The 128,601-nt window shown below is 37.4% G+C and overlaps 5 protein-coding genes across 9 annotated transcripts in view; 2 read left to right on the top strand and 3 right to left on the bottom strand.

The window, feature by feature from the left end:
* acsbg2 (acyl-CoA synthetase bubblegum family member 2) overlaps nt 1-5,363 on the bottom strand; it is a 23,594-nt gene extending 18,231 nt beyond the window's left edge. Inside the window, exon 1 of the mRNA XM_067394689.1 lies at nt 5,208-5,363. The gene's annotated coding sequence lies outside the window, so the exon portion shown is untranslated. The remainder of the gene's footprint in view (nt 1-5,207) is intronic.
* A 2,064-nt stretch (nt 5,364-7,427) lies between these two features.
* rfx2 (regulatory factor X, 2 (influences HLA class II expression)) lies at nt 7,428-52,252 on the top strand. Of its 3 annotated transcripts, XM_067394690.1 has the most exons (18): nt 7,428-7,594; nt 28,671-28,783; nt 30,555-30,644; nt 31,084-31,163; nt 33,429-33,693; nt 36,397-36,471; nt 37,641-37,822; nt 38,105-38,224; nt 38,850-38,971; nt 40,185-40,303; nt 45,607-45,719; nt 46,672-46,829; nt 46,945-47,042; nt 47,617-47,766; nt 47,898-48,106; nt 48,356-48,509; nt 50,144-50,186; nt 50,281-52,252. In XM_067394690.1, the coding sequence occupies exons 2-18, from the start codon at nt 28,679-28,681 to the stop codon at nt 50,403-50,405; spliced, it is 2,208 nt and encodes a 735-aa protein (XP_067250791.1). In that variant the 5' UTR covers nt 7,428-7,594; nt 28,671-28,678; the 3' UTR covers nt 50,406-52,252. The 3 variants fall into 3 exon arrangements, with proteins under 3 accessions (XP_067250791.1, XP_067250793.1, XP_067250792.1); XM_067394692.1 differs by lacking the exon at nt 30,555-30,644; XM_067394691.1 differs by lacking the exon at nt 36,397-36,471.
* A 314-nt stretch (nt 52,253-52,566) lies between these two features.
* On the bottom strand, nt 52,567-101,779 carry fcho1 (FCH and mu domain containing endocytic adaptor 1). Of its 2 annotated transcripts, none has more exons than XM_067394686.1 (27): nt 101,705-101,779; nt 87,256-87,313; nt 77,134-77,225; nt 74,601-74,675; nt 73,242-73,383; nt 72,930-73,082; nt 71,325-71,429; nt 70,139-70,237; nt 69,889-69,985; nt 69,410-69,527; nt 69,208-69,232; nt 67,782-67,842; nt 66,725-66,909; nt 65,644-65,668; nt 65,495-65,551; nt 64,594-64,645; nt 64,135-64,253; nt 62,841-63,803; nt 61,129-61,235; nt 59,703-59,817; nt 59,247-59,358; nt 58,981-59,136; nt 58,761-58,893; nt 56,526-56,722; nt 56,360-56,424; nt 54,178-54,345; nt 52,567-53,353 (listed from the first exon to the last, which is right to left on the bottom strand). In XM_067394686.1, exons 2-27 carry the CDS (start codon nt 87,286-87,288, stop codon nt 53,325-53,327), a joined length of 3,483 nt encoding a protein of 1,160 aa, XP_067250787.1. In that variant the 5' UTR covers nt 87,289-87,313; nt 101,705-101,779; the 3' UTR covers nt 52,567-53,324. The 2 variants fall into 2 exon arrangements, with proteins under 2 accessions (XP_067250787.1, XP_067250788.1); XM_067394687.1 differs by lacking the exon at nt 101,705-101,779 and adding an exon at nt 87,932-88,106.
* A 552-nt stretch (nt 101,780-102,331) lies between these two features.
* On the bottom strand, nt 102,332-109,685 carry znf692 (zinc finger protein 692). 2 transcript variants are annotated; one of them, XM_067393636.1, is made up of 12 exons: nt 109,422-109,685; nt 108,966-109,160; nt 108,585-108,616; nt 106,040-106,543; nt 105,895-105,961; nt 105,740-105,814; nt 105,557-105,667; nt 105,434-105,484; nt 105,131-105,209; nt 104,798-104,912; nt 103,070-103,169; nt 102,332-102,900 (listed from the first exon to the last, which is right to left on the bottom strand). In XM_067393636.1, the coding sequence occupies exons 2-12, from the start codon at nt 109,130-109,132 to the stop codon at nt 102,618-102,620; spliced, it is 1,584 nt and encodes a 527-aa protein (XP_067249737.1). In that variant the 5' UTR covers nt 109,133-109,160; nt 109,422-109,685; the 3' UTR covers nt 102,332-102,617. The 2 variants fall into 2 exon arrangements, with proteins under 2 accessions (XP_067249737.1, XP_067249738.1); XM_067393637.1 differs by having other exon boundaries at nt 105,895-105,952.
* A 556-nt stretch (nt 109,686-110,241) lies between these two features.
* Nucleotides 110,242-116,328, top strand: lpxn (leupaxin). The gene is made up of 9 exons (XM_067393635.1): nt 110,242-110,351; nt 111,641-111,765; nt 112,297-112,352; nt 112,484-112,583; nt 112,778-113,047; nt 113,160-113,333; nt 114,723-114,804; nt 114,935-115,083; nt 115,273-116,328. Exons 1-9 carry the CDS (start codon nt 110,339-110,341, stop codon nt 115,537-115,539), a joined length of 1,236 nt encoding a protein of 411 aa, XP_067249736.1. The 5' UTR covers nt 110,242-110,338; the 3' UTR covers nt 115,540-116,328.
* Nucleotides 116,329-128,601: the final 12,273 nt, after the last annotated feature.

The following is a 128,601-nucleotide window of genomic DNA, read 5'->3' as shown; positions in this document are numbered from 1 at the left end:
ATAATAGGAAGCAGTTATTTTACATTGTAAAAATATTTAAAGATTAGCTCATTTTCAAATGAAAATTACCCTAAGCCATCCTAGGTGTTTATGTCTTTCTTCTTTCTGATTAACATAATCCGAGATATTTTAATAAATATCCTGATGCATCCGAGTTTTATAATGATAGCAAGATCAATGAGTATGAGCTGAAGAAAGTGTTTCCATCCACATCCATCCATCATAAACATACTCCACACAGCTCCTGGGGGTTAATAAAGGCCTTCTTAAGCAAAGCAAAGCGTTTGTGTAAAAAAAATATCCATATTTAAGTTATGAAGTAAAATATGTAGCTTCTGCCAGACCGCCTTCTGTATTCAAGTTACGAAGAAAGTAAACATCAGCGTCGCGTCAGTTACCCTTTTTCCGAAAGTTGAATAGGGAAGGCGTAGGATGTAGCGTAAGCTTTTTGAACTGTGAGAGGTTTACACTTTCTTCGTACATTGAATACAGAAGGCGGTAAGTAGTGAGGGTGAGGTAGTACGGAAGGGTGAGTAAAGCTTGGGCTAATTTTCATTTGAAAGTGAACTAATCCTTTAACAATATTACTCTTTTACTGCATTTTTGATCAAATACATGCACATTTGGTGAGCATAAGAGATTTCTTTCAAACACTTTTGAACTGTAGAGTACCTCACTGTGAAAAGATAATAAATATATGTGAAGAGCAGCCTTCTGACCCCAAAGGTTAGTGTAAGTTTAGCGCATACATGTCGAAACTACACGTATATCACCAGTTCAGAACTACTGACTGGGGAAGCATCATTTTTCTTTAGAAAATGTCTCAGATTTATGGTCATGAATGTAATTTGTCAGTAAAAGAAAATGACAGAACGTTATGCACAAAACTAGGCATGCTTGTTTTGTCCTTCCGAAAAAAGTAATCGTTTGATAATGTCAAGGATAGTAGGGTCCTTTTAACACAGTGACTGCTACAGCTTTGGTAAACCAGACCCCAGTTCAGGACACAGTTCACTAATATAGATGAGTCCTGGACACTGTTAAAAGCAGATCTAAACAATCTCGAAGTGTTTCAAATGCTGCATTTAGAGCAAATACTAGGTGCCTCTCTATGGGACCAGCTTTGAAATGACACCATTAGACCAAAGTGCAATAAATAAATAAATAAAGAAAGAAAAATCAACCAACAGTCTAAGCAGTAATCCAAAAGTGCAGGCTACAGTGGTTCGGCCACATATGCCAAATTAACGAACAGCCAAGTACTCTGGCAGCAGTGGCCTGTGAAATGGAAAGTCCAATAATGGCACCCCAAGAAAACCAGGGCAAAACAGATCGAAGCTGCACTCTAAAAAATGCTGGGTTAAAAACAACCCAACTTGGGTTGAAAATGGACAAACCCAGCAATTGGGTTGTTTTAACCCAGCGGTTGGGTTAAATGTTTGCCCAACCTGCTGGGTAGTTTTATTTAACTCAACTATTGTTTAAATATTACTGTATTGCTTAATTAAAATTAACCCAAAGTATGTTGGAAATTAACATTTATTAATGTTCAATGAATAATTATTAAACAATAAACATTTATTAAATTGCTTATTAATACATTTATATTAATAAACTATTAAACTATTAAATTTATATTAATAAAATATTAAAGCTTATTAATAAACATTCACCTTTTGTCTATTATTGTTGCCTCTAATTGCATCTGGTTTTTAATTTCCCAACTATTTTGGGTTTATTTTAAGCTAGCCATATAGGAATTTTTAAACAATAGTTGTTTTAAATAAAACTACCCAGCAGGTTGGGCAAACATTTAACCCAATCGCTGGATTTGTCCATTTTCAACCCAACGTGGGTTGTTTTTAACCCAGCATTTTTTAGAGTGTAACCTTCCTGGTTCCTCACATGCAACGTGAAAACATCTGACTAGAAACTCTTAAACTTGTGTATAACAATTAAAGGGATAGTTAACACACAAAAAAAGAAAATTCAGTCATCATTTACTCATCCTCAAGTTGTTCCAAACCTGTATGAATTTCTTTGTTCTGCTGAACACAAAAGAAGATATTTTGATTTCACAACAGTTTTTTCTCCCCAATGGAGTCAGTGGGCCACATCAACTGTTTGGTTACCAACATTCTTCATCCTCACAATATCTTTCTTTGTGTTCAGCATACAGGTTTGGAACAAATTGAGGGTGAGTCAATGATGACAGAATTTACATTTTTGGGTTAACTATCCCTTTTATTACACATTTAATGTGAAGTCATGTGACATATTGGTTGATGTAATACAACGGTTTCTTTAAGCCTGAATTTTGTGTCCATATTCCATGACACACTTCCAGGTTCACTAAGAGGAACAGGAAATTTCTCCATTAGCACACACAGGAAAAGCGCAGTTTCCTATGAAACAGGAAAGCACACATTGACATCAATGTCCCTCCATGCAAATCCAGGCACAAGACATTGTCAAATATATTATAATGGATATTTCTTTCACCAAGATTACCAAGCAATCCGTTTAATAAAGATTATTTACAATTCGTCATTAAATCTGAACCAGCTGTCACTGTTTGAATGTGTTATTTACACATTAACCAAAGGAGTGCTTTCAGACGCTGATAACACTACAGACCATATGGTTTATTATCCAGTGTTTACCAATTTAGAACACATGACAATATTTCTGTTGACTCAGTACCAACCTCAATGTCTGAAAATATGAATCATATATAATATTTGGGCATTAGTAGTGTTGTTTGTTAACAAAAAAAGTGTTTTTTTATTTACCAAATCTTTTAAATGAATAAATCATTCTACTTAACTTCCATGAACCTATATTTTTCAGCTGTAAAAGTCAAGAACATACTATTGGTTGAATCTATTAAACAATAACACCAGAATGAGGTGCTTTAAACCTGAACAAGACATCTTGTTCATAAAGGATCTTCTGACTGACTTTGGACCTGTCCCAATACCCACATTCTTGGTCTTTGCACTTAAACACTTGTCCACTTACATAATGTATTTTCTGTATTTGGCCAAAGTGTTCAAATTCCTGTGAATACTGCAAGCATGTGTAGAACTTAAACCTGATGGGACTTTTTACAGAGCTTTAAAATAAACTTATAAATGTTGGTTTAGTACTCCCTACATAACAGAATTCATGGTTGTGATGCATCAAATTAAGTGATAAAAAATAGTTGCAAATGTCTTACAAAATACATTCTCATCCCTGCAGCAATAATAGGTTTTCTGCAGGTTTTACTAAGGTAATTTTAAGACTTTTTAAAGAATCTTTAAGGAATAAATTGAAGGGAACATGTCTAAAAATGTCTAGGGATAAACACAATGAGTTGTATTAGTAACACTTCAGAATTTGAAAATACTTTCAACAGATATCCATAACTTTTGAATTCATTTTACAAAGAAGTAGCTTGAATCGCTCTGCGAATATGGAAATAACATTTACTGTACCTTTTGATCACACTGCAAAAATTTGATGTTCTTCCTCAGTGTTTTTGTCTTCCAGTGCAAATGTGTAATTGATTCTTAAATCAAGGTATATTTACTTGAGATGCAAAATGACAAAATGTGAAATTGATCAAAATGAAGGGAATTTATTAAAACAAGAACAAATATCTGCTAATGGGCTCAGAAAAAAAGAAAAAAAAAAAAAAAAAAAAACTTCCCTATGAATTAGGTAAAGTTTTCATAGCTCATCATTTTTAGATATTTGTTCTTGTTCAATTTTTCAAGACTTAATTTTACATTTGCATCTTAAGAAAATGTATCTTGATTTAAAGATGTTTAGATATTTATGTTGGAAAACAGGACAAAAATTCTGAGGAAGATAATTAGTTTGCAATGCATGCAACATTTAATGCCTTGAATTTATGAATTTAAGATGTTCTCCTCTGATTTAAGACCTTTTTAAGGCCTTATTTTGTATAAGTGCAAATTAAATTAGTTTTGGAAGCCATTTTTAAGACCTACATAAAATGTACAACAGTTTACATTAATAGTAAATTATATGTAATATCTAATTTAACTTGCACTGCTGGAAAATATTCCTTGAAATCTTGCAAATTCGGGGTATGTGAGTTGCTGAACATGATGAATTATGGGATATGCTTGGCCTCAAATGTGGTATTAGAGATAGTTTGGATTTAATGTGCATTAAAGCTTTTGCCATTTTTTCGACCTGGGACAGTCTTGCACACTTACTACCCTTCACATGCACATGCTCTCAAGTGTGGGTATTGGGACAGGCCCTTTGTCAGTGAGAACAACCAAAATCCCCAAAACTACCTTGCATTGAACGAATGAATCAAACTTTCAAATGTCAAGGAAACTACCTGAAGTTCAATTGGTGAGCTCATGTGGCCTGTCACTCTGAATGCAGTGGTCCTTTCAATCATAACAACCACATACTAATTCACGATATTATTATTTGACTTAAAACCTTGTTAAGTGAGAATGAACATGTCAACATTTCTCAAGAAGCTTTTCTTACTACGCAAACATGTCCACCGAGTGTAAATAATTGATGATGATGATGATGATGTTGCTCCTCTCCACCATAGCCAGACCATCGACCAGCCAATGACGGCGTGGCTCTGGAATACCATGCGATCACGTGACCGCTGACCAAATATACGATCCTCTTCGCTGCTTCCGTGGCAGAGAAGCATCTGGCGTGAGGGAAGGTTACTTGCGGCCATTGACATTACTCATCAGTGCAGAGTGTGCGCGCACTACAGTGAACAAGTCTCTCGGGGATGCTGCTTTTAGGGTTACCAGGCAAAAGCTGCACTTGTGACTCAGTCACCTTGTCGTGTTTTTAAAAAGGCGCCATGAGCTGCATGGCAAAAAAAATATTTTTTTTCTGTTTCATATCTTTATGGTGCAGAAGCTTGCCACGAAACAAACTCAATAAAGTGGAAATTATTTTATCTGTATTTTAAAATATTTTAAAGATTTAATTTTGACTTTAAATTAAATGGCATGCATACGGCAGACAAGCACACGTTCGCACGTTTTTTTTTTTTTTTTCAAGTTACCTGAGCAACCGGAATGTCTTGTTTAGCTAATTAGGCTAATGTAAACACAGGTAACTTGTGGATAGATCTCACAGATTTAATTTCATCACTCAAATAACATTCACAGATATATTCTTATAGAGATGTGTAATGTTGTACTCACCGTTTGTTTATTATATCAGTACGCCCAAGTGTTGAAGTTGTCTCTGCAAGTTTTATACAAATTTCAGATTGAAAGACAGATTTCAGTTGTAAATAATGAGGAAGATAATACACGATGGTGTGTCTATTTCTGTGTGTGAGAGACTGTCACAGAAACTCACGCCTGTTCATAAACTCAAGTGGAGAGCGCCAATAATCAGACTCGCGCGCACGCCCCCGTCACTTCCCTCGAAGCTCCACCTGGCGTTCACTTGTGCTGCACGACACTGAACCTCCTTATGATTCAAGCATGCTCTTCTCTGACATCGCTGTCTCCTTGGTAACCAGGTACACTAACTAAAACGACTTTACAAGCGTCAGTTTGTGGTGGAAATGACGGCAAATCTATGAAATACATTTAATAACATACACCTTAAAACATTTAATTTCACAAACATTTCATTTCCTAAACAAAAGAAATGAAATGAAACATTTAATTTCTTTGTTTAGGTCATGTAAACATTTATAATTTAACTTTTCCAGCTTAAGAGTCTGAATAAGGCATCTGAATAGCTCCAAAAATAAATGTCATTGTGCAGCGTTTCATTTTAATGTGGCTTTTATATGACAAAACAGTTGTAATCGTTAAGTAAAAAATGCAACAAAGTTGACTATATTTGGAACATAATACTACTTTTATAATATCTGCCAAAAATGTGCAGTAGTTTTGTTTACTTCTAAGATGATAACACCATTTACTAAATTAAACGTAGTCAACTCATCTCTTTCTTGAGCACTTAACCTCATCTTAAAAAACCCTATCCTTTCATTACCTATCCTTTCACTTCCTTTAATCCCTCTCTATTGTAGCTCATGATACTCTGAGCACTGAGCACTCTGAAACTTGTATTGTGAGCACTTCTTGTGTCTATTTGCCTCTTCATGATGACTCGCTTGTTGTATTCCTCACTTGTAAGTCGCTTTGAATAAAAGTGTCTGCCAAATGAATAAATGTAAATGTGAAATGTAGTCAGATGATATGACAACAATGCAGCATAATACTGTTTATAATTATTAAAAACTACTTCATGTACAGTACCTGTTAAAAGTTTGGAAACATTACAATTTTTAAGTGTTTTTAAAATAAGTCTTATGCTCACCATGGCAGCATTTATTTACTCAAAAATACAGTAAAAACAGTAATATTGTAAAATATTATTACAAATTAAAAGAACTGTTTTCTATTTAAAGGCATTTTAAAATGTTATTTATTCCTGTGATGGAAAAGCTGAATTTTCAGCGTCTTCGGTGTCACACGATCCTTCAGAAATCATTTTAATATGCTGATTTGGTGCACAAGAAACATTTCTTTTTATTATTATCAATGTGGAAAACAGACATGCAGCTTTACATTTTTGTGAAAATGGTGATACTTTTTTTTTTTTAAGATTCTTTGATGAATAGAGAGTTCAGTAAACATAATTTATTTGCATTTATTAAAGCATTAATTAAATAGAAATCTTTTATAAATGTCTTCACTGTCACTTTTGATCAATTGATGCATCCTTGATGAATAAAGGTATTTCTCTTTCTCTTTAAATCTTACCACGGATGTTTGAATGGTAATAAATGCAGCCTTGGTGAGTATGAGACGTCGTTCAAAAACATTAAAAATTGTAATGTTTTCAAACTTTACAGGTATATAAAATATAATCCAGTTGGCTTGTATTCCACATCTCTCGATGAGGCTGAGTGTTTGTTTCACGGTGATATACTGCCACTCAGCGGTGATTTTGGGGAACTACGCTTGAAATTGATTCCTGACATCATGGACAGTTCTAATGAAATAACGTAGAATAACATTTAAAATGTATAGATTGTACTACAGTTTATAGAGCTGCGTTGTTTAGATATTACATTGTACATGTATTACGTGTATTAGAATAGGTTATGTACAGACTAGCCAAGCCTTGAATTTTGTTTTTTTTTACAGCTGTAAATTGGCAACTCATGCGGAAAGACATGTAACCAAAGAACCTGGCCATATGATCACCTTTATCTGGCAGTTAGCGCGGTAAAATGACACATTTGGCGGAGAAAAGCAGAGCTGAGGCGCGTTTGTGCGCCGCTCGCCGCGGGAATCAAACATTAACCGCTCGTGCCCGAAGCAAAATGCGTTAGGAGGGGCTCGAGTTTGGCCCCTCCCCCTTTCGCTTTTTAGCCCTTGACGTATGAAGAGGACGGTAGCAACAGTTGCCTCGAGACCCCCGCTCGCCATAGTGACTGTAGTCGTGGAGACAGTTACTTACCAACGGGAGCAACACTCAGCAACAGCAGCAGCAGCAGCAACTGGAGGAGAGAGAGGGAAAAGAACTGTAAAGCCAGGGCAGATCTAAGCAAAAGTCTGAGGTGAATATCTTTTTACTGCTTAGAGAGATCAAAATGAATTGAATGTAAATTTAACGGACCATGGAGGTTGAGTAATGTACATCTTGACGTGTTTTCACGCCCTGATCTCCTTCGCTGTCTATTAGAGTCACATTAGCACGCTAGTTGGTTAGCTCATCTGGTTTACCAACTTCGGTCAGTTTGTTTGGAGATCGGTTAAACTAATAAGCGGAGAAATCCAAGTGATCTGTTTATACGCTGAATGCCATACATGTTGGTTATTACGTTTGTAAGATTAATCTGTTTTATAGATGGGTTAATTCACGAGCTAACCGGCTAACCAGTTACCTAACTAGGTAAACTTTATTTAAAAGCTGGAACTGCTTTAATAACAGCTAGATTTGTCACAGGAGCAACTTAACTGCTTTGTTTCGCCGTTACCTTTCTTCGTGAATCGCTTAAATTCTCGTGGAAGTGTGCGAGTTGATTCGAAGACACTGATGTGGACTTGTCTGTTTCTGTATGAATAACGAGCCCAGGTTAAATGTGTGGAGTTTGAACAGAAACATCGCCTATTTGATAAATGTCGTTTTTAGTCCTGTCATGTTTGGATGCATCAACAGGTTGCTCAAGTCAGAATAGCGGTGCCCGATAAAAGTGATGCATTTCTGATTATACGAGCGTCATCGGCAATACTGACTTCACAAAGTATTCATATGTTATGTTTATTTAGGTGTTTAGTTGTAGGTTATTAGATGCAAATATATTTCCGTAGTTTTGAAGGGAATTGAATTTTCCTTCTTGCCATCCGGTTCAAATCGTATTCTGTTATCTGGACTAATGTTGTTAAAGGGTCAACGACGTAAATCTCGTGTTTTTTGTTCTAATCTTTGATTAAGTTAAGTTATTCAAAAGCACAATAAAATGCGATTTATACAAAATTGACTTATATACATATTCGACGGCGAACAAGGCTTTTTAGTTTCTTTTGTAAAACTTATAGTAAAATATGTTTAGTAGGTGGTGTAACTGTTAATTTTTTTTTGTTAAAATCTCCTTTTTTGATTTTGCATTAGTTGTGTCAGTGATTTGAAATGCCATACAGTAGTAATTGTGAACAGTCATTTGGTTTAAGTCATTTGTCATGATAATTGATTGCTTTTTAATTAAAAAAGTAGTTTAGTAGTTTTATTTGAAAACTTTTGTCCACTAAATCAACCATTTTTTGACCACAAAGTTAGTGTGGTTAAGGAAGTCAATGTGCAGGAAGTCATTTCAATGTATTGTCATGTGACAAGAAAACCATAAATCAGAGAGGACCCCTTTAGACCCTAATGACTTTGTGTAAAGGTCATTACATATTTAAAAAAAAAAAAAAAAAAAAGGAAAAAAAGATAATTTTGTCCAAGCAAAAACATGGGTTCAGTCAAATACAGTAACACTCTGAAAACCTCTTGATGGTCATGACTATTCGTGATATTTGTAAAGATTATGATATATATGAAAATATGAATCAAGTTTACAATTATTCAAGTTGCAAAAAAGTGTTTTTTATTGCGTTTACTTCATGGTTAAAAAATGTCTATCAACCAAAACTTTTGTGAAAAAAAAAATAAATAAATAAATGCTATCAATTTATTTATTTAAATCTATGAAACTAACATGAATACAAAATTGTATTTAGCAAATGTTTTCCAACATTTCCTTGTAAAAGATTATTTCTTTTTATAATGTTGGACAGTCTTATTTGTCACTAACCCAAAAACCAATCTGCAGATCATATTTAAAATGGCATAAATAAAGGATAATTTCATATAAATAATAATATTAACTAATAGTAATGAAAGAGTTTATATTGCTTTATTCCCCATGTTTTATACTCCCACATTATTTAAAAAAAAAACTACACTGTTTTAAATGGCATTTGCAAAAATATTCCAAATTTGACGGAAACCTCAAATTATTATTTTAGGAATAATATCTAAACAATTTTTTTTTTTCAATTATGAATAATAGATAATAGATGTGCATATTTTCCCCACCTTTTTAAACTTTATTGGAATTAGTCGTGTCAGTGATTTGAAATGCCATACTGTAGTAATTGTGAGCAAATGAGATATGTATTTGCATTATCATCATAATGAGATCAGGGGTGCCTGACGCTAACTGTTTGACAACAGCTTGACTGTACTCATCCAAAGCTGCTGTAATTTTTCTGGAGTTGCATCGTGTCGTCGTGGTGATGTTACACCTGCTCAGCAGAGAGCCTGGTAATGAGCCCTCTTCATGACAATAGCATGTGGTCCAGGTGTCGCCCCTTATTGGGCTGTGCTTCTCTATTGATCTCTCTTTAGCTGAGAGTGTCCGTGCCACAGAAAGCGCAGCTGATAATGAGGGTAATTGGCATAGAGAGAGAGAGAGAGAGAGAGAGAGGGGCAGATCCTGATTCGACACACAAACCATGTTGGCTGGCCGGTTCTTCACTACCTATAGTGAATCATGCTTGGATAGTTTTGATTATTTCACCCTTTCTGCAGCACCCGTTCGAGGATGTTTGAGACGAGGCGTTCTTGCCTGTCAGAGTGGGAGTGTGTTTGTCGCTGTGTGTGATGGGTCCCTCCTGAGCTCAGCTGAAGGGGGTGAGCAGCAGAGCTCACATCAGTTGCCGACGTGTCTGTCAGGTGCTTCACTGAGCTCTGAAATCCTTCCCAAACGCATCTTCACGACGCTACATCTCCAAAGCCCTAAGATCCGGTTTCTGTAATGAAATATGTTGTTACAGGTGCATGTCCAGGCTGGAGGAGAAATGAATGATTCATGTAATTGAAGTTAATTATTGATGGGGCCAGTCACAGTTTTCTAGGCTGTGTGATGTCCAGTTAGCTAGTTTTTGTGAGGTTTGGTTTGCACACTAAGCTCCTATAGCTGTCTGAGTCTGAGAGGGTAGACTATACTTTGTTCTCGACATGACTGACTCCACCTATTATAATCAAAGAATTTAATTTAAATTATTTTAATTTAGTAATTTAATCCAGTGGTCAAATTTGGATTCAACCAAGGGCCCAGAGCACTAGGGGGCCCCAGTAACAGGAGATGTGTAATTCCTGTGCCTCCAACTGGAATTTTCCAAGAAATTATGATTTCCATACAGGTTTCTCAAACACTCCTTTTGCCGCCCACCTGTTATTGTTCAGGTAAACGAGTTGTCCCGTCCCAAAATAAGTCATTGGTTCAGCCATATACTACCATTCAAAGTTTAGGGTCAGCTAGATTAAAAAAGAAAAAAAAGGGATAGTTCATCCAAAAAGGAAAATTCTGTCATTGTTTGCTCACCCTCGTTTCATGCCACATCAGTAAGACCTTCGTTCATCTTTGGAACACAGATTAAGATCTTTTTCATGAAGTCTGAGAGGTTTCTGTTCCTCCATAGAGATCCAACGCAACTACTTCTCCAAGGTCCAGAAAGGTAGGAATGACATCATTACAGTACACCATGTGACTCCAGTGGCTTAACCTCAATTTTATGAAGCGACGTGAGTGCTTCGTTCGTGCAAAAAAACAAAACAAAACATAATTTACTACTTTATTTACAAAATAATACTATCCAAGGCGTTCACGCAACAATGCCAGCTCTTGCGTGCGTCGTGATGCTCTCGTGAACACTCGCGCATGTGCTTTGTTGATGCATGAGTCTGAATTTAACACGCGTCGTGATGCTCTTGTGAATCCTCGGACTTGTGTGTTGTGTTGACGCTTTAGTCTGAATGCAACACACATGTGTTGTGATGCTCTCGTGAACACTTGCGCATGTGTGTTGTTGACACGAGAGTCTGAACACAACACACATTGTGATGCTCTCGTGAAAGCTCACGCATGTGCGTTGTTGACATGAGAGTCTGAACACAACACTCGTCGTGATGCTCTCGTGAACACTCGCGCATGTGCTTTGATGCGTGAGTCTGAACAACACGTGTCGTGATGCTCTCGTGAACATTCATGCATGTACATTGTGTTGATGCGTGAGTCTGAACGCAACACGTATGCGTTGTGATGCTCTCGTGAACACTTGTGCATGTGCGTTGTATTGACGCGTGAGTCTGAATGCAGCACGCGTCGTGATGCTCTTGTGAATACTCGGACTTATGTGTTGTGTTGACGCTTTAGTCTGAATGCAACACACATGTGTTGTGATGCTCTCGTGAACACTTGCGCATGTGTGTTGTTGAGACGAGAGTCTGAACACAACACGCATTGTGATGCTCTCGTGAACACTCGCGCATGTGTGTTGTTGACGCTTTAGTCTGAACACAACACGCATTGTGATGCTCTCGTGAACACTCGCGCATGTGTGTTGTTGACACGAGAGTCTGAACACAACACGCGTTGTGATGCTCTCGTGAACACTCACGCATGTGTGTTGTTGACACGAGAGTCTGAACACAACACGCATTGTGATGCTCTCGTGAACACTCACGCATGTGTGTTGTTGACACGAGAGTCTGAACACAACACGCATTGTGATGCTCTCGTGAACACTCGCGCATGTGTGTTGTTGCGCAAGTCTGAACACAACACGCGTCGTGATGCTCTCGTGAATACTCGGGCTTGTGTGTTGTGTTGACGCTTTAGTCTGAACACAACACGCATTGTGATGCTTTCGTGAACACTCACGCATGTGCGTTGTTGACATGAGAGTCTGAACACAACACGCGTTGTGATGCTCTCGTGAACATTCATGCATGTACATTGTGTTGATGCGTGAGTCTGAACACAACAATCGCCGTGATGCTCTCATGAACACTCGCGCATGTGCTTTGTTGACACGAGAGTCTGAACACAACACGCATTGTGATGTTCTCGTGAACACTCACGCATGTGTGTTGTTGACACGAGTCTGAACACAACACGCATTGTGATGTTCTCGTGAACACTCACGCATGTGTGTTGTTGACACGAGTCTGAACACAACACGCATTGCGATGCTCTCGTGAACACTCACGCATGTGCGTTGTTGATGCGTGAGTCTGAACAACACGTGTCGTGATGCTCTCGTGAACATTCATGCATGTGCATTGTGTTGATGCGTGAGTCTGAACGCAACACGTATGCGTCGTGAACACTCGCGCATGTGCGTGTTTCTGACCACAACACACATGCGTCACGATGCTCTCATGAACACTCAAGCATGTGCGTTGTGTCGGTTCGTCAGTCTGAACACAACGCACATGCGTCATGATGCTCTCGTGAATACTCGGGCTTGTGTGTTGTGTTGACGCTTTAGTCTGAACACAACACGCATTGTGATGCTCTCGTGAACACTCACGCATGTGCGTTGTTGACATGAGAGTCTGAACACAACACGCGTTGTGATGCTCTCGTGAACATTCATGCATGTACATTGTGTTGATGCGTGAGTCTGAACACAACAATCGTCGTGATGCTCTCATGAACACTCGCGCATGTGCTTTGTTGACACGAGAGTCTGAACACAACACGCATTGTGATGTTCTCGTGAACACTCACGCATGTGTGTTGTTGACACGAGTCTGAACACAACACGCATTGTGATGTTCTCGTGAACACTCACGCATGTGTGTTGTTGACACGAGTCTGAACACAACACGCATTGTGATGTTCTCGTGAACACTCACGCATGTGTGTTGTTGACACGAGTCTGAACACAACACGCATTGCGATGCTCTCGTGAACACTCACGCATGTGCGTTGTTGACACGAGTCTGAACACAACACGCATTGTGATGTTCTCGTGAACACTCACGCATGTGCGTTGTTGACACGAGTCTGAACACAACACGCATTGCGATGCTCTCGTGAACACTCACGCATGTGCGTTGTTGACACGAGTCTGAACACAACACGCATTGTGATGTTCTCGTGAACACTCACGCATGTGTGTTGTTGACACGAGTCTGAACACAACACGCATTGCGATGCTCTCGTGAACACTCACGCATGTGCGTTGTTGATGCGTGAGTCTGAACAACACGTGTCGTGATGCTCTCGTGAACATTCATGCATGTGCATTGTGTTGATGCGTGAGTCTGAACGCAACACGTATGCGTCGTGAACACTCGCGCATGTGCGTGTTTCTGACCACAACACACATGCGTCACGATGCTCTCATGAACACTCAAGCATGTGCGTTGTGTCGGTTCGTCAGTCTGAACACAACGCACATGCGTCATGATGCTCTCGTGAACACTCACGCATGTGCGTTGTGTTGACATGTGATAATGAACACGCATGCGTCACGATGCTGTCATGAACGTGCATTGCAGATCAATATTTTTAAAAGTAAAGTGGTAAATTATGTTTTTTTCGTAAACAAAGCACTCGCGTTGCTTCATAAAATTGAGGTTAAACCACTGGAGTCACATGATATGACTGTAATGATGTCATTCCTACCTTTCTGGACCTTGAAAGTGATAGTTGTGTTGGATCTCTATAGAGGGACAGAACGCTCTAAGCCTTCATTAAAAAGATCTTATTTTTTGTTCCGAAGATGAACGAAGGTCTTACGGATGTGGAATGACATGAGGGTGAGTGATAAATGACAGAAGTTTCATTTTTGGGTGAACTAACCCTTTAATACTTTTATTCGACAACAGCGCATTCAATTGATCAAAAGTGACAGACAATGTTATTAAATATTTCTGTCAAATAAATGTTCTTTTGAAATGTCTCATCATCAAAGTATCCTGGGGGAAAAAAATATCAGTTTCCACAATTTAAGCAGCAAAACTATTTTAAACATTGGTAGTAATAGTAAGAAATTCTTATTGAGCAGCAAATCAGCATATTAGAATTATTTCTGAAGGATCATGTGACACTGAATACTGGAGTAATGATGCTGAAAATTCATCTTTGCCATCACAGGATTATAAAAAAATATTACAATCGAAAACACCAAACCCCAAACTTTTGAATTCTTTGCAAGTTGACATTAATAAAGCTTCAGTTAATACAAACCGACTGTTTAATGGCTTCATTACACACATTATTTGAGATCTGTGCTTTCTAGAAGAACAGGAAGAGGGCATTTTGATAGTGTGTGACTGACATTTCATTTATTTTAGATCATTGCTTAACTGTTTCTATGGTAGTAATGTGAAAGCATGATAAATTTAACCTAACTAAACTGGGCTATTTTTGTATGCAATCTTGCTTTGTGTAGCCTATGTTATGTGCTTTCAAGGCCTCACATATTGATTACTGTATGTAATAGGAAAAACTGGCATTTTTGTCATTTGTGAGTGCTGTGCCTGTTGCCAGCTCTTTCATCACAGCTAGTGTGGTTTACCTGCTGAAAAAGACAGGTAGGTGAATTTAAGAAGATTAGCTCATGAATATTAAGTAGTTCGTGTTGATGCCGCTTAATCTTCATCATGCTCTTCTTCATTTGATCTAATTAATATTAAGTCAAACATAAACTCTAGGTGCCAAGGCAGCTTAACTGTACAGAATCTAAATCTTATCATGCTGAAATCAATATTTGGCAAAGTTTCACCTCAAAACAGTTTTTCAAAACTCCACAGATGTGTAGACACTTTATTTATTGCTAGATTTGTAGTGCACATGTGAGGAACAGATTAGCTGTAAACCTGTGGGCAAATTCAAAACCATTTGTTCACTTGTTTTGACAAAGCCCCATAATGCAGTGTAGTCCAAATCAAGCTTTTAATTTGGTTACACACCCACCACAAAGAAAAATAAAGGAATGGGAATGGAATTCCGTGCAACCCAGATCCAAGCAGCTGTTATGTTTACATGGCAACTTGATACACAAATACAGCCTGGGTTATGGAAAGAGAGGGGCTGGGCTGGGGGTGCTGTGTTATTCTTTCAAAAGTCAGTGGTTTTTAATCAGCTCTCTTCAATCTCTGTTTGTGGTGATAGACGTGCACAGTCTGGGTTTGCAAAGCAGGTTAAGGGTGAAAGGAGAACAGAGAGGAAATGCTGGTGACTCCCATAAATGCCATGATTTTACACTTCCACTTCCTCCTGAAGTGTCAGTACTACCAGATGTTGCTGAACTGTAGTAGACGATCTCTAAGAAATAACCTGTACGACTGACCTTTTTCTGTGAATCACAAAAAAAGATATTTTGAAAAATGTCTCAATATTTCATTGTATGGGCAAAAGTGGTTGAAACATTCTTCAGAATATCTTCTTTTATGCTTCAAAGAAGAAAGAAAATGAGGACGAGTAAATAATGACAGTATTTCCATTTTTGGGTGAACTATCCCTTTAAATCATTCAATGAAAGCAGGATCACAGTGTCTACATTTACATAACGGGAAGTGATAAGTGTGATATTATATACTTAAATCTGTATATGCATGTGCAGTGAATCACCTCGTTAGATCATCTATCAGTGCCCGTGTATGCGTCCTGTTCCCAGGTCAGAGTTCAGCTCCAGTCATCTGCTATCATGGAGACTTTATGATTGTCGTAGCAGCGTCTACTGTAACCCTAAACCACACTGAGCTTTTAATGGACTATAGTAGAGCACAGCTCTCAAGCAGACAGCTGCAGTGGTCCCCTTTGAAAGGTATTTGTATGTGTACACCAATGCACCATGGGGGGAGAAGGGTGTCGGAGGGGGTGGCAGATGACCCGTGTGTGTATGTGTGCATAATTGAGCCCGTGCTGTATTTAGCCCATGTGGATGAAGCCCGGCCCGGAGCAGATCGCTGCTGTACCCACCCGACAGCTACCCTTGTGCTGCAAGGGGTCATAATACTTGGACCACAAGCATTAATAATTACACAAAACAAACTGAATTAGCTAATCTGAGTTGAAATGCGCTTAAACTGTTTTGGCACTGAGATTTAGGCCATCCTGGCAGCGTGAGCAGCACTGCTGATGATTGAACTTTCTCACATCTCCATAGATATAATTATCATGTTTTGTTGTTGTGTTTATGGCTCTAATTATCTCTTTATCTTATCTCTCACTCTTAACATAGCTGAAATAGCTTCCTCCTGTAACTTTATACAGAATTGACAGGTTGAGATGCAGCCAAGAAGATTCAGCCTGATAATTGCATACAAATAGTTATTTTAGCACTTTTGTTATTGCTCATACTTGGGGATTTGAACAAGTCCTAACCATTAGTATTAAACTTTGATGTAGTTCACATCACCCAATATCATTTGTGCTACAAACATGAATGGAGACTCAAATTATGTGGCTTGTTGAGATGTATACTGCTGTTTTTATAAGGAATCAGCCTTTTTAAATTTTGCCTGGTGGACCAACCCAATCTCACGGCAATTTGTACGTATTTTACAAGGTGGCTAATTCGTACGAATTTGTACAACCTCACTTATACGACCTCGCTTGTGCCTATTAGTATGTTTTTTTTTTTTACTAAATCGTACATATTTTACAAGTTGCCAGATTCGTTTGAATTCGTACGAGTGAGGTCGTACGAATTAGCCACCTCGTAAAATATGTACGAATTGGTTGTGAGATAGCGTTGGGTGGACCATAAAAAAAGGAAACGAGCATTAAAGGAGGGACACAAGCCGTTTTTATCTATTCTAGCCTGTCCTATTGTTCCCATTGTCCCATTGTTTTAGTATGTAGTCTTCGTATCATAGCACTTTTCATCCCAAGGAGGCAGTAACATGAATCGCTTTGTTGTATTATCATTTGCACTAGACATTCTACTAACTATATGTAACTTTGCAACTACATGACTACTAATACTCTAATGAGTGTTAGTTGACATTTTTACTACTGACTGTAAGTAACTTTTCAACTAGGCCTACATGTCAACTCATTCTACTAACCTGAACCCAAACACTTAACCTATCATTCTACTACAGTCTACTAGTACTCTAATGAGAGATGACATGTTGTTGCAAAGTTACTTGTAGTTAGGAGTCTAAATTGGACCATCAAAATAAAGTGTAAACAAAGGCTCTGTTAAATGAATAAATAGTGCTTTAAAAGTAGTATAGTGTTTACCTTTCTAATATTAGACAAAACTGTTAAACAAAGATGTAAACTAAGTAAGATGGAGAACCTGTTGGTTCGCTCTGTCCGTTTTCTCAGTGCTGTCAAAATAAACGTCCCGTTTATGACAGTTATCAGTTTAAAAATCAGTTGTTTTTTAAATGCAGTTTGAGGACGCTTGGTGGTGACGACGTTGATCCGCGACTATGGTGTGCTGTAGTCCATTTATACCTTTTTATATCTGACGACTTTATTTAGGCTTCAAAATGTATAAATGTTGTCAACTTGTAAAGATTATCTTGATAGGCAAAATGTGTAAGTGTCATAACCCTTTGTTAAACACAGAGCTTATTTTCTGCAATTTTTTTTCCAAAAGTCTATGGGAAAAATGAATAGGCTTTCGTTCGAGGGAACCCTTGCGCCGCTGACTTCCGGGTTGGCCTACAAAAACACGTCATCCCTGAGGTACTCTATTATTGGGAAATAGGAGGGTCTGTGGCTCTAACATTGGAGAAAGTGTAACCGCTAACTTGGATCACATGTGCCCTGATAACCAATCACATTACAGCCTTGATGTCATGGAATTTCATTGAGAGTTGTGCAACAGTCAGTCACTGTTTGTGGATTCTATAGAAATGAATAAGAAATGCAGTAAACTGAATCATACCGGTCACGCAATTGTCTGTGACTTCTCTTAAAAACAGCTTTTTTCCAGTGTAAACTCTAAAAATAGATCAATATTAATGTTAAAGAGGAAACATGTTGAAGATTAGCCAATGGGCTGTTGATTCATTCAGCATAGTAAAGTCTCTCCTCCATTGACATCCATTTAAAAAAAATGGCCCCTGGTCTCCTTGCCTGCATACCACAGCTTTAGCAGGTGTTGCTTTTTTTTTTTTTTTTTTGCTAACCTTGCAGGCTTGCCTTCAAGTGGCTTTAGGACAGGAGCTCCCATTCTCCGTCTTCATTAGTTATGTTTAACAGTTCTGTCTAATTATAAATTAATTATAAAGGCAAACACTATAATACTTTAATTTACTGTCTATTTTAAGTCTTTGAATATCTAGCCTATTAAACAATAAATTCCATGAAACATCGCAAACTTGTGTAATTTACTATCTTTAAATTAAACAATGTGATGTGATATATCGGTCATCGATATCGCTAACTATATGTTCAGCGCTCCATGATGAAATAATGAATAAAGGCAATCAATGTGCTCTGATCCTTGTTTTCTTTGAGGGGAAAAAAAGGAAACGGGTGACTTGGCTGAGATGTGTGAGCTGCAGGCTGAGACTTGTCTGAGACTGAAATGTGTTGCTCACAAGAACCTCTCCCTTAGCGTTCAAACAGCCCCCCCCCCCCCACCCCCCGAATTCGTCTCCTCGTTGGAACGTTCTTTACATTCCACCTGCTTTGTATCGTAGCTCCACAACTGCTAATTAAATTTCCTGCCGCAAACAGCACACTGGGCTGTGACATTTGCATCACAATGGCCTCCTCTCTCGCGCCTTAGTCTGGATACACGGACAGTCCCTCTAATGTCCCCTCTTTTTACTGTTTCTTATTATAAAAATAGTGTTTTCCTGTCCATTTTCCAGTTTTCTTATTGTTAATCTCAAGTCCTTGGTGTTATTTTTACAGTGTCCGTCATGTAGGAAAACATCTTAAAACTAAATATTTACTTGGTTTAAGTCGAAAAAGTCCAGGTTTAGAATGTACTCAATTTCTGTCTTCTATTTAGTTTAATATCCATCACTATGAGGTTTAGCACACTCTATAGTGTCATACTCCATCCATCCTCTCATTCATCCTGGTGAAGTTCACTCCGGTACACTCAGACCCTCAGAAAAAGAGCGTTTATTCAGGACTTTTCTTCCGTCAAGGCTGACGTCTCTGTAGTTATCATGCATTGCTCAAGCCATGCCTATGTGCAGATGTGCAGTTCAACTACCCATTCATACCTCTCTATGTACCTGAATAGACACTGGGGAAGAGCTTGTTGATTCTGTGGGGGCTGAACCCTGTGTGACTCCTGCGTTACCCACTGTGCTATCAGTCTATTGTATGCAGAACTTGTCAAACAGTCGTTCTGCTCACTTTCCCCCCCAGAAGCCCAGTCAGGTCTCTTGTGGAGGACTGAATCAACTCCCAACAGTTCCAGGTTGTTCCTTTTTTGTTTATTAAAAAAAATATGCAGCTTCCAACCAGTCAAAAGTTCTCATAAATTACAAATCAGGGCAGCGATCGTTTAAAAAGAACTACAATAAACATAGTTTTCCACACAGCAGAATTTATTCTATTCTCCTAATATTTATTATAACCGGCATTTCACCAGTAATGACAGGACTGAATCATTCAGATGACTCAGCCATGTGATATCTTGACTTGAAATAACACTATTTCTATATCACTATATCACTTTTACCCATAATGCCCATAAACAGAACACACCTATCATTGTTTGGTAACCCAGTGTGAATCAGATAGATGCTTGTAAACACTTAGATATCAATCTTGAAACTGGGTGTATGGAAATGTGGATAAGCAGCAATAGGACAATACATATCAGAGATTGACTTGTATTGTTTTTCATGACCGAAACCTATACTTGATTAACATATATGTTGTTGGTGTTGGTGTTGTTGTTGTTGTTGTTGTTGTTGTTTTTGGCACAATGCTAACTAAATTATTAGACTACAACAATAAACATTATGCATACTTAATATTTTTATTAATAGCAATTATTGTTAATGTGAGAATTAATTGAAAAAGTGTAATGTTTCTAAATATTTGAAATTTTGTGAGCCATTTAAAGGTGCCCTCGAATGAAAAATTGAATTTATCTTGGCATAGTCAAATAACAAGAGTTCAGTACATGGAAATTACATACAGTGAGTCTCAAACTCTATTGTTTCCTCCTTCTTATATAAATCTCATTTGTTTAAAAGACCTCCTGAAGAACAGGTGAATCTCAACATAACACTGACTGTTACGTAACAGTCGGGGTGTACGCCCCAATATTTGCATATGCCAGCCCATGTTCCCAACATTATGAAAGGCATTAGACAAGGGCAGCCAGTAACGTCTGGAGCAGCACAGCCGAATCATCAGACTAGGTAAGCAAGCAAGGACAATAGTGAAAAATGGCAGATGGAGCAATAATAACTGACATGATCCATGATATCATGATATTTTGAGTGATATTTGTAAATTGTCTTTCTAAATGTTTCATTAGCATGTTGCATGAGGCACGGCCTCGTGGCTAATTCAGAATCAATTTAAACAATATAACAGTATACAATACTCACATAATCCGGCGCATGCATGCCGCATGCATGGTGAACACTTTGTAAAGATCCATTTGAGGGTTATATTAGCTGTGTAAACTTTGTTTATGCACTAAGGCAAGCGCGAGCTCCATGGGTGGGGAGCATCAGCATTTAAAGGGGCCGCGCAGCATAAATCGGCTCATATTTAATGATGCCCCAAAATAGGCAGTTAAAAAAATGAATTAAAAAAAATCTATGGGCTTATATTACATCTTGTAAAAAAATGTTCGATGGCACCTTTAAATAATAATCTGCGCAATCGTGAGTTTTACATGCTAGCTGCATCCTTTCACCTGTGTTTAAGTTGGTATTGTGAATTTGCCACACTGACAAACAGAAAGCTGCTTGGTTTGAAAGTGACTGCTCTGCGAGTGGTGCTTTATGCATCACTACACTATTGACAGTAGATAATGGACCTTTTATGCCTGCAAAATTACATTAAATTGACATTAATGTGACTGCACCTCAAGTAGAAAATCTGAATATCTGTAAAACATATTGGTCAAACTGATTATCAGTCTATTTTTATTATATAATATCCTTATCCTGGAAGATTTGGCACACACAATCCAGAGAAACATCCATTAGATTAACCATAGTCATGCCATTGACATGACTGGATTGGATTACATAATGTGATACTTGGGCAAGATCCTTGATGAGCTGGACTCCTTCAGAATTTGGCTTGTGTTGAAACGTGTTGACAGATCCAAAAAGGCAAATTTTATTAAGTCTCATGTGTCTATAGACAGTATGTCCCTATTTGGTGGTAATGGGTGACTATTAGTCAGCAAGTTTAAATACCAATGGCACATGCTTTTTACATACAGTGGTAGAGATCGCCACACTGTGTCATTATAAGAACATCTTAAAGGGCGTGTGATAATCCAGTTGTTGTTGAGATCAGCCATAGAAGGTATGGAGTAAAGGCCATGTTGTTCTTGTGGATTAGCAAAAGAATGATTACTCAGCCTGCGTGACTCTGAAATCGGAGTGTTGAGGTGTAGACGTAATATGGAGACAATGTGGCATGACAGAATCACTTTAGGAAGCTTCTGTCTGTCTTCCTTCTTAACTGTATTGGCTACCGTTGACCTGATGCCATTTGGCATTTAGCATTGGTAGTCTGTTAATCTTCTGCTCACTGTCTTCAGAAGAGATTTTTTTTAAAGAGAAACGGCACTGTTATTTTATTACACACAAAAAAATATAAATGCATATTGTGCATGTAATAGTGCTTTTATTTTAATCTAGCTTCTTATTTTGCCAGCCAGAACTTGTTGCACTGTTGCAATATAAAGCCCGCAGCAGTAACTTGGCTGACTGGAATCCATCACGTTTTTGAAAAACTCATCCCTTAACAGATTTCCTGCATGTGTCACTTGCTGTAGTTACCAGGACGTATATTTTTGCACCCCAAACAGACACCTGCTCCTAGAGACTCCTTTTCGCAGCTCAGTCCTCTGTTTTTGTATCACTATGGGCAACAAGGTGGTGTGACAACAAAAACTGGAGTTCCACCAGTTTGTCATCACCATTAAAATAAAAACTGAAAGAAAGGGCAATTATCTCTATGGAACCAGACACATTTAACAGTCTTCTCCTTCACCTTCTCATAGCCTTGCAAATGTTGCAAAGGTAAGCTTTTTCTTTTACAAAACACTTTTTTTTTTTTTTCCCCTTTCGGAATCATCCTCAGCTCAGGGTTGGGGGTGGTGCGGAAATCTGGAAAGGGTTACCGGGGGAGGAGGAGGAGGAGGAGGAGGAGGAGGAGGAGGAGGAGGAGGAGGAGGAGGAGGAGGAGGAGGAGGAGGGGGGTTGTGGAGTTGTAAGTGTGAACAAACGGTCTCCATGGCAACGCTCGACCGATTCTCCCTGGCTGCAGAGCCCTTTGCTTTTGGTGTGCTGGCGACGGATGGGCTAGGGTTGTGACAGCAATTGAAGATTGAGGGTTTGGAGATGTGCCTATTTTAGGGGATTTGTTTTGAGGGGCTTACATGAGGACCCAGCTGACCACTTAAACTGTCCACTTCCTCAGCCCGACCTTGCCATCTGCAAGCCTTAATTTCAGTGGATCAGTCATTAGATATTGAAATAAATCTGAAGAACTGCTTGCCTCTCTTGGAGAAATCTCTTATCTTGCCTCAGATCTTTAATTTTGTGCATGCAAATACAGTATATAAAAGTTATAAATCACACACATACCACCCTTACTTAATAACATACAGGTTCAGGCTTCATATTTGCAGTTAGTTTGTATGGATGGTCTAGATCATAAGTGGTAGGAGCATTTTGTGTCTTTTGAAAGCCGCGTATCTGCAGAACATCAGCCCAACTTGTTGGACACAGATGTCCAGTATAGACGGCCCTTTAATGGCAACAAGTGTCTCTGCTTTATTGCACGGCTGTTCGAAGCTTCCGGCGTGTCGTAAAAGCAATCAGAGTGTATTTCCAAGCTGCAAATCTGTCAGGAACGTCTGGATTATTTAGTTGGAAAAGTAATTTGAGGCTTCGTTTACAAAGTGATTGTTGTATTTGGAGTGTTGTGGTGCAAGCATGACTTGTGGCGGCTTTTCTTCTCTTCTCTTTACTTTACTTTTTTTTTTTTTGTCTTTCTGATGGCTTTAACAGTCTGTGTCAGCGTTCCCATACCAGAAAAAGTTGTTGTAAGTCCTGAAGTATGGCTTTCTGTAGATTTTTCTCTATAACTGCACGTTTTTTTCCCTCTACCGAGTCCCTTCCTCCGCTCCAGAGGGTCAGAGTAATAGCTTATGTATTTATTGTTCTAAGTTTCTGGTTAATGTGAGATAGAAGGATCACTTGGGGGATGGCATTGTTTGGTTTGGGAAGTATTCTGTTGGTTGCATAGCAACAGGCTCCTGGAAACGGGAGTGGACGGTGTTGCCACTAGCAACCGTTGTTGCTCTGCAAACAATGTGGGCCAGTGCAAACAAGAGCCAAGACTGTGGGCTCCTGTTTTTAATTGAACATCTGCATGTGCTTTGCCCTGATCGAGCGTTGTTTAAGTTCAATCTGTCTATGACAGATGTGTCTAAACCCTCTTCTCAACAATAACCTCAATCACAGGTATTACTTTTTGTTTTCTTTGTTATTTTGGCCTGGTTTATTGCCAGCATACTTCCAGGAGAGGATTTCGCTCTCCATCTCTTCGCACTAAGGTTAATGAGAACAGAAGGAAATGGCTGCAATGTTGTGGAGGTCTTTAATAGCTCATTTGTGTTGAGCAGAGGTGAGCGCTTGTATCGTGCGGCGGGGAGTCTCTGCTCTACTGTAATAAACCAGAAGCCTATTCAGGACGGGCCTCTCTCGCTCTTCACACCAAAGTGCCGGGGTGCTCCTGCTGTTTTCTGCCTTTGTGCGGCCTATAGCTGCTGGTGGGGAATTTGTGCGGATTTTAACCTTCTCTAGGATCTCAGACAAGAGTGACGTGCCCATGTAATGGCCCCAATATACTTCAAGCGAAATCGAAGAATGAACTTCTGTGACTTCATTTCGAAAATAGCCTTTTTCAAGTTCATTTGTAGTTTGTTTCGGGAGTTCAAAACAGCTTGCCAAAGCAAAGTTTCCAGAAATGTTCACTTTGGCTGGTAAACACCTTTTGAACTACCATACCATGCTCTGCAACTTTCTTGGATGTGGAAATCTTCTCCGGTTCATTTCTTCTGTTCAGTCCTTTATGTTGTTTATGTCATTGAGATGAAATCGCACAGCACATTTTTACATATTCGTCTAATGCATCTCCCAATACTAGCATTTTGAGCGCTGTTGACCTCTGATTGGCCACTGTGTTCATGCACTCAACAGATACAGTTTGTCTGTGATTGGCTACAGTGATCAACGATTCAAAAACATAAATGGACATTTTTGACGTTCTTCACCGAGCGCTTGCACAGATATACACGGGAGCATTTGAAAGCAGGCAACTATCAGCGGATCCGTCTATCAGTCGATTATATTAGGGATTTGCTGATAGACACCTACTTTCAAACGTTCCCGTGGGTATCGGTGTATGTGCTCGGTGAAGAGCGTCAAAGATGTCTATTTTACAACATTTTTTTGAAGCGTTAATCATTGTAGCCAATCACAGACATATCTGTTGAGTGTGTTAACACATTGGCCAATCAGATATGTTTAAGAATCCACTTAACAGTGCTCAAAATCCTAGCAAATATTGGTGCACGTTAACATAGGCAATGTAAATTTGGGGTCTTGAAAAAAGCTGGTTGAGAACTGCTGCTCTGTAACTCAGACTGTCTGGCTGAAGTTGATTTCTCGCCGAACACCTGAAGGCAACAGTGAGCGATCTCTCCCATTCTCTGGGAATAATAGCAGTAGGCAGGAATCTGCTCCAAAGATAACGGCAGCAGGGACAGCCCACAACATATTTATAACCAATGCAACACCCCTGAGGCAAATTCCTTTCTTTTAAAAGATCTAAGCACACTCATTCTATTTACCCTCAGAGTTCTAATGAAGCTTATTTATGTTCCGACTCTCATTTTACCTTTTCAGTCTGGTTCAGGTGAGCGTTAGACAAAGTCTGTGGGATTTGAACCAAATAACTCCTGTTGACTGATCCTGCAAGTCCAGTTGGAAAGCATGACTGTGACCATCTACACGCTTCTTCTAACTGGTGTAAACAAACTGGAAGGCTTCCAGCCTGGTGATGACTGGATGATTACGCCCACACATAATCTGTGCCCGCAAATCCACAGATTTCCACTGAACTGGATTCCACGTCATTCATAAAATTCAAGCAGCCACCACCCCTTGAGTTTTTGTTGATTTTAAATATTTATTTTGATTATTCCCTTAGCTACTGATAAGTGTTGTCATAGTTCCTGTTTAACACATGTTTGAATTTGAATTCTTTCAAATCAACACTGGAAATTCCATCTGGGCTTACTGATGATCAGTTTCAACACTGAATCTTTTTCATGTCCTCACAATCAATAAAGACTCGTGATAAATAAAGTCATGGAAATTAGTGATGGCTTGAAAATATTTTTTTACAGAAACGGCGAAACCAAAATTAAAGTTTCCATTTAGCCAAAAAATGAAAAAGTGTTTATAATCAGTTAATCAAATTTATTTAATTTTCAACGCTCTTTGTATATAAACTGAGTTAAAAATTTAAATTGCACATAAGGCAGTTTTATATTAACTTTTTAATTATATAATTTTGTTCCTACTCCAATTGGTTTTTGAAGTATAAACATTTATACGGCGACTATAATAGCTTTTTAACATGACAGATTTATTCAAACATACATTAAATAATGAATACAACAGATTTGGTAAGAAAAAATGAAAATTAAATGTGGTGCATATGTTTATCAAAATGCTTCTCTCTGGAGTTCTTTTTTTCTTGCTCATAAGTTATGGAAATTGAAAGGCTTTCCTGAGGTAAATGCAGCGTTATGTGATATATTGTTTACAAGCTCTTTTACTGACATATTTCAGCAGTTGCAACGCTGATTGAGGAATTACATTTAGACATGATACATTTCACTAAGTACTGTTACTTTCAACATTTTGTGCTATAACTCGTAGTAAAGAGGAAGCACTGCTGCATGAACTGAGGCACTACATTTTAAATTTCATTATAAAATTGACAGAATTTGAAAGCTGAGATTTTGTTTCATATCAAAAGCAACAAAGCTAATAAGTGCTAATTAAACTTCACCATTTCAGTCAATGATTTCAACCTTCCGAAACGGTTTCAACTGAAATTAGAAATTCATTTTCGGTCTAAATATTTTGCATCACTAATGGAAATTAATAAAATCTCAAAGTCGTAGAAGAGGCAGTTATTCCATTTTTTTCTTGTAATCTGCTGCTTTAAAACATTTATTGGCAAAAAATTTTAAGAAAAATCTCTATAAAATTGAAAAAAAAAAACTTAAATTAGTTACCAAGACTGGAAAAAATAATGGAAAAGTCATGGAAGCTTGCTGTTCAAAAGCTATTGGAACACACCCTGTGCTTTGAAATGTTGGTTTAAAACAATGGATTTACACAGGATTTCTTTGTTTTTAATTTTTTTAAACACATTTGTAGTGTTCTTTCTGCAGTATATACTCCCAGAGGGCATCTGAGTTCATGCTTTTTACTGAACTGATTCATCTCTTGTATTCATTACAGTTCCTTTATTTTCTGAAAACGGGGACAGTTAGATTTTCTCCAATTAATTTACCTTTGAATAGAGCTTCACACTTGAGAATTCATTATTTCTATTTTACTAATCTCAGAAAACACAATTAGCTTTTATTCTTTATTCTTCTACTCCCAGTGGAAAACTTTAAGTGCCTGTAATTAGCATCCATTTTTCCTGCAGATGAAATCAAGCGTATTGCTTGTCTTTTGCTCTATTTTAAACTTTAACAACAAACTGTCAGTCAAGGTGTCTCTTGAAGCACACAAGCTCTCAGATCAGCCTCCGCCGCTGCTTGACGGTCAGGATCAATGCAGGCACACGTCGTAAATGCAGGTCTGGGACCTGTTGAGCACGCTGGCGGTGATAAATGCACCGTCGGACTGGTTAAGAGCTTATTTAGATGTACAGAGATCGGCGCCCCCCTGTAACTCGTTCCCCGTCTCTGAGTCTGCCTGTCTCTCCGGCACTCCAAAGTTCCTGTGTGTGAGCTTAAAAAAGAATAGCACAAGGGGAAGGGGGTGGTAGAGTTAGGGATGGTTGCCATGGATCCCTCACCATAGCAACCGACAAACGTTTACAAAGCATTGAGGAATTTCCTCATATCAGCTGTATTATTGGAGCCCCTAGAGACGGACTCTCATTCCAAACAACCGCTGGAGATCATCAGTATCCTGGTGGGGGGGACCAGCCTCATAGCCATTTTAGTTTTTTACCTCCTTTTTCTTTTCATAGTTGGAGGGGGGGGTTCTTCCCCTCCACTTTTTCCATAGTCCCCCCACTCTCACCTCCTATTCTATCTTTTTTTTTTGCCGTGGGAGGCTGCCTGGTCTCTATTTGTTATTCTCTTCTTCTCTTCTTCTCTTTCCTGTCGTTGTGTGCGCCATCAGCACCTATAAGAGTTTGAAGAGTTGCGTCAGGATCTCGACGACGGTGACAAACTCAGTTCTTCGCTTTAGCCGAATTCCCCTTTGACTGAACCGCGCTGCGGTTGTGATGGGATTGTTAATGTCTCCTTTGTTCTTTTCTCCATAATAGAGTTCAGAGGTGAGCGGCCTGCTGGGGATGCGGGTGACTCAGCCTGACTTGGCTAGGTTGAGCTCCTGGTCCTTTCAGAGAAGACGGTGTGAAAAGCCGCTTTGTATCCCACTTTTCCTGGCACATGCGCAGAGTTGTATTTCAGTGGGCTGCTCTTATCCTCTCCAGCAACCTGTTGCAGCTTAGTTCGCTTGCATTGTTTGTTTGTTTTTTAGTTGTATTGGAAATCAGTTGGGACCTGATGACATCTTAGTCATGATATTATCCTGCCGTTCTTTATGCTTAGCGTGTTAGCATTACATTGTCATCTTTTACTCGTTTTCTCATTCACCTTCATTGGTTTTCGGTGCTTGCACAATTATATTCTTAGCTTGATTTTGTTCAAATAAAAATTGAGTTTGTGGAAACCTAATGCTATACCTTCTAATGCTAATCTACTTTTTCCCCATTTAAAAACTGTTGAATTATTAATTGTTGGCATGTTAAAACATCATCATGAGTGAATTATTACAATACTAATTATTAATATTAACACATACTAATACTACATACTATAACTATCTACTAGGAGAAACCATGCAGCGGTCAGAGGGCGGCTCAGAGTCAGCGTCCACTGTGGCGCTGAGAACATCCACTTCAGCCCAGGCGCCGGTGGTTCAGCCCGTTCCCGCCTCTCAACAGGTAAGCAGGCTCAGCACTGATGCACTAATGTAGCATAATGATAATTAAGGAAGCTCCTCCCACACAAGTTGTCCAATATGAAGATCTGAGCTGTTTTAGCTCTTCTGTCATCGTTCTGAATCTCTCTAAAGATGCTTTTCAATATGCACTGGATCCATCTGAAGCGATGAAAGATTTCTCCTCACCCACACCCTTCATCTGTCAGAGCCACTTGAAATGATTAGCAGCGACTTTGCGTGGGGCTGCTGAGGGAGATGTCGGGGTTTGGATCAACCACACATCCAAAGAAACCAGTCTTTATGTAATTTCGGTTAATATTTTGAGTAGAGAATCACATTTCCCTTGGCAGCTGTAGAGGATTTGACGAAAACCAGTGACGAATGAAATATAGACTCTTTGTACGTAACAATTGTGGTGCTATAAGTCTGAATCAGAGATGACACTTTTATAAACGAAACTTTCCAGCAATCTTTCTCAGGATCCTGAGATCTTTTGCAGTGTTTTTTTTTTATTATTAAATTTTTTTTTTGTATTTTGATGCAACAAAGAAACAGCCTTTTACCCACCTTCCATTATTTAGACAAACATGGAGACCATTACACCATTAGTTGAGCCAGAAGTTTTGGAAATGCCAAAGTGTCATTGTCACAAAAATGGCTTACTTTACTTGTCTCTCCACAATAAAATCACCATTTTGAAGCCAAAAAATGCATCCTTACACAAAAGTAATCCATACGGCTCCAGGGGGTTAATAAAGGTTAATAAAAGTGTTTAAAACTTTCTTAACTATAATAACTAGCTTCCAGCAGATGGACGTATGCATCAATTTGCAGCAGAAGAGTAACCTCTGACCCGACACGTAATGATGAACACGGAAGCGCATACGATCAAGCAAAACAAAACACCGGTCACCAATCAGAACACTAAAACAATAACTTTTAAAGATATCGAGCTTTAGTTTGTTGCCCAGCCCTATTTGTTTAAACCGCAAGAGACGTCTAAGCTTACTCTACTCCTACATCCTACATCATACATCGCATCAGCGGGTTACTCATTTGGCGCAGGTTGAGTTGCACAGTATGCATACGGTCGTCCACCGAAAACTAGTTATTTGAATTTATAAAGTTTTAAATATGGATATTTTTCTTTCAAAAATGCATCACTTTGCTTTAAAATGGGTTTATTAACCCCCAGGAGCCGTATGGAATAATTTTATCATGGATGGATGCATTATTTTTGGCGTCAAAATATGGTCAACCATTATAAATTTTGGAGGAGCAAGGATATTTTTAAATACATCTCTGATTGTGTTTGTCTGAAATAAGAATGTCATATACACCCAGAATGGCTTGAGGGTGAGTAAATCATGGAATAATTATCATTTTGGGGTGAACTATCCCTTTAATCAAAGAAATGCCCTTCTTGCACCAACATCTCTTCTTTTCTCTGATTATGTGTTTACTGGTGTGAGTGTGGGACAACCTGTCATTCACATGAGATCACAGCTGTAGCAAATCCTATGATCCAATCAATTCTCAATGGACAAAATCAAGTCCCGCCCTACTTTTTTTTTTCTTTTCTTTTCTTTTCTTGTTCGAGAAGTCTTTTCACTCGGATGTACGACACAATAGGGAAGAAAAGACTATCGCAACTTCCGACTTTAAACTTGGATAATTGCATTCTAACATCGAAACAATTACGCACCTCACCTTTTTAAAGAGAAAAGGGTCTAATTTTTACATTTGTGTGTGTGTGTGTCCCTCACCTGCAGCGTGTGTTAGTTCAGGCCACCGGCTCTTCCCAGAAGGGAGCTCAGGTGCAGCAGTTGCCAGTGCCTAGAGTGCAACAGGTCCCTCAGCAGGTACACACACACACACACAGTACAGTCAATCAAACCCTGCACGCTCACTGCACATGCTGAGGACCCACAACACCTCTGGCTTATCTTTTGCCTCTCCACATATCTTTTTCGCTCTCTTGTGACTGTCTTTGTCTTTCCATCATGCTCTTTCTCTCCCAGCATACTGTCAGAACCCCGAAACGCAGACATGCTTTACTTTCACGCACGTCACGCTTGGGTTGTTGCGACTAATATGTTAATAAGTAGTTTCCCGGCTCGACAGGGCGTCTCTGATTGTTGAGGCGAAGCTTTGTGCTCACTGCCCCCTACTGCCTGCAGCCTGCATACAGCTGTTCATCTCATTTCCCTTACAGAATCTGTATTAGCACATCTCAGATCTCATGCAGTGGTTATTTAGCACCCGTCTGACCTGTATGTGTGTGTGTGTGTGTGTTTGAAGGTTCAACCCGTTCAGCATGTGTACCAGTCTCAGGTGCAGTACGTGGAGGGGGCAGAGGCCGTCTACCCCAATGGCACAATGTAAGCACCTGTCAATCTGTCAATCAAACATGTGTTCAGTTCTTCACTTTGTGTACAGAGGCTGATTATTGTAACACTCAATAAAACATATAAGACACCTTTATAATTAATATATAATATAATTTAATATAATATTGGAGCCTTTTTCATAGCAGAAAAACAATACTCTCATTCCATTTTATATATATATATATATATATATATATGTATATATCTATATGTATGTATGAATATCTCCTTAAAATGGCTTCTTGATCATAATAGAAATGAAATAACTCAATTTTTAAGTGTTTCGGGCCCTATTCTTTTATGTATTTTTATGGAAAGTGCTTATTTTTTGGAGATTAAAATGACTGACTATGTGTTTTAATATTTGGTCAGAAAACCATATCAATATTGAAAACCCTAGCAGCTTTCTGTCTGTTTTTTTTTTTTTTCTGTTGTTCATGTCCACTGTGTAGTTAATTAGCTAATTAAATATTAATTAATTAGCTAATATACAGGTGCTGGTCATATAATTAGAATATAATCAAAAAGTTGATTTATTTCACTAATTCCATTCAAAAAGTGAAACTTGTATATTATATTCATTCATTACACACAGATTCAAGTGTTTATTTCTTTTAATTTTGATGATTATAACTGACAACTAAGGAAAATCCCAAATTCAGTATCTCAGAAAATTAGAATATTAAGTTAAGACCAATACAAAGAAAGGATTTTTAGAAATCTTGGCCAACTGAAAAGTTTGAACATGAAAAGTATGAGCATGTACAGCACTCAGTACTTAGTTGGGGCTCCTTTTGCCTGAATTACTGCAGCAATGCGGCGTGGCATGGAGTCGATCAGTCTGTGGCACTGCTCAGGTGTTATGAGCGCCCAGGTTGCTCTGATAGTGGCCTTCAGCTCTTCTGCATTGTTGGGTCTGGCATATCGCATCTTCCTCTTCACAATACCCCATAGATTTTCTATGGGGTTAAGGTCAGGCGAGTTTGCTGGCCAATTAAGAACAGGGATACCATGGTCCTTAAACCAGGTACTGGTAGCTTTGGCACTATGTGCAGGTGCCAAGTCCTGTTGGAAAACGAAATCTGCATCTCCATAAAGTTGGTCAGCAGCAGGAAGCATGAAGTGCTCTAAAACTTCCTGGTATAGGGCTGCGTTGACCTTGGACCTCAGAAAACACAGTGGACCAACACCAGCAGATGACATGGCACCCAAACCATCACTGACTGTTGAAACTTTACACTGGACCTCAAGCAACGTTGATTGTGTGCCTCTCCTGTCTTCCTCCAGACTCTGGGACCCTGATTTCCAAAGGAAATGCAAAATTTACTTTCATCTGAGAACATAAATTTGGACCACTCAGCAGCAGTCCAGTCCTTTTTGTCTTTAGATGCTTCTGACGCTGTTCAAGAGTGGCTTGACACAAGGAATGCGACAGCTGAAACCCATGTCTTGCATACGTCAGTGCGTAGTGGTTCTTGAAGCACTGACTCCAGCTGCAGACCACTCTTTGTGAATCTCCCCCACATTTTTGAATGGTTTTGTTTCACAGTCCTCTCCAGGGTGCGGTTATCCCTATTGTTTGTACACTTTTTTTTTTTTCCTACCACATCTTTTCCTTCCCTTCGCCTCTCTATTAATGTGCTTGGACACAGAGCTCTGTGAACAGCCAGCCTCTTTTGCAATGACCTTTTGTGTCTTGCCCTCCTTGTGCCAAGGTGTCAATGGTCGTCTTTTGGACAAGTGTCAAGTCAGCAGTCTTCCCCATTATTGTGTAGCCTACAGAACTAGACTGAGAGACCATTTAAAGGCCTTTGCAGGTGTTTTGAGTTAATTAGCTGATTAGAGTGTGGCACCAGGTGTCTTCAATATTGAACCTTTTCACAATATTCTAATTTTCTGAGATAATGAATTTGGGATTTTCCTTTAGTTGTCAGTTATAATCATCAAAATTAAAAGAAATAAACATTTGAAATATATCAGTCTGTGTGTAATGAATGAATATAATATACAAGTTTCACTTTTTGAATGGAATTAGTGAAATAAATCAACTTTTTGATGATATTCTAATTATATGACCAGCACCTGTAATTGTAAAATATGTCCCCTTTATTTGGTTGTGAAAGCCTATTCAGATATACATGAGTCCAGATCAAAACTTCTTTTAAAGACAGTTAAAAAGTTGAAGTCAAAAGATATGCTTTGAAAGTTGAGATTACATTAAACACTAATCATTACTGTTTTTCTCTGTTCCTTCAGTCGTACTGCATACTCGTATAACCCAGAGTCCCAGCTGTATGGACAGGGCAGTGGAAGCACCTATTTTGACTCTCAAGCGGGGGGTACTCAGGTTACCACAGTCGTCTCGTCTGCTGGCGGAGTTCCTGCCCACAGCATGGTGGGAATCGCCATGGACGTGGGCAGCAGTCAGATCATTTCCAGCGGCAGTGCCTACCTGATTCACGGCGGGATGGAGAGTGGCCGCCACCACACCTCTCACTCCTCGCGCTCCTCATCCGCGATGGTACGGTCCACTGTGCTGAAATCCTTCAAGACTGGTCCACTAGTGACATGGGAGGGGAGTTTTTAGTCTCAGTTACTTTGAGCTCATAGAAAGTTATGGTTTTGTAAATATGAACTCTCATAAACTAGTCTCATGGTATAGATGAGATGTGATAGGAATGTTCCAGTGGTTAAGCTTATATGATTGTCTTTTAACACAGAAAAATGTTCAACTCATACCTCAAGTTATAAAATCTGACTAAAAATGTGTTTACAGTAATTACACTAACAAACAAAGTCTGGGGCATATTTTAACTCCTGTCATGACCATCTAGCCCATAAACCCAATATCTTTTGCATTATATATATCATATCATATTTTGCAATATATTTCGTATGTGCAAGGGATCCAGAAAGAAGCTCTTTACCTAGAGAATCAAGTCAGTAAAGCATAACTAGAAGATTACCATCCTAGAAAAGTAGCTAAATTTAATTCTTATTAACTGAAATAAGACACAGTTTTGTTCCAAATAATTAATACCACTGATAAAAAATATATATTTTTTTCTGCATTTCTGCTTAAAGGGGTCATGACATGGATTTTTTTATGGATTTATTATGTTCCTTGAGGTTCACTTATAATTTTAATAAAAATAACAAAAACAAATATATATGCAGAAAAAACGTTATTTACAACCCTAATTCTTACCCTCTGTCTGAAATTAGCAGTTTTTAAAGGGGCATCTCCTTTAAGGCTTGTCAGGACATGGCCACTGTTATGATTAGCAAATGTCATTGCCTAGGAAAGAGTATCAATGCCCAGTCGCTATTGCACGTGAGTAAGAATATGTTTTGAGAACAATATCCATATAAAACCATAATTTACAGACAAAGCATTATGAAATCATTTACTTACTGTCAGATCCAATAATGTTGGCTGCTTCATCTTTCAACAAAAGGTTCTTTGCGAACTCTTCATTACAATGTGCCTCGTTTACAAAAAAAAATGCTCCGAACAAACATATAATCCTCCAACGCGATCCGGGATGCCATTAAAAAATAAACCATTTACTTGTTTTACGACGCCGGGATCCTTCTGAAGTCTATACAGAGATGTAAACGAGCTGTTTAAACTGAATGTGTCAAAGCGAATGTTCTTTCACTCTTCCATTTAAGACTCGAGTGTACAGAAACTGTATACTGTATCCAGTGTAGACAGCATCAGTGATTATAATGGTTTCTGTTTGCTTTGCAACGCCATGCTCACATCTAGTGTAGGTAAATGCCAGCTGTTAAGTGACTGAACACCAGTGGGCGGGGCCTATGGTGCGACGATGTATAATTTTTTGTCCATTTCTTGCTCTGGAGGAAGTCATATGCAAATGTATTTGCCCGTGTGATGTCACAAATCCCACAATATCAAAACGAGACGTTTTTGGAGCTTTTTAAAGTAAATGCTTTGTTTACTATGAGGAGGATATTTTAAACTGTGGAACTTGCAGGATCTTTTAATGGTACAAATACCTCTTATATGTCAAAACATCAAGGCTAATTTGAATTATGTCATGATCCTACAGATTTTTTTTTTAAACTGAAGGATGTCAAAATGACTTTCTGTGGTAATCCGCAACGCTACAGATGACGTTGATTCTTACATTCTTTAAGACAAAAGTGTTTTTCAATTTCTCAAAAAGTAACATCACCAGATTAATCATGCAAACACATTTTTCCTTTACCAATACACCACAGAGTAGAGATGACACACACTGTCATCAGAGTGTAGCTTTCTTTCCACAGTGTGCTAGTTTATGAGGTGGGCTGGAAGCAGGGAAAGGGCTTAAGGAGGCGACTGCCTCTAAATAATCCAGCTCTGCCTTGTTTTAGCAGTTTTCACAGCCACTTGAGTGGCCTCCGAAACAAAGCAACCCCTGGGGCTCATTACCATTTGGCCAAGAGCCCTCGGGAGCCTTTTAAAGACTTGGAAGGATGCCTTTTTTTTTTTTTTTTTTTTTTCTTTTACCCTGTCTCCCTTTTTTCTCTTTATAAGTTTTGCCACTCTGCCAAAACTCTCTTTCTCTCTCTCTGCCTCTTTATATCTTTCTCTCCCTCTCTAATCTTTTCTCCTCAATCTCTTTTCAGGCCTTATCCTCTTTTTCAACTTTTGAAATAGTATTTTTTTTTTTTTTTTTTTGTGCCCACTATGGAAAAAACAAGTCCGGTTCATAAATGCAATAACAGAAACTAATAACTTCCTCCCTAGATAATACCTGCAGAAAAACATGTTTATTTGAGTCAAATTAAATCTACTTTTTCAGCATCACGCATCAAATGTGACAGTGTCTTCACAGAGGGCACGACCCCGCTAACTGTGTGATTTCAGACGTGGCTAGAGAGTTTGTCTCATGTGTTTGAGAGTAGCCTGACCTCACGCCCTGTGTGTGCAGCTCATTAGCATATATGAGGCCGAGACAGGAAGAGTGGCCTAACCCTCTGAGTTCCTCACATTTGCATGCTTTTTGTCCACCCATAATGAATGTGGCTGCAAACACTGACAGACTGTAATGGAAATGCTCAAAGTCCGGCTGCAGCTAACAGACTGATTTCCTTTTCTTTTTTTGTGTGTCTTTTTTCCCTCTCTGTTGTCCCCCCTGAACATTCCATCCCCTCTGTTTTTCTCCCTTCTCTTCCCCCGTTTCATGTCTTGCATGCTCCTACTTTTCTTCAGCTTGAAATGGCGATTGAAAACCTCCAAAAGTCAGAAGGGATTGCCACTCACAAAAGCAGCCTGCTCAACAGCCATGTAAGTCAAACTGGGAAAAAACTTTATTGAAACTGGAACAAGTCCTGAAAAAAAGGCTTAGTTCATCCTGCCTGCCTCTTCGCTTTGCTTTTCACTGCTGCTGTGAGCATGCTTTTTCCAGAACAGCCCCTCGCTCTGTGTATTTTGGGTTTAAAGTGCCTCAGACCCCCTGCATTTACATTACACCACTGATTCAGTCAACCTCCCAGGGATCACTGTGTTTATATGCGCGAGATTTACTCTTGAACATCAAGTACTAAAATCTTATATTTAAGGATTTTATATTAAGATTTTTTTTTTTTTTTGTATTTTATACTGACACCTCGGCTCTAGGTAGTGAATATTTACAAATGTTCAAAGATGAGATGAGATTGATATAATGATGCCATCGGTGTGTCAGTGGATGGCATAATTTGATCCTCTCAGATTGGCAATTATTACTCCCTCAAAGTCTCTAGACATCTTCTCACCGATTTCAAACAGAGGCATTTAAACTCCCTCTCCCATGTGTTTTCTCAGTTATCAGGAGGCCTGCACAGAATCTCCACCCACAGAATCTGAATGCCGTTCATTCACAGAGTTCTGCATACTCTTCACTCCTTGCATGTTTATGAAATATTCGGCTAATTTGATAATCTGTTTATCTTACTTTTTTTTTTTTTTTTTTTTAAGAAATTTTTTACATTAGAGTGGACATTTTCTCATTTATTCACCTTAATGTTGTTTCAGTGTTGTTATTGTTAACTATTCAGAATTGTTTAATATATCGTTGGCAACTTGCTGAAATAAAACAAGTTGAAGTACTAAAATTACTAAAGCTAAAACTGAATAAAAATGTCTTTTGTGTTTCACAGCATTTGGGAAGACATGAGGGTGAATAAATGATGACAGATTTTTTGGGGGGTTAACTATCCCTTTAAATCAACAGATTTCCACGTATTTCCTTAAACTCTGAGCAATGAAATTTGAAAGTGCAGATCCCATTAGGTTCTCTCTCTTTTTTTTTTTAATCAATCAAATTAATTTGGTAATTAATATGAACATACAGTATGAATGCAGAAGTGTTCTGTTATGTGGTTTTGTTGCTATTGTTTTGTGAGGAAAAACTGATGAATTTAAGCTTTCTTGATTAGATACTGTTTTATTAATTTTGTTGTGTGTGTGTACAGTTGCAGTGGTTACTGGATAATTATGAGACGGCTGAGGGTGTGAGTCTGCCACGCAGCTCTCTCTATAACCACTACCTGAGACACTGTCAGGAGCAAAAACTGGATCCGGTTAATGCCGCCTCTTTTGGCAAACTCATCCGCTCTGTCTTCATGGGCCTTCGCACACGCCGACTTGGCACCAGGTCAGACTACACCCCACAAATACAGCTAATCTATAAACGATAAATCTATAATCTATAAAAGTAGTTTTACATCTTATCCTCTCTCAAAAGAAAAGCACAATCTTGAAACCACAGCAGAACTGAGAAGAACATTGAGTGGATTTGCTGCAGACACTCATCTAATACTTAAAGAATGATCATGAGATGATTGTCTGAAATAAATGACGTTTCGTCTCAAATTGTGGTGTGTCGTTGCTGGAATAAAAAATGTGATTGCTCATTTCGTCTATGTGTGTGTCTCAGGGGAAACTCAAAATACCATTATTATGGCATTCGTCTAAAGCCTGACTCGCCTCTCAACCGCTTGCAGGAGGACACGCAGTACATGGCAATGAGACAACAACCTGTCCATCAGAAACAGAGGTGATATAAACATCCCCCCCCCTCTCCTTCTCACTTGCATGCAATCTACATATCCCAGTCTTCTTTGCCATCAGGATCTGTGTTTGTTTGTGTGCATGTCTCACTCAATTGTTCAGATCCTGCTAGAGCTTTTAAGGTTTTTTTTTTTTTTTTTTTTTTGATTCATTAAATCCACTTCTAATTATTTCCCACACTGGCTGAATAGATGGATACTCACACTCGAGTTTTATCTCCATTCAGACACAGAGATCCCAGTGTGGGTTTTGCAAACTTAATCAAACGTTGAAAATAATTAAATGTATTCATTATGAATTAATATTTATTAATAATTTAATTATTACAAAATTATATATGTCACGGGTAGCTACAATTGATGCAGGTTTGAGAAAATTAATAGGGAATAAATTAAATTGATATTATTTATAATAATAATTCTTATTGATCACTTCACACATGATTTTTCTAAATAAAATACCTTTTTATATCTTATTAATGCCTTCAGATTGGACACTGGCTCTGCAGCCTGACGGAAAATGATCTTCTCTTTCTTGCTTAGTCATATCCTCTGTAATCCCCAGTAGTGAATTCTACATTTAGTCCTTCTGTTGGTATTTCCTGTGTCCAGGTTTAAGCCTTTTCACAAGATGGATGGGATGGGGGACAGTCTGAACAGCGGCTCCCAGCACTCGTCCAGTACCCCTGAGCAGAGCGTGGCGGCCCAGAGCCAGCATCACCAGCAGTACATTGGTAAACCTCCTCTATGACTTGATTTAATACATAAGTACAAGGGCTGCTTGATTATGGCAGAAAAGATAATCACGATTATATTTGGTCAAAATTAACACATCTACACTGGCGTTTCCACAGCGTTTCAGAAATGATCTCTGTCTACACTACATGACTGAAAACACGTCACATGACCGTTCATGCACACACAATTGTAAACAGTTGTCTTTTGCGCATGTAGTTAGCTAAGTTTAACTGTACAATGGCTGCTAAAAATGACGACAAAGCCAGCAAAGATTGCAGTTCAGTCTTTTTGTTATTGTTTACACAATCTTCAAGGATACGCAGAGAGAATATGGGCAGCCATGCCATTGTTTTGGTCTGTTTACACTGAAACAACTAAACTAAAACAAAGTCTCAGTTTTCGAGGGTTGAAAACGGCGGAGTAGTGTAAACAACAGGCCTAACTGTAGCAAAAGTAATGCGTTTTAAAACGAAAATGCACTAGTGTAAACGGGGCCTATATATAGGTTAATCCTTATTAAAGCTACTTAAGTTATTCAGTCAAGATAAGTGAGTGTTTTTCCTTTGTTTGTTGTTTGACTATCATTAATGACAGACTGCAGCAGGTATATTAGGCTGCTGTCACTTTAAGAGCTAATGCACGGATCCAATATACTGTTACGCACGCGTTATCTTTCTCAACTGTGTTTCTCACACTGTTACTTAAGACATGTTTACGTGAACATTCTCCAAAACGGCATTTTGACATTTTTTCGTGTACACGACACGTTTAGGTGCGTATCTGTAGCCCATTTGCTTATCTGCGTTTGGCTCCGACTCGGAGCGGGCACACAGAAAGCCGCCTGGGGAACAGTGTCTCTTTTGCAGCTTAATAAGCTTTTAATAATACTGTTTAAAATCAAACATGTCCCACAGTTTAGCAACAGTAGATTGCATTTTACAACACTTACTTATTTTGGCTGAGTTGGATGTTAAGTTTGGGCTTTTAGGGAGGAACAAAAGCGCACCGCTGTGAAGGAAAGGAAGGTGCGCTGGAGGAGTGCGATAATCATTTTACTTCAATTATTATCTTGTTTATTTGTTTTATACATTTTTCTGCTTTTAATAGAATTGATTAGAATTTACCTACAAGCACATCAAAAACTTTCTGAATACATGCACAACAAGCTTCAAGTCTAACTACTTGGTTAAACTGTGTGTATTTTGGCAGATGTGTCTCATGTCCTTCCCCCCTTCCCTTCACCTGATCTGGGCTCGTGTCCTCTGCCTGAGCCAATTAGCGTGAACGATGTGAAAAAACTACAGAGCAACTACAGGATTCATTGTGAGGTACTGCACTATTTTTGTTTGTTTGTTGTTTTTCTTTCAAATTTTTATTCAAGGCACATTTGCAAACATGCAAATCTTCCTTTATTATGAGAGCTCCCAGTTGAGGGAACAGTGTCACAGGGAAAGGAAGCAACTTCTTAACGGCTATCTTTAGAAAATAATAGAGACACTCTAGCAAAGATAAACTATCCCATATACCAGAGGAAATTAAAATTCTTTGTTATTCCATGCTTATTACAACAACTTCAAATCGTTTAATCATTCAAAAATATTAAGTAAAAATGTAATTATTCAAATATGTAAATGAATGAATCAGAATAAGAGTAAATATCATATCAAGATTATTGAATAAAAACAATGTTAAAGAAATATAATAATGAATGAAATATACCACAGCAAATAGTTACACTAATCTAACCAAGGCTGTTTTCTTGCAACAATGTATCACATGTTTCCCATCATGAATGTGAGCCTTGTTCTTCTTACAGGCAGCTAGAATAAGGAAAACCAAGCACCTGCACAATATCTCTCAGATAATGACCTTGTATAAACAATGTTCATTCACAAACTGTGAATATTTGTCTCACAGTCTTAATGTGTTAACTGCATCATATTTAATTACACATTTATTTATTTTATAATTATTTATTTCTGTTCTGTGATTTCTGAAGATTTTAAAAACTGGTCAGAACAGCCTGAGTGTTTGCTTGAACCCCAGCATGGCTGTCCATGTTCAATATACGCACACAGGCGCAGCATTTATTTATATACTATTTTTTTAAATATATATTTTTCAAATAAATCCTGTTATTTAGAATTTTCAGTTCCTCAAAAAATCCGGAATAAAAGTATATTCTGGTTTCCACAAAAATATTAAGCAACACAATTCTTCTGCTTAAAGGATTAGTCCATTTTAAATAAAATTTTCCTGATGATTTACTCACCCCCATGTCATCCAAGATGTTCATGTCTTTCTTTCTTCAGTCGAAAAGAAATGAAGGTTTTTGATGAAAACAGTCCAGGATTATTCTCCTTATAGTGGACTTCAATGGCCTCCAGATGGTTGAAGGTCAAAATTACAGTTTCAGTGCAGCTTCACAGGGCTTTAAACAATACCAGACGAGGAATAAGGGTCTTATCTAGTAAAACGATCGGTCATTTTTGAAAAAAATGTGAATGTATACGCTTTATATAAACAAATGATCGTCTTCCGCCAAAACCGCACTTTTGTATTCTTCAAAAAGCTTACGCTGTATGTCCTACACCTTCCCTATTCTACTTACGGAACGAACGCAGCGCCAGTTCCATTTTTTTTCCCATAAATAGAATAGGGAAGGCGTAGGACATACAGCGCGGTGCAGGCGTAGGACAACATACATGGTGCTTTGCAAAGGATTGTAGCTTTTAAAAATGGAAAAGGAAGTGTTTTGAGATTGTTTTTTTGGAGTGGATTAGATTTCTTCCCTTCCCTTGTTTTGCTTCATCAAATTAGAAGATTTACTTAGATTAACAAAATGAAGTAAATGTTACAGTTGATTTAAAGTCCTAAACCTTGTATAGAACAATTTGAATGGAAACACCCTCTTTCTCTAGGTTTTACTTTCAGTTTCAGAGTGTTTTAATGGAAGAATAAACAGCACTTAATTTATGTTTGCAGCAGTGTATCTCCCTGCAATAAGGAACTGTGCAAAAGCTGTTGATGGGTTTTTTCTTAGTATTCCTCCTCCCTCTCGTTCTTTCTGCTGACGGAGTTTCTAGTTTGACGTGTTCTTGAGTTTTACTTTCAGAAAGCGTCTGGTCTCATTACAGTCAGAGTGTAGCACTGCTCTCAATATTCTGACAGATGGACTCGTCCCATCTTCATTTCCTAGCTCTCACTTTTAATGTAATTTCTGCCACATTCGAGCTCTCTTTCTCTCGATCTCTCTTTCTGTCCCTCCCCGTCCACTGCATACCTTTTTGTTCCAGGGCTTCTTTCATCCCTCAGACTAGGAGTTTTCAGTCTTCCCAATTAACCTTTCATCCAGCAGGATCTTTGCCATCCATCTGTGCCCATCTGTGGGTCTTTGCGTGCTGCTCACTACTGAAAAATAAGTTCATTTGTTGCTGGTAAAGCATAAAAGTCAAGTGATTTCTGCAACACCAAACTAGAGTTTTATCGCAACATGAACTGAGTGAACTTCTCACATTCAAATGGAAATTACTCTGCGTTCTGAGCATCTTTCATTCTTAATATTGTTATAAATGGGTCCAGTGACAAGCTTTGTGCAACACCACACAATAACAGGCAGCCAGAACATTTTTAATGTTAATATTAGTGCTGTCAAATCACTGACTAATCGCATCTAACATAAAGTTTGTAAATGGGTCAATGACATGACGGGTCATTTTTTTTATCCGAAGGCCTTAATAATAATAAAAAACAAAGATATGACATCCAAAGTATGTAAGGTACTATAGCTAGATCGCTTTTGTTGAATCCAAAAGGTTTTAATTATATTTTGCTACATACTGTATAAATGGGTTTTAAAGATTTTGAAGTGTCAAAATGTCATTGGGTTTAACCGTCCATAGGCCAATACAGTAGGGCTGGGCGATATATCGCATGTGATTGTCACACGCATTTCGTCAGTAAAGCCGGTTCCCTGATTACTGCTAAATCGCCATCACCTGCTTTCAAATGGAGCGCCATTTAATAGACAGAGCCGTAGTTGATGAATCGCCTTCAATAATGAACGCGATATTGCGTGGCTTGTCAGTGATCTACGGCTCTGTCTATTAAATGGCGCTCCATTTGAAAGCAGGTGATGGCGATTTAGCGGTAATCAGGGAACCGGCTTTACTGACGAAATGCGCGTGACAATCGCATGCGTTATATCGCCCAGACCTACAATACAGCCATTTCATTTGTGATTTAAATTATCTTAACATGTAATAAATGTATATATTTTTTATTCTGGCTTGATTTGATAACATCATATATCAACATAATTTTAATACCATTTTGCACTATGTGAAGTAATTGCTTTGTTATGAGAAAGAATGAATTTTATTGATGTCATTCGGAGTAACCAATATAAAGGGACCATTTTGGATCAAGTCATGTGACAGGCTGTGACATCATTCAGACCCCTGCAAAGGACCACATGGTCATGAAGCAAAGTAACTAACTCTCTTAACTATTTGAAAAATTCATGTTTTCACTTGCTCATACGCATGTCCCGAAACATCAGGTCTTTTGGTACAACCGCTATAAAATGTTAAAAATGTTATAATATTTCAAAAACTTATACTAAATATAAAATGTTTGATTGTCCTTTTGCTAGCTAGCTAGATATCAGTCTGTTAGCATTGTTTGAAAATATCGTCATTCGGTATAACCAAAAGTGTCATTTGGTAAAACCGAAATTTTGGTTTAACCGAATGACTTTCGGACAAAATGGACAAATTTTGTCCATCTTGTAAAAAATGACAAAAGCAGTGTTAATTGATTATAAAAATCACATAATCTCGTTGTTAACTTCAAACAAACAAATTTTGAACTTCAAAATTAAATGTCTCCATTAGTTTTTTTTTTTTAATTTTTTTATTTTTTTTACACTTTTAAAAACCTTATTCGTCAATGACCCAAATATATGTGTGTATACACACACACACACACACACACACACACACACACACACACACACACACACACACACACACACACACACACGTTTGTTTTTGTGAATTGTGGGGACATTTCATAGGTGTAATGGTTTTTATATTGTGCAAACCGTATTTTATCGCCCTACACCAACCCTACACCTAAACCTACCCATCACAGGAAACTGTGCACATTTTTACTTTCTCAAAAAAAATAATTCTGTATGCCTTTTGAAAAATGGGGACATGGGGTAATATCCTCATAAGTCACCCTCTTTTGTAATGCCTATGTCATACCAATGTCATTATGCAAATTTGTGTCCTGATATGTCACAAAAACGCGCGCAAATATAAAAACTTATATTTGTAAACTATTACATTATATATTTACAAAATTAATTGATTTGACAGCACTAGTTGATACACAACTATTTGCAGTTGGAATTTAGACAAATGAGATTTCATGTGTACAGGGCTAAAAATACAAAACAAATTAAACAACAAAGCGTCATTTCATTCTTCATTTTTTGCACTAGAGTTAAAAAGTTTCTAGTGGCAATGAAAAAGAAAGACTGCCCAATATATTCATTTTTAATTTGACCAAATTTGTTCAAACATGTAAAATTATGTTCTTCAAACTCGTAAGTAGGTGCAGAGTGCTGATACACTTAAGGAAGTCAGAGCTTTAGTGCTGCCTGAGATAGGAATTGACTTTATAAAACAGATTTTTCAGAGTTCACAAGTGCAGTAAACTTTTAAAAAAATCATCAACTTGGCCTCTAGATGCAATACTATAGTGCTTTTCCTCTCTTGTGACCAAGGTGAGAAAGCTTCTTTGTCCAGGAAAGAGAATTTTCTTTTTTTTGTTTTGGAGTGCTGTGTTTGAACTGTTGCTGGGGCAACGGTAAACAAGGTTGCCATGGTGACCTGGCTGTGGAAGCCAAAACATAGCATGTGACTGGCGAGGGGGTGGGGGTGGGGGGTGCGTGTAACTGGATACAAGAGTGTGTGTCCTCATCGAGGAGAATCTGAGAGCCGAGTGTGAATCACTCTGAGACAAACACACAGCGAACTCACCACACTCTCACTTCTGCTCTCCACCAAAGCACTAACGCTTACTTTTATTTCTGCATGTCACAGTTTGCTGAAATACCGTCCCCACCACAAGGACTAAAGTTCCTTTTTTTGGACCTAAAACAGAATATAAGATGTAGATGAAAGTTTCTATATGTGGATTGTGTTGTGTAACTATTAAACTGTTTATATAAGAAGGTGGTTTCCTCTCAAGATGGGTGCTTCTGAATGAGTGCCGTTTTCATAATTTAAACCGCGAGATGGATGTGAGTGGGCTGCACTCGAGAAGATCTCGTTGTCTAATATGCCAACAGGAAAAACAAAAGGCGCTCAGAATGAAGGAGCACACTTATCTCAAAAATGTAACTCTCATAACTCACATGGGAGCTTCTCAAGATATTGTTACAGCCCAAAAATTGACCTCACTCATCAGTGTTTTTGTTCCAACATCATTTGTTTTTATAGTAGTTAAAAATGTCAGACTTGCATTTGAAATATCAGGGGGAACCGTTTTCCTGTTTGAGTGTTTTAATGCATGGAAGCTTGTTTAAACAATGCTCATAAACCTGATTTCTCTCTGTCAGGCGACTCTGGACGTAGTGATGAACTTGCAGTTCCATCTCATAGAGAAGCTATGGCAGACCTTTTGGTATTCAACAGCGCCATCTAGTGACGGAGCCACTACCATTCCTAACAGGTGCCATATCCATACAAACCTTCATACAGTTTTTTCTCCACACGGCTGGAGTGGAAAACCTGGAAGTGTCTAGAAATTTTGAAATTGTAATTTTCAATTTGGAATATATATATGTATATGTATGTGTGTGTGTGTATATATATATATATATATATATATATATATATATATATATATATATATATATATATATATATATATATATATATATATATATATAATATATATATAATATATATATATTTTTTTATCTGTTCAAGTGTAAGATTTTGTCTTTTAGAAAGAAGTCTCTTATGCTCACCAAGGATGCATTTATTAGATCAAAAATACAGTAAAAACAGTAATATTGTGAAATATTATTACAATTTAAATGAACTGTTTTGTTATTTTAAAATGTAAAATGCATAATTTATTCCTGTGATGGCAAAGCTGAATTTTCAGCATCATTACTCTGGACTTCAGTGTCACATGATCCTTCTAATATGCTGATTTTGTGCTCAGGTAACATTTATTATTATTATCAATGTTAAAACAGTTGTGTTGCTTAATATTTATGTGGAAACATAACATGACATTTTTGAAGGATTCTATGATTATTTAAAAAGAAAACATAATTTATTTGAAACTGAAATCTTCACTAACATTATAAATGTCTTTACTGTCACTTTTGATCAATTTAATGTGTCCTTGCCGAACAAAAGTATTATTTTCTTAAAAGAGAAGAACAAAAGTCTTGAGTGGTAGTGTAGGTATTGTCCTCTCTGAGTGAAACATTGAAGCCTTTTTACAAATGTTTGTAAAATAAGTAAATATATTATTGTAAAAGATGCAGCCTGTTTATATATTTTTACTATTTTACAATCAAATAAAAGTAAGTTTTGCTCTGTTTATCCTAAAACACATGAACAAAGGGATTTCTGCCTGAACAAACGTGTGTTTGTATATTGTGCAGTGAAGAGGATGTGGAGGACATCAGAGGATTCCCCAGAGAGAAGCTTATCGCTCTGTGTAAATATGAGCCAATCAAACAGTGGATGAGGAGCTGTGATCACATCCTGTATCAGGCACTTGTGGAGATCCTCATCCCTGATGTACTGCGGCCTGTTCCCAGTTAGTATTTCTACTTCTACACACACTTGCTGTGACCTGTTCCAGGGTCAGTGTTGCTGCTATATTGTAAGCAGAATCTTTGAGTGCATGACTGATGGGAAATGTGATCCTGCAGGCACCCTCACTCAAGCTATCAGAAACTTTGCTAAGAGTCTAGAGGGGTGGCTGACCTCAGCCATGACTGACTTCCCACAGGAGATTGTCCGTACTAAGGTATGTGTGTGTGCGTGTGTGTTTCTGACCTAACTTAAAGGATAAAAGTGCTGAAAATGTTCTCAGAAGCTGGCTAAAGCAGACAAAATTTCAAGAAGCAGAAGTTCTAAAAATCTGAAAATTTTAAATCATAATTTATATTATTAATGCAAAAAATTCTAAATTGTATTTTTTTTTTAATGCAATTCTATAATAATTCCATGTAGTTACCTTACATCAGAAAGGATATTTTGGTTGCACTTTATTTTACAGTGCGTGAGCTTTCAATGTACTTACCCACAAAAGTACTGTCACTTTTGCTCAAAGTAATGCATCTTCTCTGAATAAAAGTATTAATTACAACAACAACAAAAAATGACTGACCCCAAACTTTTGAATAGTTGTGTATAAATGTGTTAAAAACATTGCTAGGTTAACGTATATATGCTTGCTGATTGTACCTATGACTGTGTGAACATTTTTGTATGTGTGCTTCGGAAGTGAACTGCGTAACCTTGGTTACTGACCATACAGGATGTGAGGGTTAGATATTTTTTGTGTTAATCGAGCTCACAAGGTTTTGTCGTCTGCGCAGGCTGCAGTAGTGAGTGCGTTTGCGCAGACCCTGCGCCGTTACACCTCTCTGAATCATCTGGCTCAGGCGGCTCGAGCCGTCCTGCAGAACACCTCACAGATCAACCAGATGCTCAGCGACCTCAACAGAGTGGACTTTGCTAACGTGCAGGTCTGTCTCTCTCTGTGCACCATCTGCTGGAATATCATAAACACTTTGCCTTCCTGCTTCAGGTTCATGGAGGTTATAAGGCGTGCGTGTTGCTTCCCGGCTCACTCTGAGTGTGTGTGTGTTTGTCACAGGAGCAGGCGTCCTGGGTATGCCAGTGTGACGAGAGTGTCGTCCAGCGTTTGGAGCAAGACTTTAAGGTGACCCTGCAGCAGCAGAGCTCTCTGGATCAGTGGGCCGCCTGGCTGGATAACGTCGTCAACCAGGTGCTGAAACCCTTCGATGGCAGTCCCAGCTTCCCTCGCGCTGCACGCCAGTTCCTGCTCAAGTGGTCCTTTTACAGGTACAAGGCTCTCTATAAAAACACTCGATGGGCTCTTTCTTCTCAAATAATGCCATTTTTAATTACATTTATTTCACTTCCATTTAAATTTCATCAGGCCTTTAAAACAGACACAGTTTTACAACAACCGATCTTGTGAAGAGAGTTGATTGAAACCAGCGCTTTAATCTGTGGCTTCTCTAAGTGTGGCGGGTGTTGTGGTTTTGTTGTGGTAGTTTGTAATGAAACTCTCTGTTGCCCTGGTTACAGCTCCATGGTGATCAGAGATCTGACTCTGCGCTCGGCCGCCAGCTTTGGCTCCTTCCACCTCATCCGTCTGCTCTATGATGAATACATGTTCTATTTGGTAGAACACCGCGTCGCCCATGCAACCGGAGAGACGCCCATTGCTGTCATGGGGGAGGTGAGGAGATCTGGCCACTCCGTGGTTTAATATTTCAGACTTTCACGCATTAATCTAACTGCTTGTGTTTAGTGTTGAGCTCATGCATGTGTTTCTTTTGGCCCTGTGGACTAGGAAAATAAACTCCCTGAATATACACTTTTCACAGCTGAAAAAGGCTAGTTTATTTAAATAACAATGTCCAAGAGCATATATGAAGTATATATAAATATGCGCCATCAAAGTATTATTTTTCTAAAACGTCCATTCCAACACATTTCACATGATGTATTGTGTTTAATAGAATTCTGAGGTCGAAGTGACATTTTTTGGGAATATCTTTATCTATCTATCTATCTATCTATCTATCTATCTATCTATCTATCTATCTATCTATCTATCTATCTGTCTGTCTGTCTGTCTGTCTGTCTGTCTGTCTGTCTGTCTGTCTGTCTGTCTGTCTGTCTGTGTCTGTCTGTGTCTGTCTGTCTGTGTCTGTCTGTCTGTGTCTGTCTGTCTGTGTCTGTCTGTCTGTCTGTCTGTCTATCTACACATTAATATTAATAATAATTATATCTCTATCTAGATATTTATTATATAATATAATATAAATACAATTATTTAAATAATTAATAAAAAATATTATGCTTGTGATATTTACCTTACTTTTGTCTAACTAATTATCAAAGTACACTAACATTTGGTACATTTTTATTTTTGAAAAAAAAATGTTGAAATTTACTAAATAATTTTGACATAATAAATATTGAATTTATTGAATAAATATTGAATAAACATTTTAATTTTTAGATCAATGTTATTTTTAGTTTTATGTAAGCAGTAAGGTACGAGAGGCTGTGCTGTATCGTGAATAAGTCACGGCTGAAGGGCGTTGTTTCGAGTCGTGCCTGCAACCCCACTTATTCACGATACAGCACTAGCCTTGAGTACCTTATTGCTTTTATAAAACGGTTACAACACAATACAAATATTAAAGTCAAAAATATCAATGCAGCTTTCATGAAGTAAAATCACTAAAAACCTTCCTTCCGCCGGACAAAATAGTCCCTGACCGTAAACAGCAACAGAAATTACATTATTACACCATTAGATGGCGGCAAAGACTGTCTTTATGAGTGTGTCAGTCAGTAGCGAAGACTTATATTGAAAAGACTGAATTGTTGTGAACACGGAACAAGACACAACTGACAAATGCTTTGACTAGTGCTGTCAGTCACGGGAAAACCCCTTAACTGTTAAAAGGACAAGATAATACATCGGACATTTAAACAAATTTTTTATTATGAAACATAGGACTGACCTGAAGGAAAATACTAAATCTGAATGCAGGTAACAAACTCGCTCAATCGATCTCTTTCTCACAATACTCTTCTAGTTCTACATCATACACTAAGCTTCAATGAACAATGAGAACAAACATATGTTTACATTGCTAAGAGTGGTTGCTAAGGGTGTTGTGTAGTGATGCACAGAACCATTGGGTTTATCGTGAATAAAACACCACAGCTATTGACCAATCCAAATCAAGGACAGGAACTAAATGTTTTATAAAATGTAATACAATACAAAAATGCATCATAACAATATGAGGCATGTTTTTAAATTTTAAAGTTGTCTTTTCTTTACATTTTTAGTTCAGTGACCTCAGTTCAATGATGCCATCACTCATGGAGAAAGGTAACGGATTTTGATGCCAACATTTTTTTTTTCTTCCTCATTTGGAAGGTTCCTCTGCTCTGTATTCCAACATCCTTCTTCTTTCCTTTCCCAGATGCTTCATTCTCAGACGATCTGGCCAGCGATGGAGACATGTCGAGGATGAGCGAGAGGAGTATGAGCGAACCGGCGGTTAAGAGAGAGAGAATTGAGATCAGTCACTCCCTGCAGGAGATCTAAGAGCAGAGCGTCAGCCTCACCCCAGACCCAGCCGGACCACCACATTTTTATGTGTGTGTGTGTGTGTGTGTGTACAGACGGCTGCCGGTGGCGAAGCTAACGCTTAGCCGTGAGGTTTTCTTTATCTTGAGGGTACGTAGGTCTGTTTAGGGTCAGTGTCTCTCTCTCACTCTCTCCCTCTCTCGCCTTTAGGTTTTCTGCGACTGTGAATCAAGAACGTGCTGGTTTTGTGATGTGTTATTTCATGTGCCATAGTCTTTCAGTGCCTTAGATGAGAAAAGAAACACTAGAGCAGAACTGTCTCTCTCTTTCTCTTTGACTTTCTCTCGTTCTGTCGTTTCCTCGGCTGTGCCTCTAACCGCAGAATGAATGTATCGTCTCAGAACCTCAGATGTGTCTAAAGCACCTTTTAAAGATGGTCACATTTTTAGACTTTCTGCCTCGGCCGTTTCCTCGCGGTTCCTCAGGCGTAGATGCAACCTGCTGACCCCAAAGCCGCCCGTTCAGCTGCATCGCAGCGTCGACCCAAACCTGCTGCACATGCAAAGCCTTTCCACATCGAAACGGATGGAGAACGCTCCATTCCAGCCGTTTTGTAAATAAACCCCTGGCCATATGAGATGCCTAGTCTATACCTCAACAGTTTTTAGTTCTAATGAGTTAACTTTTAATAATACGTTTTATAAAAATCACTATAAAAGAGATTATTCGACTGTTTGTTCCAATCGGTTGCCCTGAAAGCACCCCATTCTCGTTCGAAAGCTTCAGGATGTACATACGCCTACTGTGTTGATGGTTACTGCTCTGTTCTGGATCAACCCGAGCAGAGCAGTTTCCACCAAAAATGGTTTGTGAAACTTTTTGGTCTAGTTTTGTAGTTATTTGATGAGTTCTTAGTTGTTTGCAGTGGTTAAAAAGAGCCTCGGTGATTTGTCGATATATTGAACGTACCTGTGCGTGAGCGTGCATCTGTACACAAGGCCTTCTGAAGTAACTGGAAGTGAGTCTGCACTCACCAGGTTATGACTAGTTGTGTGTCGTTTTTATTAAAAACGAACATGTACCTGAGTTTTTTTTTTTTTAAATTAACATAACATATTTAAGTAGATATTGTGTATATGTAATAAGCAAAAAAACGTAAACGCTACGTTAATAGCTAAAAACGTCTATAAAACGCCACATCTCACTAAGCCTTTTCTAGAAGACGTAGAAAACCCAAAAATAGACACGTCTAGTAACAGAATATGCAGATTCTTACAGATACGCCTCGTTACCTGGTGCTGTACATCTGATGTTTTAGTTTTCACGCTTTTAATGGAAACTATGTGCCCATTTAGCTGACGTAAAGCTGGAAACATTTTCAGGAGATTTATTATTTTCAGGATACATAATCTGTTTTTGAAGATTTTGTGCTGAACCCGGTTGGGATCTTTTCCGGTGCCTGGTAGCGGCCCGTAACGGGCACCCTACATGTCCCTCTCTGCTATTTACAAAGATGACCTTCATTTCTACTAGCTGTTTTGTGTTTGTTTCTGAGAAGTGATTGGCGGATGTTTTCTCACTGTGGTTGGTTGTGAGTGTCAGGCTCTGTACTTTAACGCCTGTCATGGTTCTTTGCCTGTTGTGTGCTTTTGGGAAGATTATTTTTCTTTTTGTAATGCTGTTTTAAAGCTTCTGGCTGAGGATTATTTTTATGGAGGTAGCTGCAATTCTTCTCACTACTATATTGATACCTTATTTTTGTGTCTTTAAAATATCTTTATTTAGCCTCAACTGCTTAGTTCAACTGTATTTTGTACTGGTAAAAAGTGTAATAAATTTGTGTAAACCACTTTTGTCTCAGACCAACTGCTTGCTTTGTAATGAACTCCCTAAAGGGTTAGTTTACCCAAAAATGAAATTTCCATCATTAATTACTCACTCTCATGTCGTTCCACACCCATAAGACCAGTTCATCTTCAGAATACAAATTAAGATATTTTTGATAAAATCTGTGTTTTTTTTTTATCCCCCATAGAAAGCAATGTAATTACCACATTCAAGGTCCAGAAAAGTAATAAAAACAGTTAAAATCAACGTGACTACAGTGGTTCAACCTTAAACAGCATAATCTTGTCTCTTCATAACATTGTCCAATATTGATCCGCCGTTCTGGCTTAAAACCTGGAAGCACTAAATGTAAACAGAATAGGAGAATGACACAGAAGAGAGGATATTGTTGAACAAAGTTATTTTTGTTTTTGTGCACAAAGTATTCTCGTCATCAAGGTTGAACCACTTTAGTCATGTTGACTATTTTAACCTTGAATGTGGTTATTTCGTTGCTTTCAATGGGGGATAACAAAGATTTCATCAAAAATATCTTAGTGTTCCGAAGATGAACGAAGGTCTTACAGGTGTGGAATGACATGAGGGTGAGTAATTAATGACAGAATTTTCATTTTTTGGTGTAATAACCCTTTAAAGTTAAAAAAGAAAGAAAAAGAAAAAAATCACAAATAGACTTGATTTTATAGTAAATCTTTGTTCTTTTTCTCAACATAAGACAATTTTTTTTCAATAAATGTCAGAATTTTTATATCCATTATACATGTTCATACTTACTCGTTCACAAATTTGCACTAAAAATGAAAAGAAATGTACATCCAGTTCTTCAAACTTGAAATATATGTGTGGTTTGCGCACTGAACAAACAATTCTATACAGATAAAAGTAGAGTCTGGTTGTGGTCCCTAGTCCTAGTGCATACTTATTCTAGAGCAATGCATTATGGGTATTATGTATTTCCCACACATCACACTCTATATACAATATGCTCTCTTCGGATCAGGCCTGTAGCACATGGACAGTTCCACCAGCCCAGGTTAAAAAAAGTGCAAACGTTGTGCCTCTGTGGTACTGGAGCAGCACCATCACCTCTCACAAAGAACAGCCAGCCATATATTTTCCTGTAAAACGATACAGAGGAACATTATTCCTACATTTGACAACAAATGCATTATGCTGTTATATTTATACCTTGACTTGTTGTTTAAAGAAAACTGCAAAAAAAAAACCTAATAATTAGTAACCAAACATCATTTAAACTCACTTGAGAAGCACAGTGAACTTGTTTTCAGAGATTATACCTTGAGTATCATCCTTTACATTAAAAAGCACAAGGGATTGTTCAAGTTTTAAAGTTTTGCAAAAAAGGGATGGTTAGATGTGGTGAACATCAAGATAAATGGTCATGTTTCAAAAATGGGTCAAATGGATCTTCTGACTGACAAATTTATGCATCTTACATTTAAATGGTTATGCTTTCGCTGGGAATTGAACCCATAACCATGGTGTTGCTAGCATCATGTTTTATTGTTTGAGCTACAGGGAAATGTTTTGCATGTAGGTTTCACCATAAAAGACATTTTAGAAATGCTCAGCTTGTAAATGAGAAGTGTGGTATGGTACCAAGCAATTGGTTAAAATATATATATATATATATATATATATATATATATATATATATATATATATATATATATATATATATATATATATATAATATATTGTTACACACTTAAGAGTTAGGGAGGGATCTGAGCAATATCTATGAACTAAAAAAATAATATAGACTTCATATAGAGGGCTGTTTTGAATTGGACAAAAGCAGCCCCCTAGAGATCACCCAAAACAACCAGCAAACACATGGCAACAAGATATCCTACTGAATAAACATTTGTGAACTGAAAGGAGCTGCTTATGAGGGACAAAAAGTAGGTCTGGCTCCCACCTGTGGCAAACCTCTTCTTCACCAGGGACATACGGTACCGGCTGCCCACCAGCTCCACGTCCATGCCTGACAAAGAAGCCCCCGATCCCACAAACTGCACAGCCAGGCTCGGGGGAGGCCCGCGGGGAACCTCCAGGCACTGCCAACTGGCGCACAATGTGCCAGACCCTGAGACCCATAAACACACACACAAGAGTCAGCAGCTGCTCTTGGGTATACATCACAGACCTTGATAAGATATGTGCAAGAGCCTTTACGAATAAAAGATCATCTTAAAATATCCTAACGGTGCCCATATTTTAATAAACATGCAGTTGCTTCCAAAATGTTCACAACCCTCCCCTGATGCTCAGTCGGCCTGCATCTGATCTTAAGTATTCATAAGTTTGTTTCTTGGCCTCTTGCTCTGAACAGCCTCTTTTCCGCCCACTTCCACTGAAAACATCTTGTGTCAGTACAGCACTTTAAACTCCGCTTAGATGTACCAACGCTAAACTATATATAGTGTTTTTTTCTTCAAAGAAATCAATATTTTTTAGATATTCTTTAGTAGTTCCATTTTATATGTCTGATATTATTTATTATGTTTAAATAATGACATTTTCATTTTAGAAGTTTCATTTTAAAACTTTTTACTGACATGTACGTTATTCAAACCCACATGCTTTTTTTTTTTTTTTTGCATAACTTAAAAGGAGAAATTTTAAATAATCCCTGTCTTCCATATAATGCCAGAACATAATGACCAGTTTGCTTCAAGAAGGTCCTAAAAGCACCAAAACTTATCAAAACCTAATCATTATTCACTCTAAAATCAAATGATTCCATTATAACTCGGTATGCTGCTGTTAAATCAAATATGGCACAGGTTGGACTTCATGATGTCAAACAAGAACCAAAAGCATTTGTTGTTATAGATGTTGCATAAATGGTTTGTCTTGGGAGTAAATGAGGACTTAAATTTAGGTCTGTTTGTCACAAACACACAGTATATGGCTTATGAAGACTTGGTTATTGTTCTTGTTAACTAAAACTACTAAAATTTACTAAAAAGTGTTCAGTAATTGAAATAAAGCTGAAATTAAATTAAATTTAAAAACTAGGAAATGGTGCTATGACATCTTGCTGAAATAGATTAGCTGAAGATGAACTAAAATTACTAAAACTGAAATAAAAATAAATTACAGCTTATATATATATATATATATATATATATATATATATATATATATATATATAAAAAAATGACAAAAGTAGATTTTCTAAAATGTAAAATATCAACATTTAATTCAAAATCTTAAAAAATATTATTATAGTATGATATATATATATATATATATATAACACTAAAATAACACTGCATAAGAGCACTTTGACAGTCATTTGTCACTATCAAAAGAATGGCATGGAAAAATAATGCTATTCAGGTTTAGATTGACATGAGGGTGAGAGAGTAATAACAACATTTTCTTCCTTTAACTCTTTCCCCACCATTGACAGAATTATTATGACAGCGCTTCCCTGCCAGTTTTTCTGGCAATCCATGTTTTCACTGTTATACGGTAGGGGGCACTATTATGCATCTTCTGAAAGAGTTTACAGAGTCTCCGGATCAAAACACAGGTGAAGAAGAAGCAGAAACAAGCAATAGAAGTATTGCTGATGCACATGTAAACTGACACGATCATCAAACATTAAACAGCATATAATCAAACTTTAACTTAACAGAATAAATGCTGATTCCAGGAAGAGCTATAGGACTGTGCAAGATTTGGGGGTGTTGATGGACTTGAATTACTTCATATATGTTTTGATCATAGTTTTGAATCCAATCAGGGCAAAGTCTTCGACAACAACACGGTTTTCTCAACTTTTTGTTCAAAGTGTTGCTTTTTATGAAACTTAAGCACGTTCAAGTGTTGATTAAAAAAAAGAATGCATGAAGCTAGAATAAAATGTTTAAAAGCAGAGGCTCTGTTCTGTCTTTTAATATATTGTATATTCAGATATTCACACAACAAAATATTCTGGGGTCCATTAAAGTTTTGTGAAAATGATCAAAAATGCTGGTGCTGCCTAGCAACTTTTTTCAAAAAACGATGGAGGGGAAAGCGTTAAATATGAATGAGGAATGAGTGACAGAAAAGAAAGGGTAGTATAAACAGGTGGTGGCAGAAGTGACCTTTGCTGTGATTTGTCGGGGAGACGTTGGGCAATTTCCATAGGAGTCGTCTTTCCTCTGCATTCCTGTGAAACAGAACAGGTCAGTAACACAGTTCTCTTCATCTATCACTTCTTTCATCACATATTCAGTTCATTTTCTCTTTAATTAATGTAACTCATCTCACCATGATGCGGGCGGCTGGCACTGCAGGTCTGTGGCCGTGTGATCGAGGGGCAGCAGCACTTGTACGGAGGTCAGCTGGGTGGCGGGGGCAGTTGCGGGGCAGCAGTGGTAATCCAGAGAAACACGGGTCACTGTGCCACTGCGCTGACATTCGGCGGACAACAGGAGGGGAGCACGGCCCGGATCCTGAGATGACACCTAGGAGAGAGTTCATTCAAAAAAAGCTCACATTTACATTTCAAGTAGTTTCATGACAGTTTATAAATATTTGAACCTGTTAACCTCTAAAGGAATATTCCGGGTTCAATGCAAGTTAAGCAGAGTCGACAGAGTTTGTTGCATAATGTTGATTAACAATTATTTAGACTTGCCCATTTTCTTTTAAGGTTCAAATCAAGGTTCATTTATGGAAGTGCAAATTAATGAAATTTAATAGGGCCAATTTTGGAATGTGAAGCTTATAATTTTATAAAAACACAAACTGTTTATATAACACTTTTACACTTTGGGATTGGTAAGATGATTTAGAAACTCTCCTCATCAAGGATTTATTTATTTGATTAAAAATACAGTAAAAACAGTAATATTGTGAAATATTATTACAATTTAAAACAACTATTTTCTATTTAAATATATTTTAAAATGTAATTTATTCCTGTGATGGCAAAGCTGAATTTTTAGCATCATGAGTGTCACATGATCTTACAAAAATTATTCTAATATGCTGATGCTCACGAAACATTTTTTATTATTATAAATTTTGAAAAAAGCTGCAGCTTAATATTTTTGTGGAAACTGTGATACATTTTTTTCAGGATTCTTTGAGGTATAGTACAGAAGAGGATTAGGGCCAAGCAATAATAAAAAAATAAAACCATCTCGAGATTAAAGTTGTTAAATTTCGAGAAAAAAGTCAAGATAAAATGTTGAGAATAAAGTCATTAAATTAACAAATTTATTCTCAAAATTTAACGAATTTGTTCTCGTAATTTAATAACTTTATTCTCAACATTTTATCTCAACTTTTTTCTCGAAATTTAAGGAGTATTTTCTCGAAATTTAACAACTTTAATCTCAAGATGGTTTTATTTTTTTATTATTATTGCTTGGCCCTAATCCTCTTCTGTAGCATAGAAAGTTCAAAAGAACAGCATTTATTTGATTTTTTTTTGTAATAATGTATAAGTCTGTCACTTTTGATTAATTTACTGCATCTTTGCTAAATAAAACTATTTATTTCTTACAAAAAAAATCGTACTGACCCCAAACTTTTGAACAGTACTGTACATTAATACTTCTGTTAAAACGTTTATATTATTCAAGCTGTAAAGCTGTTTAAAACACTGTTGAATTATGACACAAATGTTGACGATTGAGCTTATAGGGTTAATTCTGTCATTTATTACTCACCCTCATGCCGTTCCACACCCGTAAGACCTTCCTAAATCTTCGGAACACAAATTAAGTGTTTTTGTTAAAGCCTGATGACTCAGTGAGGCCTGCATAGCCAGCAATGACATTTCCTCTCTCAAGATCCATAAATGTACTAAAAATATATTTATATCAGTTCATGTGAGTACAGTGGTTCAATATTAATAATATTATAAAGCGACGAGAATATTTTTGGTGCGCCAAAAAAAACAAAATAACGACTTATTTAGTGATGGCCGATTTCAAAACACTGCTTCAGGAAGATTCGGAGCACAAATTAATCAGTGTGTCAAATCTGCTGTTCGGAGCGCCAAAGTCACGTAATTTCAGCCGTTGGCAGTTTGACACGTGATCTGAATCATGATTCGACACACAGATTCACAATGCTCCGATGCTTCATGAAGCAGTTTTGAAATCGGCCATCACTAAATAAGTTGTTATTTTGTTTTTTTTGGCGCTCCAAAAATATTATCGTCGCTTTATAATATTAATATTGAACCACTGTACTCACATGAACTGATTTAAATATGTTTTTAGTACCTTTATGGATCTTGAGAGAGGAAGTGTCCATTGCTCCCTATGGAGGCCTCACGAAGCCATCGGATTTCAACTAAATGTCTTAATTTGTGTTCTGAAGATTAACGAAGGTTTTACAGGTGTGGAATGGCTAAGTAATAAATGACAGAATTTTCATTTTTGGGTGAACTAACCCTTTAACTTGTAATAAACGTGAAATATTCCTTTAGGCTTCATTGAAGTAGACCATACTGTAACTCAGGCACTCATTAGGTTTGTGAGGACTGACCTGGTATTTTAGCAGAGCCACATTGTAATAGGAGGCCTGTGGGTTGAGCTCCGCCTCTCTCTGCAGGTGGAGTGTTAAGGCCGGCATGTTGAACCAGAAATCCTTGGTGTCCGGGTCACTCTGTGACGGGTCGCTGCAGGTACAAAGACCACAGATGCTGTCCACAGAGCTTGTCTTGAACCCAGAACAAGCCAGTTGTTAGTGTGTCAGGACATCATACCTGTAGAGTAACTTCTGGTTGGGTAAGAAGTGGTCCACTCGAGAGATGTTCACCAATCGGAAGCTTAAAACTGGTGCGTTGGGGTTGGCGGTGAAAATGCGGATGATGCCAGCAGGAAACGACATAGTGAGGTCGCCGGTGATCTTAACAAGACAGCTGAAACCCAAACACACACAAATGGTTGGACAGCAAATCACTTTACGTTGGAGCTACAGTGTGATAAAAGGTTTTGTCCTCCAGATGGGGTGAAAGAACCTCAGACGGACCGGTTGTGTTCTCCTCCTTTGAAGTAGGCATTGATGTACTCCGTGATGGCTGTGGCAACAGGCCAAGACTCCTGGGTACTCAGAGAAATGGGACTGGGTCCTCGTGACAAACCTGCAGGGTGACATTACACAATTTGATAACTTCATCTGCCTCTGTTGGTCGCCGGATTTTGCTGGATGGTGGATAAATAAATTGATCAGCAATTGAATACCAATTAGGATTTGGGAGATGCTTCTCTGTATTAGACACGCCTGTATGTAGGTTGTTTTAAAGTGATGGGGACAAAATCAGCCATGAGGACATTTCCTGACTGTCCCCAGTGTTAATGTGTATATGCCTACATTAGATTAGCATAATGAAATTACAGCAAAGCTCTTGAGGTTGTTTCTCAGTGTAATATATGAGTTTTGTGATAATGCGGATGTTTAGGGAAATAGGAATGTGCCTCGGGTCACCTCGGGCTGGGCTGGGAACGCGGTTCTGCATCCCCCATTCGCTGGGGCTGGAGGAGGATGAGGAGGTGAGGGGAGGGCTGGGATCAGGCAGAGGAGACGAGCACAGAGACCTAGACTGAGACACACCACAGAAAATGCCAAAGATTCAAAGTTTTGAATAGAGAATTTGTGGCACTTTCGACAGTATGCTATAGTGTGAAATGCTATACTAAAAATATATCTTATTATAATTTATACAATGTTTTATTTTGTCAATATTTATGTTTTTTACAGTTATACATGCCATTTTTTTGCTCATATTTAATGGTTAGTTCACCCAAAAATGAAAATTCATCCAAACATGACGACTTTCGTTCATCACTCAAATGAAGATATTTTAATAAAATCTGAGAGATTTCTATCCCTCCATTGACAGCTGCACAACTACCACTTTGACGCTTCAAAAGGTTCATAAAGTGATGTTAAAACTAATCCATATGAATTGAGTGGTTTAGTCCAAATTTTCTGAAGAGACACGATCACTTTATACGATGAACAGATTTCATTTAGGCTTTTATTCACATATAAACATTAATCAACTCACATCAGTTGTGGTAAACGGAAGCTCAAGAATGTTTGCTTGATATGCGAGAACCAATGAGGTTCATTCTTGTGTTTCACAACACGTTTGAGCTTCCGCAAGAACCAAAACGTTTTTTCAAGCAAGTACGGTTGAGCTTCTGTTTATGTGCACTGATTAATGTTTATATGTAAATGAAAGTCTAAACTCAATCTGTTCATTATATAAATTTAGACTAAACCACTCAATTTATAAGGATGAGTGTGAGTAAAGGATGATAGAATTTTCATTTTTGGGTGAACCCTTTAATTGGCAGACTACATGGTATATTTATTTTTAATTTTAAAATCCATTTTTCACACCACAGGATTTAAATGAACAGATAAAAAAAAGCAAAATAAAATAAATAAATAAACAAATAAACACAAATTATACAAAATGGTAAAAAAGAAAAAAGAAAAAAAGAAGACCTGACTAAAAATATACAGTTCCCGTTTCCATAAATTTTAAACTAAAATACTGATGTTGAAAAAAGTTTATGTCAATGTTAACTGTCAGCTCCCCATTTTATATTAAGTGTTTTTGGGTTACCAGAGGCTTGTTTCTCTGTCCTGTAATATTATTTGTTACCTCTCGGTATAAAGCAATTAAAAGCTTGAAGTGGAATCTCAGTAGTGGTGTTAATTTAGAGCTGAAGTCAAGGGAGCAATCTGAAGGACCACATGAGAGAAACCGCATCTCATAAAACAAGAGAAAAACCAAAGAGGCTGCAGGAGAGCCCTATTAAGGGATTTGTTTATATGGTTTTAAAGAAGCTTAAGTGTTCTGGCTGGATAGATGGTGTAATGAGGTCTGTGGAACATTTACCCGCTCACAGCCACTGAGTCTGCCCGAGGAGCGCTTGGACCGAACCGACCGAGGGGGAGCCAAAGCCAGACGCTCACTGCTGTCCTGCCTGAAACCATGCTGGGAGACTGAAAGAGAGAGAGTGAGAGAGGGAAAAATGGATATTCTGTCATTATTTACTCACCCTCATGTCATTCCAACCCCATATGACTTTATTCCATGGATGAAATGGTTTTGGAATTTTGAATAATACCCTGGCATTTTTTTCAATCACAAAAGTGGTCCATCAACATGTGTGCTATATTCCAACTCAAAGGATTAGTTCACTTTCAAATGAAAATTACCCCAAGCTTTACTCACCCTCAAACCATCGTAGGTGTATATGACTTTCTTCTTTCTGATGAACACAATCGGAGATATATTAATAAATATCCTGACACATTCGAGCTTTATAATGGCAGTGAGCGGTATCAACGAGTTTGAAGTTTAAGAAAGTGCATCCATCCATTATAAACGTACTCCAGAGGGCTTCAGAGGGCTAAAAAAGGCCTTCTGAAGTGAAGTGATGCATTTGTGTAAAAAATATCCACATTTAACAGTTATAAAGTAAAATATCTAGCTTCCGCCAGACTGCCTTCCATATTCAAGTTACAAAAAAAATGGAACTGGCGTCAAATTAGTTAAGCTTTTTCCGTAAGTTGAACAGGGGAGGTGTAGTACGTAGCGTTTTGAACTGCGAGAGGCATTGAACTTTCGTCCTAAGTAGAATACGGAAGGCGGTCTGGCGGTAGCTAGATATTTATAAAAGCTTGGATGCGCCAGGTCAGGATATTTATTAATATATCTCCGATTGTGTTCATCAGAAAGAAGAAAGTCATATACACCTAGGATGGCTTGAGGGAGAGTAAATCTGAGGGTGAGTAAATCATACAAAATCTTTGTGTCCGGAACATACAGAAATTTCACTGAAAATCTGAAAAACTGCTCTAAATGATTCTTTCATCAATCAGATTCTCAAATTCTTCATGTTTCTTGAGAACCAAATCAGCATATTAGAATGATTTCTGAAGGATCATGTGACACTGAAGACTGAAGTAATGATGCTGAAAATTTAGCTTTGCCATCAGGAATAAACAACATTATTTCACAATATTTCTGTGTTTTCTGTATTTTTGTTTAAATAAATGCAGCCTTTGTGAACATACACTTAAAAAAAAATCTTAATTAACCCCACACTTTTGAACGCTAATGTAAATTCATATTATACAATGGATCCAAAAAAGAGACTTTTGAGACACTTAAGTGACTGAATATCATTGCATTGACTAGATAGTCTGATTGATCTGCAATCAAATGCTGCAGAACTAACTTCACATTTCTTAGATATTTTGCAATGATCTAGCTTCCATATTAACTATGTATGCGTTTCCCCAATGTCTGACAACCAGAAAGAGTTTTTGTCTCTATTTGCTGTCTCTATTTTGAGCAATTTATTTATAGTTTTATAATTTGAAACCTAAAAAGCTTCTTTTTGAGAAATGTTTGCTTGAAAAGAGTGCTTGTGCTGCAGTTCTTTATAATAAGTGCCACTTTTTAAATGAGGGATAATTGTTTATAGACGTTTTGGGGCCATTGTATATTACCATTATATTATACACTTTGCTCCCTAAATATCAGTATCTCCATCATCAGCCATTAAAATACCATATCAGTCATTCACTAATCTATAATACCTGGTTGTGTGTTAATATCCAGAAAGTTCTGATCCTTGTCTGTAGAGAAGCAGAGGTCCTCCTGCGGCCCAGAATGCCGTGTGAGTGGCGGCCCGTTCCTGCGAGGCTCGTCGTTAAATGATCTCTGTTTTCTGGTCGACTCTTGCGTGACAGTGTTATTCGTAGTGCCCTCACTGAAGGGGTTATGCACCGAGTTCCAATGCACCAGCTCTTTCTTCGGCTGAGAAGTGGGGGCGGGGTTTGGACTGGGTGTCGGCCTATTACTACCAGCTCTGCCTTGTGCAGCAGCCTGCGCCGCAAGTGCTGATTGGTGCGTTGGACTGCCTATCATAGTGATAGCGAAAGGATCATCTGGGGACTCCGGAGGTGGGACGCTACGATCTCTTTTCCTGTCTCGTTCCTTGCGGGAGGAGGATGGGGGAGGGAGGGTTTTAGTGTCATTCAGGGAGACGGAAAAGGGATCGGTGCGGGCTTCCACAGCCCTGCTATCCCTGGTGGGCCGAGGGGGAGGCGGGGCCCAGGCATCAGGTGGAGGCAGGTTGTCCTTGGGGGCGGAGCGTTCAAACGCAGCTAGGAAGGGGTCTTCTGGAGGGATGTGTTTACAGCTCCACACGGAGGGCTCCAGTTCTGAAGAGGCCAGGCTGTGGGAGAAGGCCGGGAAGCTGAAGGTGGTGGGCTCGATGTCAGGTGGGGCACGTGGGGAACGTAGATTGGAAGGCCAGGCATTGGTGGAGTCGTCCTGTGGGAGAGGAGACCGACCGGGCGAGGGGTCGCGGAATGCGGCCAGGAATGGGTCGGACGATCGGCTCAAGTTTACGGAGTCTTTAGATTGAGTTTGAATAGACGGCCAGGCTGCCCAACCATTGGGTTCGGGGGACACTCCGAGGGGCTGATGGGAAGGCGAATCCAGTCCAGAATCCTCCACATTCTCAGGAGAGGATGAATCAGAAGAGAATGCTGCATCTGTCAAACATGGAGAAAAGTCTATTACTGATCAGAAAGGGAATTTCTTAAAAAAGCAACAGATAAGGTTGATTGCAGAAACATAATTCCCATTCCACTTTTGTCCATAATCAACTATTTCATGCTTTAATGCCTACACAAGCAGTTCTGCTAAAGCGAGTCAATTAATTCTTAGAATATGGTAATGCACACTTTGGCACACATTAGGCTAGTTTAAAGCTTTTAATTCTCCGTTTTTTAAAAAGCTGTAAGAGAATAGCTCGTCCAGTCAATTCTCATCTATCACGGTAATGAGGCCGGGGGTGGTGTGCTGCTGGAGCTGGAGATTTACATTTAGATGCAGCAAAGGCGTTCTGGAGCTGCTCTCTGCCAGCAAAGCTGTGGGATTTAAAGGCCGACTCCAGGGGAGGTCCAAACAGAGCGTCCGAACCAGATGCTGTGGAACTCAACCTGCAGAGACGAGAGGAAGAGAAATTCATTGGTAAAGAATTGAATGTAGGAGAAACTAAGGTCATTTCGATGCAAAAAGAGAATCTTTAAATTATTGAAATAATATCAATGATATAAAAATGTTGGGGTCAAGAAATGAATACTTTTATTGAGAAAGAATGCATTAAATTGTTCAAATGTGACAGTAAAGACTTGATGTTACAAAAGATTTCAATCTCAAATAAATGCTGTTTCTTTGAACTTTCATCAAAGAATTCTGAACAATTCACCTTCAAATCTGAATTTTTGCATATTAAAGCATTGAGTTATTAATTATGCTGTGTGGGAAATCTCCCTGTACCTGCTGTGATCTGGGCTGGACGTGGATCTACGCAGAACCTCCTCTTCTCCCTCTGTACAACAACAAAACATTACTGAGCAATATAACAGTATCATAAAATCATAAAGTTAAGTAAGGCATCATATAAATTATGCTTTTATCCAAAGTGACTTACAGTACACATATTATAGGGAGTTTCCCTGAAGAAATATTAGGTTAAGTGCTTTTCTCAGTCACATTGGTGATAGTTCATGGATCATCCCTTTTTGGATCAATGTTTTAGTAGCCAGTCTAGACCTTTAACCATTACACCACACCCATAAAACATAAAGTGCAGCACATAACAGTACAGTGCAATATTACTAAATAAAAATATATACACATTTTTCATCATAAAATTATTCAAACCACACACTATCAAAATAGTACCATTCCTCTACATGACTAATCTTTGCAAATAAGTTTGAGTAATAGCCAGCCTGGGAGAAAGACAGCCTAATACCTTTTTCTTCAAACCACACACCCAATTGTTTCCACTTTTACTATTATTGTCAAAACCCATGATACAAAAATAGAGCTCATTGTGAGGCTGTAATTACAGCAATTCAGCTGACCTGAGATCAGTCTGTCAATATAAGGCAATAATGACAGTGCTGTTATGATGCATGACGCTGATCTCAGGTCAGCTGGATTGCAGATTGCTGTGATTAAGGTGTCAGTTTGAGCTGTTTGTGGGATAACGACATCTATTAATGTGGACAGAGGAGGAGGTGGGACATTCTGTTTGTGTCATTGTGGCCATTTGAGATGGCTGGCTGAATTCACAGGAACAGTCACAGGAACAATGCAATAAAAAAAAAATTAATTATCATAACTCTAGCTGTAAGAGTACAGAAGTGGACATCTGCAGAGTGTGACCTACCTCTCTGAGGAACACTTTCCCCTTCCCCTTCAGATCGACCTGCTGAACTGGAGTTTCCTGTAACGGAGGAAAAATGTATATTAACAACACTAACATATTGTCTGACACAATATTGTCTGAGATATACAGAGAAATACAAATGAACTTACGTGAGAGCTGCTTCTTTACTGACACCTACAGGATGGGATGAATGAAGTGTCATTACTACTATTTAGTCAATGTTTTGCACCATATTTTTCAAAGACATCTTAAAAATGAGTGTGAATAATGTCAAGATGCCCTTTTTTTTAGGTTTCGCTATGAAGATATTTTCCAAAACAAATATATATATATATATATATATATATATATATATATATATATATATATATATATATATATATATATATATATATATATATATATATATATATATATATATATATCTGTGATGCAAAGCTGAATTTTCAACATCATTACTCCAGTCTTCAGTGTCACATGATCCTTCAGAAATCATTGTAATATACTGATTTATTATCAATGTTGGAAAAGTTGTGCTGCTTAATGTTATTTTATAACCTGTGATACTTTTTCAGGATTCTTTGATAAATACAAAGTTAAAAAATATCAGCATTTATTTAAAATAGAAATCTTTTGTAACAATATACACTACTGTTCAAAAATTTGGGGTCAGTAATTTTTTTTCTTTCTTTTTTTGAAAGAAATTAATACTTTTATTCAGCACGGATGTGTTAAATTGATAGAAAGTGATAGTAAAGATTTATATTTTGAATAAATGCTGTTCTTTTTAACCTTTTATTCATCAATGAATCCTGAAAAAAGTATCACAGGTTCCAAAAAAATATTAAGCAACACAACTGTTTTCAACATTGATAATAACTGAGTATCAAATCAGCATATTAGATTAGATTGCTGAAGGATCATGTGACACTGAAGACTGGAGTAATGATGCTGAAAATTCAGCTTTGCATAACAGAAATTAATTATATTTTAAAGTATATTAAAATAGAAAACCCTAATTTTAAATTGTAATAATATTTCCAGTATTACTGTTTTTTCTGTATTTATTATGAAATAAATGCAGCCTTAATGAGCATAAGAGATTTAGTTTAAAAACTTTAAAAATAGTAATGTTTCCAAACTTTTGACTGTAGTGTATAATATATATATATATATATATATATCAGTCTAATTTCCGCTATCAAACATTAAATACTACCCATTTCTTACCGCTCTGTTAGGGGGCAGGGTTAACGCCCCCACTGTGGCCTTCAGCTCCAGTTCATTGGCTGCCGAGTTGCTACGGTTACTGCTGGCAACCGGTCGGATCTGGATGTGGAACTTCTTGGGTTCATCATCATCGAAATCCGAGTCGCTGGAGTAAAAATTTCCCTCCTTCTCCTCAGCAGAACAACGTAGAGAGCAATGCTGTTAAGGAGCAAACCCAGACACCATACAGAATACACATGTACTCACACACAGGTACAAAGAGGGACCAGAAAACATGTGCAAATGGTGGTACGGACACAAATAGACATGAGTGCAAATACTTACACAAACACAGCTGTTCTGAATAGTCTACAAACTGTGGTGAAGTGCACAAATAAACATCCTATTTAGGGAAACTACTGAGTTTCATATCCTTAAACATCCCTCATGATGAACATAACTTCTCAGGAATCTAAGAGTGACAATAGATCTTCATCAGAGGGTGTTTTCATTTTCAGCTATAACAAGGAAAATAAGTTTTGAAATTATTTGCTGTAGTTCTGAGGATACTTCCCAATCTTCACATATCTACAACAGAGTCCAAAAATGGGAGGCCACATTGAAAATCAGGGATTCAAAATAAAATAAATGTTATAACATCAAACGAATGAAAAATGTACTTATTAATTACTCTTTAATAAGTAAACAAGTGACACTGATCATGTATCTCTTTACACAGACAGTCAGATGTTTTTGCTTCCATTGCGGTACATGATGCTCTTTTGATCATTCTCAAATTATGCTGGATCACATGATTATCATGTTTCTTAACTTGTGAAGTCGATGCAGCTTGAGTGCTTCTGAATTTAGAGCAAAAGAGGAACAAACTGAATACTAAAACAATTTCAAATTCAAGTCAAATCAGTTCAATTGAACTGAAGCAGTCTTACTAGTGGTCTAAAACTTATGGACTCCACTTTATGTACACACACAAACACACTTCTGCACACACACACACACACACACACACTGTACACTCTCACTGCATCCACTCCTGATGGTTCATTCTGAAGGATATCATTCTGGTTGACGTCTGCACGTATGACAAAGCCCTCATCGTCCACTTCGAGGGGTGAGTTCTACACACAAGCACAAACAGACAGCACAAGCTCACAATAAGAAAACAACATTTAAAGGCACAGGACATCAGCTGACAGAGTGATGAATATATGTAACGTGTATGCACTTTATCTTGCATTCATAAACACACAAATGCTGTTCACATGAAAACAGCACCAATGCTTTAAGAGAGTAAGTTGCGGTCTGACTAAAACTGCAGTCTTACATAACAGCAACATAACATGTTTATGAAGGATCTCTGGCAGTCAGTGGGCTATCAGACATTCATTAAACACCATCAGTATTGACAAGGTTAAATATAGCTTAATGAGGTAACCAGACCATGCCAAACGCGTCACTCTCTCATACACACGGAGGTCTGTGTAGAAAAAGAGTCTTCAGTTTTCCAAACACACATGTGAACCTGCATTCAAACAGTGTACAGTCTGTGTGTGTTTGTGGAGAAGGGTTTATTTGTCCTCTGAAGTTAGCTAAATTTGACAAAACCTTGCCAAAATCAATCCTACAGCATAATGAAGTACATTAAGACAGATTCACCAACAAATGACTCTTATGAGCTGGTTGTGTTTAGTGCATAAAACATATACATCATAACCAGTGTAATTTGATTCACTAACAAATGATTCTTATGACCCAGTTCTGCTAATGAATGATTCAAAAAGACTCGCTTTGAATCAGTCTGACCTCTCCTTCACTGAATGAATCATTTAATCAACATTTAATCAACATTTGACTCACTTAACTGAATCGAATTGCAAGTTATCTTTGCGTTCAGTGATGGCCATCTCCAAATTAGTTGAAATGAAATGAAAGTGTTCATATTAAAACATGTAACTGAAGATTTGGAATGAATTATATTTCAATTATTAAAACATATATCAGCCTTTTAGAAGTCCTCACGAAAACTGCATCTATGGTCTGCGTATGCGTGTTAATAAACTAACAACTGGTTTGAGAGGAGACTTTTTCAGATGCTCTAAGAAGAGTTACAGAAGAACAGCTGGTAATACAAGACCAGTAATCTGAACCTGTTCTGTGTGTGTGTGTGTAAAATCAATATAGCAAATTGTGTGTGTGTAGGTTTGGCTATACTTGTGAAGGCCAAATGTCCTCACTTATATAGTGAAATATTATTACAGCCAAATAGTAAAGACATTTTACTGGTCCTCACTAGTTAAAAAAGCTTATAAATCAGCCCAAACTTTTTATTTAAATCTAGTATTTTGCACATGTTTCTGTGATGTGTAGGTTTATGGGTGATGTGTAGGTTTAACCTGAGCAATGGAAGTCTAAGCAATGTCCTTGTTAATATAGCAAAAACAAACGTGTGTATGTGTGTGTATTTGTGTGTTATGAGAACTCACAAGAGCATCTGCCACAGCTGAATCCCTAAAGGACAAAAGAAGTATGAAAAGTCATTCAGCATATAACAATCTAGAAGAATTGTTAACTGAAAAACTCATTTCGATCAACCACTGTTGTGAACGATTGTGGGTGTCTATGGTGGTTACAGCCTTGATCTACAACATTAAAATGTACTATGTTTCATATGAATGCATGACTCACGTTGAATCCGGTTCCTTGTCTCTCTTTCCTAAGCCGGGGATCCTGAAGGCTTTAGCACGACTCTTTTTACTGTTCTCAGATACCAGGGAGGACAAATACTCCTCAAACCCTACTGGACCTTATTCACACACATACACACAGTATTTAATGAAAGTTTGAAGCTCAGCACTACATTTTCAAAGTTTTCAAATTATAAAATTTGCAGAAGAATGATTTTTAATGCATCATTATCCAGTAAAACAGAAATGCAATATAAAAGTCAATCATTCAAATGTGCTGAATATTATATTAGACATTTCTAATTTCTTCAGGGGCAAGTTTTCAGACATAAACTCAGCCTGGTACTGGAGCATACTGCGCTATCTACTTGAAAATCCATTTTTCATCTTTGGCCACCCTTTATCTATGTCTGAGAAACCAGAAAGTTTATCTGAAATGATAGATGTGACAGATAAGTATTGTATATATCTGTGACTCACCGGGTCTCTCCTTCCCTGTTGCCTTCTGCTCTGTAAATTTCTGAATGAGGTTCTCAATGCCAATGTTCTCCACATTCTGCTTGAATTCCTCATGGACCTGAAGGTGATAGAACAAGATTTTATCAGTCAAGACCATGCTGACCAGATCAACTGTGAGTCACAGGGGTAATTCGTCTGAACAGTTTTCAGCATAATTACAGAAATCAAACAGAGAAAGTAAAATCTCAAGAGTGGTCTATGCGAGCCATACCTGCCCAACCTGTACGTGTGTGTCTTCAATAGAGTGTGAATACGCTTTGATCAGTAGTTTCATCTGTCGTAAATGAGCCTCCTCAATGTCCTGAAATTTCTGCAGATGTGGAAGGACAAATGTAAAGAGAAGCTACTTACCTCTACTGACAGTTTAAAAGTTTGAAGTTGGTAAGAAATTTTGAATGTTTTTTCTCTTATGCTCATCAAGGATACATTTATTTGATAAAAATACAGTAATATTGTGAAATAATATTACAATTTAAATAACTGTTCTACTTTAATATACTTTAAAATGTAATTTATTCCTGAGCCATTACTCCAGTCTTCAGTGTCACACGATCCTTCAGAAATCATTCTAATATGCTGATTTGGTGCTCAAAAAAACATTTATTATTATTATCAATGTTGAAAATGTTTGTGCTTAATGTTTTTTTTATGGAAACCATGATACATTTTATCAGGATTTGATGAATAGAAAGCACAAAAGAACATTTAAGCATTTTTTTTTACAGTCTTGTTTCAATATTTGACCTTTTTTTTGGAAATATTTAGATAATCCTATTAGTAAGTTGGAACAACAGAAATCAAAATATGGGCTACACCATTGAATACATGTGTGATATGCAAAATTTGGTTATTTTCTGTCTGATGGTGATGACAATTCAACAGATTTCTTAGGTTGCACAAATTGCAGCCTTTATTTGAAATCTCAGTAGATCAGGACCATATAGTAGAACTTTTGCTTGAGTTTAAAAAGAACTGGCCCTAGCATTTAATAGTGGTCAGCCTCTATAATTTTAAGATTATTGTTGACTGATGCCCTAATTAAGGGGATACCATGACTTGAGTGTTCTCGGAGTGAGGTAAGAACTTTACAGATTCATCCTTTCTTTGCTCTCAAATTATTCATATATGCAGGCCGACACCAGGCAGAAATAGACTGTAGGCATGTAATCATTTTGTCAAACAGACTGCTTTAATGGCTCTCGTAGTCATGGTAACTTTACATTGCTTTATTGCTCATAGAAATGCTCTAAAATTTGCTCCGAAGGTCTTGATTATGAGAGTTTGCAAGCTAACCTAGCTTATTATCTGCTTTAAAGATATTTCACACATGCAACTGTGGTCTGCACTAATGCGCCCAGCAGGGCTGAAAAAAAACCCTCAACTGTCAAATCACCAACCTGAGCTGATTCACTCATTTTCTGTTCAAAGTCTCCTCCAGCTCGATTAAACTTCTCTATAGACCCTGCAAATGACTCAGCTGCCTTCTTTGATTTCAGCTCAGCCTGAGAAAAGAGAAAGAGACAGATGAAAATATATTAGCAAAGCTAGAAATTAAGCCTTCATTTTTCAAAACCTTCAAGACAATGCAAGAAGGGTACCAGCTTAAAGGATTAGTTCAACCAAAAATGAAAAAGCTGCCTTTAACTCATTCAAAACTTAAACTCATAGACTTTCTTTCTTCAGTGGAACACAAGAATCATGAAGAATTGTGGTACTGGTCGCTTTAATTCAAATTTAAATCATTATTCTGAGAAAATCTTGACATTTAGTTGTCTATGGCGTTAAAGGTTCCCTAGAATTAAAAATTGAATTTACCGTGGCATAGTTAAATAACAAGAGTTCAGTACATGGAAATGACATACAGTGAGTCTCAAACTCCATTGTTTCCTCCTTCTTATATAAATCTAATTTGTTTAAAAGACCTCAGAAGAACAGGCGAATCTCAACATAACACCGAGTGTTACGTAACAGTTGGGATCATTAATATGTACGCCCCAATATTTGCATATGCCAGCTCATGTTCAAGGCATTAGACAAGGGCAGCCAGTATTAACGTCTGGATCTGTGCACAGCTGAATCAACAGACTAGGTAAGCAAGCAAGAACAATAGCGAAAAATGGAAGATGGAGCAATAATAACTGACATGATCCATGATATCATGATATTTTTAGTGATATTTGTAAATTGTCTTTCTAAATGTTTCGTTAGCATGTTGCTAATGTACTGTTAAATGTGGTTAAAGTTACCATCGTTTCTTACTGTATTCACGGAGACAAGAGTCGTCGCTATTTTCATTATTAAACAATTGCAGTCTGTATAATTCATAAACACAACTTCATTCTTTATAAATCTCTCCAACAGTGTAGCATTAGCCGTTAGCCACGGAGCACTATCAAACTCATTCGAATCAAATGTAAACATCCAAATAAATACTGTACTCACATAATCCGATGTATGCATGCAGCATGCATGACGAACACTTTGTAAAGATCCATTTTGAGGGTTATATTAGTTGTGTGAACTTTGTTTATGCAACGATAGAGTCGAGAGCTCGGGAGGGGGAAGAGAGTGCGAGCAATTAAAGGGGCCGCAGCCTGAATCGGCGCATTTCTAATTATGCCCCAAAATAGGCAGTTAAAAAAATTTATTAAAAAAAAAAATCTATGGGGTTTTTTGAGCTGAAACTTCACAGACACATTCAAGGGACACCTTAGACTTATATTACATCTTGTAAAAAAAACGTTTGATGGCACCTTTAAAGAGAAAAGTAGTGATGGCTGCTTTGTTAACCAATTTTGATTTGGTTCACAAATCAGACTGACCCAGTTCTCAAGTCCAACCAATCTGTAAGTAACTTCAATTTTGGCTTTTCATCACATTAAACTATTATATGACGCAGCGCACAAGTCATATAGACCACTTTTATGGTGCTTTTGTGTACTTTACGTGGTCAGTAATGTTCATTTTTGGACTTTAATGTCTCCTCTCTCACACACAAGCACCTTTTCCAGCTCTTTCTGAGGCACTGCCTCTTTGCGTAGTCTCTCCAGCTCTACACACTTGCTGTGGTAGCCTTCTCTTGCCTTCTGCAGGTGGGCGTTCTGCACCTGAAGAGACTGCACTGATTCCAGAGTCCCAATCACTTCCTCTTTCGTCTACATAAGACATAACATATTTTAATATACAGTACAATCAAGATATTACGCACAACATTAGAACTCAATGCACTTGTTCATAACAGTCTGAAGTACTGCAGGGGATCGGAAAGACCTGAGACATGAAAGATTCAATCCATTTAAAAGCCCTTCATTTACCTTGCGGTGAATTTTGACCTGCTCCTCGCTGTACTTATTGATGTCACGGATGAGGTCGTTCATCTTCTTCATGAGCTCCAGGTGGCAGAGGGCCAGTTTGTCAGAGGACACACGAAACACGTCCCACATGGGGGCAAACGTGCTGGGGAGCAAAGCAGCTGGTTAGGTGCTGATGTATTGAAGTGCTACATTTTCTACATATTCCCAAACTTAAAGGGTTAGTTCACCCCAACATGAAATTTCTGTCATTAAGTACTCACCTTCATGTCATCCCTAACCTGTAAGACCTTAAGAAATTGTACAAAACAAAAAGAATGCCTTTATTCAACAATTTCTTCTCTTCCCTGTCAGTCTCCTATGCTGATGATGTAGTGAACGTGCAGCACTTCCAGGTTCTATGTCCGAACACCGGCTCAGTATTGGACGACACTGTACACGTGAGCAACACGACGCATGAGTGTGATGCTGACGCAGGAGCTGGCCAATACTGAGCCGGCGTTCTGACATAGAACACGGAAAAGCTGCGTTCACTGCGTCAAGTGTGTAGGAGACTGACAGGGAAGAGAAGAAATTGTTGAATAAAGTCGTTATTTTTGTTTTGTTTTTGCGCACAAAAAGTATTCTTGTCGTAACATTAAGGTTGAACCACTGTAGTCACGTTGACTATTTTAACAATGTTTTTACTACTTTTCTGGACCTCAAAAGCTGCAATGATGTTGCTGCCTATGTGCAGTTCAGGAACTGTCGATTTCATCAAAAATATCTGAAAGAAGATATTTGAACGAAGGTCTTGGGGGTTTGGGTTGACATGAGGGTGAGTACTTAATGACAGAAATTTCATTTTTGGGTGAACTAACCCTTTAAAGTTCATTGGGAAAAAAAGTTTAATACAAACTGCATGACCAAATAAAAAGTTTACATTTCTATTAGCTTTGTATTTATGCTTGTAATTATTTACAAATTTGACTTTATGCTAACTTTGCATCTTTGCAAAGTCAGATTTTACAGTGTTAGAGTACTGCGTGATTGTTTTGTGACAACTGGCACATGTTGTGCAGACAGGAAGTGAGGCGAAGAAAGCAGAGGAAAGAGCTAACCATAGCAATGACTTTTCGTCCAATTACATACAGGGGCAAAAACTCGTGCATACAAAAATACATGCATGCAATCTGCTTGAATCTCCCTGCTGATAAGTATCTGTAAAGCAGCAGCAGCATGACAAACTTTTCAAGAGAAAACTTTTCAATGGTGATTTTCAACACAAAATACCTTAAAGTACAATATTATGTCTATTCTGATCAACCTCTCATGTAAAATTTCAAAACCATATCTCATAATAACAGTAATGTCATCACTCACCCAAGAGGGCTTCCATTGCTAGCCATCTTGGCGAGTTTGCTCATGGATTTCGAGTAAGTCTCCTCAATGGCCGCCCTTAAATACAAACACAGACACAATCAGAAAATGTCCAAAATACTTTCACACAAAAATGATTAAGCACCAATATTAATGCCTCAAAGATCACAAACAGTTCTTCAGTGCTTGGTGTTAAGTGTTTATATTTGCAATGGTACACACATACACTTTTTTATATGTGAAAAAAAAAAAAAAAAACTTACAACAAATTACCATGATAATCACAGTCTTTACCCAAATGTCAGTTACTACTGTGGTAATGTGGTATTACCAGAGTAAATTAAAAAATGTTAACAATTAGATTAAAAAAGAAAGTCTTTTGAAGGAGGCCCCATGTGAATTTACAATAATTTTGATAACTGTAAGAACTGTACTACTGTATGGTTACATACATGGTAAGTTTTTGTATGGGAAACCATGGACCATCAGGACAAAAACTGAATCAAAAGTGAAAAAACATTGTAGTTTTCCCTAGCCACAGCTGGAAACACCAAATATTTGTTATCAACCACTGTGTGGTCCGCCTTCTCGATAAGCCAAGCTTTTTTGTTCTGACTTCAGAGTCTGCTCATGGGAAAAAGGATGTTGTCATTATTATCCCAGTGTGCCGGGCTATATTGTTGGCCTTATCCTCTTATTTTATTCTTATAAGTGAAATTTTGTTTCTGTTGGGACAGTCAATTCAGATTCTTCAAGGAACAGAGACACTTTGAGGCACAATGTCCTGAGTAGATAAAAAATGGCCTTTGAAAATTGATTTATGTAATTTATTGCACAAGCTATGCTTTTATCAGGGACCTATTTGTCTCTCTCAATTTCTCAGCACTCTCCTCCAGGGCTTTCCTGGACAGATTTCGAACACACACACACAAAAATACAATTTAATCCTTCAGTCCATGACGGAGGGTGCCTGCATCCAGCTCCATTATAACGAATAGAAGAGACTATGAGAGTTGGCAGTAGGCTTGGCGGAGCTCTAAATAGTCTCTGTTCTCTCTGCAGAATGAGAGAGTCGTTATGGAGTTTTCATTTTAATTATTGCAATTAGCTCCAACTCAAATGTCTACTACAGAACAAAGGGAACGCTCACAGGTCCCACATATGCTGTCAGTGGAAGGGTGAAACGATAAATCTTTCATCTGTTTTATCCACTGGATACACAAGGCATTTTCTGATTTTCTGACTCCTGCGCTGCCTTGAATTTGTGGATGTGTATGAGTGGACAGTGAGCACTTTGTTGACTGCTCTGCTCCTCTCAGGTTAGTGTGTTTTGACACTCTAGTGTTGTGTGCTGAAAGACAGCACTGTGATGTGGAGAAAGCAAGTAATGGAACAGAGAAAGCAATTCGAGCAAAAAAGAAAAAGATAATATGCCATATAATAAGATTACATGCAATGATATCAGTCATAGCATTACATTATGCTAGGCTATGTTGCATTGTTACTGTAATGTAATATTAGATTACACTTTATTTTGAGGTGCCCTTGTTACAGTGTATTTTTATATTTAATACTGAGTAAAATTAATTAAGAACATGTATGTACAAGATAATTAGGGTTAGGGTTTGGTTTAAGGTCAGTTGCTTGCAATTATGCATAATTTACTGTTATAAATACATATATGTAACAATATTAATATAATAAAAATGTAACGTAATATAGCATAACATATTGTAACATTACATAAAATACAACAGGATCAAATAAAAAGATATTACAATAATGCAATGTAGCATAACTTAAAGTAACTTTATACAATAAAAAAATAAGACAAAACATAACACGAACAAAAAGTAATGTAACTCACATAAGTTCAATTAAGACAATAACATAATATTGTTGCAAAATATAACATTATATAAGATACAATAAGATCAAATAAGAAAACATTACAATAATGTAATGTAGCATAACAACATTATACTGTATAAGACTAAACATAACACTAACAATGTAACAGCGAAGGAAAACATGTAACATCACAATAATGTAGCATAATGTAATGCAAGACAAAAAAACACTAACAACACAAAATAAAGTAGAAAAATGTAACCATCTAATATCATATAAGATCAAATAAGACAAAACATCATATCTAATGTAACATAGAATAACGTAACATACTATATGACAATACATAACATTAAAGAAACAACAAACCCCAGCATGTCATGTAACATTAAATAAGATAAAGATGTAATATAATGTAACGTAAGAGTGTAACATAACTTTCTAAGATATATATAAAAAAAAAAAAATTCAAAAACGACATATAGTACAATACAGCATAACATAAAGGGACGTTATAACATGAATATTCCACTTTTGCTGTAAATAAAACAGCTACTGCTGAGTTAGAAACACAAGAAGCGAGGAGTAGAAAACAAATTCCACGTCACACTCCTGTCAGTACCAGTTAGACCATATCACCCCTCCTCTCATCACCATGACAACTCCTCCCAAAACAACATCTCACCTCTCGCGCACAAACTCAGCCAACTCTTTGGTGGCGATCTGTCCATGCTTCATGTTGTGGTAGAGAACGTCAAAACCTGCATTCTTCTCTCCCTGTGAACATACAAAAACACCAACATAAGGTACAATCATGTAGAGTGTGCAAAAGGAATCATCACGAGAAACAAATAGTATGTGTTAAAATAAAAATAGCAAGAGGAAGACTGGGAAGACTGGGCTGTCGATTGTGGGCCACTGGCCACAGCAGGCACAAAATATGAGCTTGTACAGAATGTCAGTATTTCTAAATAAACACTGAACACACAAGAGAACACATAAGAGATCAGGGTCAGGGAGAACTACAATTAACCAAGAGAAGAAACTATTAAAAATCAGCTTGGGGTGGACAAAATGTACCATTTACCAATTCAAAAAAAATGCAAAGGAAAGTAAGTATAACCATGGTACTCTTGTTCAGTATTTTTTAAGGGAATGCAATGTAAGAATGACAGTCTGACTTTTTGTTTTGTTTTTGGCATAAAAGGACACCGAATCGAATCAAAGACAAACAAAAACAAACCAAGCATTTTTCTTTTATTGTCCACCGAAGTGGAAAAATTCCATCCAGAGAATAATCCAGCAACCCCCCATCCCTCTGGTTGTGAAAAATACTCGACTGTCATTTACAGAAATACACATTTTTAAAGAAATAATACTTTTATCATGCATATTTTATGATTACAAAAATAATATAATACAATAAAATGTGGGGGGGGGGGGGGCTTCTTTCCTGGAAATGATTTTTTGCAGCAGGGCGGGATGTCTGGAGTAGTGAAAAAACAACAACAAAAGAATAGCACAGCAGTGTGTGCAAGACATGCCACGTGAGCAAGGAGCACAACACTTCTCCTAGATTTCCCTCAAAGGCCAAGGCCCAGTAGGGAGATCCTCAGATGATAACCTTTGGAACAAAGTATCAGCACATCCTGTGGTCACAGTAAGCAAGTATAAAAATAGCCCCCTTTCTTTTAGCAAACAGAAAAATGTCAACAAAGGAGAGAGAGAGAGAAAGAAATGACAGAACCAGAGCAGTAAGTGGCCATAAATACCTCCACACCACAGAAAGAACTTCCCAGGTAAAAGACGGATTGACAAAATTCCCACCGTCCATAGAAACTGGACAGGGCCAAATCATACAACAAAACAAAGCCTGCATCCAACATTCAACTGCACAAATGTTGACATCAAATACGAGTATCGTAGATGAAGACATTTGTGCAAATTAGCCCTCTCTTAAAAACTTCACTTAACTTAAGTTTAAACTGAATCTTTTTAGATCTATGTCATTAAGAAAGTGAAAAACTGGTGAGCTACAAGTCTAGAAAATGAATTAGACTTCTGTAAATTTAAATTTTAGATGTGACATTAACAAAATGGATTATTTTTCTGGCATATCTTATAGTTTGAATTTGTATAGAAGCTTGTTTCTGCCACTGCATAAAAGGTAATTTCGACTTTTTATCTCACAATTCAGACTTTTTTTCACAAAATTTGCGATATAAACTCACAATTGTGAGTTATAAAGTCAGAATTGCATGATATAAACTTGCAATTGCATGTTAGAAAGTCAGAACTGTGAGATATAAAGTTGCAATTGCATGTTAGAAAGTAAGAATTGTGAGTTATAATTGTGAGATATAAAGTCAGAATTGTGAGTTATAAAGTCACAAATGTAAAAGATATAAACTCACACTTCTGAGAAGAAAGTCTTTTTTCCCCTCAGAATTAGACTTAACTCACAATTGCGACTTTATACCTCAATTCTGAGAAAAGTCAGAATTGCAAAATATAAACTCGCAATTGTAGGAAAAAAGTCAGAAATTCGAGAAAAGCATCTCGCATTTATATCTCGCAATTCTGACTTGATTTCAATCAATTGCGAGTTTATTTATTTCTCACAATTCTGACATTATAACTCACAATTCTGATAAAAGAAGACAGATTTGCGAGATGTAAACTCGCAATTGTAAGAAAAAGTCAGAATTCTGAGATAAAGTCGCAATTACCTTTTTCATTTTTTTTTTTTAGTGGCGGAAACAAGCTTCCAATTTGAATCGTGTATATTTGAATTATAGACATTTGTGACATTTAACAAAACAGATTTTTTTTTTGTGGTGTATTTTTATGTCCTGAGGTGAAATTACACTTAAATATTCAGATTACAAAATACTGCAGCTTCAAGTTTACATATGAAGACCTCCAAGTTCAACAATCTAAAATTCAAAACTCAGACATTCAGATCATTCAAAAAAAAAAAACAGGTCAGAGGTCAAGCTTTTGTATTCCACAGGGAAAAGTAGTGGTTATCAGAATAGATTTTGGCCAATCAGAGAGCTGCTACTATTTTATTGTGTGGTAAAGTGCCAAAAGAGAACTGAACCAAATCAATCAATCAGATAATTTTGCTTTGAATAAAATGTTGTGGTTGGCTTAAGAAGACTTTATTTTCATAGGGATTTTAAAATACTTTTCAATGTGGAAAAAAAAGGTCACTGAAAAAGTTGGGTTCACTCTTATGCTCTATAGTCAGATCCAGACTAGGTATCAGTACCCCTGGACCCTTCTGTTGTTTAGTGTCAGTCCTTTATGCTGTACATAATCACAGTATAGCACTGTTTAAAGAACTGTGGTCACAAAACAACAGTTGAACCAAATGAACCAGTTGCAACCAACATGTAATTTCAATGTTAAAATGAAATGAAAAACAACAGCTGATGTTTGTTGTGTGGCCAGTATGCTTGTTGAAACCTGACTCCTTTGGAAAGCCGATCTCCCATGATTTTCTCTGCTCTGCCCACACAGCACAGGTACAGCAGCACCCCTTTAAAAGCCGTCTCTCACTATCTTCTGCTTCTTTCTTTCACTTCCCTCTTTCTTTATATAAATATATATATATGATGGTAAACAATTATCTGGCAGGCATAAACTGACAGTCTTTTCCCCTGGATACTTCAGTCAAAATTCAGTGCTGAAAGAAAATTGAATGATAGCCCATCTGCTGACGTCCAAAATATGTCGGTTCTTTCATAGCTTCATTCCTTGAAGTTCATTTGCAAAGCATACAGCAGTATCTGCCATTCAGCTTATCTAACGTGATGCCGCCACAGAGGACGCTTTATGTTTGAAGAGGGCATAACAGACAGGGAGCGAGAAATAAAACGCAAGCGGATGGCTGCGATGACATTAAGCAGAGCTGCAGGTGTTGAAAGAGCAACTCCAATCCGCTCGGTATTAACGTGTCTCCTACCAAGATAGCGGTTGCTAAAGCGACAGGGTTCCCCTGGTAACTGTGAGAGAGTGGGAGACACATGACAGCTCATTCCATAAGGTGACAGGCATATATGTGTGTCGGTGCTAGAGAGGGGCTGAAGTATTCTGTCTTGTTCAAAAAAGTCCAAGGATTGTTAAAAATTCAGTTTGACCTCTCTTCTAAGGAAGTGGAGAAAAGCTTTGATATATACATGTGTTTTATATTATAAAATTATTATAAATACTATAAATAAAAAACTATCGTAATAAAAAAATACATTAAAGGTTCTCTAAGCGATGTCACGCGTTTTTAGGCCAAAACATTTTTTGTCACATACAGCAAACATCACCTCACTATCCGCTAGCTGCCTGTCCCCTGAACACACTGTAAAAAAACGCGGTCTCTGTAGTCGCCACAAGCTCCAAAAATGGCAACAAAAACAAACTAGTGCAGCCTGGACCACAAAACATAATAAACATGCTCCAGCCAATAACCAACAAGAATGATTTTAAATGCACATTCATGACTGTTTCAGGATGGGAGGGGAGGAGGAGGAGGAGGGAGAGCTAGCCTCTGTTTTGTTTGACAACACTTCGAACGTCAACAGGAAGTTACTCCACCCAGGATCGCTTAGAGAACCATTAACTCATCTGTGACTAGCTGGGGGTCTCATAGAATAATAATAATAACATTTATTTGTATAGCACCTTTCACACAAGATTATAACATAAGATTAAAAATGAAATACACCTTGTAATAATAAAAGCCAAGAAAATTAGTATACATAAAATGCATAACACAAGATGTAAATTAAAACTATTTAAAAGGCACAATATGTAAATGTTAACCACTAGAGGTCGCTTATTCAAAACAAAGGTGTAGTTTGATGAAGCCTTAATTTCACGGAATCATCGGAGGTGTTGTCTTCACGTCTACAGCTGTCGGAAAAGAATCGGGAATCGGGATTTCGGGCAGAAATCATGTTCATGAATGAGAGTATTAACGATACTGTAGTATGAAGCAGAGGAGGAGCGATTGCTAATGAGAGACGAGCGTGACACGTCTCGAGAGCAGTGAAACTTTTATTATGCCGCAGTTGCTGCTTCCACTTCTTCCGGTCAAGTGTATATGGGGTAAAGCAGCGCTGTTTTATCATATTAGATACATTTGTGTGCTGAAAGTTGTTGTGTTCGCTTGGCAGCTACTATGAGACACTCAATGCACACTGCAGTAAGCTAGATCAATATTAGGCATGTTAAAACATGGTAAATCATGAAACGAATGACTGTTTTGAGCTTTATAACATGATTAGTTTTCTGTCGATGAATGTATCCATCCAAACAGATGCTCACCTGTCTAATAAAACACATAATATATTAAGGCATCTTTAGTGTTTCCATGGTTTCTACCAAGGGTAATGTGGGTATGATGTCATTGATAGGTGACGCACGAACATGGTCCATGTCCTGGTTAAATTGCTTATTTATCTGGATTTAACCATTTTTGGAAGTACACAAGTCAATAAAATATATAACCCTGTTCTAGTGGGTTTTGGATATTTTAATTGTAGGATAATTTATATATATATATATTTATTATTATTGTGCCTTTAATAATATAAGAAAACATTTTCAGATAGCTGGATTCTCTAAAATCTATTTGTAATGTGTTAAGTGTGTTAAGTCATCATTTTGAGAGATATTCTAAGTTCAGGGTTTATAAATCTATTCAGGAATCATTTCAAATTAAAACTTTCCCGTCATACCGTTTCTATGGGTTTCTCTGTTGAAAGTCAGTCTGAGCGTGAGGCTGAACATATAACAGTAGAGTCTTCCAAGAACCAACTCACAATGACAACTTGTGTTAGCCTGCAGAACTAACCAGTCTCACTTGATTTTAATTACCCCTCTGCTGTAAACACACAAGCAGGGATGATGACTTTAGCAGCTTCTAAGAAGGACTAATATGGAGTTTGATGAATGAGCAATGTCTCATGGAAGTTGTAATTGGATGATTGCAAGGCGTTCCAGTGCCATGATGCTCACGGAAATGAGGCCATCATGTGAGATCCACTAAACACACACAAATGACAAGCAACAGAACAAAACACTACAGTCCCTCAAAAAACCTTTTCACATACTAATGTCAGTGCAGATCCATGAGTTCACCATAGCCTGAGAAAGAGCAGGACTGGGTGAAGTTGTTCTTGTTCTCCATATCAATTCTTAAAATCCCCAAATCTATCTTTTATAGTATTCTGTTTTGGCTGTGTGAAATCTTGTATGTACAGCGCTGCCCATCCGATTCCTGAGTTGATTCTTTTAGTTAAAACAGATTAGCAGTTAGACTCCATTTGAAATACTGCTCTATATACATTAAAGCATTACAAGAGAAAGAGCTTCTTTCTCAATAAGAACATGTAAGCACAATTAACATTATAACTGAAATAGAATGAATCTGTATTAAATCAATATCTAAATTTTCAGAACCAAATCAAAATAATTCTCAGTGAATTTCATTTTCGTCATCATTTGTATCGTGATCAGAATCTCAGGTGAGATTGTTCATAACAATGTAAATGCTGGATATTTGATTATTTGCTCACTTCCCAGAATTCCCTCCAAAGATGCCGTTTAGACCTTGTGTATCCCCACCCTGCCCCTTTTCAGCACTGCACTCGTTGGGTTCTGTCTTCCGGTATGTACTTCCACAGCATGAAGGTAAGATTTTATGGATTTATGAATGAATCGCTCGTTTTTAAAGGTGCCCTAGAATTAAATATTGAATTTACCTTGGCATAGTTGAATAACAAGAGTTCAGTACATGGAAAAGACATACAGTGAGTTTCAAACTCCATTGTTTCCTCCTTCTTATATAAATCTCATTTGTTTAAAAGACCTCCGAAGAACAGGCGAATCTCAACATAACACCGACTGTTACGTAACAGTCGGGGTGAACGCCCCCAATATTTGCATATGCCAGCCCATGATCAAGGCATTACACAAGGGCAGAACGTCTGGATGTGCACAGCTGAATCATCAGACTAGGTAAGCAAGCAAGAAAAATAGCAAAAAATGGCAGATGGAGCAATAATAACTGACATGATCCATGATAACATGATATTTTTAGTGATATTTGTGAATTGTTTTAAATGTTTCGTTAGCATGTTGCTAATGTACTGTTAAATGTGGTTAAAGTTACCATCATTTCTTACTGTATTCATGGAGACAAGAGCCGTCGCTATTTTCATTTTTAAACACTTGCAGTCTGTATAATTCATAAACACAACTTCATTCTTTATAAATCTCTCCGACAGTGTGTAATGTTAGCTTTAGCCACAGAGCATACTTTCAAACTCATTCAAAATCAAATGTAAACATCCAAATAAATACAATACTTACGCGATTAGACATGCTGCATGACGAACACTTTGTAAAGATCCATTTTGAGGGTTATATTAGCTGTTTGAACTATGCTGTTAAAGGCAAGCACGAGCTCCGGGGGCGGGGAGCACGAGAATTAAAGTGGCCGCAACCTATATATCGGTGAATAGTTAATGATGCCCCAAAATAGGCGGTTAAAAAATGAATTAAAAAAAAAAATCTATGGGGTATTTTGAGCTGAAACTTCACAGACACATTCAGGGGACACCTAAGACTTATATTACATCTTTTAAAAAGAAGTTCTAGGACACCTTTAAATCTTCCCAGTCTACTGACATTTATGACATCCCCTTCAAACATTACAATGCTTATGATAATTTTCATTAACTCTACAATAAGTAAATCCACTTCACCAGCTAATTACTCTTCGACAGTGATGCCATAGAAATATACAGAGCTACCGCTAAAATGGAAGTTCTAAAGATGGCTGTGCGCTTGTTTCTCTGGCACATAAGGTCTATAGTGGTAAAGGACTTACTGCTGACTGTGTATTACAGTTAAAACACACACACACACACATGGCCCAGTCCTGTCACCTGTGATGAATAACTGCATTAGCTCTTAGGTTAGTAAGAGGGAAATCATTGACTGACCTAAAGTACATCATCCTCCTCTCTTTTACCTTTATCTAGACAAGTCTTGATTAAATCACACGAATGGGACAATAAGACAGATATACAGTATCAGTGATGTTTGTCTTAAATGGAAATGTAGACAGGACAATTCTCTCACTAGTGTTCTCTGAAGATCAAAAAGAAAACAAGATTTTTTTAAAAAGAAATTCTATACATAGGGGGTGTTGTAGATAGTTGCTTACATGCACAAGCCATAAAAGCCTCTCTATGACAGTGGAAACTGATGGATCATCACCCAAAACACAAATGAATGGGGACAAATAGCAATTTGCTCAGTAGGCCTAATTTCTATACTGAAAGGAAGACACTGTATACTATTATAAAGGCATGTTCATTTTCTTTTTCTGATGGTACTAGAAAAGTTCATGAGGTTTAATAGGGTGGTGCATTTCATTCGCACTGGTGTGGCCAAAGTAATTTTCATGGGAAAATGCGAGAAAATGCATGCTTTGTAGAATCCTGATCTAAGGTCAAGCATTAAACAATTTTCTACAACTAATGAACCCTAATCTTCCAAAGCTTCACGAACACTTTGATGTGAGACTGAGAATATCTGCATCCAAGCTCGCAAAATTGAAACAGAACAGTAAGAGTGAAACTAAATGAACTGATTAGGCTGCTAAATGAGCTCTCTGTTGTGAAACAACACCTGACAGCCTGCTGAACGCCCTGTTTTCCATCTGAGGAGAAAACAGATTGAAGACAGTCATAGGGATGAAGACGTATGAGCTAAATAAGGCATGTGCTTAATCACTGCGATTGTGAATTCCCTCTCTGAGACTTAATTAATCATGCATTTTCAGTAATTACCCAAATGTGTCGCTTCAGTCATTTCATACAGGTGTTTTTATTCAGTGCTGGAGAAACAGTCAGAGCAGGTGAACACACACAACAAGACAAACACACGCAATTATGATCACATTATATGCACACACACAGAGACACACATTAGAATGACAATTAAAGTCAACATGAATCAGTATTTGCAATCCATTTTACTTCTGTAATCTGATGCATTTCTGAATGAAACTGCATATTTAGCAAGAAAACTTTTAGGGTGAGACTTTTACCCAATTGATTGGATTGTCACTACTCTCCTCCTTAAACACTGCTGGCACTCAATGATTGAAACTTAAGGGGTTTTCACACCAGAGGAACCTTTTCACAGTTCCTAGAATTAATGGCTGAAGTACCCGGATTTTGCCATGTTCGCACCACAGGAACTAGGAATGATTTTAGTTCTAGGAACTCCTTTTGGGGGAACTAAATTAGCTCCTACTTCAGAGTAGGGTCTAAACCAGCACTATAGGAACTATCAGTGACGTAAGTGTATGCTGATTGGTCAAACGCATGTCAAACACCAGCACCCAGCATTTTTAAAAAGCTGTGTAAACATATTTACTTCACGAACATGGGAAACAGCGATAACAGCATTTACTTGTTGTCTACAGGGTTGTGTTCTTTTCTCCACCTCGATGATATTTAATACTGAAAGTTATCATAGGATATTTCGTCTCTTAGCCCCACTTTTTGTTCTTTCAGTCACGTAAATTCTGTGTTTACATTCCATCTCCGTTATCACGAAACCCACGACACACAACAAACAGCTCCGATCACGGCATCCTCCATCCACCAGTTTTTAGCATGCCGCCCTTAAAGATGCCACTGTCAGCCGCTTCAGAGTTCCTACTGCCAGTGCAAATGCAACCAGGAACATGGCCTGGGGGAGAAGTTTGCTTCTGGGGAACTATCCTAGTTCCTAGAACTATTCAGTGCGAAAGCCCCTTTAGGCAGCCTCAGTGCCGTCAACCAAAAAAGAAACTCATTTTACAGAACAAAGAATTACTTTAATGTATTTGATTTTATGTTGACTTTTCATGTAACAGGGAAGAGTGCAGGCCAGAGCGTCTGCATACATCTGCATGAGTGATGAGGGGGTCCAGAGTGAATAATAGTTCTGCATGGATGCTTGGGAGTTTTGGGGGGGTGTTTTACACCAGCTTTGTGTTAGAACACAATAGAGGAGAACTCTGCATCTACCACAGTCCTGCGACACAAAGCCAGACAAACCACATGACCTGGCCAAAACCGGTCAGCAGACCAGAGGTTGCAACCAAACAGAAGAACACAGTAGAGGAACTCAAAAACAAAACCCCAGTCAAGACTACAAATGAAAGAAGGGGTGTTCAGCTTAAACAGGAGGGAACCAATCACTGTATCATGTTTATTTTTACGTGACGTTTAAATGCCACTTTACTACTTTTCAAACAAACCTAATTTGATGGCACAGATGTTGTAAGCTTCTCTAACATATGGAGGTCTTTATCTGGAAGGAAGGCTTCTGTACTGGTGTAATACGGCCTGCATTTAGTTGCAGCAGTTCTTGAATGTTCTAGCTTGATTTTCCTCTCTTTTTCCTTGTTCTTTGAGAGGGGCAGGCTTGGTATTAAAGTAGGACGAACCTGAAATAGCCCTGCCAGGTGTGTGGAAAGTGCAGAGCACGGCTGTCCTCATGGGAAAGCTGACAAAGCCCTGGCCCTCTGCTTTTGTTCTCACACTTTTTCTCTCTTTGTTCTTTCTCTCGCTATCCTTCCTTCATAATTTCAATGATGTGACTGAAACAGTCAGCATATGTATCTCAAACTGCTTACAAGGCAATTGTACAAAACATGCGCTGAGTAAACATTTGCTCTTACTGTACTGCAACAAAGCTAGAACATGAAAAACCCAATGCATAAGAAATGTGACAGACTTACCCAAAAATTGTTCTTGAAATACGCCATCTCCATTTAGAGGGTTCCTTCCTAGAGAGTTCTGAAAGAGAGAAGAAGGTGGTTATGCCCCAGATATAATATTTAGAGTTGTTTTCCCCAAACTTATTTTTAGGAAAACTTCTCTTATCTTTCTCTTATCTCAGTTTAATATTCAGAGAAATATAGCTATTATTTTTAAATTTTATAGACAATATACATAGCTGATATTAAAGTTTTATACTGTTTTGTCCAAATTAATAATAATAATAAAAAAACCCACTAAAAACTAAATTTAATCATTTTAAATTACAACATTATAATGTACAGTATAAAAATGGGAATTAAAAAAAAAAACACTAAAAGCTAAAATGTATCATTTTAAACTGCAACATTATAATGTACAGTACAGTATAAAAAATTGGATATTTGGGATTTTGAGATTTGCTGAAGATTACATTTAAAAGTGTTATTAAATTATTAGTGATTGAACGCTCAACTAAGTGAGCATTAAATTTACGGCAAAGTTAATATAAATGGAAAAATGAGCTTGTACAATTACGACAGATAGAGAGATTGAGAGATATAGATAATCACAATGACTAATTCAGTATCTTTAAAACAAGATGAGACAGTCTTTCTCTATGCATAATCAACTGATATTAGATGTGCCTTTGTGAACCTGTTAAATGGATGCATTTCAGAGAACCGTCTGGGGAAGAAACAAAGTACACAATCAAAAACAAGGTTAACCAGGAGAGCAGACTGACAGATAATGCTGATGAAAGCAGTTCCTGCAGGGGCTAGTGGCAAGAACTCAAGGCAATTTTAATAAGACCAAACCCACGCTGAGGTGCACACACAAACATACTCGGTATGCTTCTATGCTCAGGCAGAGCAGATGACACTGCGATGACTGTCAAAAGTGTCTCTTTGTGAATGTAAATGTCAGCCAACTCAGAAATATAAAACCATCACCTCAGCTAATAGCCTGAGCAGCCCACTGAATTCCTTTCACCATTCAGTGAAACCAAATGTAACATTTGTCCTTAACGTCTGAGGCTAAACATGAAAAAGCTTTTGAAACTGAAAGTTTAGATGTCAGATCATTTGAACTGAGTAATGTTTCAGAATGCATCTATTCTGCAGCTGTGTATACGGTTGAACGTCTCTCTGAGGTAAGACAACAGGTGCAAAGAGCTGAGTCACAACAGAACGCTTTTCTGTAATACAGCCTCTCTCATTGCACACACACATATTACCATCCTTTTCCCTATCCTCTTCTTTCCTCACTCTCTTTCGTAAACACATCCTGGCAGTGACTGCTGGATATCAAAATGTGACTGGCATTTCCAGTACAGTGTCACTATATTGGCAGGTTTGTGTTCCTGCCTTCTAACCAGCAGCCTACAGCACAACACCTGGGACTCATAATGAGCATCCTGACAGCAGCCAGGTTAAATACTTTTGTGCCTGACAGGACAGTGGAGGTAGACAGGAATGTAGGTGGAGGGACAAGGGAATGGGATCAAGACACATGCTACATTCAAACCCACATCCTCATCCAATGAGCACAACAGTTCATTTATGTCCGAAGATGATGAGCACTACACACTTGGCCACAGCTATAGCACACTTTCTGAAATTATGATGCCACAAACATCAAGGTGAAATCCTTAAAAAAAAAAAGACAGACTTTAAGACAGGCTTTTACCAGGCTCCTATGTTTAGGTTCAGTAATTTCACTTTAAATAGCAATGTAAAGGTTATTAGTCAGTTTTTAAAATGCCTTATTTTCATTAATGCCATTTTAGTCAATTGATTGGAATTTAAAAAAACTCCTTTGGACAACAAGACATAGTAAATCGTCCATTTCTGTCAGTTTTACAGCAGTAAAAGGAACACTGTTGTTTTTACTTGCTACTCGCAAAAACCTGTCATTGGCACTAATGATCGTCAAAACATGACAAAAACTTGCAGCTCGGCAATTGAAAGCTGGCTTATACGCAAACCGTCATTCATCTTGAAATCATATGATTTGATTCACGCCTTCTGATTGGTTCTTCTGTGCACTTAAAGGCTTTTGCTGACAAAGGGAAGTGGCGTTTAGAGGTTTCTGCCAATGAACCGGTATTTCTGAATGGGCTGACGCTGGGATTTTGCAGATTTCAAGCAAAAGTATTTGATGAACATACTATGTGTGGAGACATTGCTCTCAATATCATTATCTCATTTTTGATGGAGGTGGCTTTTAGCTTTTGCATCTGAACTCTTCATATTATATAGATGTTTGTTTTCGGAGCATTTGACAGCAGCTACATCACAGCTACCTTGGAAAGCATAAAAAAACTTCTTTCAAAAACATTTAAAAAATCATACCAACCACAAACTTTTAAATGGTTTTGTATGTTTATGAATTTTATACACAAATTTTCAGAACTTTTCTGCTGATAAATGGCTGACAAATATCAGCCTGGCTGATCTTATCTATATTACTAATTTGAAATTTAAAGCAAAACTTTGGTCCACAAAGTATGGTCTTTAAAAACATATTTTATAAAGATTAGCAGTGAGGCAACTGCCAAAATGACAGCGCTGTCCTTGAGTAGATGTGTTTGTGGGAGCCAGGCGTGAGCCCAGCAGAGAGACGGTTGAAAGTGTGATTCCTGTTATGTTTCTGAAAGCTGGATGCTGGCAAGACCTACATCCCCACGGAGTGCTGACCACAGGGCTTTTCTCTGGCCGGCCGGGCCTCTGCTGGCACCATTGACGACCATCAGCCGGTGCACAGTACGACCTCTCATGGACAGGGAAATACTTATGCTTACGCCTTGCTCCCTCTCTCCTTCTCTCACACCCCTTTAATTAACTCGACCCAGCAAACCTTACACCCCTACGGATGACACAAACTTGGCAGTGTGGCTCGTCCAAAAATAAGACTCAGTCGCCAGTTCAGAGATCTCCAAACAGACGTCAGGGTGTAACGTGGCGGAGACAGAATACAATCCTTCTGGGACTAGAAGGAATTTCTAAAGATTGGCTTCTCGTACCCTGTAATTAGGTCTGTATGTCAACCATGTATCTCTGTAGACATGATATAGCGATACTAAAATCTTATAACCATTAAAATATTAATGTAACGCATATGCTTGTTACTATCAAGCAATGACATAAATAAATGGGATGTTTTAGTTAAATAACAAGCTATAACTACATTCCAGCCATTCAGGATCATGGCAAATCTACCCATTGGGTTTGGCACCAAAACACAGTGACGCCAGCAGCTGAATTTTCCATTGAAGACTATAAGTCTCCTAGAGCTGATTCTGTGGCCACTGTGGAGTGAGTCCTGGAGGATCCATCTGGTGCTCAGTGAGTCTTTCAGGACCAGCATACTGTTAATGGTAGCCGGTTTCTCTAAAGCCATCTTTACCAATCCAGCCATTAGCATTCGAAAACCTAGAAGGAGATTTAAAATCTGCCATCTTTGCTCATGCCATGTCATACAAATTTTTCACTCTGACTAAAATTCCATCAACTTTTAATCAAATTGTTAGTCAAATGTTATTTTTGTTTTAAATTTTTGAAACAAAAATAACATGTTAGTTGACAAAAAGTGCAGAATTAAACCAAATATTCCAGATTTTACTTAAACATGCATCAACAAAATCATGTGAAAACTTTGTTTACACTTTTGATAAGTACACTATTAGCAACCCCTCTACAATGAGAGTAAATCACTTGCATATGTGACTAAATCTTCACTCTGAGCAACTAAATTCTTAGATTGCACTTGCCAGTGTGTATGTTAGAGGCTAAATATAAGTTTAGCATAGATACATTTCACTCACTGAACACTGACTGAGCGCTTGAGAGTTTTGATCTACATCAAGCGATCTGTACTACAGCTTTTCAATTCAAGTCAATACGCAAACAGCAATCTCATTGGCTGGCGTCATCTTATACCGTCCCTGTTTTCATTTCAGTAAATCAGTTTGAGCTCAAAAAGTAAAGCACACGTCACAGCCACTAAGTGACCCTCATTCGTCTCTGGCAGAATTAAAATGACAACGCTCAGCATCTTTTCAATCTCTCTTTCTCACTTTGCTGTGGCTGAGAGGATTGTTAGAGAGTTATTGGCAGATACAGATGCAGCTCAGAAGGGAGTTCTCTCTTTCTATCCGAAGCTTCATATGGTGCTGTGTATAAACAGAAGCAGTGTATCAACCCTCAGCTGAGCTCACTCCAGGAGTGAAGCCTGGATCCAGAGCCAAGAATCAACAGTAGACATCCTGCACGGCTACTAGAGCCCCATCTGTCAAAGTCCGATAGTGATTTTATGTGAGAGGGGAGTGAAACTCAAAATGAGGAAGAGAGCATGCTTTGAAATAAACATTTCTTATAACTTCAAGAAATTGAGAGAGCAAACCATCTGACAGTGGCCTAAAATATATTTCTAAGAAATTACATTACTTAATTCGAAATCCCTGTTGAACATGTGCTATGGCTGTTTGGTGAAGTCAGCCTCTAATTCGTATTACCGTGTGGGTTAGTGTGAATCAGAGAGTGTGTTTTTGTGTCCTTCCTCACCTGCTTTGGCAAAGAAAATGAGCTGAGAAAATTTCCTGTCAGAGGGGTTTTTGCAGCAAGCCTCAGCAGCGCAATGCCAAATCCCCCACCCACCTACAGCAAACCAGCCTGTCTGTATCTCTGCATCAGAGCTTCTTCAAAATGCCCAGAACTTGATTTGGTGTTATTACAAATAAATTCTGGGGGATTTTTAAGGACATTCTGAGGCTTCTGCTGTATAAGCCCCTTCTGTTGTTTCCTCATGAACAAAAAACCTTACAAAATGTTAGATGTATTTTTCAGTTTACACAAAAAAATCTGTTATAATATTATATAGACTATGGTACTGAATGAATACAATTTACCACAATGATATACCATAGTATTAAATAATATAATGGAAATACCATGGTACATGTCAAGAAAAACATGGTAATTAAGCAATATCATATAAGCAAGAGTTTTGTTGTTCTGAATATCAGCATTATCATTAACAACAGCACAATTGAGAGTGTGATACTGATTATATAGCACAGTAAATTGAACAAGTTAATGTTCGATGTATCAGTGTTTTTGTTTAGTTTGAGTGAATGATTCAATGAATCACTAATAAAGACAGTTGCTGAATTCAGAACTGCATACTACCATACTACTAATTTCTGCCATAAAAAGTGTGCAAATTCAGCCAGTAACTTGGCGGAATATAAACACCCTCAACCTAGGGCTAGGCGACATATCGCATGCGATTGTCGCACGCATTTCGTCAGTAAAGCCGGTTCCCTGATTACCGCTAAATCGCCATCACCTGCTTTCAAACGGTGCGACATTTAATAGACAGAACCGTAGATCACTGATAAGCCACGCAATATCGCGTTCATATCGCCCAGCCCTACCTCAACCTGACGAGTCAGATTACATACATGTGTGTATTGCCAGGATTGGTCAAATAATTAGCCAATTTCATTCGTCATTACTGCAAATAGGTAATTCTGATACATGCAATAACTATCCATTATGACATGTAGGCATTTTTATCTTTATGTACACAATAATAATCTTTTAAATCCTTTTATTTTTAATATTTGGCATTTTTGTGTGCTGCTGTGTCCCTGTGTGTGTAACAAACAGAGTGTATGTGCGTTGTGCACCCGCCTATAGGCGCATATTACTTACGCGCCCTTTAAATAAAAAATAAAAAATACTGAGCCATTGATTTTAGACCAGGTTTTTGCTGATCAATGGGGCAGTCATTTTCAGTTGCCTGAAAACAGCAACACGCTAACAATGCACCTGAACACACCTCGTTTTCAGACCAGCACACCTACCCATGGGCAAACAGATGGGCGCAAGTGCATTTGCTATTTAAACAATGTGGGTGCTGGATGTGAAAATGATAACTGCGTTGGGCTGAAACTAGCAAAAAACACTTGCGTCATGCCTGGCTTCGCATTATGCTGGGTGTATGATAGGGTCCAGTCACTTGATGCCACCTACTAGTGGATTGATATAACATGCAGGAAGAATCGCTGAAAAAAACAAAACACTAATCAGTCAAAAGTCCCATTGTTGTTAGACCACCACTCAATCAATCCAATTTAAAGTCCAGAACTAAATGTTGTAAAATAAATTTGTTTATTCCCAACTGAAAATACATCATGATTAAAGATTTGGACTGGTGATAAAAAAAAAAGTGAAAATGGTGAAAAATAGTTATTTGTAAGTTATTTTAAGTGCAAAAATAAAAATTTTTTTAGTTAAGTGATTTTTTTTTAAGTTATTTTTGCATTTTTCAGAGCGAATTCTGTCTTCCGGTTTGAAACGCTGAGTCGGAGCAACTTCACAAAATTTGCTTGTGATGCGGTCAGAACTGGGGCCTGTACCATGAAGCTGGATTAGCTAGCTAGCCAAGTAAATTTCAGATTAGTTTGCGCCAATCCTGGGTTTTAGGTACCATGAAAGTAATTTGGCTTTTAGTGGTGTTCATCACCATAGTAACTTACGCTCCACGGCTAACCTGCTCTGGAGCAGGTTATGTTCTGGGTTAGAGATTTCAAACTGAAATTGGACCAATCAGATATAAGCTAAGTGACACTGACACACTCAACACAATAAAGTCACTCCCCCAGTTTCTCTTCCTCCAAATTAAAGGTCATTATATAGTAAAAACAAATATTTAACGATGAAATTGTCTGGTTTTAATGATAATATAATTTATATGATTTGTATAATTATATGATCTTTATTTTTAATAATCCATTACACACACGCAAGTTTAGTGTAACAGTAGTTATTAAGCACTTAGTTTCAATGAATATTAATATATATAGATTATATAGGCCTAAATAAGGAGTAAATATACTCTTTAAAAATTACTACATGTGACCTTGTATGTTTAAGTCTCTATCGCTAAATATTATCAACTTTATAAACTAACTTCACAACTTTCGTTTGCACTGATAGAGAAAGATCATTTCTTTTATTTGTCCTCTTTCACAGACAAGTATTTTCCATTAGTGTAAATGCATTTAAATTCTTCATTTTCAGCGAAAGAGTTTTGAATCATGCTGGCTCTCTCGCGAGAAGTGAATCACAGTTTATTTCTGTTGCAAGGCATGTGATTGGCTGTACGAACACATGAAAAATACGATTGTTATTATGATATACACGCGGAACGCGCATATGATCGGTTTCAGCGCGGAGCTCCGCAATGAGTTTAATAACACTAGCCACGTGGCACATACAGAATAAAGTATCCGTGTTTAAAGTTTTTATTTCACACATTCTCCTGCACCAAACATTAACTAGCACAGTGTAGTTATGCACACATATTTCATCAAGTGTTCTTCAAATGAATTATATGTGCAAACTGGACACTGATACAGTGGTGCAGCCCATCTGAACGCGAAGACACGATTATTCTAATAGACAAAAGACTGATTTTGAGAATGCAGTGCTCGTAGACGTAATCAAAGAAGCCTATTATTAGCCCTATTATATTATTATACAATATTCTTTTGCATTTCTTCCTTGTGCTTGGGAGTTTGTTGTCATTTTCTCCGTGCTCATATATTAATATTCATTATTCTGTATAATGAGTGTGTTGACTATTGTCTGTGCTTCATTGGTTGTTCTCTCCCCTCTTCCCCCCCTCTACACTCCCACTTCTCCAGAGCTTTACATGCCCATTTTCACAGAGTTTTTGCAGCTCAGAGGTGTGAACGACCAGGGTAAAACAGTGGGGTTTAATGACCCTTTAAAGGTTCGAAGTATTAAAGTGGTGATGATCAATAAACTATCACCAAGGTGACAAGATCAAGGTCTTAAACCCCAGATTTCCCCTTTCTAAAGTACGTGTTAGTTGCTTTGGATAATAAATGATCTGCTAAAAGACTAATTAGCAATTAAGACAATACTGAATGTCACCTCACTGAACATTACAGGCGAATGGTACCATGAATGGCACCATGTGGACAACAGCCATATCCTTCCACACCAACAGAGTTCAATCTCTGCTGGCTTTTGTGCTGTGCTGAATGCTGTTGTTGTTGCCAGTAGTGCTCGAGCACAGTCTATGACAGCAGGCCAGAGCTCACCTCCACCCGGTACATCACCCAGCAGCGTAAGCCATGCGGGCACATGCAGAATCAACAATTGTACACAATGCATTAATTAATTCAGATTATTAAACCATGTTTGTGCAGCCCAACAGCACATTTAAATAACAGTACACATCTAGAAGACCCTGACGGAGATGCATTAGCAATACAAATGATAAACTCTTTTTTTGGGGTCAGTGTGCACCACATAAACGACCTAGATACAGTAGCAAATTTGATTAGGGTCTCCTGAATTCGAGGACAGTCGCATCTCAATGCTGCAATTACACAGCACTGAGATTTCCTGTAAACTATCTTTTATTATCATGCTACACAGCATGTAGTTGTGAGGTCTGTATTCACCTGATAATTTCACTGAAACATGATAAAACATTGAAAATAACAACCGACACTTTATACTCAAAAGCAGTTAAATGGCTTTTTAATTTGTTTGCCTTTACATGTGACGATAATTCACTGTTTTGCTGAACTTTCAAGTCAATCAAATTTCACACTTCTGGAGCTGATGGCCTACTAATTTATTTTCCACAGATTTTCAGGCAATAGCCTTATTTAGCCTACTGTACTTAAGTATTTGTAAAAGGAAGAGAGCTGGTGTGCATGTCATAAAACCAGCCCATACCACCCACACAATATATTTAATGGTCATTTATACACTCAAACTCCAAAAAGGACAAAAATACAACATAAGACTATATACTCCTAGTCTGCTGATCAGACAGAACTTTTTTTTTTCAAAACAAGAAAAATACTGTAAAAATGCAACAGTAAAAGCTTGTTAACCATAAGTTACCTTATATACGGTGAAAAATGGTTTAATATCACATTATATGTATATTTTACTACTATTAATGGATGGATAAGAATGAAAACATTAAAAGGACATTCAATTCCCTCATCACATATGACTATATTTTTATTTCTTATTTTTATTTTCTTATTTCAGTAATGTATATTAGGGTGTTTTGTTGCATTTTATTTTTATTGCATTATTTTAGTGTCATCTGTATTACCCTGATGGTGTTGTTTTGTCTTGTCTGTGTGTATGACCCACCAATTATATATGAGTATTGGTCATTTTTTAAGGATGGGCACCTAACTGGCCACTTGTATTATCACATATTTAATGTTTTATTATTTTTACTGAGCATTATTGACAGTAAACACCACTGGTTTTTGAGAACGATAGCCATTCTCCCGAAGATCTCCTTTTGTGTTTCACAGAAGAAAATTAAACGAGTTGAGGGTGAACAAATAACAAAATATTCATTTTTGTGTGAACTATTCTATTAAAACATGCTAAAAATTCTTACATGTATGGAAATGTCCCACATCCAATTCATGTAACAATGACCCACAATCAGGCTAGGCTCAGAGCCACATTCCCTTCTCCAGGCTTCAGTGTGCCTCTAGACAGCCCAACAGACAGAAATCCTCCATCTGCCACAGGCTGCCAAGCTTTGCCCACAGGCGCTGTCCTGCTTGGCAGGGATCTAGGTGAGCCAACAGCACTGACACAAAACTACAAATCTTTCAATGCTGCTACTAACAACCACTAGTTAACAGCAGATGATAAAACAAGTGACAGATTGGATTCCTTGAAACTTTAGGTTACAATGCTAAAATTAGCTTCTCTATTAGTTTGATGTTCTTTCACTCTGCTAATTAGTCCATGCTAATGCAGCAGGTTCACTCTGATGAAGTCTAATCAACAGGAGCAATTCAAGCTATTCAAATTTAAATGGAACATACTGTGCATCCCCCAACTCCCTCTCTAGTCTCTCCATCCTTCTCCGCAGTCGGGGGGTGTCCCTAGATGATCCCTCTAATCTCAAACTGCACCGGCTTTCATGTGTCTCAGTTCTTTCAGGTCTAATAATGGATCTACCTTGACTTAAAAAGTGCCAGACCGACTTCAATTCAACAGGCCTGGTGTGGTGTCAAAAAATCTACTGTTAACTTCTGCATGACCTCCAGTATAAGAAGCTGAAAGCTGGGGATGAGATGTACAACCCTTCCTTTGAGTAAGACTCAAAATCATCCAGATGCCTACAGAGTTTAAAGCTCTAATCAGTCTTTTATATAAGATGAGACAAAAAACAATGCATTCTGCCTGCATACTTGCACTGGCAAGCCATGCAGCACTAAAGAGCAGTGTGGTGTATATCTCTGAGCACACAGAGGAAATGCAGCACAGTAATCAGCAACTGTCTTCAGTCCTGGCCCAAATATTAAACTGTTTGCAAGTGTGACTCAGACATCATTACATACTACTCAGAAAAAGGCAGTTTCATTTTTCCCTATTCTCTACTACTACTAAATGCATTTTGACCCTTTAAGTGCAGGCTCATCATGAGAGTGCAGCCAATACTGATAATCAAATACTGAAATTTGAATTCTTAACGGTCTTCATTTGTTTTTATTCTGAGATAAGTGCAATTCTATAGGTGGTAAAAGCTTGCAACTTTGGAAATGATGAGTAACTATGAAGGACATCATTAGCATTCATCAATACAATCAAAATGCATAATATGACTAGACATGGTGCGGATTTAAAACTTCAATGTATGTCCTTACACTGACGAGTAGCAAAAATCATGTTTGATTTCATAATGACTACATGTTTGCATTTAAATCTTTACATGGAATTAGGACAGTATTCAACTTTTTCAGGAAGTGAACATCTAGGAGAACTAACCATCTCAAAACAATTACTTACAATTATGCAACTTGTCTACCAATCCAATTTTTTTTCTTATTACTTTAAAATTTTAAGCACTGTAACCCTGCTATCTTTTCTTAATGAACCTAAATGAGGTGCCTATTTCTAGCTAATATGTTAAACTGAACATAAACTGATGTATAACTGTCAGTTACATAATTGAATAGAACAAAATCACTTGGTCATCAAATTAATGTTAACACAATCAGTTAATTCATGAGTTGATAAATCAGTCTGTTAAAGGAACACTCCACTTTTTTTGAAAATAGACTCATTTTCCAACTCCCCTAGAGTTAAACAGTTGAGTTTTACCGTTTTCGAATCCATTCAGCCGATCTCCGGGTCTGGCTGTACCACTTTTAGCATAGCTTAGCATAGTTCATTGAATCTGATTAGACCGTTAGCATCGCGCTTAAAAATGACCAAAGAGTTTTGATATTTTTCCTATTTAAAACTTGACTCTTCTGTAGTTAAATCGTGTACTAAGACCAACTGAAAATAAAAAGTTGTGATTTTCTAGGCTGATATGGCTAGGAACTATACTCTCATTCAGGCGTAATAATCAAGGAACTTTGCTGCCGTTCCATGGCTGCAGCAGGCGCAATGATATTACGCAGCGCCCGTGAGCCCCTGCTTGCACATGGAACGTGCCTTGCAACCATGGAGACGTTTGTGAGAGATGCTGTGTAATATCATTGCACTGCTGCAGCCATGGAACGGCAGCAAAGTTCCTTGATTATTACGCCTGAATGAGAGTATAGTTCCTAGCCATATCAGCCTAGAAAATCACAACTTTTTATTTTCCGTTGGTCTTAGTACACGATTTAACTACAGAAGAGTCAAGTTTTAAATAGGAAAAATATCAAAACTCTTTGGTCATTTTTAAGCGCGATGCTAACGGTCTAATCAGATTCAGTGAACTATGCTAAGCTATGCTAAAAGTGGTACCGCCAGAACCGGAGATCGGCTGAATGGATTCGAAAACGGTAAAACTCAACTGTTTAACTCTAGGGGAGTTGGACAATGAGCCTATTTTCAAAAAACTGGAGTGTTCCTTTAAAGGGTTAGTTCACCCCAAAATAAAAATTCTGTCATTAATTTCTCACCCTCATGTCGTTTCACACCTGTAAGACCTTCGTTCATCTTCAGAACACAAATTAAGATATTTCTGATGAAATCTGAAAAGTAATCTCGTCCTTCATAAAATTAAGGTTAGACCATTGTAGTCACGTCGACTGTTTTGTGTTCTGAAGATGAAGAACATGAGGGTGAGTAATTAATGACAGAATTTTTATTTTTAGGTGAACTAACCTAATTTTTGTCCATATTGATTTTTTTTTTTTTTTACTAGATACTGAACTCGAGAACCACTTGGAATTCTTCATGTACCACAATTAGAAGAATCAGATGGTTCAGTGGTTTGTTAATTTGTTTTTAAAAGTACTCCTGCATTCTTTCCTATCTTAGCCACATCTCAATGCTCTCAAGTGCATCTTAAAATTGTCTCAAGAATGTTATGTTTGTGTATTGTAGATAGAGATTATACTTTTGTGAAACTCTGGGTTCCTTTAAGGATAAACTAAACAAGACTCAAGACCCACACGGAAAGGACAAGTCTGCATCTGCATCACAAGACTCTTATCATGAGGCGGGAATACCATGACGGGCAATTACCACAGATGCTGCAAGAGATCACACAGTGAACTTCCATAGTAGAGTACAGTATTAATGAGCCCCAGGATCTGTGTTGCACAATAACTCAGCTTTGCACACACTTTTGACTTTGTGGGAATATGAAAAACTAACCTGCAGCCATTCTCCACAAATCTACAACCACATGGCAATAGTTCAGGATGTGACAATGGCCCTGTCCCAAGTGTCACCCTAAACACTTGCGGTCTACCAACGAGTCTGCACTTTCATGACATAACGCCGCTCTGACTGTCGGGAAGAAGTCTGCTGTGGAGCTCGCTTCAGTGCAGGCTCAGAAAAAGTGCGCATGGAGGGTGCATATTGACCACAAAGGGTCTTCTGAAACCTAAAATGACAAATGGGACATCCTACGGTCTCATGGACTTAATGGACACATGCAGCCATTGTAAGTGCATATGAAGTGTGCCATTTGGTACAGAGCCAGTGTTTCTAGAAATAACTTGCCACACTTAACAGGCGACTGGCCTTCTAGAGATATTTCTCCTCATCCACTTCATCAAGAATGACAGGGACATTATTCATCCACACAATTTGCAAAACAAATGATTTGTCTTTCAAGGCATGAAATTCAACAGTCTAAATAGAACTGCTACTAGAATATTGGTGAAATCTAATCTGATTAAGCTTTTCTTAAATGTATTCCTTAAAAACTAACCAGTACATTTACTAGAAAGTAATCCAATTGTTTTTTTTCTTCTTCAATTTTTTGGATTTTAGTACTTGTCCGTTACATACTAGGACTTATTATTATAGTAACATCAGTCAGAAGCAGGCTAACTATTCTATTGTTGTAACAAATTACACATGTCATTGAATGGATTTTTTTAGGTCACATAATAACTATTCACTACTGATTATTGCTGCTGGTGTTTATTCAGACAGTTTTACTAACTATTCTTTAGATTCAACTGGAACAGAAACTTATAAATGAGTGCTAGAATCTAATAAATAACAAAGCTGGAATAGATAGTTACTGGGATAGTAACAAGTATTACTGCCTAATGAATAGCTAGTAAAATTAGGTACCACTACTAGCAACAACTGGAATACATATTCAGTCAAAGATGAATAGCTGAATCTCCATAGAATTCAATTTAATTCAATTCCAATTTGTTCCTAAAATAGTTACATTCAACTATTGGGATGGTGACTAATAGCAATGAATTAAGTACTAGTATGTAATAAGTAGTGAATTGATACTAGTCTCTGGAATAAATAATGTATTAGTATCTAAATTAATAGTAACTAGTTAAATTTAAAAAGATAGTTACTAGTAGATTAATAGGCTACTTAAACAAGCATTAGTAACATTAATGTAGATACTAGTTAGTTTGTATGCCATAATACTGCTCATACTGTTCTTGAAGGCAAGACCAAATATTTATATAGCATCATATTTAAAAACACAAATAATTTACAAACTAATTTATCTATTCAACTTTTAAAATACACTTAAGAGACACAAAATCTCAACTATCTCAACTGCCCATCATTATTCTAATCTGTCACAGCAACTTCCTTCCACAAAGCACCGTGTCTAAAGTCTTTGTTCTAGACAGAGGAAATATATGCACTGATGGGGAACCGCACCACACATGCTTTGCGCTGCAGCTCAAACTGAAACTGACCTTGTTGCAAATGATCAAGCTTTTGCTCCACAATGCTGACACGCTGAAACAGAGATGCTCCGCTGGGGAAAGCCTCACTGTCAGTGTCACATACAATGAACTGCCTAGTGCTGGACGCCTATTATGTTGCATTCCCGGGAAAACGTTTCAGCAGCGTAACCAAATAACTTCACATACTGTGAAAAGAAACGTAAAAAGTATGTTACCTTATTGTGGTTTCAGTGAAAACAACGAGGCTCATTTTCATCGCCGGTAGTTGTTCCGACCGTGCCGCGTTCAATGTGTTACGGAGAGTAACAAGGTTTGAAGGAACAGTTGACAGTGTTCGAAAAGCCCCACCCTTCTGTGCTCCTATTGGTTCACGCTGCCCGTCACTCAAGCGTCACCGGAGCAAAGCTGTGTAGGCATGGCAACTGCGTTTCCAATACCTCTTTTCTTAGCCAATAGAGTATGGTTCAATTTCAAGAGGCAACGCCCACTTTTCATGGACAAGAGTCATTGGATAAAGTGTTTGTCAATCAATGTAAGGTTTTACAAAAGGCGGGAACCCTTGAGTTCGATTATTATAATGTATGCAAATTCATTTCTTTACCAAAATGCATAAAGATAAACCACTTTTCAAATAGCCACAAAAATGCAAAACTGGCATTATGTTAACCAAACGTTTCCTGACAACTGCGATTCATGCATTTGTACAGGAAAAAAGGACAAAAATAAATAAATACATGTAAGAAAAATAAATGTAAGAAGAGTCAAAAATGTCTTGTGTTGATAATTTATAAATGCAGCACAGAATTTCACCACAAAATCATAAATATCAAGTTAAGTCGATTAATAAAATGGCAAAAATGTCACATTTAGTTCTATTTAGATGCCCTAAAAATTTAAAAAACTAAAGCAATTTCAACAAAATGACCTGATTTTGCTGATTTAGGTCATTTGACAGAAATCCAGCCTCTGCATGATGGCAAAACAATATCTATTTACATTTTAAAAACCACCAAAAACATAATAAATATCACAGATAGGCATCGCATGGAGTTTGCTTCCACAGTAGAGTTTGCTCAAGGTCAAGGATGCACAAATTGTACCGTATTTAGTAAAAACGCAACATAAATGTTATTCTACAGCAGTGTGATGTTTAGAAGCAGAAGGGGAAGATCTGCGCTGCCCCGAGGGATGCGGGACTGGGTCAGAAGGAGGAAGGGGAAGAGATAGTTCAGGAGTGGGTGTATTATAGTCTGGGTGGCTCTTGCTACGGTGAGCCGTGACATTGTCTCTCTTTTCAAAGCGACGACCGCAGATCTCACAGGGGAACTGGTAGTTACTCTCAGCATTGTGTTTCCGCATATGCCAATTCAGAGAGGCTTTCTGTCTACAGGTAAAGCCACAAACCTCACACCTGAGAAAGAGAGAAGATGTGGGTTATATCTGGAGCTGAAAAGCCTTGAGCAATATAGTTGTTGTTATTAAATATTGATGGAATGTTCATGCAAAAATTAGTTTTGGAGTCACACAAGCTTTGGTATAAACAAAGGGCCTAGTGCACGTGTGTGTGGTGAAACTCATACTGCAGTGGTTTCTCTCCGGTGTGTATCCTGCGGTGGATGATCAGGTTACTGCTGGTTCGGAACGCCCGGGCACAGAACTCACAGATATAGTCTCTCTGATCTCACAGACACAAAGAATCATATAGAGAGAACCATGTTACCAAGCACAGCATGAGAAACATCACTCATCCTTACTACTTACAACTGGTACTTGTCCAGTGGTTCTTATGTGGTTTTGCTTCTGGACATAGATTTAACAGTGGACAACAAAGTTGTTTAGCATACAAAGTAAACAAAGCTGTCATTATAATTACACTAAAATGTATTATTATTAAAGAGTTAGTTCACCCAAATATTACATTTCTGTCTTTAATGACTCACCTTCATGACGTTACAAACCCGTAAGAACTATGTTCATCTTCAGAACACAAAGTAAGATATTTTTAATGAAATCTGAGGGTTTTTTTTTAATCTTCCATAGAAAGCAATGAAATTACCACATTCAAGGTCCAGAAAAGTAGTAAAGACATTGTTAAAATACTCAACGTGACTAAAGTGGTTTAAACTTAATGTTATGAAGCGAAGAGAACATTTTTTTTTGCGCAAACTGACACAGTGCGTGGTCCGTGGACGTAAACACAGAAGCTCTTCCGTGTTTATGTCCGAACGCCGACGCATGTGTGTGATGCTGACGCAGGAGCCGGCCAATACAGAATCAGCATTCTGACGTAGGACACAGAAGCTCTGCACAGCGTCAACTGCGTAGGAAACTGACAGGGTAGAGAGGAAATTGTTGAATAAAGTCGTTATTTTTATTTTGTTTTTGCGTACAAAAAGTATTCTTTTTGCTTCATAACATTAAGGTTGAACCACTGTAGTCACATGGACTATTTTAAGGATGTCTTTACTACTTATATGGACCTTGAATGTGGTAATTTCATTGCTTTCTACAGGAGATAAAAAAACTCTCGGATTTCATCAAAAAAATCTTCATTTGTGTTGCAAAGATGAACAAAGGTTTGGAACAACATGAGGGTGAGTAATTATTGACAGAAATTTCATTTTTTAGTGAACTAACTTTTTAATATTACATTAAATAGTATCATATAATATTAATTTCAGCATCCAATAATTCAAAGCACAAAACACACAATGTATTCGATACAAACCATGTTTATACTCACTGCAAATTGCTGTCTAGATTGGATTTTCTTTTACCTTCTGAAATTATTCATGGTTTTAAAGTGTTTTGAACTACTATGTACTAACCTTTAAAATAATCATATGATACAATGCACTTATTGTGTACATACATGTTTTTACAATACCTGCATGTAATTACATCTATAATTAATCTTTGCAGTTACATCTATAAGTACACTGTTGACCCATCTCTTACCCCTTGACCCACTCTTAAACCTAACCATACCACCAAACCTGTCCCTAACCTTACCTGTGTTCCATCTCAATAGCAGTAAAAATGTTTTACATGAACACAATAAGTACATTGTACCAAGTAATTCATTTGACATAAGTACATAGTAGTATAATGTATATAACAGATGCCTAATAAAAAGTGGGTACCTTTTTTTTTTAAGGATTTGTTTCACCTTGTCCATTTTGGCATCTACTTAATTTGGATTCTACCAAACACACATATATATCACACATATATCTGTCCAGAACTAACCTAGATGATACTATCACATGATCTATCACATAAATCATTTATATGGACTGAATACTCACTACTGTGCAACTTTTCATGCTCCTTCAGATGCTTTTTGAAGTTGAATGACTTGTTGCAGGGGGGGTGCGAGCAGGTGAAGGTTTTCTGCTGGAGATGCTGGTACTTGACATGATGCTGAGGAGAGGAACAGAGAGTGAGATGCTTTGCCATCCTGTCGCGGTGTTGATGCTTTTCCACAAAACTGTGCAATCAACATAATTCTGTTTTAAATAAAGTTTATTTTGATGAGTGCAGAATAACGGCAAATAGAGTTCTTCCTCTCTCAGAGTTGCTTTATTCCAGTAAAGACTAATAAATGTGTCATGAACAGTCAATACTGTCTCAGCACTCACATTGAGATACTGCCGACTAGAGAAAATCTTATCACAGCCTTCAAACTCACAAGGCAAAATCACTTTGGATGTTGATTTTCTGTAAACACAGAGATCAGTATCATGGATTATAACGTTAACATATAATATAATAGGGTATCATAAGAAATTCAAAATAATACCATGAAAATATCACCAAATATAAGAATAAATTACTGTTCTAATATTTAAAACTTATAACTATATGTAACTTCTATATAAACGTAAAACACTTTATAAACCATGTTTATATTTGTAAAATGATGATAAAATTAAAGAACAAACCGTTTTCTCTTGCCACCAATCTGGGATACGTCATCTTTCAAAGACTGTGGACTGGAGAGAAAACATAAAGAACTTTAGGATTTTATTTAACTTATTAGAAATATGTGCTGTTAGAAAAATCACCTGTTATTTTTAGTTGTTCGTGCCTTTTTGTTGGCATTGTATTTCTCAGTAGGATCTGCTGTACTCTGAATCCCTCTAGTGGTTAAATTCAGCACTGCAACTTCCTCATTGCTAGGAGACCGAGAGTTAGCTTAACTTATGTCTAACTGAGTCATTAAGAGAGTAGATGAACAGAGTAAATACCTATCAGGGGGGCTTTGGTTTTCAATGCACCTGGCAAGATCATCTCCAGTCATCTCATCATTGTCTGCTGGAGATCTGACAATCAGAAAAAGACATAATTGAACTAAATAATATTAGAAATACAGCTAAAAAACAAAATATGCAACAATATATACCCAAGTTCTGAACGTGAAAAGTCAGCTGCCACATTGTTTCCTTTCTGTGTCTCAGTCACTGTAACAGCTTAACACATGGTTGTAATTAGTCACTGAAAAACAAAAACAGCATCTTTATTTGAGAAAACTCCTTAAAAACAGTCACCTGCATTCTTGTTGTCTCTGAACGTTTGAGACCTTGTCTTGTTTTCCTGTTCAGTGTCATTTGTGGTAACTTCAGCGTTTTCTTGGAGTTGCCGCCTGGTTTTTAATCTAGTCATCACCTCTTGTCTTTCTATCTCTGTATCTGGCTCCTTCAGCTGCTTCCTGCCTCGTTGTTTGAGTCTCTTTGGGCTAGATGCGGTTACTTCACATTCATTTTTAGATGTCATTACCTTCTCCATCTTATTAGGAGACCACAAAAAGTGATGCCCGTCTTCACAGGTGTACTTAAGACACACGTCCTCCTCAGATGACTCTTTGAAATCAGTTTCAGCCTCTCTTCTCCCTGTTGCCTGAGCACTCTGACTTTGCTCTGTTGGTTTTGTGAAAGTCCGAGAAAGCAGGACAGGGGGGAAAAGGCATGTCTGCCCATGGTTGTGGACCAGCAGGATAAGTTCCTGCAAAGATTCCTTGGTAGTTGATAGGGTGTTTGTGATCTCTCCTTTCCCTAAAGAAGCCACAGTGACATTTAAAACTAAAGTAGTCATTCAATGTATATAACCAGTAGATTTCATGATTCAGATTAACAAGACCAAAAACATTGCAAAATTAATTTTCATAAGGCCTTTCACACCAAAGATAATAACTGTAACTAATAAAAACATTGACAGCCAATCAGAATAAACTGAATGGTTATCAAGTGTTGGAGTGGACGCTAATATAGTTATTTTTATAGTTATCATTCTTGGTGTGAACAGGCCTTTACTCTGTATTTTTGTCTTTTCTTATTTTCCAGTACAGATATCTTAACATTCTTAAATCATGATAGATTTACTTGAGAAGCAAAATTACTTATTAAGTCTTGTTTTCTGAACAAATTACCAAAATTAAGCAAGTTTATGCTCAAACAAAAAAACAAAATCAGTCTGTGGGGTATGAAAAATACAATTAATTCAAAGGGACAACAAAATGACTTATCTTATACTACACTGGCAGATATTTTTTCTTGTTTTAAGTATATACTCACTTAATGTTGACACAATATTCAGAAAACAAGACTTAAAGGACTAGTTCACTTTCTAATTAAAATTTCCTGATAATTTACTCACCCCCATGTCATCCAAGATGTTCATGTCCTTCTTTCTTCAGTCAAAAACAAATTAAGGTTTTTGATGAAAACATTCCAAGATTTTTCTCCATATAGTGGACTTCAATGGAGCCCAAACGGTTGAAGGTCAAAATTACAGTTTACATGATCCCAGACGAGAAATACGGGTCTTAAGAGAATTTTTTTTTTCTGAAAAAAAAAAAAAAAAGTTTTTTATAAGTTTTAACTAGGGCTGTGAAACGATTAATCGTGATTAATCACATACAAAATAAAAGTTTGATTTTGCATAATATATGTGTGAGTAATGTGTGTAAATAATATGTATATATAAATACACACAAATTAATGTATATATTTAAGAGAAATATGATATTTATGTACAAAAATTTATTTATATATAATATAAATTATATAAAAATATAAATAAATACATATACTTGTAAATATTTCTCAAATATATACATGGATGTGTTTGTATTTATATATACAAAATAATTACACACAGTACACCCACATATATTAGGCAAACTCAAACTTTTATTTTGTATGCGATTAATCGTGATTAATCGTTTGACAGCCCTAGTTTTAACCATAAATACTCATCTTGAACTAGCTTTCTTCTTCTTCTCTATTAGAATTCCGGCAGTGTAGACACTGCTAAGTGTATTACCGCCCTCCACAGGTCAAAGTTTGAACTAAATTGTCATAGACAATATGCTAGTGCAGGTATATAACAATTAGTTCAAACTTTAACCTGTGGAGGGAAGTAATGCATTTAGCATTGTCTACACTGCCGGAATTCTAATAGAGAAGAAGAAGAAGAGAGCTAGTTCAAGATGAGCATTTATTGTTAAACCTTATATAATTTATTCATTTATTTATTTTATGTTATTTTTTAAGAAAATGAGCGATGGTTTCTCTAGATAAGACCCTTATTCCCCTTATTCCATCTGGGATGGTGTAGAACACTTTGAAGCTCCAATGAAACTGTAATTTTGACCTTCAACCGTTTGGGCTCCAAGTCCACTATAAGGAGAATAATCCTGGAATGTTTTCATCAAAAACCTTAATTTCTTTTCGACTGAAGAAAGAAAGACATGAACATCTTGGATGACATGGGGGTGAGTAAATTATCAGCAAACTTTAATTAGAAAGTGAACTAATCCTTTAATATCTTGTATTTTGATTTAAGCATTTTTAGATATTTGAAATGGAAAACAAGACAAAAATTCTAAGTAAGAATTTTTTTTTTTTTGCAGTAAATGTTTTAATATACTAAAAATGTTGCACTTAATGTAATAACTTAATTATGATCAAGTAGCTTAAAAACATGTTTAGAAAAACTTAATAACAAAAATAATAAAGTATTATAGAGTAAATTATGTCAGAATTGTTATTTTGTGGATGAACTATCCCTTTAAGAAGGGAAACTGTGGTTTACCTGAGCACTTGATACAAACTCTTGAAACATAGCTGCAAAACAAAGCAGACAAAGCAGTCATCGTCAGTTACACCACATATTATCTGCTTCACACCACCAAAATACTTGGCTGTCGGCCAAACTTGAATATGTTTTGAACTTCATAAACCACAAGTTCATCTTTCTTTTTCTGCCTATACTTTATTTTAAGCTCACTCATAATTCCTGTCTTTTTCCTGTATGATCTGGAACAGGATCACATCAAATGGAAAAAATTGAAGTCTCTTCAAAGCCAGAATCAACAACTGCAGATGTAATTCAACTGGAATTCTAGAGCGCACATCCAACGAACTGTCATCTAGTGGGTCTAAGGGTAACTGTATCTCTCTGACGGTATTATACCTCTCCAGCAGATGCTGAGCGAGCTCTGAGTGAAGAGAGAAGCCCAGTTTATCTTTGAGCTGACCCCAGCTCTGCAGACACGAGCCCAGCCGCACGCGAGACTTACTCCTGCGCGCATCCAGCTCCCTGCGCCGCTGACTGCGCAGAGTATCGGTAGAGGACGACATCACACAGACAGGTGCCACAGAAACGACACTGAAGATAGAAAGAGAGAAACACAATGACAATTATGTGAAGTTGTTTTTTTCGTTGCTGTACAAAAAATATGGAATCAAGATCATCAAGTTTGTTTGTTTGTTTTTAGTTTTAGTCTATATTCTGTACTGTATTCATGGAAAGTACCACTATTAGCTGCTCTCAGGCTTCATTTTAAATATATGCGCATAACAGGCCTATGTTAATCTGACAGTTGTATTATAAACTACAAAATCAGACCACAGGAAACCACTCGCATACCATAAATAAGACCCTGCGCGATAGGGTTCGCGGGGCCCACTCGCTCGAACTGTTGCCCTTTTAAGGAGTAACCGCTCAGTCAATCAACAGACTATCGCTCAACTCGGGGTAAAGAAGAGCATTACATTTATCTCGAGACGAAAGAGATGCTACATAGAAAATTATGCTCAATTATGTGAAGTATGTCTTCAGTTCCAGAATATTAAGGCAAACGAGCTGCAGAATCAGAAACCGAATCAGAAGTTTCCTGTCCCAGAATTCTTCGCGGCATAGCTAGGATCTATGGGAAGTGTAGTTCTGTGAATAATCACCGACGTGATAATGTCATTTTATATGACCAGAACAGTGTTTTAAGCGTTAAAAGACTTGACCTAAGCAATTTCTACAAAACTATAACTGTGCAAATTAAATAGAATGTATTAATATGTAATATTTAGTACAGTAAATTACAGTTCTTAAGTTTCAATACTTTGTACACTTTTCATTTTACACATTTATCATAATGTTTAATCAAATTGGTAAAACATTTTCAATAAAGTTCTAAAACATAGTCTAAATACACTTGGTTTTGTAACACCACTACTTTTATTAGGCTAATATACAGCTAATACTAGCCTACTACTACTACTAAAATTAAAGTATTTTAATAAATGGGTACACAACTCATCTCACTTCTATTATGAGGGCCACTCAAAACATTCAGGGTGCCCTTTGGTAAATAGAAGCATAATGTAAAAGGGTGAAATACTTGAGAGAAGGACTGAAACAACAAGAGCACAAAAAGGAAGCAACATCAGTTTCACATGTGAGATTGGGTTCAGCCCACAGCTGCATGTATCAGATCACCCTACCACACATGCTCACTAGGAACACGCAACGTGTGCTGCTTACCTCTCGTCTCACCCCGCCAGATCACCATGGATGAACTCGGTGAGTTGTTTGACCTTCTGTGTCATTCTAACACTAAAGTCCTAATCAGTGTAGAGGCTCTAAAGACGTACAGACATGCTGTTTACATACCCCTTGAAGAATATGCAAGATGTTAATCATTTTAACAAAAAAAAGAGTGATTATAAAAAATTGCTTTTTTAAAATTTTATTATTGTCCTGAACAAGCTGTGTTACATAATGTTTACATAGTCCACAAGACAAAACAATAACTGAATTTACTCAAATGAACCACTTCAGAACGATGATCAATCACTGTTTTTCTGTTTGTTTATGGGCCCCCAGTTTGTCTTAAACAGTTAAACTGCCCAATGTTCTTCAGAAGTCCTTCACATTCTTTGGTTTTCTAGCATCTTCTGCATATTTGAACCCTTTCTAACAGAAACTGTGTGATTTTGAGATTCAACTTTTTATGCTGAGGACAGTTGAGGGACACATAAACAATTATTACAAAAGGTGAAAACATTCACTGATGCTCAAGAAGCAAGCACGATGCATTAAGAGCTCTTGTTTTGTTTAAATATCTGATTTTTCATTTAGTATTGCCCTACAGAAGCTACATGTACATGAGGTATTTACATGTTTCCCAGAAGACAAAATAAGCACAATTTACCTTAATCATCTGATTTAAAACGTTTATGACACCTGTTTCTTAATGCATTGTGTTGCCTTCTTGAGCATCAGTGAATGAATAGTTGAGTATATTTACATCTATTTAAACCAGGCCATTTTGTGAGAGTGTGAGAAGTTGTTATTCGAAAAAAAAAAAAAATGTATATATAAATATGTATACGTATTATTCTTTACTGGCAGCATTTTGGTATACTGAGGATTTATAATTCAGTTTTTCTTCCCTGTGAGAAGCAATGAGTGCTGTGAATTCCTGTCACTATTAAGAAAAAATTATGTTGTTGTGAAAGAATTAAGAGCTTGAATTTTCCTTGGTACTTACAGAAGTGAGTCAGATCTATATTAAGTGACTATTCTATGTCAGCAATAAAGTGTGGCAAAGGTTTGAAATTCATGTGTTTTTTTATGTTCTGTGTTCTGCATCCGTTGCGATGACAGTGATGTGTCTTTTCACTTCCTCAGGAAATGACACGGATTGCTAACGTACAGTGGCTTTACCTTTAGCGCAACACCTACAACTATGATTGCTTCAGTGCATTGCTTTTGCTATTTTTTTTTTTTTGTCAGTGTACGTGTGAAAGTTTGTGTGTTCAGTGTCACTGATTGCACTGCATGAGTTTCGTGTGATTTCGATGTTGCAGACATGCTTTTAGAGGAGTTGGCTCTGAACTCCACCCAGACGTCAAATGTTCCTGCACCTATTCCACCCCAAACTCTCTCACTGGAAGCCTCAGTTAAAAGCAACAACACAACTCAGCTTGAACAAGTAATTATATTTCATGCAGGCCTACATTACATTTCATTTTCAATGAAACAAGAAGTTTTGAAAACATTCAAAAACATACACTACCAGTCTGAGTTTGGTGTTGGTAAGATTTGTCTCTTGTATGATTAGATAAAAAATACACTAAAACAGTAATATTGTGAAACACAATTTTAAATAACTGTTTTCTATTTTAAAATGTAAATTTTTCCTGTGCTGGCAAAGCTGAATTACTTCAGTCTTCAGAGTCACATGATCCTTCAGAAATCATTCTATTATGTTGTTTTGGTGCTCAAGAAACATTATTACATTATCAATGTTGAAAACAGTTAAATATTTGTCTGTAAATGATACATTTTCTCAGTATTCTTTGATAAATAGAAAGTTCATTGAAACATCTGTTTTCTATCACTTTTGATCAATTCAATGCATCCTTGCAAAATAAAAGAATTAATTAATAAAAATAGCTATTATATTAAATACACATTTAGGCCCAAACTGATTCATTCTAATGCTTTATTCTTCTCGTCACAGACCGAGTCCTCAATTCTCATTGCTGGTTCAGGAAAGACATTTGATAATGCCTACAGGTACATCCATGTTTCTACAAAATGTCTGTTATATGTATCTTATTTGTGAGAACATGTGCAGGGTCAAAAAACATTTTGGCATGCTTGGTGTCCTTTGAGCTGTTCACTAAGAACAAGAATTTTTTTTCTAGTGTGCTTCCGGCCCCTGTGGAGGCAGGAGTGATGAGTCCCGGCACAGCTACGCGAGAGCTAGACTCCATCATGAATGAGCTGCTAGGGCTCGGCCTGGAGGTGAGGGAAACATAAGGTTGACATCAGTTGAACTCTTCATGCATCAGATACTTGCATTTTACCGCCATTGCACATGATGAGTAGTATCAGAAGAGGGCAGTATAAGCACATTAACGCTCCTAATTTATGTCTACTGAAATCAATTAAAAAACATCAAAGCATTAAAATGGATGAAATTATACTTTATTTTGTAGGTTTCAGAACCAGTTCCTACATCAGACCCACCCCCAGTGGCTCGCAAGTCAGTAAAGGCCAAAAAAACAGAGGAAACTAAAGAAAGTGATAGTGGAAGGCTGGAAGAGGATAAGAAACCACAGCATCCTCCTCTGACACAGAAAGTATCCAAGAGTGTGGATGCTATAGATGACTTGCTGGGCTCTCTCAGCTCGGACATGGAGAAAATGGGAGTCCGCACAGCTGCCAAAGGCCATTGTGCTTCTTGTGGCAAGTGCATAGCTGGGAAGGTATTGTTTTAATAATGTCTTATTATCTGCCAATCACTGGTGAGTTTTCTGAATTAACAAGTTTGTCATCATATCTCACAATTTTACTGTTTATTTTCTTCTGTCCATACAGATGATCACAGCTCTGGGTCAGGTGTGGCACCCAGAACACTTTGTGTGTACGGCATGCAGGGAAGAACTCGGCACCTGTGGTTTCTTTGAGAGAGACGGCAAGCCGTACTGTGAGAAAGACTACCAGAACCTCTTCTCCCCTCGCTGCGCTTACTGCAAGGGTCCTATTATTCAGGTGACCTGCCATGTCTGATTTTATTTACCCTCTGAAAGCTTGGCGTTAGAGTTTTCTTAGACGTGTTAATAGAAAATTGGTTACATTTCCATTGCACCCGATAAAACACTCGTGTTTTCTTTTTATTTTTGGCTCTAGACTATAAATTCAAGACCAGTGGACCCAGATTTTACATTGGACATGACCCAATCCAGTACCAACAATTTTATCTTAGAAAAATAAACAAAGTCTTATTAAAGGGACAGTTCACCCATTCTGTTATCATTTACTCACCCTCAAATTTAGTTGTTCTGCTGTATACAAAGGAAGATATTTGGAAGAATGATTGTAACCAAGCAGATCTCGCCCACATTGACTACAGGTGTAGGAAATAAACTATTATGGAAGTCAAAGGGGGGCGAGATCTGCTTGGTTACAAAAATTCTTTAAAATATCTTCCCTTGTGTTCAGCAGAACAAAGAAATTGATACAGGTTTGGAACAACTTGAGGGGGAGTAAATGATGACAGAATTTTCATTTTTGGGTGAACTATCACTTTAATAAACTAAATGAAATAACTTTTTTTATTTTGGGGGGGGGGGGGTTTGTTTGTGTTATTATTAATCAAGAATACATATATAAATGTTATTATATTTATATATATATATATATATATATAAATATATATAAATAATTAGAATTAAATTAATTGTAAATATTAAATAAATAAAATTATTATTAAATAAATAAATATATAATTTTTATATTTAAAAATCTAAAATGTAATATGTCAAATATAATCTAAATGTATAATATAATATTTAGTATATGTAAGCATTAAATATATGATATATTATAAATATTGTATAGTATATATTTATTAAAATTATATTTTAATTACTACATTTTATATTTTTGTAAATTATATTTTAATTTATTTAATAATTGTTAATATACAGTCATACCAAAAATTATTTAGACATTTTTGATATATTTTTACCGGTGGGGGCAGGACACTATAGTTCATTTATGCAAGTGAGGATAGCAAAATAAAGTAAACTGTGACATATTATACCCAAAAATTCTTCATACTACCAGTAAAATTGATAAAAAATTTGGAACCAAAAATTATTCAGACACTTTGACCTGACCATGTTTTGCTTAAGTGTTATCTGACATAATTAACATAATTTTTTTCTGACACAGTATAACTCTGAGATCTTGTCATATTTTATTACCATTTTTAAACTATAGTGAATAAACTGTAATAATGAATGAAATGTTCAAGGTTTCTGAATAAATTTTGGTTTGACTGTGTATAAAAATAATATTTGGAATTCTTTCACTTCACAAACAAATGAACTTATTCCAGTCAATGAAGCAGGTGGTAAATTAGTGTGTTTTGCACAGAACATTCTAACAGCGATGGATCAAACGTGGCACCCAGAACATTTTTTCTGCTCCCACTGTGGCGATCTGTTTGGACCTGATGGTGAGTCAAATTCACCAGTTAATCTGACAAGATATCATCACACGAAACCCAAACATACTATATTTTGTCAGCTGATCTGGTCATCATTTGAGAAATTACCTTTTGTTCCTAATAAATTTGTCTTTGCCAGGGTATATGGAGAGAGATGGTAAACCATATTGCTCTAGGGATTTTTACCGCCTCTTTGCACCTAAATGCTCCGGCTGTGGAGAGCCAGTGAAGGATAACTATCTGTCCGCAGCCAATGGAACCTGGCACCCCGAATGCTTTGTCTGTGCGGTGAGTGAATTAGTGGCATTGAAGACTGGAATGCAATGCAGTCATGTGACTTGCTCCTTATAATTAAGGAATATGGAGTCAGTCAGTCTGTACTATTGTGGTGAGCTTCATAGGTGAATTCTTCACCTGCTCTATCCAGAACATTCTTCTTAATTATCTTTAATACCCTCTTTCTGTATCTCTCTCCAGGACTGTCTGAAGCCTTTTACAGATGGTTGCTTCCTTGAGTTGAACGGCCGGCCCCTCTGTTCCACGCACTATCACTCTAGACAGGGCACTCTGTGTGGGACCTGTGGAGAGCCCATCTTGGGTCGCTGCATCGCTGCTCTGGACCGCAAGTTTCACCCTGACCACTTTGTGTGTGCGTTCTGCCTTCGACAGCTGAGTCAGGGTGTGTTTAAGGAGCAGGGAGGAAAGCCGTACTGTTCGGTATGTCACACAAAACTCTTTGTGTGATAGAGGTGACATTCTTCAAAAAAAAATTAAGGTTTTAAAGCAGTGGTTTTCAACCTTTTTGACTCGAAGGCCCTCTGTTGTCCAACACAAGATTCAAAAGCCCTACCCACGTAGTCTAAGATATGTATATCTGGTATTCTGCTGTATGACAAAGCTGCTTGTTTTTCAATTTTTTTAATAAACACAAACTGAGAGTATTGATATATTTAATTACGAGGATTAATTTTGTGATTCGGCTCCCTAGTTGAGAACCACTGTTTTAGACAGAAATAGCATGGAAGGAGTGGAACTTTTCTTTTTTCTTTTTTTTTTCATAATTTGTTTCAGAATAAACTTTTTAAGTCATTCAGAATACAAATAAAGTCAGAAAATGTAAATTGCTCTCAAAAGTATTACAAATGTTATTGTTTACTATATTTTCAGCTACACTTTATTTTGATAGTCCACTTTAGACGTTCTACTAAGTAACTTTGCAAGTACATGTCAACTAACTTATTAATTTGAAACTACTTTACATGTCAGTTAACTCTCATTAGAGTATTAGTAGACTGTTAGGTTCGGGTTAGTAGAATAAGTTGACATGTACTTGAAAAATGTCTGTTGGTGAGCATCAAAATAAAGTGTTAGCAGATATTCTACTAGTGGGTTATTCCTATAGTTTGGTGGATATGATGTCCCCATGAAACAATACTGCATATTTTACATAAAATGTTAATCAACTTTCATGCCACATTATTTTTCAAGCATAGATGTACTCCAATAAATAATAAAAACAATGTTTTAAGCATATGACCGGCAAATTCCTGTGTCCCCAATCATGTTTTCTCAACTTCACTTTGAAATAAAAGTTACATGTATATTTGTACATTAGCAATTTTGAGTATTAGCATATACATTTACTTATTCTCTTTGACATAAAATACATTTTGTTGGAATACCAATATAATGGTAAAACCATTAAAGGTGCAGTGTGTAAATTTACTGGCATCTAGTGGTGAGGTTGCGAATTGCAATATAGGGAAGCTACGGTGGCCAACACAGGACAAAGATGTCGTCGTCTGAGACAGAAGAGAGTAGCCAGTCAAGCAAACGCCCTCTCTGTAGAGCAGTTTGTCCATTTAGGGCTACTGTAGAAAAATGACGGTGCAAAATGGCGATTTAACATGTAAGAGGACCTGCTATGTATGAGATAGAAATGGCTCATTCTAAGGTAATAAAAACAAAACGGTTCGTTCATTATGTAAGGTTTTTATACACCACTGAAAACATAGTTATGTATATTATAGTGCATTTCTGTCAATAGATCCTTTAAATTAGTTTAGTTACTATTTGCCCTTTAAAACCTTAAGCATATGCCCTAAATCACATGACTTCCTACAAGTGACATCATTTTCTTGGAGGGAAGTCCAAGAACAAAGAAAGAATCAAAGAGAGAAAGAATATATTTTATATATCTATTAAAATACTTCCTTTAAAACATTAAAATGCAACTATTTATTAGGCTTGTCCGAACATGTCTATCATAAAAAGTCAAGCTCAGGTTAGTATAACCTAATAATTCTTCTGACTAAACATTTTAAGTTTCACATTCACGTTCTCTGAAGTTTGTCCACTCTGTTACATGGCATTTTTACAATGCGGTGTGTAATAGGGTGGACAAACTTCATTGAAATTTAAAATGTTTATTGTCACATCGATCAAGATGTAATACATATTGAAAAACAAAAAGTATTGTTACAGATGGCTCAAAATTTAAAGACAAAAATTCCTTGTCTCTTCTTCAAGCTGACTGACATGAATTTAATTTTGCTCCGTAGTACGGTGTTCATATTAGGACTTCCTCACACCTCACGCCTGTTTCACACAAAATCCGTCTGCAGTGCGTGTTGCTGCAGGAAGCGGCCATTCACACAGCACACGTTTGCAGTGCGTAATGTTATATTCATTACGCTTATATATTGACAGTTGCTGGAGTAGTTTAGTACACGTAAACATGACACAAAGATTTGAAAACTTACTGTCGACACCGTTACAGCCGACGAAACTGCTTCCCATGCCTTTTTCTTCGCATTCAGATCTTTGTAGGCTACAATACATTCTGCGGGTCATGCAGAATTGTATGTTTTTCCACCTCAACGATGAGACGAGTGTCATCCATGTCACCTTGTTTTTGAATAGGTTGGTTTAGGTCCGCCTGTCACGTCATTGCCTGCTGGGATGCGAGTTTCCCTCCAACGATGGGGAAAAACATATCTGATTGCATTATGCAAGTAAACACTGTTCTTTTTTTTTTTTAAATAAAATAATTGTTTTGAAATGATACAACTGTGAAATTGAAATGTTTCCTTTTGGCATTAATATAGCTTGTTGCTGGCATGGCGTTAAATCATACAAAAAAAAAATCTTTATGTAATGTACTAAATGTACAAAGTAGTTTAAATGTGCATAATTTTTATTTATTTATTTATTTATTTTTACAATTTCAGGTCAATCCATGTTCATTTTGCCCACACACTTGCAGCACAGCAAAAATAGACTCGGTACGTAAACGATCGCTGCACTGCTGCAGAAGCACCGCTCCTGGAACGCAATGACGGACCGCAACCGCGTGCCGTGTGAACGCTCTAATCCGTGGTGCGTAAAAAAATACGCAACGCATAGGCTATGCACTGCAGACGGATTTTTATTTGTTTCCTTTTTATGTAAAGCACTTTGAATTACCATTGTGTATGAAATGTGCTAAATAAATAAAATTGCCTTGCCTTGCCTAATACAATCTGACAGTAGGTGGCGCTGGAACAGCAGAAATAAAGCCGTTTCCTTGGTAACATCTGTACACAAAGCAGCTGTGCTTATAACAACATTCAAATAGCTCGAAATATTTTTTTTTACCTCTCTTATAAAAATGAACCATGGGTTTACTACAAATAAAACAAAATGGTTATTGTAGTTATAACCATGGTAACCACAAATTAACCATGGTTTTGCTATACTATAAGGTATTTGTAGTAAAATTATTGTTATACAAATAGTAGCCTATCAGTCCGACAATATATATATATATATATATATATATATATATATATATATATATATATATATATATATATATATAGTTAACACACTTTTAACCATGGTTAATTTTCGTATGTGTTCACGATTGCAATGCAAGCTAGTTGCAGTGTGTTATTTTTCTAACTTTTTATAGCCTACATGCAAATAAAACTAGTGAATAATACAAATTTACAAAATAATCTCAGTGGGATATGTTTTATACAACTTAGTGTAACATTTAGCAGAAAACTGTGTGCACGTGACATCACATTGAGGCGCTTCTTTCTAAGTCCGTTTCGTCTTATGCCTTTGAGTTTGATGCCTTTTGGTCTGAGGCTGTTTCGTCTGATGCCTTTTAGTCTGAGGCTGTTTTGTCTGATGCCTTTTGGTCTGAGGCTGTTTAGTTCGATGCCTAATTGTACGAAACCTGACACCTGACGTCATTTTTCCTGAGACCTGAAGCCTTTCAGTCTGAAGCGCGATGCCGTTTTGTGCGATGACTGAAGCCTTTTAGTCTGAGGCATGACTCCTTTTCGTGGTATGACTGAGGTGTGAGGAAGTCCTAATATGAACACCGTACTTGTGATTATATTAACATAACAAAACAAACATACATCACTGCAGCCCTCTGAGAAGTCTTTGTAAAGGCTATTAATGTACTGTTATTTCATTAAGGTTCCAATGACCAAAAAGACACTAAATACCATATGTGTTTTCATAGCCAGTGCATTACAGTGACACTATAGGGACTTTTCTGTAAACATAAAAAAAAGGGTTAGAATAACAACGACCATAATTTTCTTGCTTTAATAAACATGGATTGCACAGAATCCTGTTTTTGTTGTGTGCATGGCAAGATCACATGAGGGAACATCCCTATAGATATTGCTCAAGATCCCTTGATTTGTCAGTTCACTGCACTGTTACTCAAGGTTCAGTTGAGCAGTAACTTAAGGAACAGCCTTCTCATCTTCAAAGAATGCTCTTTGATGGTAAAGAGATGACAGCTGCTTTCTGGGAGAATAGGTCAAAGATCAAGATGTTTATCACACCATAACAGTCACGAACAGTCATGAACTGCAAAAACTTCCAATGGTGAGTGGACAAATACTCGTGCAGTATGTGGTGGTGAACTTTGGATTTAATGTGGTGACTTGAGCTAACAGTCACTTGCCATAAATGGCATGAATTCAGACACTATGGCAATACTATTAACTGACCTACAAGAAAGCACTCCTCCTCCCAAATAAGAAAATCTCCCACGAGAACCCCTTCCCTTTGTATTAAGCTAACTAAGTATTAAGCTATATATATATAAAATGAATTAACACTTTTTATATAGCATTTAATGATAAATGTCACAAAACTAGATGCGCATTTGATATTTATTTCTTACCGAATGATTTTGTATAAGTTTTCTATCAAACTTTGAGTGCTGAGGGTTTGAAAAAGCCCTGAAGTAACTTTCTCATGAATCGAATGCGAGAGAAAGAGAGGGAGAACGGAGAGAAGAGGAACAGAGCGCAGTGGCTGGGAAGACGTGTGTAAGTGTTGAGTTTATAAATCAAGTTGTCATCACTACATTAGAATTCTCTTTTCTGGTTTAGGCAGACTGGATTAAAATATGTTGCTGTCACAAGACAACAGAAGCTGATTTTTCTGTCATATTCTCTCTCTCTCTCACTCCCTCCTCTCTGTTAACTGTCCCTTTGCTCAAATGACTGCTAATATAGAGCTTCCTGAAAGGGGTTTCTGTTTGGAACCATACTGGCATTTTCATGTGGTTGCTAAGATGTTAGTCGTTTAAAATTGTTGGTATGCAGTTGGGTGTTCTGAAGTGGTTACTAGGATATATTTATTTATTTTTCCACATTGATAGGCCTACACTCCATCATCCTACTCAAAAATACAATTTTACAGATAGGATAGAGCTTAAATAGTGTGACATTTTTAATGTCTGCACATTTTGAGCTCTCTGGGTTTTTGGTTCCTATCGAATCGGTGAGTTAACTGCTGTGATCAGTTCAGTCGAATTCGCCAAAGAGTCATTCAATGCAGTTTGTTGATCCAGTTCATCGAAAAGAATTGGATCAAAAGAATAATTTGGTTGTGACACACATCACTACCGGGTCACTATCAGGTCTTGACTTCTTTGTGAGTGAGTCATTGGATAATTTATTCAGCCAATTCAATCAAATGCTGATTCATTCAGGAATAAATCAAATGATTGTTTTATACTGTGAGTCATTGACTCATTCACTTGACCATTTCATTTAAAATCTCATTCATTCGGGAATGAAACGCCACTTGCTCCACACAGCAGTTTTGCTGCTGCTTTGTTTGAAACTATTTGCATTGGCAAAGCAAAAACAGACAAAGTAACTGGCATTTTTTGTGTATAAAATGTAAACTATTATATATTAACCTCTTGTATATTGAACTGTTTAAAAGCAACAACCATCCAGCTTGCTGCATCAATATGAGCAAATTATTGGGGGCAATGGTGTTTAGTACTTGTAAAACCATAGGGAATGAAACGGGAGAACTGAACCTCGTTAAAGCGGCAGAAATAAAAGGCCTGTCAATAAGTGCTGGTGTGGCAGGAGTCAGGTGACATTTACAGCTGTAGGGCTGAAAGAGGCTGGTGGGTGAATTGGCCCATGGATCCTATTGGGAGGGTAAGTCGCACTGAAACCCTAGCCTCACCTGAACCAGACCCTGGCCTCTCTATCACCCCACCGATCCACAAAGCCACGGCATGGGTCATAGAGCACCGTAAATACTGACCAACCTGGCAACTTTGAGACCGCACTCCCATAATAAACAATGAAGCCAATAAGTGTCCAGTATGTCACTGCCAGACAAGCCACTGAGTGTGTAACCCCACGAACAAAACCGCATTCAGAGGGCTCAGGCTCCCTATAAAGGACTGGTAAGATGAATGTGGACTGCTGGATGCCAAAATGATTAACTGTATGCAATACTTAATAAAACCAATGAAGTCAAATGTAACTTAATCTATTTATGGAGCAAATGTGAAATGCAGGAGTGTCAGCAAAGCGGTGTTTTATTGATTTATTTGCCATGTCTTCCATCACCACCAGGGAGACACGTCGTAACATTTATTCTTATCCGATCCAGATGGCTGCCAGTGCGAATGTTAGAGAGACCACACAAAAAAAAAAAAGAATTCAGAAATTTCTTAGGGAGTGATGTAATGCAATATAATTTTTTTTTTTTTTTTTTCCGGAAAAGAGCTTTGATATTTTGATAACTTTTTTTGTGTTATATGAGGGGAGAGCATAGCAGACACAATAATTATACATAAAATGCATCTATTATGCTATTTTAAAGGTTCCTAATTTTAACAGTTTATTCAAAGGCTCAGTCTTTCTAAACCCCTCCTTTTTGCAAGCCTACTCTGCTCTGATTGGTCAGACGACGCAGTCTGTTGTGATTGGTCTTCTGCTTACAGCGTATGTCGGAAATAAAACGCCTATTACCATATCTGAATTTCAGCTCCGGAAGCTTTTCGATTCTAGTGCGTTATTTTGAAGTGCATGCAAAGTGGATTCGCAGCGCTGAAAACAGCATCTTCTCAACATGTCGACAACACAAACCAAACCCTTCCACACCTCTACATCTACATCTACTGTGGCTGGGCGGGTCAAAGTAGACGTCGTTCACAGACAGCCAATAAAGATCATAGGCAGGCATTATGCAAATTTGTTACACTGTTACATCGGTATATAATAGGAAATGAGACTGAAATTGCAGATACTGGTTTTAGCAGTTCAGAATCGATTCTGTCTTTTAGGAGATAACTTTATTTGTTGTGCACTTTGATCTTTAAAACTTTGCAGACTTTTTACATTCATAAAACGCTATATAACACACTACATAAAAGGTAGTTATTATATAACACAATACATTAAAAGGTAATATTTAAAAAAAAAAAAGAATAATAGGGGCACTGTAATTAAACCATAACTTTCAGAGATACACTTTTTTATATGTATATAATATGTATATTTGAATATATATAGTTTTTAATTTAAAAATCCACATGGCTCAAATATCTGAGGGGGAACATGCTTCCTCATACATCTCACACAGGAAAAATTAAATGAGAATTATTGACCCCTGACAAAGTCTGTGACCCATAAAATTATTAACTCGCTGAAGCTTTTCCATTTCCATGGCAAATCCTGAATTACTGCCACCAAAAATACAATGAAACATACTTTGCACTGAATGTTTTTAGATAAAAGGTTAAAACTAAAGCAAAACTATGTATAGATTTGTGTGAAGTAACTGCCTCTGACTGAGAGTAAAGAGTGGTTTTTGAATGAAGACGAGAAGTGACAACTTCAACACTCTCTAATTGCTTCCTGGTGACACAGAGCCCATATATTAATTAAAAAAGCTCATTCAAAGCTGAAAGAAAATGGCTGCATTCCCCCCGCCATTACCTGTATTTGGTTTGGCCCACAGCCAACCTAGCGCAGGTATCACATCAAATTAATGACTAGCTTCTCTGTACCGATGACTTCCTGTAGTGCTTAGCAGAGGCTCCCTGTGCCAGGTGACTACTTTTTTCATCTCTATCATTTGATCTGTGGTTTCACGCTCTCTTTCCTTCAGCTTCTGAGTTTTGGCCTCTAATTCCTTCACTCACAGCACAGGAGGAAGCGGGTTTAAATGGAGAGCAACAAACTGTTTTGAACTCTTCTTTTGCTTCTGCAATTTCTGCTCACTAGCGACACCAACTGGTGTAATGACTGTTTTCAAACAGGTTCTCCACTGTTCAGTCAGACCAGGCCTGACCTAAAGGATGCTCAAGAGAAAATGGTTTACACACTTTACTTTTAAGATAAGTCTACTGTAAAAGTTATATACACTAATTTTAGATTTGATGCTTAATATTAAAGAAATATATGCCTTTTCCGATTGTGGGCTCTCTGAAAACACTTTCTAGAATCTCACGCGTGCAGTAAGTCACCAACAGCATTTGAAAAGAAAAACAAAATTCTGCCTCATAAACAGAAAAGTAACTATGGAGATGACGGAGATCCGAGGCAACCTGGGAGAGCTTCAAATCCACCTCAGACCGCAATCCTCCCACACACTAAATCCTCCTCTCTCTCATCTCTCCTCTCATTTCCCTCTCATCTGATACTCCTCCTCCTCCCCTGAACCTGAAAAATGCAGCAGCAGCTTCATGAAGGCCTGATTTACTGTGGTGCAGAGGCTGCTGAGGGCAGTCAGTTCCACACTCTGCTGACCCCCTGAGAGCTGTGGAAGTGTGAAGGCTGTGACAGAGAGCTCTCCTGGGTAAAACTTGCCTCACTGCTGATGGGAAAACAAATGCTGACATTCGTCATCTACGGGCCAGTCTCACACACTAAATTTGATGCACCCCTCTTGGAGGGCAATACAGATTTAAAGTTTGTTGTGTAAAATGGCAGTGTTCAAATGCAAATTTACTTCCTACTGTCACAACCTACAGTCATGTATTTAAAATGTTAAACTTGAAATAAATAATATAGCAAAATAAATAGGTTTCAAGCTTATATTTTCTGGTTCATTAAAAAAAATGACCTGATTTATTTAAAAAAAACTCCTTTTACTCTAAAAACACATTAAACTAAAGTACACAATAAGACTACTCAATTACAGGTAGGGTAGGCCTTTTTTTTATAAATACTTTTTGTTAGACTCTCTACATCATGCTAGAAATCAATAATATAAGTGATCTAAATATTAAAACATGCAAATATATTGTAACACAGTTCGTAAATATGGGAAGAAGGAGGCGGGAACCGGCGAACATTCAACGTAACTTTAATGCAAAATAAACAAAGAACAAAACGAAAGTAATGCCGGCAGACCCTCGCGGACGTCTGCCGGCCACACAAACATAATAAAACATAAAATAAAGTCCAGGCCTGGTCCTCTCTCGTCCTTCATTGTAGTCGCCCCTCCTTTTATGCCTCCGGAGCTCCTCTGTGAGGCTGCTTGTCTTAACTGCTTGTCATATGTATTTCCATACCTCCACGCACCCTGCTCGCGCAGACATCACACGTCATCAGTGTGTTCCATGAGGATATGCAGCATTGTACAAACCCGATTCCAAAAAAGTTGGCACACTGCAAAAATTGTGAATAAAAACAGAATGCAATGATGTGGAAGTTTCAAATTTCAATATATTATACAGAATACAACATACATGACATATCAAATGTTTAAACTGAGAAAATGTATCATTTTAAGGGAAAAATAAGTTGATTTTAAATTTCATGGCATCAACACATCTCAAAAAAGTTGGGACAAGGCCATGTTTACCACTGTGTGGCATCCCCTCTTCTTTTTATAACAGTCTGCAAACGTCTGGGGACTGAGGAGACAAGTTGCTCAAGTTTAGGAATAGGAATGTTGTTCCATTCTTGTCTACAGGCTTCTAGTTGCTCAACTGTCTTAGGTCTTCTTTGTCGCATCTTCCTCTTTATGATGCGCCAAATGTTTTCTATGGGTAAAAGATGTGGACTGCAGGCTGGCCATTTCAGTACCCGGATCCTTCTTCTACGCAGCCATGATGTTGTAATTGATGCAGTAAGTGGTCTGTCATTGTCATGTTGGAAAATGCAACGTCTTCCCTGAAAGAGACGACGTCTGGATGGGAGCATATGTTGTTCTAGAACTTGGATATACCTTTCAGCATTGATGGTGCCTTTCCAGATGTGTAAGCTGCCCATGCCACACGCACTCATACAACCCCATACCATCAGAGATGCAGGCTTCTGAATTGAGCGCTGATAACAACTTGGGTTGTCCTTGTCCTCTTTAGTCTGGATGACATGGCGTCCCAGTTTTCAAAAAAAGAACTTCAAATTTTGATTCATCTGACCACAGAACAGTTTTTTCACTTTGCCACAGTCTGTTTTAAATGAGCCATGGCCCAGAGAAAACGGCTGCGCTTCTGGATCATGTTTAGATATGGCTTCTTTTTTGACCAATAGAGTTTTAGCCGGCAACGGCGAATGGCACGGTGGATTGTGTTCACCGACAATGTTTTCTGGAAGTATTCCTGAGCCCATGTTGTGATTTCCATTACAGTAGCATTCCTGTATGTGATGCAGTGCCATCTAAGGGCCTGAAGATCATGGGCATCCAGTATGGTTTCCGGCCTTGACCCTTACGCACAGAGATTGTTCCAGATTCTCTGAATCTTTGGATGATATTATGCACTGTAGATGATGAAAACTTCAAACTCTTTGCAATTTTTCTCTGAGAAACTCTTTTCTGATATTGCTCCGCTATTTTTTGCAGCAGCATTGGGGGAATTGGTGATCCTCTGCCAATCTTGACTTCTGAGAGACACTGCCACTCTGAGAGGCTCTTTTTATACCCAATCATGTTGCCAATTGACCTAATAAGTTGCAAATTGGTCCTCCAGCTGTTCCTTATATGTACATTTAACTTTTCCAGCCTCTTATTGCTACCTGTCCCAACTTTTTTGGAATGTGTAGCTCTCACGAAATCCAAACTGAGACAATATTTGGCATGACATTTCAAAATGTCTCACGTTCAACATTTGATATGTTATCTATATTCTATTGTGAATAAAATATAAGTTTATGAGATTTGTAAATTATTGCATTCCTTTTTTATTCACAATTTGTACAGTGTACAGTACAACTTTTTTGGAATCAGGTTTGTAGACAGACAGTCACCGAGTGCCACAAACAAACGGCAGTCACCTTTTACAGTTTCTCCTGAACCAAAACAATAAGCTTATACTGCGTTCCTGCCATGTCATAACCGTAATTACAAGATGGCAACCATTGACATTCTACCTGGAGCTGTTCACGTCCTCAGACTCTGATTTATGTGTTTCTATGTAAACACTATCAATGCCGAAATGAATCATCTTGTAATTACAGTCATGTGGTGGAGCTCTGCAAGTTGTTTATGTTCATTATTGTTGTAATGTTGAGTTTTTTTTAGACATGAGGTAATTTATCTCCATCTTTCATTTTGCTTTGACTACTCTGCTGTGCGTGTTCATGTGTTTTGAAGGAGTGGCTTTAGAAAGTGCTCTGAAGGGAGGGTGGGATCTTATGCTTTCTAAGCTAGCTTGCTATTGCTAGCCTCTCTGAAATTGCCTACCCTACCTTTAACTCGACTTGACTGAGGGTGTGTTGTGCAAAATCAGATTATATACACAAATAGTATATTTACTACCATTAAAAAGTTTGGGGTTAAGTATTTTTTGATGAAATTAGTGCATTAGTACACTTTGATTCAGTAAGGATGCATTAAATTGATCATAATTGAGTTTATAATGTTACTAATTATTTATTTTGAACTTTCTTTTGAGGATTCTAAGAATTTTCTATTAATCAAAGAATCCTAAAAAAAAAAAAAAAAACATCACAGTTTACACAAAAATATTAAGCTGCACAACTGTTTTTAATATTTATAATAGATAGGAATGTTTCTTGAGCACCAAATCAGCATATTAGAAAGATTTCTGAAGGATAATGTGACACTGAGGACTGGAGTAATGACGCTGAACATCCAGCTTTGCCATCACTGAAATAAATTACATTTTAATACATTAAAACAGAAAACAGTTATTTAAAATTGTACTAATATTTCAAAATACTGTAATTTAATTAAATAAAAGCAACCTTGGCGAGCATAAAAGACTTAAAATCTTACCAACCCCAAACTTTTGAGTACTGATTTATGTACATTTAAACTACAAAAGGAACTATTTTCTAATTAAAAGTGTTTTTAGATTAAACTAGTATGATAGAACCACCGCTGGTGCCCCTTAAAAAATTGGTGTATGTTGCTCTTGCTTACAGTGGTGTCATGTTTTTGCAAAAACTGCATTTTTTGTAGGCACAGTGCCTTCCACACTATGTACGAGAGTTCAGACAGTATTGAGAGATTTGTCTTTTTGAGGAGTGGTTAACCACATGAGAACTTGGTTGATCAGTCTATGTGTGTGTGTGTAGATTTGAAGCAAGGGGCTTACAGATGATAAATCACAGGCTCTGTCGAGAGAGACTTGGGCCTGGGGGTCTGTCTGGCCCCTGTCATGGAAAACACTGAGGGTCTCTCTCTCTCTCTCACACACACACATTTATAAACACCCACACAGACAAGCTTATTAATGTGAATAACATAGGAATCTGTGCTAATCTAATATAATTAACCATGTGCAAAATCCCCTGAACAAAGTCTCAGCAGACTCTCAGCACTGATTGAAGGGCAAGTCTGCTCTTTTGCTTTCATAGCTGTTTGGTAATCATAAAAAAAAAATCCAACAGAACTGGAAAAGAACAGGAACATCTGTGATTTCTCATAGAGTTAGCCTGATTCATCATTTATATACTACACGGGTATGCATGGATGGGATCTTTCATCTTTTCACAAGTTTCGCAAGACAAATTAACTTTAGTGTGTTTTAGCGTTACATTGATTAAAGCACTCTACTTTTTAGCTCTCGGTCCCCATAGAAATTATAGTGCTGCTTTATGTTAACACTACATTTCATACATGCAAGAACAGTTTTTCTCTACTTTAATTTACAACATCTAAGGTCCGTCGGATATTAGAAACCCTTTCCCTCTGCATCAAACATCGGTTCCTTGTTTTATCAGTGTATCACATACCATCAAACTGAGCCAGGATAAACAGGAAAGAAGGGATTATTGCAATTTTTCATCTCCGTCTTTCCTCCTCTTTTATAGTATGTGGTGGTCAGGCTGTGAAATTGTTTCCACTTAATAATATATATATATTTTTTTAAAAATGCTGTTACAGCTCAAGGGGGATTATTTCCCCAATTACCTACACCGCGGCTCATTTACCGTCTGAATCCTGCGTCTTCAAAACAGAAGTTGTGTCTCCAAACACTATATGGTGACAAAATGAGAGGCAAACACACTGAAGCAGTTGACTGGGTATCTGATAAAAAAGGAATATTATATATAT

This window comes from Chanodichthys erythropterus, chromosome 9, assembly GCF_024489055.1.
Source record: "Chanodichthys erythropterus isolate Z2021 chromosome 9, ASM2448905v1, whole genome shotgun sequence".
NCBI classification, from domain to species: domain Eukaryota; kingdom Metazoa; phylum Chordata; class Actinopteri; order Cypriniformes; family Xenocyprididae; genus Chanodichthys; species Chanodichthys erythropterus.
The sequence above is the reverse complement of the archived record's forward strand: the minus strand, read 5'-3'. Positions and strand labels throughout refer to the sequence as shown.

Bases quoted from the DNA above. Each gene is read 5' to 3' on its own strand.
- rfx2 (XM_067394690.1), top strand. From the start codon at position 28,679: ATGCAGCGGTCAGAGGGCGGCTCAGAGTCAGCGTCCACTGTGGCGCTG. The intron at 47,767-47,897 runs GTCTGTCTCTCT...TGTTTGTCACAG, and splicing joins TGGACTTTGCTAACGTGCAG to GAGCAGGCGTCCTGGGTATG. The intron at 48,107-48,355 runs GTACAAGGCTCT...CCCTGGTTACAG, and splicing joins CTCAAGTGGTCCTTTTACAG to CTCCATGGTGATCAGAGATC.
- fcho1 (XM_067394686.1), bottom strand. From the start codon at position 87,288: ATGGAGATGGCGTATTTCAAGAACAATTTTTGG. The intron at 73,384-74,600 runs GTGAGTGATGAC...TTTGCTCCCCAG, and splicing joins AGCAATGGAAGCCCTCTTGG to CACGTTTGCCCCCATGTGGG. The intron at 64,646-65,494 runs GTAGGTCACACT...GTTGTTGTACAG, and splicing joins GGAAAGTGTTCCTCAGAGAG to AGGGAGAAGAGGAGGTTCTG.
- znf692 (XM_067393636.1), bottom strand. From the start codon at position 109,132: ATGTCGTCCTCTACCGATACTCTGCGCAGTCAGCGGCGCAGGGAGCTG. The intron at 105,485-105,556 runs GTGATTTTTCTA...TTTTCTCTCCAG, and splicing joins CGAACAACTAAAAATAACAG to TCCACAGTCTTTGAAAGATG. The intron at 104,913-105,130 runs GTGAGTGCTGAG...TCCTCTCCTCAG, and splicing joins CTAGTCGGCAGTATCTCAAT to CATCATGTCAAGTACCAGCA.
- lpxn (XM_067393635.1), top strand. The intron at 112,584-112,777 runs GTGAGGGAAACA...TTTATTTTGTAG, and splicing joins TGCTAGGGCTCGGCCTGGAG to GTTTCAGAACCAGTTCCTAC. The intron at 115,084-115,272 runs GTGAGTGAATTA...ATCTCTCTCCAG, and splicing joins CCGAATGCTTTGTCTGTGCG to GACTGTCTGAAGCCTTTTAC.